The sequence below is a fragment of the Miniopterus natalensis genome, chromosome 18 (genome assembly GCF_054644295.1).
Source record: "Miniopterus natalensis isolate mMinNat1 chromosome 18, mMinNat1.hap1, whole genome shotgun sequence".
Lineage (NCBI taxonomy): Eukaryota > Metazoa > Chordata > Mammalia > Chiroptera > Miniopteridae > Miniopterus > Miniopterus natalensis.
This window is the reverse complement of record NC_142098.1, coordinates 5034865-5176622: the sequence shown is the minus strand read 5'-3', so window position 1 is coordinate 5176622 and position 141758 is coordinate 5034865. Positions and strand designations below refer to the sequence as shown.

Below are 141758 nucleotides of genomic sequence, written 5' to 3'. Positions count from 1 at the left end.
TGTTTCTTCGCCCCTTCTATCTGAGCTGGCCTTGCCACCAAGACTGCCTTCCCCCCAAACCTAGCAGCTCCTTTATGCTGTAAAGGAAAGGATGGAAGGCCTAGGACAGGTACCTGCACTGGGACAGTGGTCACTGCATAGGTGCTGGGCAGCTTTTCACCCACTGTGACACAGCTGGCCTGGCCGAGCCGTCTTTACAACTGGAAGGTACAGTGCTGAGCAAAAACACAACTCTGATGGCTGTGCAGTCAAGTTTCGGGGGCTCATTTTTACTGTCCTTACAGGAATTTACTCTCAAGAATGCCTCTTTTCTGGGAAGCACAGAACATCCACATTAATGAAGCCATAGGAAGGTCCCTGGGGTGAGGATCTCCTCCAGAACTGACATCCTCACAGCCGCTTGGACCACCGCCCTTGCCCCTGCTCACCCACCGGCCAGCTAAGCTGGAAGGCAAGTCTCCACCTGAACAAAACTCAAGGCTCTAGGCCTCGAGTTCCGGCTGTCCTCACTCAGAGTACGGAGCCGGCGAAGGTTAAAAATAGTTCTTTGCATATGGAAATCACTCCACAGCTTGAGAATTGCTTTCACAACCTTAATTTCATTGGAGCCTCAAAACAGACCTCTGATGAGAAAACTGAGGTCCAGACAGGTTAGGTGACAAGTCTCAGGGCAAGCAGAGAGTGGGAGGAAGAGGGCAGGACACAGGGCTTCTCATTAAGACGCGGTCCTCTTTGCACAGCTCAAAGGCCTTTTCTTGTCTGCCACCACCACCCCGCCTCCCTGACAGCCAGAACACTGCCAGCTCTCATAGCTTGGCTCCCTTTTCTCCGCACTCTTCAAGCCCCTCGCTACCCAAACCCCCCGCCGAGCGGAGCTGGCTGCTCTTTCCCGAGGGGAGGGGGGGTGGCGACCACAAGCTTCTAGCCAGGCGCACACCTGATGGCGCGGGCAAGTCCCTGAACTCCTCTGTCTCTGCTCTTTTCTTTAAAATGGGAATAGTAGTAATACCCACATCATAAGGATTCCGGAAGGAGTAAGTGAAGAAGGGCATCCGTGAATAAAATACTGAGCACGACAGGGTTTAACACAGTGCCGGACGCATCAGCAATTCAACAAACGGCAGGCGGAGGGGCCGCTGCACTAACCCACCGCAGGAGCGTCAGCAGCACCGGGCTAAGCTCAGTAAGCGGGCGAGCCTGGCTCCGCAGGAGGCTGAGCGGCTCTTCCCTGGCCTCTGGCCACTCTCTCAAGGTCTTTCTGATGGTGGGAGGAACGGAGCACAACCCGCAAACATTCCCCGCACCATTCCTCAGCCTAACAAGGGCTCTAGGTCAACGCTGGGTTTACCAGGTGTAGGACGCAGAGAATACATCAGGGAAGGAGTGGGTTGTATAATCAGGGGTGTGATTAGTCATGCTAATGACATTTATTATACTACAAGTAGAACTAATTTGCAGTAATTTAATCTTCAACAAACAACTGTGCAGGAAGGAGAAGCCAGGTCGTCAGATTTTCAAATACAGGCTCCTGGCTAAGGGGTCTGGTGTAACCCTGAACTTGAGTAATTCTGCAGGAAGACTGGGTGAGGTCTCCCCGAATCCGCAGGCATGATGACCAATAAGCGCATAGCAACCCCAGAGCTTCAGAAAGACCCGCGTGTCCAGAACCTCATTTTACTCCTGGACAACCTCCCATGGGAACACATTTTCGCTCGATTGACCATGACAGCCTGAGGCTGGCAGTGAGAAGGGGCACTAGACACGACACCCCAGCCTGCTGATTCCAGAGCTTGTGCCACCTTTCTAAACTGGAGGTCCACATATGGAGGTGTGCATAGGAGCACCTGCGAGGCTTATGAAGAAATAAATATCTGGGCCCCGGAATATTTTTATGATGATGCAGTCATTCGGGGGCGAAAGACAGGACTCATTCCGAAACGTGCTCAAGCTAAAGACCACGTGTGCAGAGGAGACAGCTCAGCATGGCGGGAGGGCGTGGGTTGGAATCGTCTCGATGTATATTTGAAACTTGACTCCATCCTCTGACCAGCTGTGGGACCCAGGTCAAGTTACTTAATCCCTCTGGGCCTCAGTTTCCTCATCTGCAAATGGAGGTAATAATATCTACATCATGAGAAAATATAACTGATGAGAAACTAAGAAAATGGAAATGAAAGCTATGTGGGAAAGTCCTTCAACCCTAACCACAGGATCAATAAATGTTAGTCCCCTCGGTTCCCTTGGACTGTGGCTGCCAGAAAGAGGGACTCAAGGGCATCATAGATGTGTCCTTTGTTACCTAGAGCCCATGTTCTCCTAAATCAAAACCTATTGTAAATTTTTAAAATTGTAATGCTTAGAAAGCAAAATATATACATATATACAAAACCACCTACTCCCCAAGAACAGAGTGCTCAGCTTCTCCTGCCAAAAAGATTAGCCCCAGAGCACCCAGGTGGTCCTCTTAACACCCCATTACAGCAGCAGCTGCCCCACCACCAACAGCCTTGGGGCACAGACTCCTCCCAACTCCCCAGGCCCAGAGGAGACTTCCAGTACTGTTTTCAATTGTGCTATTTGAGAAAAACAAAAGAGTCAAGTAAAAGGCCTTCTCCTTTGCTAGGGAGTCCCAGGGAAAAGGAAATCAGTATTCCCCTCCTGGCTGAGACAAATGCATTAAAATATTCCAAATCTCTGGTTCCTTGGGGCTCAAGAAAGGCTCTTTTGATGTCTCCCCAACCTTGACCTAACTCAGTGAGGCTCCTGCTGGCCCTGTTCCTGGACTTTCCCACCCTGGCTGTGACCCAGACACTCTCATGGGTAACAGTCGGGGCAGCGGTCAGAAGCAGTGACATGGCAAAGGCTGAGGCCAGAAGACTTTGGCAGCAATGGATGCACTTACGTTAGCCTGGGGGCTTCCCCTCCTTTCCAAGCCAAGCAGTTCTGACCTCTCAATTCAATTCCCAGCCATCCATGCCCCCTGGCAGGACCAGCTCCCTGGACAGAGGAGGGGCTCCAAGAAAGTCAGTCCAAACACCCCAGGAGTTCGTGACTCAGCTCACTGCTGCCCTCCCATCTCAGGTCACAGAGAACCTCGAGACCAAACCTTAGGTGCTCTCAGTTGGCCCTGGAGGAAAAAGATCTAGCTTCAGCCAGTCTTGGGAACGCTCCAGCTGTCACAGTGGGGACCTTAATGAGCTGGTGATGGAGAGGAAAATGCCCCCTCTTTTTAAACTTCGGCTGAATCCTGGCTGCCTAATTGTGCCCAGCTGTTCTGCTTCCTCCCAGCCTGGTTTCAACTTTCCCGTGAGAGGCCCTGACTGCCTGGCCACACAGGGCAGGTGTGGGAAGGCCAGCTAATGGTCAGATTGGATCCAAAACTCAACACACAGAAACCCATGTCACTTGGCTCTGTGGTCCACAGATGTCAACCCACAGGTCCCACATCAAAGGCATGCAGGCTATGTCTGGCTCGGAAAAGTATATGGTGTTTTAAATAATACACAATTGTGTGATTCTGAGTAGTTAAAAACATTTACTTCAGAAGATTTTACTAAAAAAAAATCTAGATGTCTGGTATCTTACCAAATCCAAAGATCTAACCACACCAGGCCTATGTTCTGTGTGCTACTAATTAGCTAGAACCGAGAGGCAGCTGCCCCATGAGGGTGTGTGAACTCAGTTCACTGCACTCCCCACTACTCCCTATTGCCCTCAACACTTGAGTCCTGAAAACCTTTGTTTTTCACCCCTGGTGACTGTTTCCTGACCTGTGTTTAGCTTTTTTTTTTTTTTTTTTTTTAATATATCTTTACTGATTTCAGAGAGAGGAAAGGAGAGGGAGAGAGAGACAGACAGAAACATCAATGATGAGAGAGTCATTGGGGATCGAGCCTGCAGCCTGGGCATGTGCCCTGACCAGGAATCGAACCTCGATCTCCTGGATCCTAGGTCGATGCTCAACCACTGAGCCACGCCCGGCCGGGCTGTTTGGCTTTTTTCATCTGTGCAATTGCAGAGTTAGCCCAAATGGATTCTGGTCATTAAGAAACCCTCAGAGGGCTGTGTGCAGAAAGGCCAGGGACAGAGAATCAGGCAGCTCACTCTGGAGGTCCGTGGGGAGATGGACATGCCCCCCTCCCTGGAGCAGCAGCCATTCCCAGAGCCCCCCCATCATCACTGCCCACTGACTGCCCTCACATCCAGCCAGGGCAGCCCCTGCCAGGCGCAGTCCCAGCTTGGGGAGCTAGACGCATGGATGCACTGCAGCCCTCAGAGGGGCTGGGACTTCTGTTTCCACCCTCTCTACCAAGGGGCTGCCCCTCCGACCCCTTCCCACGGCCCTATTGAGCAAGGGACAAATGAGAAGGAACCTGCCGTGGCTCAACAGAGAAGGGGCTCGAAGGGGCTCGGGGGTGGGCTGGTGGGTGCTGGCCCGAGCCCGTTAGGGCAAGAGCGCCCGGGTGGAATCAGGCACACTCCTGCCCCCCCTAACTGCACACCCCATCTTACCCACTCCGCCCAGCCAACCCGCAGAGCAGCCAACGTTTAAAGATTACCAAGGCGGGTTTGTGACGAAGCTGCCTCCTCTTTGTCTGTCCTTGCGCCAACAGCAGCAGAAGGGATACTAATTAGAGGGTGAATTATTAGCTTCCCATGGTGCACTGCAGGGACATTAAAAATGAGAGGGCTTTGCTGCCTGCCTTTTAGATGGTTAGTCTTAGTTTAATATATTCGTGTTTCTAGGTGAGCAGCAGGGGACAGTTTTTATGATTATAATTGTTGCATAATTACTGGCCTAAGGTTGCCTATTGTTAAATAAAAATGCTGAGGTACTAATGTTTTATTGAACAGTACAAGGAGATAAGATTGTAATATCTTCTCCTAAGCAATCGAAGCCTCTCGTTTGTAGCCTAGTGACAGCCCTGAGCCGTCTTGTGGGAAAGGCGGGCAGGCTCTGCCTGGGCCGTGTCCAGTGTAAAGTCGTGCTGGAGGGGAGGAAACGCATGACCTACACATCCGGACAGTCACACCCTCGTCCATCCACTTTCGTGTTTCTTTAAAAGCATGTATTAAGTACCTATAACATACAACATCACTTATTTCATAGGTGGAGAGGCAGTGGAGTTGCTGAGCACCCTCGAGGGCCCGTCTCCCTCACCTCCTGCAGCTCCCCAACAGACGGTTCCCACTCCTGTCCCAGGGCCGTACCCCATCCGAAGCACAGCCCCTGCAGCCTGGCCCCGGGGATGGGCCCTCCTCCCCAGTCTCCCCACGGCAACCAGAGGGAGCTTTGTAAAGCACACGCAGAACCTCGGCTACATTTTGCAGTGACTTGCTGTTGCCCCAAAGAAAAGCCTACAGGCCTCCCACGGCCTACCCGACTCGCTCCCGCAGTCCCGTCTCCGCCGTGGCCCCTCGCTCAGCACACTCCTCACCCCGCCCCTCCTTTCCAAATCCGCAGCCCTTCCCACCCGCAGCTGGGCCCATGCTCTCCTCCTTGAAGTGCTCTCGCTACCTCCCTCCAAATTATCCTTTATTCTCAGGGAAAAACACACTTCTTGGGGAAGTCATCTTCAGTCCCCCACTCCCCAGAGGTGATGGAGTCACCTCATCACATGTTCTCATAATGCCTGGATGTTCCAAGTCACACTTGTACCTAAATCACTGGTGTGACGCTGCCTCCCTGCGTCCCGTACACCCCGTGAGAGCAGAGTCCCGTCATCTGTTCATCTTTTTATCCACAAAACCTGGCATGATGCCCGTATGGAGAAAGTAAGAACAGGCACCTGCGGAGTGAGGCGAGAGGGAACAGGGAGCGGAGGGGAGGCGCTGCGAGAGCGGGGCGCACGGGAAACACTGCCGGGAGGCCCTGCGAGAGTGGGGCGCACGGGAAACACTGCCGGGAGGCCCTGCGAGAGTGGGGCGCACGGGAAACACTGCCGGGAGGTGCTGAGAGTGGGGCGCACGGGAAACACTGCCGGGAGGTGCTGAGAGTGGGGCGCACGGGAAACACTGCCGGGAGGCGCTGCGAGAGTGGGGCGCACGGGAAACACTGCCGGGAGGCCCTGCAAGAGCGGGGCGCACGGGAAACACTGCCGGGAGGCCCTGCGAGAGCGGGGCGCACGGGAAACACTGCCGGGAGGCCCTGCGAGAGTGGGGCGCACGGGAAACACTGCATCGCATGAACGAGGATTCCGCCTCCTGGAATGAACCACAGGAGGGCTCCCTGGAAGAGAGAGGACTCGCAAACCACGCTCGGAATCGCAGAGGTGGATGGACCCTGCGGAGCCATGTCCACACTCCTACCTTCCAGAGCTTGGCTCAGAGGGTCAGTTTGGAAATCATATCCCCCACCCCCATCTCCCATTGCTTCAAAGCGGGACCTGTGGGATAAAACCCCAAACTTCTTGGCATAGAAAATGGACTAATCTGGCCACAGCTTACCAAGGTCAGCACACAAGACAAAAATCATGTAGGTTCAGAATGGCCTGGCAAAGGCCTCAGAAGAATGCAGAGCCACAGGCGCTCTCTCAAGCAGCCCCCAGTGATCCTGTGTTCCTCCAGTTCAGGGAACAGCTCACTGCCTCTTTATTTAAGTATTAGATGAAATGGTTGGCTTGTGTTTAGGATACAAGTCGAATGGAAAATGCACAGCCCCACACACACACCTCTACTCGAGTCACCTTCGGTACAGAAAGCTCGCCCGGGAGAGGCAGGTGAGGCTGAGCTGCAGAGAACGGGCCTGCTCCCTCTGGGACTACTGGGTGGAGCAGCTGGCGGAGCCCCCCTCGCCCCAGGTTTTTTCCTTTGCTGCCACACAAACCATATTATAATGAATTTGTGAAAGTTACTCTGTTTAAGTCAAGAAATTGAATCCACTGCGTGGAACTTATGCCCTAAATATAAGCTGTGTTTCCATGTAGTCCAGGCTTGTAAGAACTTACATTGAAAAAAACTCAGCCAGCAGCCAAATGAAAATTCCCGAAAGGAATGCCAGCTTCAGCTGGAGTACCTTAAGAGTGACCCCATCCACAACCCAAAGCAACCTTTCTCCAAGTCCCCTTCCTGCCCCTCAAACATCCCCCTTGACTACTTCCCCGGACGTCTCTCAAGCCAAATGCCAATCTCCCCTCCCCAGCCTCACGCGCGGTGCTCACTCTCCACACTTTCTCTTTCTACTGCAGAGACGACCAAGTCATGACTGGTGTCCCAAATCTGACGTACACACATGTGTGCACATGTGCATGTGTGTGCACGTGTGTCCCACACCGTGTTGTTGAAATATTTCTGAGTTAGTTGTCAGCTGTCTCAGAGTTTACATGTTAAAACTGTGTATGTCCAGCTTCCCTGGAGAAATCCAGAGACGTGGCAGCTGGGCCCACTCGCCTCCAGAGGCAGGCGACTAGAGGCGACGCGAGCGCCCCCTTTGGGATGGGACTTGCAGTCACGGGTTTCCCACATCCTCACTGTGGGCTCTGAGTTGGGGCCTCTAGCTCTGCCCCCAGCTCCTGTCCCGCCTCCCGGGTCTGAAACCCAGGCTCCTCCTTAGTTGCAGGACATGAGCAGCAAGCAAGAAACAAGCCAGGTGACGTCCCCATCGCATAATCACAAACCAGGCAGCCTCCTGGAGAGGGAGGGCAGTGGCTGACTTATCCCCACAGCCCCGGCTCGGACCCTGGGCCTGGCCCAGAGCACGCAGCCACCGTCCTCCCGTGAAGGTCGCAGCAAAGCTATGGGAGCTCCTCGCTCACGAGTGAAACCGTCTCCTTTCCCCTCCTTTTCCACGGACTGGTTCTCCCTGGGCCCAGGCTGAGGCCGGGGGTGAGCCAGGGAGCAGCTGGAGAGAAGCGGCGGGAAGTGAGGCCGGGATAGAAGACGGTCACTATGCAGCTTCCAGCCCAAGCCTGAGAGACGGTGACCCAGCCAAGCCACTGTGTCCTTCCTCTGACCAGTCTGGCTCCACAGCCAGATGGTAATGACTTTCCCATCCCCTCAGCCCAGGCAGGCTGTGAACAGGCACCGTCAAGTGTGGTCCTCATCGGCCCAGCCCCAGGGCCCAAAGCTGCCTCGTTCCAGCAAAAGATGACTTTTTAATTTCCAGCCTTCAGGTCCCTGGTGAGAGAGGTGGAGACAGGCGCAAGGATGGCATATGGATCCTGCAAAATCGGAGAGACCTTGGGCAGGGAGCAACCTTGACAGGTCATTTCCCTTCTGCCTGGCCAGATTCTCTCCTTTGTCCAGGGCCCAGCCCAGGCCCACCTCTTTCAAGAAGCCTTCCTGGACTGCCCCGTCCTAAGGTGCTCTCTCTCTGCCCTCCAAAAACACCTCCAATGACTCATATCATTCACAACATACCCAGGCGAAGCACTGAGCCTTGGAAGCAGACCCTGGTTGAACTTGGAGCCAGTCAAATACATTTGAGTTTTGGCTTTAATTCTCACAGTGGGTGAGCCCTGGCCGGTAGCTCGGCTGGTTAGAGCATCATCCCAATAGGCCAAGGTTGTGGGTTTGATCCCCTGTCAGAGCACAAGAAACAACCAAAGAATGTATGAATAAACGGAACAAATCAACCTCTCTCTCCCTCTCTCTCTCTCTCCCTCTCTCTCTCTGAAAGCAAAGCATTTTTTAGAATCTCACAGTGGGTGTGTGGCCCTGGAAAGACCACTCGGCCTCTCTGACCCCCAGTTTCCCCTGACTACTCACAGAGTTACTGAGAGGGTTGAATGAGGCAACAAGGAAAAGGCGTCCTTAGTAAAGTCGGCAGGTAAGAAGGGGATGACACGCTACTTCCTGACCTCCCCGCCGCCTGAGAGCAGTTAGCTCCTGAGAGTAGGCACTCACTCCTGGCCTCCCAGGAAGCTCTGAAGTTGGGGCTCCTTAAAGGTGAGGATTCTTGTCTCCTAGCAACAAGCCCAGGACTCACCCCACAGAAGGTGCTCAGTGAGAGTTGTGACTGCTGGGCCCCAGGGCCGTGACTCAGGCCTTGACCCCAGAGTCCATGGGAATCTGAGAGAGGGGCCTGTGTCTGGGTAAAAAGATATTGACATCTTAGGGAACTTCAGTTTGCTCCCTTTTGGTCCATTTTTGGAGACTATTTGGGGGAGTGCTCTGGAAGCAAAGATGCTGAGTGGGGGGAGCTGGAAGAAGGTAGGGTGGACTGCTAGGTTTAAGGGCAAGCTTGGCAGCCCTGAACCCTTCATTCAACATGGGAATGTGGGTCCCCAGGGCTCTGGCTGCGGGCCGGAAAGGGACTTGGTTGCCTGATGACAAGGCCCGCCTCGATGGGGACCTTGGCTGGGCACCTCAGCAACTGCTCCAAATACAATCCTGGCATCGAGCCTGGAACCAACCACTGGTCCCTAGGATCCTGGCCACTGACCTACTAGTCCAATCGGAGTTGATCCCCACCCTGACCAGGAGGCAGTTCGAGGCCAGGCAGGGACGGTTGAGACAGCCCCCGTGAAACCCACCTGGCCACCTGGCCCATCACAAGATCCAGGTGTCAGGGAACATCTGGACAGTGCATGTCAACCAGGAACAAGGGTCTCATGCACTCCTCCACTGTAGGTCCAAGATGGGACACAGCCTGTCTGCTTTGAACAGTGGCAGTGGGAGACCTCAAGGCTGACTTTGCTACAGAAATGTAACTTCTCTTCCTGGGGGAGGAGGCAAACGAGTCAGATTTTGAAGCAAAATCACCAATTTTCATGCAGTAGATGAGAGGACACAGGCTCTAGAGAAGGAAGCTTCCAACCGTGCACCCTGGACTTGGGTTTCCAGATCCCAGCCTCGGCTGATGCTCCAGGGCGTAATCACAATGGCCAGCAGGCCCTGGGCTACCAGGAAGATGTTGGGACTACTCTACATGACTCATCAATGTTCCTCACCCTGCTAAGGCTGCTCTGCTACCACTTTGCCCATGTGCTAAACTTAGTCCCCACAATAACCTGGTGATTGGGGCAGGACCAGAGCATTGTACCCACTTCACAGGTGAAGAGACCGAGGCCCAGAGAGGGAAAGAGTTAACCTCAATAGCCCATGCCGGCCCCAAGCCTGTGGTTAACCAGCTCTGATTACAATTCGGTAGAGGAAACGTGGTAGGTACAGCATAAAGAGCGCAAGGAATCTGTTAGTGTTGGGATCAAATCCCAGCTCAGCTGTTTTCTGCACAGCAAGCCCTGAGGCCAGTCATGGGCCATTGCTGACTCTCCTCTGAGAAGCAGGACCCTAGCGCCCACCTCACCCGGCTGCTTGCGAGTGTCAAAGGGGAAGAATGATTACAGCAGGTCTAGCACGTTCTTGGCACACACTGTGGGTACTGAATATTTGTTCCTGTTAGATTTGAAATTGTTCACATCCAAATTGAACATGAGATGACCCAGGACATAGCCCAAGGAATTGGAACCAAGTATGAGTCAGGGACAGAGACAGAGAGCAAATTGGTATCAGTTAAGTTTTCACTGCTTTTTTTCTGGAATTACTTCATAATTTTTAAAGAAAAGATCACATAAAATGTAAGATGGGTGTGAAAACAATGTAAAGGGAATGGAGAAATGAGAAGCGGCAGACGTGGCGGGAGGAAGCAGTTTGGAGTGTGAACTGCGCTCTGAGTTTCCCGGCAGCTGGCCGGCCTCGCATTTGCAGGCGAATTCCTCTGCAGAGCCTCCTGGCTCAGTTGCAAGGAGCCACTCTTGCAAGGACCCTTACATAAGCCACGCGGGTCACAGAGGGAACAGTGATTCTGCAGAAGGCAGAAAGAGCTCTTGCTTAGGAATGTTCTCATCTCGGAGGTCACCAGGGACTCTGGCTGCCTGTCCCCAGGGCACTGGCCGAGGGAGCGAGTGTCAAGCTGTCAGCCCCCAAGTGAACCTCTCCCATGGCCCACACCTGGACTCCCACATGGGCTCTCCCTGGGGCCCTGGGTCTCTAATTGCTGCTGCGGCATTTAGGGGCCTGGGGGGGGGAGTCTAGAACCCTCCTGCCCATTCTCTTCTCCCCTCCTCAACCCCCCTTATCATCTTCCGCCTCACTGATGATGACATTTTCACCAAGTGGCAATGACAGGAGAAATTAGTCCATAGCTTTTGGCAACCGAATATTGAGCATTCAGATTAAACTTTTGAAGGGGAACTATCTGAGCAAGCAGGGGAATCGTCTGGTATTTGGGAAAGACTTCAGGGTGGAACAGTCAGCGGAAGCCACGGGCCCTCGAGGGGGGCAGGCGGGAGGACGCGAGGGGGGCTCAGGGGCACAGGCGGTCTGCACACGCAGGGGCACACAGTGGGCACGTGTGCAAGGCAGAGAGCTCACGTCCGCTCTGCACTACAACCGAAAACTCTTAGGAGCTCTGGGCCTTAATGAGCCCATCAAGCCGGATGCACTGACTGTAACATTTCAGCTAATTGGCCACAGCGTTCGTCTCCCATCACTTCCCTCCGGCGTCCCCGCTCACCATCCCCCTCTTCCCAATCACGGGAAACCAGGAAGAAAGCCTGGCATTCAGCAGGGTGAGCTGCGTCTCCTCGTGTGCCCTGGGCGCTTTTCTCGTTGTTTTTAAAGCCAGGGAATTAGACCTACTGAAGGGCCGCCCCTGCAAGTGAACTGTACAGACGGATGCCCGTGTGATGGAGCAAACGCCCACGGGGACAGTCTTCTGCGTTCCCGGCTGACAACAGGACGGACAACATCCGGAATAACTGCGTGCGGAGCCCACAGCTGCCATATTGCTGGGCCTTGCACACGGCGAGGGTGCGTCGGCCGGGCCCTGTGGAGGTGGGCAGTGTGCCACCTGCGCGCCCTCTCGCTGTGCAGGAGCTCCTGCCGAGTCAGCGCACGCTGCTGCCCCTGTGAGGCCCGGCACAGCGCCTGGCACAGTGCACATATTCGAGCTTGGACAGGTATTTATCATGAGCACAGGAGCTCAAAAGACGTCTAGTGGGTTTCGTTAAAGTCTGAATTTCTGCTGTTCAGTCGGCTTCCTCTAGGTCCCCTTTTCTTCACCGAGGCCATCAGGCCAGACTTCTGTGGACGAGAGAACAGGGAGCACTGCATTCTCAGGCTGGCTCTGGCCCTTTAGCTGCCTGGTCTCTGGGCCTTGGTTTCCCTGTGGATAAAGGGAGGTTATTGGACCCTGACCTCTAATACCTTTTCCAGAACTCCCATTTAGGCTAGAAGGACAATTCCACCTGGCTTGAGCACTACCTTAAGTTCACAGCGAAGTACAGACAACTGATGCCTCTCCGTCCCCATCGCTTGCTCTTCTGTGTTAGATCCTCTCAGCCTGGCTTTCGCCTCATGGTGGCAAAATGGCTGCCAGGAGCCCAAGGTCTTAGCAACCCCAACAGTGAAGCACATAGCAGGGCCTTCCATTGCAACCTGAAACAAAATTCTGAAACTCAGTCTCAACAGGGAGACTTGGTCACATGACCTTCCCAGAGGAATCTGATGCTCTGATTGGCCAACTAGGTCCAGGTCCACACTTACCTGAGCTTCTTGGGCTGAGAGTTGAGGAAAGGTGGTTCTTCAAAGGAAATACTGGAGGGGGTAGATGCTGAGTTTCCTAAAAATAAAGAAGAGCTCCCAAGGCCCCCGAGAGGTCAGAAGAGGCCAAGTTAAGGCCATTTTGAGTTCCAGCATATCGAACTAAATGAATGAGTCCAAACGATGGTTATAAAAATGATGAGACACGCTTAATGTATACTTTTGACAAGCACACAAAGAAACTACAGTTGACCCTTGAATAACACAGGGATTGGGGCACCCACCGCTCACTCTGTCAAAAATCCATGGATAACTTCTGACTCCCCCAAACCTTAAGTTGTCCCTCTGTATCCACAAGGGATTGGTTTCAGGACCCCCCGTGGATACGAAAATCTGAGAATGCTCAAGTCCCCTGCATAAAATGACATAAATCAATGCATATAGTCGGCCCATCACATCCTCAGACTCCCAACTGTATATCAAAAACAGTACAGGCATTTTTTTTAACCCTCACCCTAGGACATGCTTATTGATTTTTAGAGAGAGAGGGAGAGAGAGAGACATCAATGTGAGAGAGAACATTGATTGGTTGCCTTCTGTATGCACCCCAACTAGGAATTGAACCCACAACCTAGGTATGTGCCCTACTGGGAATTGAACCTGCAGCCTTTTGGGGTATGGGATGACGCCCCACCCAGCCACATCATCCAGGGTGAAAACAGTACAGGTATCTTTAGACAAAGATCTGCATAAGTGGACCCACACAGTTCACACCCGTGCTCAAGGGTCAACTACAATAGAGTGTAATGGTGCTAATTGCAAGATGAACACACAGGTCACTGCCAGCTCTGCCCCATTAATGGCACACACACCCCTGAAGGCTCTCTCCATGCCCTAGGTGGGCCTCTGACCCTGAGCAAGGTTTCTGAGGGCACCTATTGTAGACCCTCAGTTATTGTAGATCCGCATGGTTTGTGTGACAATTTGCTGGCAGCTGGCAGTGAAGTGTCTGTGGGAAAGGGGCCTCTCTGTAATTTACATACGGTTCCTACGTGGACTCACAGCGCAGTGTGATTATCAGTGAACTAGATCAAGTCTAACTTTTGTGAAAGTGAGGCAGAGGCCAAACCACTCTCTTATTCCCATGACCCCACACAAACAGCAAAAGTCCTAAAGACCAACTAAAGCTAGGGAGGAAACAGGTGGAGAGGAACAGGGTATTGACTGGAAAGCTCACCTGGGTGTGTGCACGCATGAGTGCACACACACACTCACACACACACGCATCACTTGTATTCCTTCAGTTTCTCTGTCTCTTTCCTCTGAGCCCCTCTCTCCCTTCCCCCTCCCTCCCCCTGCCCTCTACTCTCCCTCCACAGGCCTCCCCTACGTGGGTGTGCACACTGTTCATCTCTACGTACCTACAGTGTTCAGTATAGTAACGTGCCCGGCAGGTACGCAGCTGCACCCTGTAGGCCAGGCGTGCACTAGGCCAGGCCGGCTAGGCCTGTATAAGGGCACCCTGTGATGTTCGCAGGGCCACGGAATCGGCTGAGCCACGCACGCATGGCTATAACGAAGCCGTTCGCTCAAGGCTGGGAGAGCCTGCAGCCACCCCACTCCACGAGTAAGAGGGAGGCAGTGATAGCTGTGTGTTTTAAGGTTTTAAAGGGGACAGATTAGAAGATGGGGTTTGTCCTTTTTGAATTAATGACTAGCAGAAGCCCTCATTGTAATAGCCACTTTTTCTCCGATGGGCGCAAACGGAAGCCTTTGGAAGTGGCCGTGCCTAGAGCTGGTGCGGTGTCTCAGGTAGGGGCGTCCAGCCTGCACCCAGGAAGGCCTCTTTCTGTTCATCAGCTCGAGAAGAAAGACAATGTGGGGAGAGGCAGACGGCCACAGGGAGGGGTGACTTGTCAAAGGTTTCCAGAGTCTGAGCAAAACAGCTCGGTCCTCTCCTTTGGGTCCTTTGCGTTTCTCTGGCTGCCTGTGGATGTCCTGCTGCTGATTCCTGTCTGACAGAGACTCATCCAACCTGAGCTCAAGTGAGGAACGTTAACAGTGAGCCCAGGAGGTGATCCGAGGGCCTGGGTTTAATTCCGCTGACATTCTCCTGATTCTATTTGAAGGGCTGAGAGGGTCCTTGCCCCTCAGGTAGGCAATCACCCAGCGCCTGGCCCAGCTCCTCTGCCTGGAAGGCAGCTAAATCCCACAGCAGGAAAGTGGAGAGGGCCAGGGGCCAGGGGCCAGGGCAGAGGGGCCAGGGGCCAGGGGCCAGGGCAGAGGGGTCAGGGGCCAGGGCAGAGGGGCCAGGGGCCAGGGCAGAGGGGCCAGGGCAGAGGGGTCAGGGGCCAGGGCAGAGGGGGAGGGCCAGAGCCAGGGCAGGGCGAGCCTCAGACTCCCGAAGCTGCAGGAGGACCAGAGAGTGCCAGCGAGCCTGGGGAGGGACGGGGTGGCCCCTGAGTCCTGGAGGGACTGCGGGTAAATCGGGGGTGCGGGGTGGGGGGTGGGGAACACGAGCGTGGAGCGGGGGGAGCGCGCCCGAGAGGCGAGGCCGGGAGGGGAGCGCGGAGGGGCGGCCGGAGCCCAGCCGCAGGCACCGTCCCCGCGCGGCATTGATCGCGGGCGGGGCGCCATCGATCCGGCCACCGCGCGGCTCCGACGGGGGCGGCGTTTCCAGGCCCGGCGAGACCCGGATAAGTGGGAGCAATTGGGCCGGGCGGCGCCGAGGCACATCCGCCCGGCTCCCCTCAATTAGGGCTCAGCGTCTAAATCGGCCGAGCTGGGCGCGGAGCATGCCCGGCGCCTTGATCCCGCCGAGACGTGCCCGCCAGCTGCCCGCAGCCCGCCCGGGGGCGCGGGGCCTCCGGAGCCCGGGAGGCCGGCGCGGGGCGCTGGGAGGCGCCCACTGCAGGCTCTGGGGCGGGGCGCCCCGAGCAGAGACGCCCACCTGCGCCCACCCCGCGCCGGCCCGGCTGGGCCCGAGGGCCTGCGGTGCGGGAGCCCCCGCCGGCTCTGCGACGCGGCGGCGCTGGGCCCGCCGCCTGTGCCGTCTCTGCGCAGAGACAGTGCCCCGGACAGTGACGCTGCTGGCCCCTCGGCTGGGGTCTGAAGAGGACCTTGCGGGCGGTGGCTAAGTTCGGAGGCTGCAGGACTGCTCCCCGAGGCAGGAGCCAGGCCCGGGGAGCTCACCGTGTGTGCAGGACAGGCTCGCCCTGTGTGTGCACCCACAAGCTCACCGTGTGTGTGCACCGACAGGCTCTCCCCGTGTGTGCACCGACAGGCTCTCCCCGTGTGCGCCACCGACAGGCTCGCCCTCTGTGCGCCACCAACGGGCTCGCCCCCTGTGCACCGACAGGCAGCCTCTTCTACAGTTAGTAGTAGGAGCTGACCCATGTGAGTAAGTAGTAAAGAAACAGGAATCGCTAAAAGGACAGATATAAAATCGCTCTCATTTGCGGAGCAGTCCTAGGAGCTGGCACCGGCTGGTCTCACACCTTGTTTCACACACACACACACACACACACACACACACACACACACACACACACACACACACCCACACCCCAGATACTGTTAGGCCTATTTCACAGTTGTGGAACTGAGTTCTGGGTGGTCCAGGTCCCAGCTAATAAGTAGGGAGACAGAAGCTTGAATCCAGACCCTCCAGCTTCGCTCCCAGCCCTCCTGTTCTTCCACTCAAAGCTGTGTCTACACAGGACCCGGCTGAAAATTAAAGAGTTGTGCCTATCAAGTGCCTTGGCCAGTGGATGACATTTACTTATTTTACTAAAATCAGTTTTCTGACTGCACTGTCTTCCACTGAACAATGATTTACTGGGCGGAGTATAAGGGGGCGGTGTTCACACATATGAACCTGGGAACACCCCCAATGACTCGGTATTGTCCCCACCTCTGGAAGCAGGCAGGCTGGGAAAGCAGCTGTGTCAGTCAGCTCAAGCCACCATCACAAAGGACCACAGACTGACTGGGTGTCTTAAACAACAAAATTTTTTTCTCAGTTCTGGAGGCTGGAAGTCCAAGATCAAGGGGCCAGCAAGGTAGGTTTCTGTTGAGGCCTCTCTACTTGGGTTGCAAATGGCCACTTCTTCTGTGTGTCTTCACATGGCCCCTCCTCTGTGCATGCAGGGGGGTGGGGGGAAGTCTGGTGTCTCTTTCTCTTCTCATAAGGACACTCGTCCTGCTGGATTACGGTCCCACCATTATGGCCTCATGTAATGTCCTATCTCCCAGTGCACTCACATTGGGGGTTAGGGCTTCAACATATGGATGGATGGGGGGGTGGGGGCTGAACAAGACATCATTCAGTTCATAGCAGCCCAGCAGGGAGAGACAGAGACAATGATGGTTCAGGCCCTATGGGAGCCCGAGGGGGAGGGGAAGGGCTGACTTCCTGCAGACAGCCAAATCCTGGAATCATAGCACAGCAGAGTCAAGTTGGGAGAAGCGATATAATCCAACCATGTCATCAGGCAGGCAGGGAAACCGAGGCCTAGGGACGCCAGCTGTGATTGCAGTGCTGGAACAGAATGACAGATGGTTACCACCCTCTGGTACTCTTGGGACCAGATGCTGTTCCCTGAGGAGGACAGAGCCAAGGGTCAAGGCCCCTCCATCCATCACATTGGGCTTCTCCAGGGGTTGGCTGGGGAAGGCTCTGTGGGCTGGGCCCTGAGAGCAGGGGACAGGAGGAACGCTAGCTGCCATGGGCCCCAGGCAAGCTACTTATCTCTTTGTGGTCAGCAGCCCCATCCACAAAACCTGGGTTAATAAATTCCCTACCTCTCAGGATGGTGATGAGGCTGAAGTGAGATGATTGATGTTGATACTTAACAAGATGAGCATTTTAAGTTCTCGGTAAATATGAACGATTATTTTCACACAGTTAGTTATTGAACCTGAACCCCAAGTTTCTGGATTCCCAGTCTAGGGCACTTTTCACTACCCAGTGATGATAATAATAATAGCTTTAAGTGTTGATGTGTATGGGCACTGTAATCAGCATTTTAAAGGGATTATCCTGCTTATTTCCCCATGTAGCAGGAGAGGAAACTGAGGCCTCAGCAGGCATTGACTTGTCCAAACTCACAAAGGCATCAAGTAGGAAACCAGAATTTAAATCCTGGTGAGTGTGGCTACAGGCCCTGCACCTCTGCAGCCTCCCAAGGCTCCTGGCAGCGATTTCTCAGTGGGGACAAATATAGGTGAACTGTGCAGGTGTGAAGATGCACAGCCTCTTAATTCATCGCACAAATTAACTCAAGGTGTCTTTCCTCTGCCTGCTGGTGACAAGCTGAAATGTCTCCATAGCCACCCACGATGCAGACTATTTCTAACAAAGTCGACCAAGTGGGAGGTGATTTCAGCAACCAGGGTCACATTTATTCCAGGTTCTGAGGCCCCTTCTCTCTATCTCCTGCATCTGCTGTGGGTGAATGTCCATGTCACTTCACTTAGTGGCTTCTGAGGCATAAATTGCTCATGGAACTGGACAGTCTTTGTATCACCAGGAGAGAGAAGTAGAGAACTTATAAATGGACTTGGTCCATACCTCCCAACAGCACATGGTTCCCGACCATCTCCCAAGGGCCAAGCCTTATGCCGGGTGGGCCTAGAGTGGCTTGGAGGGAAGGAGGGTGAGGAAGCCATTTCTTGCCTTCTGGTGGCTCCTGGGCCTGTTTATGCCACTAAGGGAGTGGAGGGGGTTCAAGCAGAAAGCAATCTCACTTTCTCTATCACTTCCAGGTCTCTCTGTGGATTCTGGTTTACTCGTTTCTACCTTAAGACAGTCTCAAGCAAGCCCCATAGTTTTTGGGCTTTTTCAATCACAATAGCATTTTGTTTCCAGAGTTCACACCAGCACCTAGCACACCTCTCCCACTACTTGCCAGGTGAAACTTTTGGCCTGACCAGAAATGTGTCCGGAGGAGAGGAAATGAAGGGAAAGCGTCACTCTTTGTGTCTTACTAGGTCTTTATGTGTCTAACTGTTGTCATGTAAGTTTGACGCCCTCGGAATGACCATCTAGTGCTGTCCCCTCTCCCACCCTCTGTGGACTCCTCAGGATGGCCAATTCAACCCCAACCCCAGACTGGCTACCAACAGTCCTCCTGTAGCAAATGACTGACAGCTCCCCAGGATGTCCATATCCTGAGCCCCCCTGTGACCACATGACCTTACATGGCAAGAGGGACTTTGCAGATGTGACAAAGGGTCTTGAGATGCGGAGATCATCCTGGATTGTCTGAGTGGGTCCAATGCTACCACAAGGGTCCTTATAAGAGGGAGGCAGGAGGATCGCCGTCAGACAGAACATGTGAGGACCAAAGCAGAGGTGAGAGAGGAGGGAAACTGCCTAAATGTGTATATCAACCACGTCACTTTATTTATTTATTTTTTAGATATATCTTTATTGATTTCAGAGAGAGGAAAGGAGAGGGAGAGAGATAGAAACATCAATGATGAGAGAGTCATTGCTGCAGCCTGCAACCCGGGCATGTGCCCTGACCGGGAATCGAACCCTGACCGCCTGGATCCTAGGTCGACACTTAACCGCTGAGCCACGCCCAGCCGGGCTCAACCACGTCACTTTAAAACTCGGTGGCATTAGGCAAATTATGTAACCTCTTTGTGCCTCACTTTCATTGTGTATGAAATGAAGTTAATACCTCTTAATGCAGTTGAAACTTTAGGACAAATAATACCAATACAGCACTTAGTATATGGTGTCTGGCATGAGCACTCAAGGAGTCGTAGCTATTATGTGGATTAAGATCCTCTGCCTCTGGTAAGTGGGTTCCTGCTTTCTTTTTCGCGTTTCAAGCTGAGTGCTTACCGCCTACAGGGTGGGCTGGGGAGGCCTGAGACAAGCGCTTCCTCCTCCCTCAACTCACCCAGCTACTTGGGAGGAAAAACAAACCCATGAGAAGGACGTGCAGACAGTGGGATAGGAAGAGCACGTGGCCAAGAACAAATACAAGAGGCCGGGAAAGTCAACAGTGTCGGCAAAAGCTCTTCTCAGGCGTGAAATCTGTGGGTAAAGAATTAGAGGACAGAAGATTTTGAAAACCATGTCTGGAGCAAGATGAACCCATAAGAAACAAACCAAGAGGGGCTGATGGTGCGATGTTAATGCAGAACAGAAGGAGTGCAGACTTACCCAACCTTAAGTTTTTAGGATCCAGTTTTGCTTCAACACCATTCCACTAACTGCAGGCAGAACACCCACTGTTTGGAGGGAAATGAGGCCCAAATAGCTAAGGAGGTTGTAAGCAAGCACCAGGCCCAGAGCAAGGACATCTCAAGGTCACAAGGGAATTTCAGGCCTGGAGGCAGAACTTGTCGGTAGATGGAAGAGTGATGACATTTTAGGTACAAGGAAATAAGACTGAGAAAAGTGTCCTGATCTTTGAAATGAGTCTAAATGTGAAAGCTTTTGCAGCCTGGGGAGCTGAATGACAAAAGCCTGCACACTTTAGAGTTGTGCATGTAGGAGGGAAATGATCGGTTGGAGCCTGAGCTCACCTGTGAAGAAACGATGCCTACAGCCCTGAGAGCCCTATTTGGTTGAGCCCATTTTAACCTCTGTATCCCCTCTTCTCTACCTCTGCAAACTGAGGGGTATTAACTCAGGCTCTACTGCTATTTACTGATGTGAGAGGCAGAATAATGGCCCCACAAAGATGTCCGTGTCCTAAGCCCCAGAACCCGTGAATATGTATGTTACATGGCAAGAGGGAATTAAGTTTGTAGATGGTATGAAGATTTCTAATCAACCTTGAGATGGCCTTGAGATGGGGAAATTTTCCTGTATTATCTGGGTGGGTCCAGTGTAATCATAAGAGTCCTTATAAGTGGAAGGGAGGAATTTCAGAGAGAGAAGATTCGGGAAGCAGGAGTGGGAGTGAAGCACTTCAGAGATGGAGAAAGAGGCCACAAGCCAAGGAAGGCGGGCAGCCTCTAGAAGCTAGAACACAAAAAACAAAACCAAACAATAAAAAACAATTCTCTTAGCACTTCCTGAAGGAATGAGCTCTGCATACACCTTCATTTTAGCCCATAAGACCCATCTCAGACTTCTAACTTTCAGAATTGTAAGATAATAAATTTGTGTTGTTTTAATCCACTAAGTCATCTTAATTTGTTACCCCAGCAATCGGAAACTGATACAACTGGTGTCCGCATTATTATATCATTATTTTCTAATCAGTGGACGTGGGCCCAGTTTCTGCCTCTGATTCCTCTACCTCATTTCCCCACGTGGCCTTCTCTACCAGACTGTGGTTAGCTCTGAGCTCACATCTCCCCAACTTTGCTGCCAGAAAGAAGAGGATGCTCTTATCTCCCAATTCAAAATCTCCCATGAAAGCGCTCTGCTTGGCATGCTTGGGCCAGGGACCTGGGATAAGCAGCCCCAGCAGAACTTCTTGGTTAGAGCTGGGAGGAAGGGAAGCAGCAGTTGCCCAAAAGAGAGGAGGTATTAATACCGCAAGGAGAGAGGGGTGTGGACGGCCACCTCCCTCCCCAAGCATCAGGACTTCGTGGACAGCTCTTTGAAGGACCTGGTCCATAGTCTCTGGCTCAGGACCTTACACAAGACTCAGCCCTCTGTGGGTGCTCAGCTTGGGCTGGTGGTCACTGGACCCCTGTCTGCAGCAGGCTGTGCTAGTGGGCAGTGTTTGCCCCCAGACAGAGAGGAGGGCGAGCACTGTCTGCAGCTGAGGGGGCTGCAGGCTTGCTGGGGACACAGTTCACGCTATTGGGGACCAGTCTCAGTTCTGAACTATCAAGAGTCCATAACTGGTACTAGTAGGGGACCAGTTTATTCTTAGCCACTGCATCATTCATCATTTGAAATCAATAAACTGATTAAGGTCATTCTGAAACTAATTAGGGTGACTCCTTGAACAATTGCTGCAAATGTGTTTTAAAGGGAGAAGAAACAAAGACCACAAGGAGGGGATTGCTGTCTGGGAGGGAAGTTCATGGGATAGTTTGTTTTCTAAAGTATTCTGTCATGTTTTTATCCCTCCTTTCCCTGGAAGCAGCTACTGAGGGCTGTTAGCTTGGTCTCCCACGTTGCCCCTATTTTGGGTTCTGCACCCAGCTCCACCGTGTTGGGCTTGGGAGGGTTTTTCTACACCACAATTCTCCAGACACCAGTTGGGTGTCCTAGAATTCAGTTCAATCCTGACACCCTCTACCCAGAGGCAGCATCAGATTCTACAGGTTCAGGGCTCAGTCCCACAAGACCACCCTCCCCTTCAGACACCACCTGCAAGTCCACATTGTCACCTGTACTTCTGACCAACTGGCTATAAATCAGAGGTTCCCTCCACCCCCTCCTTGGGTTTGGCTAATTTGCTAGAACAGCTCACAGAACACAGAGAAATGGTTTACTCACTAGATCATGGGTTTATTATAAAAAGATATAACTCAGGATGGGACAGGCGCACAGGGCAAGGTGTGGCAAGGGCGCAGAGCTTCTACGCCCTCCCCAGGGCGCCGCTTCCCCAATCTCCACCTCCGCCAACCTGCGAGCCCTCCGAACCCCGTCCTTTAGGCTTTGATGGAGGCTTCGTTACATAGTCACCACTGACTAGGAACTCACTCTCCAGCCCCTCTCCCCTCCCGGGAGGTCTGAAGTAGGGTGGAAAATCCCAGCCCTCTAATCACACGGTGGTTCCACTGGCACCAGTCCCCATCCTTAGTCACCATCCAAGAGTCACCTCATTGAGATGACAAGAGACACCTTTATGGCTTTCATCACTTAGGATGTACCCAGACTTTCATGAGTTCTGTGCCAGAGGCGGGGGTGAAGACAAACGAAAATTTATCATTACAAATCACAGCATCGCAGCCTCTCTCTCAGGAGGCTTCTCTCTTGAAACATGACCGGTTCGCACAGCAGAGCCTGAGGACCCCCCAGTGGAGTCCAGCTGAGGCTCAGTGCAGCCTCGCCCAGGAGGCCCTGGGAAAACCCACCCAAGGGAGCACCCCCTGGAGGAAGTCAGCCTCGGGTGGGACCCGGCCACCTTGCCAGGCACTCCTGAGACCAGAGGGAGGAGACCAGCCACCAAGCCCCAGAGGAGCTTCCTGAGCACGGCCTCTACGACAGAGGTCAGAGGTCAGAGGGGCCGACAGCCACGAGAGACAAAGGACAGAGCAAACTTGGGGGTCGAGCCACCATAAGAGGAAGCTGAGGAACATGCATCTGGCAAAAGGAAGGTGTGGATTCGCTCTGGAGAGGCGCTGTGGACACGCGTGGGAGCTCTGGGTGTGGCTCCTGGGCACACCCACGTGCTTGTAACATTTCTTCTAAAGGGACCAGACACTCTCGTTTCTGCTGTACCATGTACTCATTCAGCCCTCCCCCTTTGCTTCTTGCTTGGTCTCTGGTCCTGCCCCCCTCCCTCCCTCCTCCCCCTCTCCACGCCCCTTCCCTACTCCTCCCACAGCGTTTAGCGAGGGTCCCCTTCGTGCCCGGGTGCAAGAGGGAGACGGCAGTATTGAGAGCTTGGGTTCTTCTTTGAACAGGTGCCCTAGAGTGCCCGTTGTTTAAAATTCAGTACCCGTAAAGAGCTTGGGAACCTAGCATATTTTAGTGCCTGCGCGTGTTTAGTCGGATACTGAGAGCATATGTCTCTTTATAAATCTGCTCCCAGGACCGCTCAGAGTGGCTCAGAAAACACCCTGAAATGTGCCCGATTCCACTTCTCCCTCGTGGTGGAAAGGGTTCACTCAGGAAGAGCTCGCCAGCCCGCCTCCGACCTGCCCCCCGGCCTCTGGCCCCTGCAGAGGGACACGCCCACGGCCCAGCCCCATCGGAGCGGACAGAGGTGGCGAGCTGGTGGCACGCTCACAGCGTCTGTCCATCCTGGCATTTAATGAGGACGCTGCAGAGGGTGCAGGGCAGTGCCCGCAGCACTGCAGAGAAACAAAGGCTCCCCGTTTGGGGGGCGTGAGACTCCGGCGTGGACCTAAGGAAGCGCTGCTGAGGACTGGGGGAGAGCCTCAGGCTGCTGCTGGTACTGGCCTCGGGTCGGGGGCGTGTGCCGTCTTCTGGGTTGAACCGTTGCTTATTGATAATCTTTTTTTTTTTTTTCCCAGGAGTTTTGCTTGAATTAAGATTTGTTTTCATGAGAAAAAACAAGATGGCGTCGTAGGTAGCAGCTGCCCCCGCCGCCTCCCGCAACCACATCAAAATTACAACTAAAATAGAGAACCACCCTCACTCAGAGCTCCTGAGATCCGGCTGCACAGAAGCCCCACAACCAGGGAGCTGAGGAAGCACCGAGGGGGGGGGGGGGCAGACGAGGGTGGGGCGGGGCTGGATCGCTGAGACCCGGCCGCGGGCCCACACCCAGGGCCGCGGGTAAACCCGGGAGGGAATCTCAGCGGCGGAGGTTTCCCGGAGGAACGAGGGGTCCCAGCCCCACAGCAGGCCCCCAGCCCAGGGCTCCAGGCCAGGAAGAGACGTCCCCACAACTCCGGGCTGTGAAACCAGAGGGGACTGTCCCTGAGGGTCGCGGAGGCTGCGGGAGCCCCAGCAGCTCCTCTAAAGGCCCGGCACGGACTCACTCGGACGCTCCCTCTGAGCCCAGCGCCGGGAGCAGCCTGAAAGGACCCGGGACACTCGGGGGGAACTAACCTGCCTGAGATCCGGGCGAGAGGCGGAGGGCGGCTTCCTCCCAGGCAGAAGGGCTGGCGGAGGCCCTGGCTCCTGTGGCGAGTCCCCCCCACGCAGCCGGCAGGCAGGCGCCATGTTTGAGTCGCCAGCACCTGACTCACACCTTTGGCCCCGCCCCGTGATTCCCGGAGGCCCCGCCCCTCCCCACCTGCAGCTCATCCAGGCCATTTCCAGGGGCTTTTCTGTGCAAGTGGCCTCTCAAGCCTCATGCTTAGGACTTTCCTAAAATCTCTCAAACAAGCAGCAGTGGGCCCCATACTGCTTGATAAGTGGCCCCAGGCCTGGCACTAGTGGCAGCCTGCACTGGCTCACAGATTGGCCTCTCCTGGGCACCGCCAAGGCCAGCACAAGGAGCAGCCAACTACGGTTTGCTGTGTAGCTCATGCTGGGTGGCCCTGGGCAAGGCACTGGCACAGGCTGGCTTTGCACCTCCCGGGAGGCCCCAGAGACAGTGCACCTGGTGGTCAGTCTCGACCACACTGGATTACAACCCTACCACACTCACGAGTGACACACTCAAGGGGCGCGCTTGGTGAACCAAAGCTCCACTGAAGTAAATCCTACTCCATAGGTGTGTCTCCAGCACAGCAGCTCTCTGGCTGTAGTTGCAGCTGGTCCTCACAGCTGATTGGCCTGGGGGTCAATTCCTCCCAGGGATGCCAACAGCAGCCAGGGCTCAACTGCAACAGGACAGTGCACAGAGCCCACACAGGGGAGCACCTAGAAGGCCCAGCTCAGGTGACTGGGGAGGCTGAGCCACTGCACCCTACAGGACACCTACTACACAAAGCCACTCTACAAATTCCAGAAGACATAGCAGCTCTACCTAATACATAGAAACAAACACCTGGAAGCAGCCAAAATGCGGAGGCAAAGAAACATGTCACAAAGGAAAGAACAGAAGAAATCCCTAGAAGAGGAACTAAATGAAATAGATCCAAGCAAGCTAACAGATAGAGAGTTCAGGATTTTGGTTATAAGGATGTTTAAGCAGATGGTTAGGGAAATAACTGAGAAAATCAATAACATAATAAAGTACCAATTTGAAATGAAGGCTACAGGAACTGAAATGAAGAATAATTTACAGGGAATCAACAGTAGAGCAGAGGACGCTGAGAATCAAATCAGCAATTTGGAACATGAAGAAACAAAAAACACCCAACCAGAAGAGCAAAAAGAAAAAAGAATCCAGAAATATGAAGATAGTATAAGGAGCCTCTGGGACAACTTCAAGAGACCCAACATTCGTATTATTGGGGTGCCAGAAGAAGTAGAAAGAGACCAAGGAATTGAAAACCTATTTGAAAAAATAATGACAGAAAACTTCCCCTACCTGGGGAAAGAAATTGACTTTCAAGTCCAGGAAGCACAGAGGGTCCCAAAGAAGAGGAACCCAAAGAGGCCCACAGCAAGACACATCATAATTAAAATGCCAAAGTTTAAAGACAAAGAGAGAATCTTAAAAGCAGCAAGAGAAAAGCAATTAGTTACCTACAAGGGGGCACCCATACGACTGTCAGCTGATTTCTCAAGAGAAACTTTGCAGGCCAGAAGGGAGTGGCAAAAAATATTCAAAGTGATGAAAAACATGGAACTACAACCAAGATTGCTCTACCCTGCAAAGCTATCATTTAGAATTGAAGGTCAGATAAAGAGCTTCACAGATAAGAAAAAGCTAAAGTAATTCATCACCACCAGACCAGCACTAGAGGAAATGTTGAAGGATCTTCTTTAAGAAGAAGCTAATGAACAAAAGAATCTGATGAACTAAATAGATCCAGAGACATTGACACATGCAACAGACAATCATATTTCAGAGGAAAGAGGGAAGGGGAGTGGAGGGTGGGAAGAGATTAACCAAAGAAGTTATATGCATATACGCATAACCCATGGACACAGTCAATAATGGGGTGAAGGCCTGGGGAGGGGGTGGGAGCGAAGTAGAGGGGGTCAGTTGCAGGGGAAAATGGTATACCTGTAATACTCTCAACAATAAAGATAAATTTAAAAAGAAAAAAAAAAAAAAAGATTTGTTTTCAGGAGACAGAATTTAACCAGGTGTTTATCAACAGCCCAGGAAATCGTGCTGTAAACTCATTTCAACAGCGTTGAGCTTTAAGCATGGATTTCATAGGAGGCTCTAGCCAGAGTCTTACGGCTTAACAGTGACCATTTCCTGAGTGGCTGCTGAGCTCCAAGCATTTCATATATTATTTCCTCTAAGTCATATTTCCTCCAGGTGGTTCTCGCTTCCCCCACTCTACAGGGGAGGGAGTGGAGACTCAGAGGTAATAAGTAACTTGCCCAGGGTCGTGCTACAGCGAGCAGAGGAGCCGGGAACCAGGTGGGAGTCCGCCTGACTCCAGGCTGGGCTCTCTTCACTCACCGCTGCCCGGCTCCACTCTTCCCGCTGGGCTCCCTGGAGCGTCCTGGCGGAGTGTTGCGGGGGGACTCAGACAGGCTGGGCCACAGTGCTGAGGAAACCGGCTCCTGCAAGGTGCATCCTGACCCCTGCGGTGGCCATTCCCCACAGCAGTTCACACGGCTGCCCACTGGTGGACCACAGGAGATGAACCTGAAGAGGAGACATCTACCCAATGGCAAAGGTCCCCCAAATATCAACAAGCAGATGTGTGCAAGTATCCAGTCCATCCAATTGGGATCCAAGTATTTTACTAACCCAAGCCTTACCATTTATCTTGCCTCAGAAAGCTCCTTCATTTTTCCTTCTTCACGTGGGAAACACAGGACCACTCGGCCAGTATGAAATGATTTTTCTACCCTTTCCCTTCCTTGAGCATAATACTTGCTGAGCACCTGCTGTGCGAAATACTCCAACAGCCTCTCTCACCTGTCCCTCGCTCCTTTCACTCGGCAACCTTGTGGAGTAGATAGTAACCCAGTCTCAGGATGGCAAACACATTTTCCCAGCGAGCATTACCTGTGCACCAGGAACTGTTCGAGGCACCATGCTAATCTCTCGGTATAAAACAGCAGACAAAGTAGACGTTTATAGTTATTTACTTCTGTATTTAAAAAACCTCCCAAACTTGTCAGTTTGATGAAGAAAAATTGAACAAGACCTAAATAAATGGAAATATGTGTTCATGGATTGGAAGACTCGATTGTTGTTATTGTTAAGATATCAGTTCTCCTCAAATTGATCTATAGATTCAATACAATAAAAAAACCCAAGTGATGTTTTCATAGAAATTGACAGGCCAATTCTAAAATTTACTTGGGCCCGGCCAGGCGTGGCTCAGCGGTTAAGCGTCAACCTAGGATCCAGGCGATCAGGGTTCGATTCCCGGTCAGGGCACATGCCGGGGTTGCGGGCTATAGCCGATCAATGACTCTCTCATCATTGATGTTTCTATCTCTCTCTCCCCCTCTCCTTTCCCCTCTCTGAAATCAATAAAGATATATTTATAAATAAATAAATAAATAAATAAATAAATAAATAAATAAATAAATAAATAAATAAAATTTACTTGGAAAAGCAAAGAATCTAAAAGAACCAAAACAATCCTGAAAAAGAAGACCAAAGTTGGAAGATTTGCACTCCCTGATTTTAAGACTTACTATAAAGCTACTGTAATCAAGACAGTGTGGTCTTGGTGTCAGGATAGACACAGAGATCAACAGAGCAGAATACAACATCCAAAAATAAGCCTCATTATACATAGAGTTAACTGACAAATGAGTCAAGATAATCCAATGGAGAAACAAATTGTCCTCACAAATATAGTGCTGCCTAACCCAAATACAAAAACATGAACTCAATCCATACCTGCACCAGGTTTGAAAAACCTGAAATGGATCACAGATTCAAACATAAAACCTCAAACTCTAAAATTTCTAGAAGAAAATGTAAGAAAAAATCGTTGTGATCTTGAGTCAAAGAGTCCATAGATATAATACAGTAATCCATAACCAATTTGGAAAATTGAGCTTTCTCAAAGCTAAAATGCCTGCTGTTCAAAAGACACAGATAAGAAAATGAACCCAATGAGCCAATGTCTCTCTCTCTCGCTCTCTCGCTCTCTCGCTCTCTCTCTTTTCATCTTATTCTCAAAATCAATTCGAAAGGAAGGAAGGAAGGAAGGAAGGAAGGAAGGAAGGAAGGAAGGAAGGAAGGAAGGAAGGAAGGAAGGAAGGAAGGAAGGAAGGAAGGAAGGAAATGAAAGGCCATACACAAGGAGAAAATACTTGCAAAACATTTTCTAAAATAGGACTTCTATCCAGGATATAAAAAGAATGCTAACCATTCAATAATAAAAGTTTTTTTTAATGGGAAAGAATTTGAGCAGACACTTGAATAAGGAAGATATATAAATGAGCAAATAAGCACATAAAAAGATGTCAGCACCGTAAGGCACTAGAATGCAAATTGAAGCACCCCGAGGCAGAAGCGCACGCGCATTGGAGCGGCTGAAGGAAGGACCGAGGGCCCCGGGTGTGGGCAGGGCCGCGGAGCCCCAGGGACGCGCACTGCTGGCGGGAGACACGCGCGGCCACTGTGCGGAACAGGTTGCCTGTCCCTTATAAAGTAAACAAACACGCACTATGTTTGACGGAGCAATTACCACTCCTAGGTGTTTACCCAAAAAAAACGAAAAAGTGTTCACACAGACACCTGTACGCAAATCCTTATGGCAACGTTATTCGTACAGGCACAACTCAGTGACTGGCAGCTGGTAACTGGGTGAAAACCCCGGGAATGTTCACACGATGGAACACTACTCAGGAACGAACAGGAACCAACTACTAATTCATGCAAAAATGTACACAAAATGAACCACCAGAGAGCAAAGACCACAAACGGCACGGCTCCATTTACTTGAATTTCTGGGGAAGAAAAAAACTATTGAGACAGAACTCAGATCATTGGTGTTGGTGGGAGTGAGAGTAGGGGACTGAGATGGTTCTAAGGGAAATTTGGGGGGCGATGGTGGTGGTTCCACAACTCTATGCGTTTGTCAACGTGGCTGCAACTTGCCCATTCGATTGCTCTATGGGGTTCACGCACTCCTTCACTACCTGAATGTGCACATGGTCCCCACTGATGAATAGTTAGCTTGAGTTCTAGTTTTTTGCAATAATGCATAATGCTTATATGAACATTCTTTAAAATTTGTGTGCTTACGGATGTTGCTTTTATATATTTAATAACTTTAAGTATACCCACTTTAAAATACTTTATAAATTTCTGTGTTAGCCAAGTTCTTTTTGTTATTTATTTATCTATGTAGCCATTTATCCATCTACACAGTTATATAGGACTTTCTATGTCTCAGACGCTTACAAATATTCAATTATTTAATAGTGTTTAGCATCCCCTAATGAACGTTGGTTTGTCTCCTTATGTGTTCTGTAATTGTGGATTGTGGATTCAGCTTCAGTCACACTCGCTCTGTGGAACCACCTATGGCATGGGAAACGGACGTGCTTCCTGCACAGGAGTTTTGTGCTCACTTTTGCCAGGTATCCAAGGAGGAACACTGGCTTAGAATCGATTAGACATTAAATTTTCAGTTTGGGTTCCATGGAGAACAAGGAAAGAATAGATTTGGATCCCGAGTTGGCATAAAGCACAAAAGAGAGATTTTAATTTCCCAAGGGTAATGTTTTTCATCCAGAGCCAAAGATTAGACACGTCTATGTTGATAGTTGGAATTTTCTCCAGAGAATCTCACCACTACAGATCAACCCTTCCAGCATCCTGGTTCATGTGGCTTTTCATTCCAACTCTTTGCCTCATTTGGACCCAAAACTGTACTTCCCATGCCCGAATTTGACTAAGAACTTAATTACCTAGTTACACACTCAACTCCTCACTCACCCCGTCCTCCCTGGGCAGCAGGCCGCAGAGGCACACGCCCTCCCTCCTCTTTGTGCCTCGTTTATATTTCTGGCACCTGGAGATCTTCCGCGCCTTCCTGCAGGACCGGCCATGCATTATGTCTTCTCCGTTACAGTTTAGCTAGAGTTCCTAAGGATACACACAGCTGGAGGTTTCTCCAATACCCTGAGTTTGCCACTGGGCTGGAATCAGCTCTTTGGAAGCTTTTAAGCAGGGGGAAGATATAATCTGATTTATGTTTTCCAAGATCGTTCTGACCAACTGGCAGAGGCTGCCCGGAGCACTGGATTAAGAAAAATGAGCCACGTCTGGGCTTGGTGGGAAGAGCCATGATCTCTTAGAAGTGCCAGCCAGGCCCAGGAAGCAGAGGGCGTCGCACACAACGTGTATCTCTTGACCCCGCTGGCCTCCCCTTTCTCACTTAGATAAACTGAGGCAGGGAGAAATGGAGGGACTTGCCCCAAGTCTCTCAGCTGGGAGAAGCTCTCAGTCCTTTCCTTCTACAGATAGTTTCTTCATTTGTATCCCTTTACTGAAGACGTCCGGAGGTGGAGAGGCTAACGTCAGATTCTCACTGATTCCCAGAGACCTTGGTCCGAGCCGACCACAGAAAGGTGGGAGCAGGGCCCCTGCCCTCGAGCTGCGCTCTCCCGGGCGTTAACCGCCTGAGGCGCAGGAGGAAGGCTGCGCCCTGAAGGCCCTGCTGGTCCAGGGACCCCACGCGGGCGGCAGTCCCTCGGCTCACCTGGGGGGTCGGCAGGGTGGCTTTCGCCTGTGCGAAGATCTCTGCGGGTTTGCTTGCTCGAGCATCTAGTCCAGGGGTCAAATAAGAAAATGTTCTATTTTTACTCCAGCCTGTTCATTCGTGTCATTCCACAAATATTTACTTAAATATTTGCTGAGCTCTCTCCTCACATCAGGTGCCTCATGGCAAAAGCCAAGGAAAAAGGCTGGGGAAAAACCCAGGGGCAGGACGACTTCTCCCAGGTCGTGGGCAGCGGGCCAAGCGAGGCCGCAAACGGCAGCAGTGTGGCCCCAACTCCCTCAGATGCCCCGGCGCTGTGGCACATCCTCCTTCTCCATGGGCGGGGTTTGGGGAAATACTTAGTGTTTTAGGGTCCCCCAGACAGACAGGACCAATAGGAGATGAGAGACAGACAGGACCAATAAGACACAGAGCTCTGTCTATCTGCAGACCCATATCTAAGATACATAAGATTTACATGTAAAGATTGTACTGGGTACATTCTCAGAGGGGTTGTACATACATTTAAAGTTATTATAAGAAACAGGCTCATGAGATTCTGGAGGCTGACAAGTCCCAAGATCCGCAGTCAGCAAGCTGGAGACCAGGGAGAGGTGACAATGTAAGTTCCTGTCCGTCTGAACCCCGAAGACAGAAGAAGCCGGGTGTCCTGGTTTAGAGACAACCAGGCAGAGCGCTCGAATTCTCCCTTCATCAGGCCTCCAAGGGACTAGACGATGCCCACCTGCACCGGGCGGGGGGCCTGCTTTCCTCAGTTCACCAATCCAGATGCTACCCTCAGCCAGAAACACCTTCCCAGACACACCAGAAATAATGTTAATTTGGTTATTGTTATTTTCACAGCCATATTGAGCATATTTAACTCAAGGAGCCCCTCTTCCAGGCAGTCTTCCCAGCTTAGGCACTTGCAGAAACATGGCCAACCTCCTTCTTACCTCAGTGGCTCCACACTCTAAGTTCCTAATGTTCCCCAGACCTTAGCTTCCAAGCCTGAAGTTCCCAACCCTGGCTGGCAGTGAAAATAGCCTGTGGTCTGGCCAGACTGGGGCCTGGAATCAAAAGTTCTGGGAAGTTGCTCGAATGATGTCATCTTGGGAGAGGGGTGTATGTCTGTGTGAGTCTGTCCATGTGTGTCTGTGTGTGTAGGCGAGTGTGCCTGTGCGAGTGTCTGTGTGTCTGTGTGTGTATGTGTATAAGTGGTGTGTGTGCGTGCCTGTGTGTGTGTGTCTGAGTGTGCCTGTGCATGCCTCTGCGTATGTGTGTGTGTGTGTATAGGTATGTGTAGGTGTGTCTGTGTGTCTGTGTGCATGTCTATGTATAGGTGTGTGCCTGTGTGTGTGCCTGTGTGTGTAGGTGTGTCTGTGTGTCTGTGTGAGTGCCTGTGCATGTCTGTGTGTGTATATGCATGTCTGTGTGTGTATATGCATGTGTATGTGTATAGGTGCATGTGTAGATGTGTGTACCTGTGTGTGTCTCTGTATATGTGTGTGTGTGTGTATAGGTGTGTGTAGGGGTGTGTGTGTGTGTGTCTGTGTATGTCTATAGGTATATGTGCCTGTGTGTGTGTAGGTGTGTCTGTGTGTCTGTGTGAGTGCCTGTGCGTGTCTCTGTGTATGTGTGTGTATATGAATGCGTATGTGTATAGGTGTGTGTGTAGATGTGTGTGCCTGTGCATGTCTCTGTGTGTGTCTGTGTGTGCGCCTGTGCGTGTCTCTGTGTCTGTGTGTATGTGTACAGGTGTGTGTAGGTGTATATGCCTGTGTGTGTCTGCGTGTGTGCCTGTGCATGCCTGTGTGCGTGTGTGAGCGATACCCGTATCTAGGTATGTGGACCATGCCTGGAACCTGCGATGGGCAGGCGGGTGGCTGGTGAAGGGGGTGCGGGACCTACATTAATTAGCAAGGGCTGACACGTACTTCGCACTCAGTACGAGCCGGCACTGTGCTAGGCACTTTGCATGTAAGTCATTTCACGATCGTAACAGCTCTCCGGGGTAGATGTCATTATTATGCTTATTTCATAGGTGAGGAGGCTTTATCTTAATTGTTTATTTTAAGCGTGATTCACCTATTTAAATAAATAGAGAGGATGGAAGGAGAGACAGATGGCTGGACAGACAAGCTTCTCCAGGTGAGCCTCCTGCACACCTGCGGCTGAAGCGCTGTGCTCTGAGGTTACCCGGCACCTCAGTGAGCGCCAAGACCTTCCAGAAGCCCCCGGGGGAAGCAGGAGCTGAGGAGCCGAGCGAGCCCGGGGCCACGCACTCTGCCGCCTGTGCTGGGCTCACCTCCAGAAAGCTCGGGCTAGCGCGGAGCCCGGCGGCCGCTGGAGCGCGTCCTCAGCCCCCTCGGTAAGTCCCCGCTCCTGGCAATGCTCGGGATGAGGTCTGTGAGTCACTCGCAATGCTTGAGGAGACAGGGCCACCAAACTGGGCCTGCCAGTGTCAGATGAGCTCACGGACACTTTCGTGGGCCCTGGGAGCAATGGAGGAGGCTGGGCTCGGGCCATAGCAAGGTTTCCTGGCGCAATGCAGGAAGCAGCTCGGCAACAAAGTGACTTCTCTCGATGACAGCTGAAGACAAGTGAGATCCTGTCTGTAAAGTCCCATGAGAGCTGCAGAGTGGAACACCCTCCAGCCCATGACAAACTCCAGGCTTACAGGTGGGTGTGGCCTTTCCCTCCAATCTACGCTTCCTTCCTTCAGAGTCACCCACAGAACCAAATGCATGACGTCAGTTGATTGTTTTTGCCTAGAATTAACCATTACACAATGGATTTTTTTTTAATATGTCTTTATTGATTTCAGAGAGAGGAAGGGAGAGGGAGAGAGAGGGAGAGGGAGAGGGATAGAAACATCAATGATGAGAGAGTCATTGATCTGCTGCCTCCTGCACGCCCCGTCCTGGGGATCAAGCCCACAACCCGGGCATGTGCCCTGACCAGGAATCGAACCGTGATCTCCTGGATCCTAGGTCAATGCTTAACCGCTGAGCCACGCCCGACCAGGCTCACATGCATTTTTTTTAATTGATTGTTTTGAAGAGGGAGAGAAAGAGAAACAATGCTGTGAGAAAGAAACATCAATCAGCTGCCTCCTGCGTTCCCCCTACCGGGGATCGAGCCCACAACCAGAGCATGTGCCCTGACCAGGTGTCAAACCGGCAACCCTTTGGTGCATGGGATGACACCCAGCCTACTGAGCCACACTGGCCAGGGCACTCACCTGAATGTAATGGGTAGAGTGAGGCTCTTTTTCTTCAAGGGCCCCTGGGAATAGCGATGTGACCCTCAGTAGGTCAGTCGACATGCCTGGGACTTGGTTTCTCCACCTCTCCCTCCCTCTGTATCTGCCAGCCGCACTTGACTGTTTTGACCCAGTTCAAAGCAAGTTCTTCCATCAAGGTGGCCAGGTGGCCACCTGAAGCACCAGGTCTCCATCCTAACCCCTCACATCCCCTATCATTTCACAAATGTCCTTGGATGGCTCCTCACTGGCTGGCTTAGGTCCTGCCCCTAAACCTGAACCGATCTGTGAACAGAACGGAGGGATTTCATTAGCACTAGTAAGCCAGTCACATACCCAGCCCTAGACCAGGCTGGGGTGTCTGCCCCACTAAACCGCAGGGGCCAAGGCAGGTGGGGTGGAGTCTACTGAGGGAATTCATGCAGATGCTGGGAGGGTAACAGAGACTGGTGTCCAAAACAAGACTTCCAGCTCTATGATTCTATACCCTTCAAGTGAGATGAAAAGTAGCTAATAAAGAGACCAGTGCAGGCTGGCTCCAGGGGCTTCCTTGAGCTATGTGTAAAATCACAAAATGGTGGAAATAGAAGAAACCTTGGAGACCTCATCCCAGCCCAACTCCCCAGGAGGCCGCCCCAGGAGCCGCAACGCCAGTGCTGAGTCAGACTCTGCCGGGCTTCTGACCCCAGGGCCACAGGGGCAGCCACGGCCAAGGGTGGGAGCATGCACTCTGCCCCTGACCTCCCTGGGAGCAAACGCTTTCAAATCTTCTTAAAAATTGTGAGAGAGTCTATATCCTGGTTGTAATATGACCCTCTAGTTTTGCAAAATGCTTATCATTGGGAGAAACTAGATAAAGGGAACACAGGATCTCTTTGTATTATTTCTTCTAACTTCATGGAAATCTATAAGTATCTCAATAAAAATTTCAATTAAAAACTATGAGAGGATTTTCAAAAATGCATGAAATTATATGTCCAGTCAAGACAGTGCCATGTTTGGCTCATCAAACCACCCTCTGAACCAAATAGACAAATACAGAATAAGGAGAGGGCAAGTATTAAAAATACACCTGTGTCCGTGTGTGTGTGTGTGTGCACGTGTGTGTGTGCCAGAGCATCACTCAAAACAAAGTAAGCATCTTCCTAGAAAAGCCCAGAAGCGGGGCACAGCTCTCAGCTGTAAGGGGATGTTGAGGCCATGGACCTGTCGCGCTCAGGACTAGGGGCGGGTGGGGGTGGTGATTCCTACTCAATCCCTGCGGAGGAACAGGGGCCAGAGCGCGTCCTGTTAGGGCCACGCACGGAGAGGCTGGACCAGCTTCTCTCATCCATGACGGGCCACGATTCTACAGGCACCAGGCTGGTAAGCACATGCTGGCAGGGAAGCTGGGAGGCCGGCAGCCCAGCCCCCGGTCGGGAATGCCACCCGCACCGCCCCGCAGGGCAAGAGGCAGGCTCAGCAGTGCGCCAGCTGCTGGCAGGCTGCTGGGCCCGAAGAGATGCACGCGGGGGAGGAGGGAAAGCACGGCACACACGCACACGCACACACACACACGCACACGCGCACTGTGCTTCCCTCCCCTCCCCTTCTTTCTTTTGTCCTTGGCTGGCGTCGGGTCTTCGGCGAGTGGACAGCTGCGCTCCTGCCCGCGGAGGTTGAAGACACCGCTGGGCTGCCTGTCGCCGCCTCGGCCGCCTCATGCCTCTTCCACCGAGAACCCCATTAGGAAAAGGTGTGTTAAAAGGTCCTCAGCATTTGCAAGCTGCTATTTTTCTCTGGAGGTTAATGGGCCTGGCCCGCCTGCCCTGTGTGCCCGAAGGCCCAGAATATTGATGACGGAGCGAAGGGGACAAGGGACAGCCTCTAAAGGCTCTTGGGTTCAGGGCCTCCTTAGGTGTTTCATCTCTAACAGCACGTTTCATTTGGGTTGTGTGATCCAATTCATTCGACCACAAGGCATCCATCTAAAGAACAAAAGCAGGAGAAAGTGAGAAAGCACTAGAACAGAGAGGTTAGCAACTTTCCCTGAGGTCACACAGCCAGTGAGAGTCAAAGCTGGGGTCTGAGCCCAGAGTCTCTGCCTGGCAGGCTTCCCCCTACACCTCCTTCGGACGATTTGAATATTGACTCAGACAGAGAAAGCTACCACCCACTTCCTTAAGTTCCAGTGAGAGTCAAGGAAATCTCAGCTGTTCAGGTGACAATTAGAGAAATGTTAAATATGTTTACAGCAATGTCATGGACTGTGAATTGGAAGTGACCTGGGGCATACAACCTCCCGCCTTCATTTCTCAGACAGGGAAACAGGTAGCGAAAGGAGAAGGAATCCGATGTAGTCAGCGGCACAGCCTGGGGCTCAAACCACAGCACCCGGGGCCTACTGACCTCTGACCTGCCCAGCGCCCAGCCGGGGGTGTGCGCCGGTTACCCGATCTGACCTCCATGCTGCCTCGAGCAGCGGACACCATTAATTCCACCCCCGCCTTACCGGCCAGGATGCAGGGGCTCAGAGAGGTCAAGTGACTTGCCCGAGTCACATGGTTGGTAAGTAGTAGATACCAGGGTTGAGGCCAGGTCAGGCTAACCTCAAAGGCCACTCCAGATCACACTGTGCCATCCCTGCCCCACCCAGCAGTCACATGGCTACAGGAAGTGTTCTGCGTGAGACAGATTTTGTTCAGTGCCCTGGTTCTACCACTTTCCACCCAGGCTGCATTTAGCTACTTAATTTCTTTGAAAGTCAGTTTCTGTGTTTGTGAAATGGAAGTTACAACAGCACCTACCATGCAGGGCTACTGAAGGGACAGAGATAGGCCATGTGAGTCACCTAGCCCCGACTGGCCATAGCAGGTAGTTTGTTCTCTTGTTTACCGATTACAAACGTGTGTGTGTTCATCGTGCGGTAACCAGCCTCCGGAATGACCCCCACTGATCTCCACCTCCTGATAGTCACATCCTTGTGCACATTCCTCCCAAATGTATCAGTCAGTCTGTGTGACCAGTAGAATTTAGCAGAAGTCATACGTGTTTCCAAGAACATGGGATAAAATACTATGCCTCCCATCTTGGTCTATCTATCTACCCACCTACCCACCTACCTGCCTACCTGCCTGATCACCTGGGGATGCCAGCAGCCGTGTCCTGAACGGGTCTGTGGACAGGAGTACCAGGCATGAAACTGAGGCCTCTGGCCCACAGCTGCCAAGAAACTAAGGCCAGCCCTGGCTGGTGTGGCTCAGTGGTTGGAGCGTCGCCCACCACTGAAGGGTCATGGATTTGGTTCCTGGTCAAGGGCACATACCTGGGTTGTGGGTTCTCTCCCTGCCCTGGTCCAGGTGCATGCGGGAGGCAACCAATTGATGTGTCTCTCTCACATCAATGTCTCTCTCTCGCTCACTCTTTTCCCCTCCCTCCCTCCCTCCCTTCCACTCTCTCTGAAAAGCAATGGAAAAAATATCCTCATGAGAAGATTAACCAAAAAAAACAAAAAAAAGAAAGAGACTGAGATCATCCAACAAACACATGCATGATCGTGGAACGGGCTCCTCCAGCCCAACCCAGCATTCAGGTGACCCCAACCTCCTGAGGGACCCTGAGCCACAACCACCCAAACAAGCCCCTCCCAACTCCTGACCCTCAGAGGCTGTGTGAAATGCTCAGGGTTTGCTGACTTTAAAAACTGCTAAGTTTTGGAGTTATTTATTACACAGGGATGGACAACGGAAGGGTGTTGATGGCGTGTGTGCTGCGATGATGGTGTGTGTGCTGTAATGATGGCGTGTGTGCTGGTGTGATGATGGTGTGTGTGCTGCTGTAATGATGGCGTGTGTGCTGGTGTGATGATGGCGTGTGTGCTGGTATGATGATGGCGTGTGTGCTGCTGTGATGATGGTGTGTGTGCTGCTGTGATGATGGTGTGTGTGCTGGTGTGATGATGGTGTGTGGCGGTGTGATGATGGCGTGTGTGCTGGTGTGATGATGATGTGTGTCACGGTGTAATGATGGTGTGTGTGCTGGTGTGATGATGGTGTGTGTGCTGGTGTGATGATGGTGTGTGTGTGCTGTGATGATGGTGTGTGTGCTGGTGTGATGATGGTGTGTGGCGGTGTGATGATGGCGTGTGTGACGGTGTAATGATGGTGTGTGTGCTGGTGTGATGATGGCGTGTGTGCTGGTGTGATGATGGCGTGTGTGCTGGTGTGATGATGGTGTGTGTGCTGGTGTGATGATGGTGTGTGTGCTGGTGTGATGATGGCGTGTGTGCTGGTGTGATGATGGCGTGTGTGTGCTGTGATGATGGTGTGTGTGCTGGTGTGATGATGGCGTGTGCGGCAATTTGATGACAGCATTTCAGAGCCTGGGCCGAGCCCAGAGCCCCACCGGCCTAGCCACGGTCTGAGAGGCAGCGCTGCTGGACTTCGATGTGGCCCCACCTCACCCGGCAGAGGCCCCTCTCTGCGCTGCTTCGCTAGGGCTGCATTTAGAAGCTGCTCCTCATCGTCTTTAGACAGAATCCTGTTCCAAGCCATCAAGCAACAAAAACAAAGGTGTTGTTGAGGGGAGAAAGAAAAGTCTTTTTTCATTTACATGTCAGTGAGAACAACAAGAAGCTCTTTCTGAGTTTTCTTGAATTGGGGCTTCTGTTTTGATTTTGATTTTTTTACATGCAAATCAGTATCGAAGCTCAAACCTTGGTGTGGTAGAGAAATTTAATTAGAAATGTGGGATGTTTTACATGCATTTGTTTCTTTCTATTGTTTTCCTAAGACTGATGGGATCACCCATCTGCTGAAATATAATTGTGTGGGGAAGTGAGGAGTGGAAAGAGACCTAGCCTAGTCTGAAAATTTAATTCCAAACCAGAAGCCTGGGGGTAGCTGCTGATACTGGCCTTGAACTGGGGGTTCTTTGCTGAGTCAAAGATGGTCGTGTATCAGTCAGAAAACTGTATCACCAGCTTCCCACCTATTTTAGTCATGAGGGTACTTAGGTATTCTGTCCCTCCTCCTTTAGGGCACAGGACAGGATTTCAATCAAGTCTCTCCCCCTTTAAAGTTACAGAGGACCATGTGACTTGCTCCAGCCGATGAAACGGGAGCAGAGATGATGCATAGCACTTTCAAGTGGAAACTTTAAGAGCTAGCGCTACAGAGATCATTTAAGCATCTATTGAGATGCACCCCGGTCAGCTTGGCTTTTTGAACCCTGATGATCTGCATATCCCAGCTCATGCTGAACATACCAAGGGAACAATATTTGTTTTTGTTAAATTAAGCAACTAATTTTTTCTTTATTTTTTGCACCATTTACCCTTTCTATGCCTTCTTCCACCTCCATCTCCCCTGCAATCACCACAATGTTGTTATGCTACTGAGATTTGGTGGGAGTGTTTGTTACATAGCATAATCCTGCCTGCCTGACTAATACACAGACTTAGAAACTAAGCCCATGACTTGCTAAATCTTTATTCATTCAATAGAGGCTTACCAAGCCCTAACTCTGTACCAAACATCTTGCTATATCCTTGAGGCAGCTCCTAGGACAGTAACAGGCACCCCACATTTGTTCAATAAATAATGTTGGATAATCACAATAATGACTATTATCAGCATAAAGCTTGGTATACAGTATGAGCTCAATAAATGATATATGCAGTGAATTCCTTCAACAACCGTGAGAGGTGAATACTACCACTATGTTTATTTTTACATATGAGAAACATAGGGTTTAACGAGGTTAAGTCACTCACTACAAATCATATAACCAATGAGGGGCAAACCTAGCCTTTCAGCCCAGGCTGTCTCTGAATCCAGTTTGTGCATCAGGCTGTTGCTACACAAGTGAATGAATAAATGAGAATAAACATGAACTCTGTGTTTCTGAAGGTTTTGCAATATAGTGAGGACGCTGATGTGTGCAAACAATTCCAAGTCCAAGTCATCTGAGCCTGGTGGGACTGGGAAAGTGTTATAGACAAGTGGCATTTGAGCTGGGTATTAGAGGACACCTACAGACAAGCTGGCAGACAAGGAGAGGGCACTCCTGGCAAAGAGAATTATGGACATGACAGCCAGTGCCTCCAGCAGGAAACGGGCCACATTATAGGACAGAGAAACCCTCTGTCATTCTCTACTCCCTGTATGGCCTGAGAAAGCCCTCGACTGCAACAAAGTAGGCGGGAGCGGGAGGAGGAGCGCGTCCTGCTGGCTGCCTGCCTTTCCAGCTTAACCCCCAGGCTACGAACATTTCTTGAGTCTCTGCCCCAAGCCCGGCCCTGTGCTGGCACTGGGGCTGTCGCTGTGAGTAGTTGGGCTTTGCAGGCCTGAACTGTAGGCTTCCCAGGCCAGTCTGCTTCAAGGATAAGCTGCAGAGGCCAGGCCAGGCTCAAGAAGAAATCCTAGCTGGATGAATGGCCTGGGGAGGGTTTCAAACAAGTGGCCAAATCCCAGCCTGTCTCGGCCAACCGTGTCAAGTAGCTCACCTGGACCTTGGAGCGTCCAAGCTCTAGATGCTGGGCCAGCAGGTGCTTTATCCAAAGACACCCGCAGTGCCTGTCTTTCCTGGCCTCTGGGTGCTTTGGTCATGGTTGCCCTAACATGGGGGTTTTCTAAAACTCCCGGCAGCATGACACCGGAGCAGCGGTATTCGACAGCTAGCTGCACGGGCTTCAGAGGCTGGCAAGCGGATCAAGTGTCCAGAAGCTTGGCTCTGCTTCAGAGGCCACTAAATTCCTGCCAGAATTAAGGAGAAAGGTTCCTCACAATCCTCTGCTCTAGGGTGCGTAAGGCGGGATTAGGCCCATCACACGCGGCCTGTCCTGCCGTCATCCACGCTCCCCCGGAGTCGAGCTGGATCCAGGGCGCTCAGCCTGGCTGCAGACGGTGGGCCAGGTGGCTGCAAACCTGCTGCGGCACCAAAAGGTCAACGTTTCCTACCTCACACCGGCTGGGCTCACCCCTCAGAGACAGACCAATTCACCAAAAATCATTTAGTCCGGAGATAACTTGCAAAATAATCTATTTTCCAAAAGACTAATGGACAGTGAGAAAAATTCACCTGATGAGGATTTTTTCTGGATGCCCCTTCCGTTCGGTCTGCCCCTGCCCTTCAAATATTTGCCTTAAAATTTTTATCTAAATGATGCATCAGCAAATTAGACACTTGGTGGACTGGCCCTTTGGTGGCAGCTCACTGATACCTGCCAAGTGGGCCTATGACAGCCCCGCACCTGGCGATACAAGGGCTCTAGACAGCTCCTCCCGCCTCGGGCAGAGTCTTAGAGCACCTTCCGGAAAAGTCTCCGTCATCTTGATCCTCTGAGCCAGGGGTCTGTGTGTATGAACACGGAGAGCTGTGACCCCCATGTGGATGCGTGGACCATGCCCAGAGCGGCCAGGAGGCCTCAGGGTTGAAAACTTGCCCGCTGTTTGTTTGCTTCCACCAGGCTCTCTCTGACCTCGCAGGAAGGCCGTCATGAAAGTGCAGGCTCTTGGCAGGTGCGAACCTTACAAGCGACACGCTTTCAAAACACCTCGTGTGAATCAGTTATTGCCGTAAAATGGAAATTGCAGTCACAAATTGCATACCTATTACAACAGTGCCTGACATCCGAGGCGACGTTGACACTTCATAATGGGTAGCCCGAGAGGTAGAATGTTACACATGGAGCGTAAAGTAATCATTTTTCAATTTGCAATAATATAATCTATTTTTGACACCGCAGAATCCTACATCAAAGCAGGAAAGACTCTCAAGGCCCTTATCCAAGCCCCCATTTTACAGGTGAGAAGGCTGAGGCTCTCCAGGGTCCGGCATCTGCCCAGGTCACTCGGACAGAGCCTGGCAGAGCCGCAGTCTCGACAGAGCCCACCAGGCGCAGGCTCCGTGGCTCTGTCCTCTGTCTTTACCAAGTCTCTGCAGGAAGGCTGTCTACTTGAGTCCATCCACAGTGGGACCCAGGGACACTCCAGAAGGACGAGGCAGGAGACACATGACCCCTGCTGACAGAAGCCCATATCTGAGCACAGTCAAGATACAGGCTTGACCCTTGCCTCCCTGACCTTGGGCAAGTCACTAACCTCATTGAGTGTCAGTCCCTATCTGCAGGGTGAAGCTCCTGTCACCTCTGAGACATCCTGGGCATGATGACTGGCCTGTGGAAAGCCACATTCATGCCACTTTCTAGCAGGCTCTAGAGAAAGGCCAACATTGCAGATAGATGGCAAACGTCATCACAGTTCAGGGTCAAACCAATGGGACCATGGTGCTCTGTGGCTGCACCCCCTTAGCATGTCTCCCCAGAACCTGTGCAGCTCTGCCCCTGGGCCAACATAATTACCCTATCCCCTAATTTAGAGCTACTCCCACTTTCAAAGGACTCCTGGTTCTGGAGTTTGGACTTCTAAGCAATTTAGCTGCCCGCTCGCACCTCTGTCACCCAGGATGGAAGCTGCCAGAAGGGCTGGGATGTTGGGCCCTTCGTTGCACAGATATTTACAAAGAGCCTACCTTACACCAGACTCTGAACTATGCACTGACAACACCGTAAATAAACAAGGAACAAATGAACGAACTCCTGCTTTAATAGAGGGAGACTTACAATTAAAAGTAGAAAAGAAAACCAAGGTAAGGTCAGAAAGCCACAGGCACTGTGGAGGAAATACAAGTGGCTGGCACGCTGACTGGGGGGGTGGCGTGCGATCAGGGTCGCCCTCAGGCAGTAGGCACAGACGCAGCTGTTGTGCACCGCCAGCCTCTGCTTGGACTAACCAGTGATTGTGCCCCCCGCCCCCCCCCCCCCGGTTGTTAGACGTGTGTAACATCACCACTGGCCTGAGGTCGTCAAGGAAGGCGACTCTGAGAGCTTAGCATTGACCCAGGTCTGAACGATCAGAAGTCGGCCACTAGTAGATATGATGGAAGCATCCTCTAGGAGACAGGACCATGGCGTGCGGAAGGGCTATGGCAGGAAGAAGCTCGGAGAAGAGAAAGCCCGTTGGAAGGCCACCAGGGCGTCCAGCACGCGGCAATTACTCAGGCCAGCGAGTGGGGAGGAGTCGTATGTGGAACTCGGGAGTTATTCTAACTGTGGTGAGGAACATGGAAGACTTGTAGGCAGGGGAGTGACAGGTTGGATTTTCATTTTTAAGACTACCCTGGCTGCCCTGACCAGGTGGCTCAGCGACTGGAGCGCCGTCCCGTCCACCAAAAGGATGCGGGTTTGATCCCCAGTCAGCGCGCATCCGGGAGGCAACTGATCAATGTTTCTCTCTCACATCGATGTTCCTCTCTCTCTCCCTTCCTCTCTCTAAAATCAATAAAAACATATCCTTCGGTGAGGATTTTTTTTTAAAGACCCACCTGGCTGCTTCCGTAGAGGCAACCGTGACTGCTCAGGGCCTAGACCCCTGCCTGCCACACAGCTGGTCCTGAGAAGCCTTCCGCCCACTCGCCTGTGAACGGGCCGTGCCCACGCCCGCGCGGGCGCTGAGGGCCACCCCGATCCGGCCGAGCTTTCCTCCACACCCTCCCCCACGGCCGCTGCGGAGCGCCGCTGAGATGTCCGCACAGGCTGTGGCTTCGGGCGGCGCCGGGGCAGTCACAGTGAGCCCTGGCTCGGATGGTGGTCCCTGCAGCGGGCTCAGGGCCTCCACACCCACGGTCCCCACAAACACCTTGCGCTGCTCCTGGGCACAAAGGGGCATCTCTTATCTTTCTCACACACCGTAGCCGTGCGGAGGAGCTCGCTCTGCTCTGATGGGAGGATGAGACTGCCGCTCAGGAAAAGCCCTGCTGGCATTGCTGTTAGCCCCTCGGATTTTGCAGCCGAGGGTTTGTATGTGATTTTCTCATCTTGCAGATGGAATCGGTGCTTGTCAATGGTGTTTGTCTTCCATTGCTTCTCTAAAGTAACTTTGCTTCTCTCCCCATGCCCCCCCATCTCTTCTCACCAGCCGTGCATTCCACAGGGACTGTCTCAGGGGGAGGCAGGGAGTGCTGGGAGTCCCCACTGAAGTCAGAAAGAGCCAGCGCCCTCCCTGATGACGTTGCTGGGTGCCCAACCAACATGCCCTCCCCTCTCCCCTTCCTGGCGGAACCCAGGTTTGGGCCCAGGGCACACAGCCCAGTGCTTCACAGGAAAACCACCCACCAGGCGAGCCCGATCACTCTGAGTGTTACCCCCACCCCCCGCACTGACTGGCTCAGGAATGGTCACGCGGCCAAATCTGAGCCAATGAACACAAGGAGAAGATTGGGGAAAACCTTTATTTAATCAGCAAATATTGTGTGCCTACTATATTCCAGGCACTGCCATACATGCAGGGAATACAGACTGGTGAAATTTTTTTTAAATATGTCTTTATTGATTTCAGAGAGAGGAACGAAGAAAGAGAGAGAAACATCAGTGATGAGAGAGTCATTGATCGGCTGCCTCCTGCTGGGGATCGAGCCCGCAACCCGGCATGTGCCCTGACCGGGAATCGAACTACGCTCTCCTGGATCCTAGGTCAACGCTCAACCGCTGAGCCACGCGGGCGGGACAGGACACGTGAAATTTTTAAAAAAGAAATCAGTGCCTTTGTGAGGAGAAACAGACAATAAACAAAATTAATCATTATATCTATCTCAAATGTCTGAGGGAAGCAAAGCCAGGATGAAGAGCGGAAGTGCGCAGGGCCATTTAAATGCGCAGAAGGCCACTGGGAGGAGGGCGGTTAGTTCTGATGAAGTCTGTGGGGTGAGCTCTCCAGGCAGGGGGTCCTGAAGCGGGAATGGGGTTGGTGTGGAAGGAGCAGCAAGGAGGCCAGTAGGGCTGGAGCAGATGGACAAAGGGGCCAGAGCAGGAGAGGGGGCACAGAGGAGGGCTGGGCAGCTCCTGCCGGGCTTGGTAGGTCCAGGAAGGACTCCGGCTTCTACACAAAGTGACCCCGGGGAGACGGGAGGGTTCTGAGCAGAAGGGTGTCATGATGTGACATGTTTTGGCAGGATCACTTTGGTTGCTGTTTGAGGGACAGACAGAAAGAAAGGAAGGACAAGAGCTGAGAGAACCCTTCCTCCATCTTCTGGAAGAGCTTCGGAAGCTCCCTCTCTCGTCCTTTGGGCCATTATGATTGGATGCGAAGGTAACTGCCACAGCCTCTCCAAACCCACTTGAGTTTGAAGCTGCTCCATGGAGGAGACACAGGCAAGAGAATTTCCAGGGAATGTCAGCAGGACTGCAGAACAGGCTCAACTGAGGAGCCATCCTGCCCCCGAACCTGCACAGCTGTGGGTCAGCAAAGAGCCTTGTGGTTTAAACCAGAGATCCGGGTTTTCTTCTTGCACCCCAAATCTCTCTAACTAATTCACCTTCCAACCTGCTATCTGTCAATTAGCAGCATTAAGACAATGGGGCTACGTTGGGAAAATATAACACCAGCATTAAGATAAATATAACAACTCCTTGAAATGAGGTCTTCTCCTGGCAAACAGGCTTAACGGCAGGAATTTTTAAAAATTAACATCAGTGCTCCGAAGCATTGGAGTTTATCTGGATTCTAAAACAATAGAGACAACATCTCCTCTTGCACAGAGCACAAAGGCTCCATGAAAGAACCTCATGCTATTCAGTCAGCGACATCATCACTGTCGTCATGGTCATCACCACCCCTGACATTCAGGTGCAGTGCCACACACTGGGCATGTAGCATCTCACTCAACCTCACGCCCGTTCTATGATGTAGCTGTTGCCATTACAAATAATGCACCTAAAGTCACACACATATTTTGGGAAAGTGATGAAGCTAGGACTAAGACTCAATCTATCTAATTCCACAACCAAGATTCTTTTTGTTGTTGTTAATCTTCACTCAAGGACATAGTTTTTCCATTGACTTTTAGAAAGACGGGAGGGAGGGAGGGAGGGAGGGAGGGAGGGAGGGAGGGAGGGAGGGAGGGAGGGAGGGAGGGAGGGAGGGAGGGAGGGAGGGAGGGAGGGAAAGAGTCAGAGAGAGAGAGAAACATCAATATGAGAAAAACACACTGATTGGCTGCCTCCCGCATGCACCCCAACTGGTGCCGGGGATCAAACCTGCAACCGAGGTACATGCCCTTGAATCAAACCCATGACCCTTCGGTGCTCGGGCCGATGCGCTGACACTGAGCCACACTGGCCAGGGCCGGAACAAAGATTCCTAACCATGGAGTCCTACAGCCTTTTAATCAGTAAGTGATGGTTTTGGCTCATAAGCCCAGGCCAAACTAAGAGCTACAATGTCTGCCTCCCCAGGAAGTGGGGGCGGTTCTGCTGGAGGCTCGTCTCAGGTCCTTCAGCTGCAGCACCCTTACATTTCAACAAAAGCATCAGAATATCTGGGAACAGACAGCCGACTCGCTGCATACAACCTCAAGCTCACTGACGTCTGTTGGAGGTGAAAGACGAGTCCATGTCAGCTGAACAGACAGAAGATGGAAGACTTATCTGCTTATTTTGATAAATGTAAATGAATTCTATTACTTGTCAAAATGTTATCAAGACCACAATGAAATGAGCTCCTTTTTTTTCTTTTCAGGGTGAAGGGAGTGAAGGGGGAGAGAAATGAATGCTCAAGACAGATTGCTTTGATTTGAAATAAAAACAAACAACTTTAGAAAAAAGAAGGGCTTTCATTATTTGGGAGACCTTGGCATTTTTGCAGATACATTCATGAATTAATCATTAAAATCCTGAAATGTGGAATAAATCATGTGGCTTCAATGCCAGCCCACAGTAAAGGGGCCTCGGACGGTTATGAAGACAGTGCTCTAAGCTGCTGCTCCCAGGATGACTTTCCTCGAGGAACCAAGTGGCTGCTCCGTGTGTGTGTGTGTGTGTGTGTGTGTGTGTGTGTGTGTGAGGCAGCCCCGCATCCCAAGCTGGAACTGTGTGCAAGCCAGCCAGCTCCAACCGTGTCACCATGTATTAATGCTGTTTAATATCTGCTAATGGAGTGGCTCTGCCAGCCATCAACAGGAAGATCAAAAGAGGGCTGCACAGCTTTTAAATTATTAGCACTAATTAGGCAAACCAAAGAGGAGGAGGGCAGGGAGACCACAGACTGCATTAGAAGGAAAGCAAGAGGATCACTACCTACCTTGGACTGTCAGGATCGAGGCACCAAACAGCCAATTAGTGCCAAAGACCCTTCTGAGCAGCGAGAGGATGCACTTGCCCGCCCCGTAGAAGCAGGATGGCTTCATCACAGTGACCCCCTAATTAAAATGTAAAGGTTGCTGATTGTTGCATAATTAAATAAAGTGGCAGGCAGTCGGAGCCCACCATCCAGGAGTTCCCAGGCCCCGGCACTAAGGCCGCCTCATGGCCCCCTCGTGGCCCCCAGCGAGGCTGGCCTGGCGCTGTCCGTGGTCCTGACGAACATCTGCCCTCTGGAGGCCTGTTAGAGCCAAAGGGCTTCAAAGGGGCTTTTCTCCTACCCACCCGCTACCCCATCCCAGTCCTGAGAACCACTCTGGTTTCCTTCAAACCCATTTTCAAACTAATTACTCAGGAAAGAGGAGACGGGAGGTGGGAATGGAAAGCCACCAAGCCTAGTTACCTCCCAGCCACTGCAGCCCTAACAGCTACAGGCGTGAGGCTGTCTGCTGTTGACGTAACCTTTATTCCTCTTTTTTTTATTGCTGACAGTATTACAGATGTCTCCCATTTTCTCCCTTTGTGCCCCCTCCACCCAACCCCCACCCCACCCCAAGCCTTCCTCATGTATTGTCTGTGTCCATCTGGGAGTGGGGGGGAGGACGGGAAGAGATTAACCAAAAGATATATATATATATGCATATATGCATAGCCTCTTTTTTTTTCACCTGCCAGGGAGAAATGCTATTTCCTTAAGAGCTTGACTGGCAGCTAATCTCAGGTCTGACACGGAACCTAGGGATGCTGAGCACAATGCCATATCTACTCAACAGACTGGCAGGTGTGCGAGGGTGGTAGAGTGGTAGAGTAGTAGGGTGGTAGTGTGGTAGAGTGGTAGGGTGGTGGGTTGGTAGAGTGGTAGGGTGGTAGAGTGGTAGGGTGGTAGAGTGGTAGGGTGGTAGTGTGGTAGAGTGGTAGGGTGGTGGGTTGGTAGAGTGGTAGGGTGGTAGAGTGGTAGGGTGGTAGTGTGGTAGAGTGGTAGGGTGGTGGTTGGTAGAGTGGTAGGGTGGTAGAGTGGTAGGGTGGTGGGTTGGTAGAGTGGTAGGGTGGTAGAGTGGTAGTGTGGTAGAGTGGTAGGGTGGTAGGGTGGTAGAGTGGTAGAGTGGTAGAGTGGTAGTGTGGTAGAGTGGTAGAGTGGTAGAGTGGTAGGTGGTAGAGTGGTAGAGTGGTAGGGTGGTAGGGTGGTAGAGTGGTAGAGTGGTAGAGTGGTAGAGTGGTAGAGTGGTAGAGTGGTAGAGTGGTAGGGTGGTAGAGTGGTAGGGTGGTAGAGTGGTAGAGTGGTAGGGTGGTAGAGTGGTAGAGTGGTAGGGTGGTAGAGTGGTAGAGTGGTAGAGTGGTAGGGTGGTAGAGTGGTAGAGTGGTAGAGTGGTAGGGTGGTAGAGTGGTAGGGTGGTGGGTTGGTAGAGTGGTAGAGTGGTAGGGTGGTAGAGTGGTAGAGTGGTAGGGTGGTAGAGTGGTAGGGTGGTGGGTTGGTAGAGTGGTAGGGTGGTAGAGTGGTAGAGTGGTAGGGTGGTAGAGTGGTAGGGTGGTGGGTTGGTAGAGTGGTAGAGTGGTAGGGTGGTAGAGTGGTAGTGTGGTGGGGTGGTAGAGTGGTAGAGTGGTAGTGTGGTAGAGTGGTAGAGTGGTAGGGTGGTAGAGTGGTAGGGTGGTGGGTTGGTAGAGTGGTAGGGTGGTAGAGTGGTAGAGTGGTAGGGTGGTAGAGTGGTAGGGGTGATGGGTTGGTAGAGTGGTAGAGTGGTAGGGTGGTAGAGTGGTAGAGTGGTAGGGTGGTAGAGTGGTAGAGTGGTGGGGTGGTAGAGTGGTAGAGTGGTGGGGTGGTAGAGTGGTAGAGTGGTAGAGTGGTAGGGTGGTGGGTTGGTAGAGTGGTAGAGTGGTAGGGTGGTAGAGTGGTAGAGTGGTAGGGTGGTAGAGTGGTAGGGTGGTGGGTTGGTAGAGTGGTAGAGTGGTAGGATGGTGGGGTGGTAGAGTGGTAGAGTGGTAGAGTGGTAGAGTGGTAGGGTGGTGGGTTGGTAGAGTGGTAGGGTGGTAGGATGGTGGGGTGGTAGAGTGGTAGAGTGTAGGGTGGTAGAGTGGTAGAGTGGTAGTGTGGTAGAGTGGTAGGGTGGTGGGTTGGTAGAGTGGTAGAGTGGTAGGGTGGTAGAGTGGTAGAGTGGTAGTGTGGTAGAGTGGTAGGGTGGTGGGTTGGTAGAGTGGTAGAGTGGTAGGATGGTGGGGTGGTAGAGTGGTAGAGTGGTAGGGTGGTAGAGTGGTAGGGTGGTGGGTTGGTAGAGTGGTAGGGTGGTAGGATGGTGGGGTGGTAGAGTGGTAGAGTGGTAGGGTGGTAGAGTGGTAGAGTGGTAGTGTGGTAGAGTGGTAGGGTGGTGGGTTGGTAGAGTGGTAGAGTGGTAGGGTGGTAGAGTGGTAGAGTGGTAGTGTGGTAGAGTGGTAGGGTGGTGGGTTGGTAGAGTGGTAGAGTGGTAGGATGGTGGGGTGGTAGAGTGGTAGAGTGGTAGGGTGGTAGAGTGGTAGGGTGGTGGGTTGGTAGAGTGGTAGGGTGGTAGGATGGTGGGGTGGTAGAGTGGTAGAGTGGTAGTGTGGTTGAGTGGTAGGGTGGTGGGTTGGTAGAGTGGTAGGGTGGTAGGATGGTGGGGTGGGTAGAGTGGTAGAGTGGTAGAGTGGTAGAGTGGTAGGGTGGTGGGTTGGTAGAGTGGTAGAGTGGTAGGGTGGTAGAGTGGTAGAGTGGTTGGGTGGTAGAGTGGTAGGGTGGTAGGGTGGTTGAGTGGTAGGGTGGTTGAGTGGTAGAGTGGTAGTGTGGTAGAGTGGTAGAGTGGTAGGGTGGTAGAGTGGTAGGGTGGTAGGGTGGTAGAGTGGTAGGGTGGTAGAGTGGTAGGGTGGTGTTGGTGGTAGGGGGTGGTGGGTTGGTAGGGTGGTAGGTGGTAGGGTGGGTAGTGTGGTAGGGTGGTAGTGTGGTAGGGTGGTAGAGTGGTAGTGTGGTAGGGTGGTGTGTGGTAGTGTGGTAGGGTGGTAGAGTGGTAGAGTGGTAGGGTGGTAGTGTGGTAGTGTGGTAGAGTGGTAGGGTGGTAGTGTGGTAGGGTGGTAGAGTGGTAGAGTGGTAGAGTGGTAGTGTGGGTGGGTGGTGGGGTTGGTTGAGTGTAGAGTGGTTGGGTGGTAGAGTGGTAGGGTGGTAGAGTGGTAGGGTGGTTGGTGGTGTGTGGTAGGGTGGTAGAGTGGTAGAGTGGTAGGGTGGTAGAGTGGTAGAGTGGTAGGGTGGTAGAGTGGTAGTGTGGTAGAGTGGTAGGGTGGTAGTGTGGTAGGGTGGTAGAGTGGTAGAGTGGTAGAGTGGTAGTGTGGTAGGGTGGTGGGTTGGTAGAGTGGTAGAGTGGTAGGGTGGTAGGGTGGTAGGGTGGTAGACAGTTAAGTAGCCAGAGGGCCATCCTGATCAACCGGGGTGCTCTGAAGGCACAGGACTGTTTCAGAATCAGGCAGATATGGAATTAAATCCAGACCCACCTCTTTCTAAATATGTGACTTTGAACCAGGTATTTCAGTGAGCCTCAGTCCCATCATCTGTGAAATAGAAGAGTAATGGTTACTTTATGTGGTGTCCCTGAAGGTTACGCCATGTAAAAGATGCTACATTCTTAGCATGGTGCCCGGCACATGGTAAGCCCTCAATAGAAGGGCACTGTTGACAGTTACCATGCTTACCACTATTGCCGTACTGTTGTTCCTTCAGTTTCTTCTGTCTGTCCAGGGTGCCTCCTGTTCATTTCCCACCTAATCCAAGTCCCATCTTCTCCATGAAGTCTTTCCCTTTAAAAAAAAATAAAATGTTTTTATTGATTTTAGAGAGAGAGGAAGGGAGAGGGGGAGAGAGAGAGATAGAAACATCAATGAGAGAGAAACACTGATCTACTGCCTCCTGCAGGTCCCCTACCAGAAATCGAGCCCACTACCCGGGCTTGTGCCCTGACCGGGAATCAAACCAGCAACCTCTTGTGCATGAGGCAACACTCAATCCACTGAGCCGCACTGGTCAGGCAAGTCTTTCCCTTTATATAGTTCCCAAAGGCTTGCTTAAAATCTGCTACCAACTGAGCGCTTTATTAAAGTTTTCCCCCTGTGGATGTAAGCTCCATGAGGCTCAGGGTACTGTTTAGCTTGCTTATTTGCTGTATCCCAGAGCCCAGCATGGTGTCTGGCATGTATCAGGTGCTCACTACTATTGTTCTTGGAAGAACAGTCAATGATTATGAGATACACTCATGTCAAGAGCCTGATGAGTGCCCTTTATAGACACAATCGTATGGCTCTGAGGTTAGTCTCTAATTTTCCATGTCAGTTAGTCCTGCCTTTCTTTGGAAACTGAATTCACAGGTAGTCAGAATGGCCTTTTTAAAATGTAAATTGGTAAGGATCCAATTTACATTTTAAATATATCTTTATTGATTTCAGAGAGAGGAAAGGAGAGGGAGAGAGAGAGATAGAAACATCCATGATGAGAGAGTCATTGATCGGCTGCCTCCTGCACGCCCCCCATTGGGGATCGAGCCCACAACCCCGGCATGTGCCCTGACCGGGAATCGAACCCTTATTGCCTGGATCCTAGGTCGATGCTCAACCACTGAGCCATGCCCTGCTGGGCTAAATTGGGATCCTTTTATTCCTTTGCTTGACCCCCTCCAGTGACTTCTCATCACCCTTAAGATAAAACCCAAACTTCTCGCTGCGGCCTCTAAGGCCCTGCAAGTCCTGGCCCTAGCCTCTTGGTCTTTTCATTTCCACGTTCCTTCTCCACCAGCTCCCTAGCCCCACAGCCTTCTTTCTGTTCCTTTAATACACCAGGACTGTTCCCGTCTCACAGACTTTGCACTAATCTTCCCCTATTCTTAAGATACTTCCCACAAGGATATTCTCAAAGCTGCCCCCCAAAGCGCAGGACTCTGCTCCAATGCTGCCCTTTCAGGGAGGCCTTCCCTGGGAGTGCTCTGCCTACTAACTCTCCTCTATTGTCACTCACTGTCGTGGGCTGCGTTCCCCATGAAGCAGACTGAGTGGGGGCCTGTCCGCAGAGTTTATAGGGGCCACTCAGGACCAGCACCTGTAGGGGGTGAAGGAGGGGCAGAACTGAGCAGAGGAAGAAGCTAAGCTGAGATACAATCCAACAAGCCCTCAGCTGACCCCACAGGAGCCCTGGAGCTGGGGTGGCCCCACAGAGTGTCCCACCCTGAGCCAAGGCAGCTGGCTTTGAGCCTTGGCACTGCTGGTCACTGGATGCACAAGGTCACCCCTGTGAAGGGCAGTTCCCAGAGAGAGATTCGGCTGAGAGCTGTCAGCCACCCGCACCCCCCAGCAAGGGGAAAAAAGGAGTGCCCGTGTCCTAATGGGGCTGCCCTTCTTTCCTCCCCATTCTGAATTCCCTCCGCCTCATAACAAGCATGCCAGTCTTCATGGCTTCTCCGGAGAGAGACCGAGCCATGGTCACCATGCCCTTGCCGGGCCATAGCTGCTGCATTCACCCATTTACTGACAGAATTGGACAAGAAAATGCTCCCCTCTGGATCACCTGGGTGACAAGCATAGTCTTCCCTGCCCGCATTGTCCAACAGCTGCTGACCTCCTACTGATGACCAGAATTAATTACCAGGAGCCTGCAGGAGCCAGGAGGCAGCCAGAGTCTGAGGTGTCTGTGACTGTTGCTGTGGCCCCTGATGGCAGAACACTCTGCCCTGGGGGCCAAGACAGGCCGCAGGGCCAGAGTTGCTGAACGAGCGCCCCAAAGGGAGAGATCCAGCTAGACCCCCACACAACATGTCACACAAACCCTGCTTCGCCCTCCCACCCAGCACACCCCTCATGTTCTGCAATTACCTTGTGATATTTTTTTTTGTTACTTCTCACCAGAGGATATTTTTTCCATTGATTTTTAGAGAGAGCAGAAGGGAGAAAGGGGGGGAGAGAGAGAGATGAGAGACACACATCCATTGGTTGCCTCCCACATGCGCCCCGACCGGGCCGGGGATCAGACTTGCAACCACGCTATAGGCCTTTGGTCAGGAATCAGACCCACAACACGTCAGTGCCAGGGCCAATGCTCTACCACTGAGCCACACCAGCCGGGGCTATCTTGTGACTTCCCTTGTGTGTTGTCTGTCTGTGGGCTCCCACAGGGCATGTTCAAGGCCGCATCTCAGTGCCTGCCTCACAGTGGACACTCGTGGTGCTGAGTGAGTGCACGGGCCGAGTGGTTGAGCTGAAGGCACCCTGGTAAAGTCCCGGGGGCAGGCTCTGTTTCCTGCTGTTCACAGCACCGGGCAGTGACTCGGAGACCTCTGGGTTTACCGCCCAGCCCCTGTCATGGGTCACCCCCCTAATACAGTGTGAGACGCCCCTACTACAATCGCAGGCTGTCTTCAGAGCGTTTCCTCCTCGCTGGTCTGTGAAGGCGGTGAGCAGAGCCTGGCTCCCTGGGGCTCGCAGTAGTTCTAAAGAAAACCAATCTCCCTGTCCCTGGAAAACCCTAGGAGGTGTCCACTGTACCAGACTCCAGGTGGCAGCCGCCGGGCTGTGTTCGCTGAGAGCTTTCATGTTTAGATTTCTGACTGGAGGTGCCTGTGGAAGTGATTGTTGAGGAATCCGCAGGACCAGCGTCCCCCCTCCCTCCGACAGACACACAGACACGGCTTCTCCTCGCCTTGGGCGGACTGTCTGCTCTCATTGGACGACCTTCAGGACCTAAGGAGATGTCTCTGTGTGGACTCTAGGGGGCTGCTTCCAGCATCCAGACGGAGCTGAAGGCCTGCTGTGGGCTGCTTTAAAATCTTTCCATTCAGGGCTTCATGTGCTCTTCTAGTTTGACTGCTGGAGAGGAAATTCTCCTTTTCTTTAAGGAGAGAGCCAGCGAGGAAGAGAGAGTGGGGGAAGGTTGCTCCTTACAACTCTGCCTGCCCGGAGGACAGGAGTCATGACACTCTTCCCGGGAGGTTCCAGAGGCTCTGTGCTCGGCCAGGGAGGCAGCTCTAACTCGCTGGTGTAACCACCTCACTAGGTCAAGGTCATGACCTAGAAGATCCGCGTGTGCTGTTTCCTCTTCTGGGATGTCCTTCCCCTTGAACCCTTCATAGCTCACCCTAAACATCACTTCCTCTGGGCAGGCAGGTCAGCAGGGTAGGGATGGCCCTTCCCGAGAAGTCACTGAGCTGTGGGGTCACAGGCAGACGAAGGCACCATCTCACAGTGCACCTGACAGGAACAGCCACAGCTGAGGTGCACAGCCCTCCTCGGGGGGACTCGGGCTGGCTCGGGCTCCCCCGAGTGACTCCTCACCGTGCACCTCCAGACCCCAGGCCTACAGAAACTGTGACCACTAATGCTTAGCAAGACCTGGGTTCAAAGAGATGCTGCTCCGGGGCTTTATGTGCAGTTAATCCTCACGGCCATCCTACGTGGTGTCACCCCATTTACAGACTGAGAAACAAGAACAGAGTAGCCAATTAACTTGCCCAAGACCCCAGAGCAAGTAAGAAGCAGAGCTTGGACTTGAACTCCATCGATCCAGCTCTAGCACCTGTGTTCACATCTCTCCATGCACCAGGTTGGACAATGGTCTTTTATGATGAAAACAGATTTTGTTTTCAGTGAGAATCAAACAGCACCGGGTGTGGCTCGGCGGTTGAGCATCGACCTAGGATCCAGGAGATTGCGGTTCGATTCCCGGTCAGGGCACATGCCCGGGTTGTGGGCTCCATCCCCAGTCGGGAGCGTGCAGGAGGCAGCTGATCAATGACTCATCATTGATATTTCTCTCTCTCTCTCCCTCTCCCTTCCTCTCTCTGAAATCAATAAAGACATATTTTTGAAAAAAAAGATAGATGATAGGTAGGTATATACATATATACATACATACGTATAGACAGACATGTAGATAGGTGACAGATAAATGGACATCAGTCTGGTGAGCACAGAAAGGCCCAGGTCAGATATCATAGGTGTGGTTGAGCCCAGGTGCCATAGGCTCTGTGGAAACTGGGTGCCATGTGGGCGTCAACGGGTAATACAAAGGCAGCTTGAGTTCCAGGCTGGAGCCCCTCTCGAAATGCTGCCAAATACTCATCGCACCCACTGGCAAGATGCTATTGCACTCGGAGGCGGCTGTGCTAACTCGGGACACCTCTGACCGGGGAAGCCTGCAGTCCAGGGTCTACAAGGAGGCTGCCTCCTGAAGAAGCCCTCCCTGGGGCGTGCAAGTCTCGGTCTGTTTGTTAAAATGGGGACGTCATCAGTTTGTGCTTTGTTCCCGAAGTTCTGTCCAGATGCAGTCACACTGGAGCAAAACATGGCCAGGTCTCCACTCGCTCCCTTTGAAGCCAGGTCTTAGGAAATGTGCGTGTGCCCTTCAGATGGTGGCCCGCGGCTTGCCGGTGGCTGTCGGGCAGCCCCTGGCTATTGCAGCTTGGGGCCCTGTCCCTGGTCCCAGGTCCTCCTACCTCTCCCGGGTCCCCCATTTCACCTCCGGCGTCCTCTCCCTGGGAGATTGTCAGCAGCTGGCACGGTCACTGGGCGAGCCCCGCACTTCATTTTTCAGTCTGTTAAGTTTAATGCTCCCGGGCTTGGTGAAGGCGAAGGCGAGGGCGCGCCTCTCCTGCGGCTGTCCGGCTGTCCGGCTGTCTGGCTGTCCGGCTGTCTGTCCGGCTGTCCAGTGGTTTTAGTCTCTTGGAGGCTGCCCTCAGCCGCACGTACAGCTCACGCCGATGCCTGGCGTGCGCGGCCCAGTCATCATTGGCTCCCCAGGTGCCCGTCGGGCCTGGACACCAGCTCCCGCGGTCCACACAGGGATCAAGAGATGAAGGTGGCGTCCCCGACACGTCCCCACAGTTCACCCACTGTCAGGTCCTACTGGTTTTCCTCCAAAATACATTTCACCTCTACGCATGTGCTGCCACGAGCAGCACCCTCCCCCGGCCAGCGCCAGCTCTTCCCTGACTCCTGCCAGCCCAGCCCACCACCTGACCCCGGTACCATTTGCTTTAGAGTTCAGTGCTCGTCTTTATTTTATGCCCAATGCAGAAATGCCTCAATGAGACACCAATGTGCATTCACATTGGGGGAATTACCCTCCCCAGGATCCAACCGTAGCTGTAAAATGTTAAATAACAAATCACTTAGAAAAGTTGTTTGCTTCTCAGTGAAGATGAGCGGGATAGCGGGGTTCACACAGTAAGTCCGTCAGATGGCGCCTCTCTCTTCCGCAAGCCGCTAACACCCAGGGGCCTCCGTCTCCGCTTGTCTTGGACTCAACCGCGGTTCCCAGTTCTTGGAAAGGAGACCGCAAATGATCAATTACATCTCAGTGCCCAGAGTCAAAGGTTAAACGTATTATTGCTCACCACAGGCCAACCCTAACCTCAGGATTAACATCATAAACTAAAAAGGGAAAATATCCCTAGGCCCAGGAAGGACCAGCGTCAGCCTCCCACGAATTACAAAAGGGAAATGGGGCCCCCTACTGGTAGGGACTGGAACAGCGGCCTGTCTTGGGCGCAGGGAAAGCAGAGCGCGCACAGCTTCCCACAGGAGCACGTTTCCACCCTGAGCCCCACCCTGAGCCCCAGGCGCTCTGTGAGAAGCAAGGGATTGAATTTTCTTGAGTAGCATTGGAGCTGCATTTGTATTTGCAAAACAGACTGAATGAGAGGAACTGTTTTGGCCCCGGGTGTGAAACCCCAAGGCTGGCTCCTCTGGACATGGGCAGGGAGTGGCACCCCCACACCCTTCCCTTACAAATTGGCTATTCTGACCTCAAAGCCCACCGCTCACTTTCCAGCTTAGAGGTCCCACATGCAGATCCCACTATAATGAGGTGCTTCCTGAGCGATGGAGAGAGGGACACATTACCCCTTCAAGTGGCTCCTTGCAGAAGGAAAATCTTCCCCGCCTGTGTCACACTGTGGTGCATGCAGAGAATGCTAATATGAGTAAGGGAAGCTGGGGATATCTCTGTAGGATTTGACGAAAGTTTCACTTGTTTTCTGTTGTTTTGTTGTTGTTGTTAATGCTCACCCGAAAATGTTTTCTCCATTTCTTTTTTATTTTCTTTTTTAGAGAGTGGGAGGGAGGGAGGGAGAGAGAGAAGCATTGATGTGAGAGAGACACATCAATTGGTTGCCTCCTGCATGCCCAAGGCCAGGGATCAAACCTGCAACCCAGGTACGTGCCCTCCGTTGGGAATGGAGCCTGAGGCCCTTCAATGCACAGACCGATGCTCTAACCACGGAGAACACCAGCCAGGGCCTTTGTTTTCTTAACATTACGTAATTATAATTTGCAAAATTAAATGCCAAGTTTTCGGGAACAGGTTAATTCTTAAATTTGACAAACCCTCCATTTAAAATATTTTAAATATTTTCATGAAGCAACTTGGGCTTGCTTTGGTCATTATAACTCTTTTGCATTACATTTTATGCACGAAATGGCCACACACACAATTCCCGATAAAAAATTACTAGTGGTCATCTCTTCTAACTCTTGATAGTCACCATCCATGACAAAACTTGTATGTACAAATAGTGATGAAAATTTTAAACTACCTTGATGACAATTCCAAAAGTGCTGAAATTATACTTAAAGAATCTAATGGCTCCTTTGACTGTTAAAATGTCATATAATGATACAAATACATTTTAATTCAAGCCAATGTTTTCATAGCAAGTATTTCAAAAGTGATGAAACACATTCGCAAAACAAAAATGGCAATTGTCGGGTGTCACGTGTAGCTAGCTGGGACACCACTGAGACCGAGCTCATCTGCCACAAATGAACAGAAATACCTAAGATGAGGGATATGTCTATACTGGGGCTTCCACCTGGAGCACCCCTTCCTAAACTCCTCAGTGCCACCCTGTCCTCTTATAATGAAAGCCAAACTCTCCCTGCCCGGCACACAGGGCCCTCCACTGTAGGCCCACCGCTGACGTCATCGCCGGTCCCCTCCATGCTCCATCCACGCCCACTGACTTTGACCCTCTATAGGGCACCAACCTCTTCCCTGCCCCAGGGCCTTCGCATGCCTATTTGTCAGCTCTGCCTGGAACCTTCTTCCTCTCGGTTTTCACCTCACTAACCCCTTACCGTGCATCCATTGCTCAGAATGCCTTCTCTGGCTCCTAATCAAAATGAAATCTCCATGTCCTTCACGTTTTGCATGCTTTTTCATTTGTAAAAATGGGGGTAAAAATAAGGCTTGTTTTGAGGAGTAAATGACATATAATGCACGTGAGCACCTGAAACCCTGCCTGGCTTGTAATGAATGTTCGATGAATCATAATTTTACCTTTGCCTTTTCTTTTGTGGCCCCTGTCAGAAGTATTAGTAAATATTTATTTATGTGTGTTTGTTTTCTACTAGACTATAAACTCCTGAAATCCAGAGAACAGGTTTGTTCTTTCTTACTTTTTTGGGGGGAGAGTAGAGGTCTGCTACTGAAGACCCGAGGCCTACTACCAATTATATTTTCAGGATGACTAAGTGAATAGATGAATTCATTTGTTGAGAGTAAATGAATTCATCCAATGAGAATGCACTTGGCCATGGAAATTCTATGCAGGAGAGAATCCATGTACCAGTAATTGGAGGGTGAATCTGAAAAAGCTTAAACTGCTAATGTAAAAATAGATTTGGCCTATTTCCTCCTGCTGCTCACCCACCGCCCTAGGCCCCGCTGCCTTTCTGCCTTCCCTTACTTGTCTTCAGCCCTCCCTGTTCCTGCACCTGTCCCTCTGGAGTCTATGTTTCTCTAGTCCCATGTATGACATCTGGAGCATAGTGAGTGTTCAATAAATATTAGTTTAATAAATGCCAGATGGATGGATGGATGGATGGATGGATGGATGGATGGATGGATGGATGGGAGGGTGGGTGGGTGGATGGATGGATGGATGGATGGATGGATGGATGGATGGATGGATGGATGGATGGGAGGGTGGGTGGGTGGATGGGTGGATGGGTGGATGGATGGATGGATGGGAGGGTGGGTGGATGGATGGATGGACGGACGGGTGGATGGATGGGAGAGCGGATGGATGGATGTAGGTGAGTGCCGGGTCAGTCAGTCAGTCGGGTGGATGAGAGGGTGGATAGAAGTGGTACCATCCCCTTAGGATGGCGGACTTTTTTTGTGATTTCAGTGATTCCTCTCACCCCAAGTCTCCACCCTGATGTTTCAATAATCCAGAGGAAACAGAAGTAGACACCCACCTTGTGTTTAACATAAAACCCACACACGACTGGAGCCTGAGGGGCTGTGCCGCGGGCTCCGTCCCTGCGCCCTGTCCCCGTGGCTGCCCCCAGTGGGACTGCTGCGTCCTTCACAGGCAGGCGCAGGCCCCTCGCTCCGACAGCAAGCACGCCCTGCAGAGCTTTCTGTAACCGCGCCTTTCTAAAGGCTAAGGGCTTGGAGCAATTTCCAAAGGTCTCTTCCTCAAAGGAGCCCTCAGACAATATTTTTTTTAAATACTCATTGGAAGATTTTTTTTCCATTGCTTTTCAGAGAGAGTGAGAGGGAGGGAAAGAGAGAGAGAGACAGACAGACAGACAGACACACCGATCGGTCACCTCCCCCATGTGCCCGGACGGGGCGGGGGATGGAGCCTGAAGCCCAGGTAGCGCCCTTGGCCGGAATCAAACCTGGGACCCTTCTGTCCACAGGCCGACGCGCTAACCACTGAGCCGAATAGGCCAGGGCCTTTTTATTTTTGAGAAGTGAGGAAACTGAAATGTGAGATGTGGAAATGCTTCTTGGTTTTAAGTCGAAGCAAAGGCATCTTGATAAAATAATGGAAGCAGCATTTTCTGTCACTCAGGAAAGTGAACATAACCAGCGCAACCAAAGCGTCACGTCAGGATTTGTGCAGGAGTCGGAGGAAGCCCATCTTCTCTGAAACTGTTTTCAAACCTTAACAACTATTCAGGTGCCTTTGCTGATAAAAATCACTAGAAACCTCTCCTTCCTCTCACATCCAAAACTGGGCATCAGCTGCACTGCGTCTACCGCAGGCTTAGGCGCCAACTTGGTTCGCGTCTCCATGGCGTCTCCAGAGCCAGTTCCCTCCAGCGGGGGAAGGATTCGGTAAACTCTGAAGCGGCCCGTCAGTGAAGCAAACTCCAAGCACTGGCCGACGATCTACTTGTCGTTTTGTGTTTCTGAAAACATTTGCGTGGCAGCTGGCACCCTTTCCAGCCAGGTCACGGGCCTCGGGGAGGGGCCGGCAACTAAAGCCTGGCTCCTGGCGCTGTGCTCGGCCCGCCGTGCGACTCCCACGGCTGTTCCCTGAAGACGCAGGGAGCTGGGGCCGCTGGGCGAACGGCGCCCCCTCGAGCGCGGCAGGGAACAACCGGCTCATCTGTGCTGGGCACAGTTCGTACTTGGACTGGGTTTTGTTTGACTGCCGGGAAGGAAATATCTCCCCAGTTAGAGGGGAGCCCAAACCACAGGAAGGCAGGACCCCAAATCCCATTGTGGTAGCCAAAGGAGATATGTATTCCGTCTTTCCCTCGACTTGGATCTGAACAGGCTCAGATAAGCCGGGCCTGTGCTCTCTCCCAGACGGAATCTGAAAGCGGCGACAGGGACACAGGCCCGGTGGCGGTCATCAGTGCCAGCGCAGTGGACCTGCGAGTCCTGCAGGGGGATGAGGGGTGGACTCTCGGTGCCACTTACTCTGCTCGAGGGCGCCGTGTACAGGGGTGTGGGGGGGCTGGGCCTAGTCCTCTCTGCTCACCAAGCTGGGCCCAAATGCTCACAGGACGCCCTGCTAACATCAGCTTTGCCTGCAAACTGTAATCCTGGCCTGGAAGCAAAACCCTGATTGATGAAATCTCAAGAACCATGTGTGAGCCATTTTGAACTTAATAAATTGAGATTTGCAGCAAGGGATGCGTCCACTGGCTGTTACTGGAATCCAACAAGGACCGGCAAGTGCGTGAGAAGCAACGAGCTGCGTGGGGAGGTCACGGTGCGTCTTTCTTCTGGCGTGGAAGGGCCTCCGTCCTGCGAATGCTGCACAGACGTGCGAGAGGAGAGAGGAGGAGCCGGGGGGGGCAATGAGCCCATGAAGCCGCGCGTTTCAGTGACGCCGAGTCTCTACCTTGGCTCACAGGAGAGAGAACACCAAGGAAGAAAGAAAACATCTTCCGTTGTCTCAATTCCTCAGTTTGTGTTTCTTAGTGAGAAAACACAAAAATTCATTAGAAAGTTCTTTAACTGTATGTCTCACCCAGCGGTCTGAGAAGCAAAGGGTAGGAAGTTTTAACCCCAATTTAGAGGTCAGGACACAGAAGCCTGCAAAGAAGAGCACGGAAGCCGCAGCCCCCCCCCCCCCCATGCAGCTGTCCACATTGTCCCCACCCTCCAGGGCTCAGCACACAATTTCTACAAAGAGCCAGACTGTAAACACTTTAGGCCATGCAGGCCACGGAGTCCCAACTACTCAGCTCCGCCAATGTGGCGAAAGCAGCCACAGGCACAAACAAGTGGCAGTGGCTGTGTCCCAATGAGACTTTATTTAAAACACACAGTGGGCCCAATTTCGCCCCTGGGCCCCGATCTGCCAGTTCCCAGTGTCATCGGTGGGACTGCGCCCGCCAACACCCACATGCTCCATCACCACGGACACTTTAAACTCGGCCTTGAGCACTTTCAAATGGCAGCATCATCTCTCGGATCCAGGGGTGGCGGTTACCGTGTGGAGACAACCTCCAGCTTGCACGGACCAACAGGCAGCCAGCCAGGTCTGCAGGAGAGCAAACGCCTCCTGCTCACCCTCGAAGCTGAGCGGTCTTCACTTTCCAGGACAGGAGCCCCTCTGGGTTCAGCGCTGCAGCTCCACCCACAGATCAGCATGCGCATCTCTCCTCCCGGACCCTGCTGGCCTGAAAAACCAGGCAGCACCCCCCCTCACAGCATGCAAACAACTTGTCGTTCCCGCAACGGTCTAAGTGCCGACAAGCACCTGTTACAATGAAAATTGGTTCTTCCATTTCAACTCAATTTGTCAGCAATCCTAGCGGTGCCCGAATATACCTTCCAACACCGCTGCACACCCACCAAATGGGGAGGAAAACTTCAGAATGAACCTCATCGTCACACGACTAAATACTCCCCTTAAGAAAGGGTCTCTCTTCCGGAAGACACCCCAGCTCGCCTGCGCCCCCTGCGGTACACCTCAGCTGTCGGTGACCTGCAAGGGCTCCAGAAAGCACATCAAAGGGCCTCAGCTAACAGATGCGCACCCCATTAATTAAACGAGCCCGAGCAATCACCCCGCTGTAATTGGAAAACGTGCTTTTTCCCGCCGTTTTAAGGCATTCACAGTTATTTGCAAATATTTTTTGATAGTTCCTCCAAAGAGAAAGTGTGCTAGCCACAGGCTCCGGCTTTCTCGGGGAGGGGGGCAGGCGGTGGAGTGAGGGCAGATGTTTGGGAAAGGTCTGGAGGTATGAGGCAGCCACCCGGGTTCACTAATTAGCTGCTCTGCCCCTTCTCTCCCTCTAGGAGATTGTGCTAATGAGAAAATGAAGGTTAGGTGCTGAAAAAAGAAAGGAAGCCCGCTGCTGCTACGTAAAGACACCAGAAAGGCCCATCGGCGACTCCTCAGAGCTCTAATTGGGGTACACAGTGGTCCGAGTGTGTGCAGAGGCAGCCACTACCGAGTGGTCCCCCCCTTAGCTGAACTCCCACCATCTGCAGCCAGGCTTGGGAGCAGGAGGAAGGTGAAAGCCACAGGAGGAGAGAGGAAGGAAAGAAAATAGTGTGGGGGTCCCACCTATGTCCTTGTCTTGGGTTCCAGGCAATGTTTTAGGGGACCCCTAGTCTTAAGGAAAATCCCCTTAGTGGTGGGCTGTCCTTCAGCATCCCGATCCCAGCTTTCAGATGCCTCAGCCCCCAGTGTTCAGGTTATTAAACTACTGTTCTCAGCAGCAAAGCCAGGCCTCTCCACTCCCTCCACGCTGTGGGGCTGAGGCTGGGCAACTCATTTCTCCTTCGCCCGCTGGTTCCCGCTAGGTGCTGCTGATGGAGGCGCTGAAGGGAACCAGAAACTGGAGGAGCGAGAGAGGACTCGCTCTTTCCTGTTTGGCTGTTTCCTGTCGGCACCCCGCCTCCAGCAGTGGCCCTTCACCCCAGCAGCAACAGTGGGTCCCATCTTCCCGCTTCCTCTAGCACCGCCAGAAATAACCTCACAGCATCCACCAGCCATGCAGACGTAGGCGCCAGCTGGCCACACATCCCTCTCCGGGTTCCAGGGGGCCCTCCTCCAGGAATCTAGGTCCCCATAGCCTCATCTTAACTTCCTTTCTCAAGCCCCAAGAGTAACCAACCTTCTGCAGTTACCACCTTCTGATGCCTCAGTGGTCCCTTTCTGCCTTTTAAGGTCCTTTAAAAGAGGTGACTTAATATGGAGAAAGCTGCCGAGATTTTGCTCACTGACCTGCCTCTGACCAATCCAATACTGGATACCAGGAGCCACCCCAGGAGACGGTTCCTCTCCGATGAGGTTCTGGGGTTGGGGGGTCATGTCCTGGGACATGAATGCAGTACTGGGGTCCTTGAGAATCAGGGTGTTAGAAATAGTTACCTAGAGTGGGTGGTGACATCACCACCAGTCAAATGACCACTTGTCCCTGATCATGACGGAGGGCTCCCTGAAGCCACTGCCCCAGGGACAAGCGCTGCGACACCTGACAGTGACAATCGCCATGATCAGGCAGGGATGGTTGCTTCTAACTGAGCTGAGGAGATTAAGGAAGAAAATGACAGAGTCGGGGCTTTAAATACTCAGCTTAAGTCATGGTCAGAGAACCACAGAGCTCTGGTGGCAACCTTAAAAGAAATCCTTATTTCTTACAGCTGCAGGTCCCACCTGTGAACCCTGAGAAAAAGACACCTACTAAGAAGGGCTCCTGGTGGCTACTTGGGCTCATATTTAAACACAGAGTCTAGCAGCCATTTGTGCACAGGGGCCCCTCAGCCAACTGCACTTCAGGGAGAAGCCTGCCCTGCACTGCCTGGCGGACCTGCCGCCTGAGTCAGCTTTTATCAGGTTTCCTGGAATCCTACTTCAACCCATAGGGCTGAGGCTTTCCCCATCCAATCGGAGCTGTGCCGCTCAAACCAATCAGAGTGGCTCTATTCTCACCAAGACGGTGCCTTTTGGACCAATCCAACTGTGAGGATTTGGAGTCCTCATTTGCATGAGGTCAGACCAATCAGAGACCAGAGGCAGGGACTTCTGTCCATATAAGCCAGCTCCCCTGTGGCGGGGGGGGGGGTGCACGCTTTCCCTCAACACTGAAGGAGGGTGTCCTCTTAGGGGTGCAGTGCAGAGTGGGCTGGAGTGAAGCAGAGCAGGCCTGTCCCGGGGGAGTGGGGTGGCCCCAGGGACCTGTCATAGCTGTGCTGGTCCCAGAGCCCTGCTGTATCACAGCTGAGCTGCTTTGCCCTGAATAGTTGGCTCCTTCACTGCACCAAATTGGGGATTCCTGTTGGTATTAAATTGGCACCGATGACCATCAGTTGACACATCTTAACAAAAAACACACCCAAAACTTAATAGGGCGCCCTGGCCAGTGTTGCTCAGTGGTTAGAGCGTGGACCTGAGCACCAAAAGGTCGTGGGTTTGATTCCCCATCAAGGGCGGGAACCTGGGTTGCAGGTTCAGTCCCAGCCCCAGTTGGGGGAGGGGACAAGCAATCAATCAGTGTTTCTCTCCCCCCACCCTCCCTTCCACTTTCTCTAAAAATCATTGCAGGTGAAGATTAACACACATGCACACAAAATAATCAGTTGGGTGAGTTGCAGCTTAGGTTGAATTCTCAGATTCACCCAGCCTCGTATGTAAAAATTAAGGCAATTGGTTGGGAAAGAGTGGGACTCCGCACTTAAAATAGGGATATCTGGGTGGATCCAGATGAAGGCAGGGACCCTAAACCCTGGGTCTTTGAGCCTTTTATAGAAAGGAGCAGCACCCTAGCTGGTTTGGCTTAGTGGTTAGAGTGTAGGCCCAGGGAATGAAGGGTCCCGGGTTTAAGTTCGGCCAAGGCCATGTACCTCGGTTGCAGGCTTGATCCCCAGCCCTGGTCAGGGTCATGCAGGAGGCAACCAATCGATGTGTCTCTCTCACATGGATGTCTCTCGCTCTCTCTCTCCCCCCCTCCTTCCACTCTCTCTCTCTAAAAAGCAATGGAAAAAAAGTCCTTGGGTGAGAATTTTAAAAAAAGAAAGGAGCAGCAGGCCGTCCTGCATCCAGGAGACTGATCTTCCCTTGTTGACAACCCTGTAATAACCTCACCTGCCTCGCATGAGACGCCTGTGTCCTTGAGACTCACTCAGTATTAGTCAACAACATTAAAATATGGATCCCTCTCCCTCCCTACGCTCCTGATCACCCTTCCCTCCCCTTCCCTGTGGCATTTACTTTTGAATGTTCTGTAGAATGTATGTATTTATGTTGTTTATTGCCCACTCTCCCATTAGACTATAAGCCTCTCAAAGGCAGGAAATTGTGATTTTTTTTCCACTACGTGTCCCCAGCAACCAGAACAGGCCTGTGAGAGATGTTAACAAACATCGTGAATGAAGAATGAACGTCCTCTGTTTCATGCAATTTCAAACACAGACACTTTGACGCTACCCCATTTTTGCTTTACCAAGTCCGGTTGCCGGCCTCCGCATGTCACCTCTAAAGGCTGAGCACCTTCCCTCTGCCCCAGTCACCACCTGAGCGTGTGTCTCCATCATGTCTGTCTAGCTATCCCAACAGCATCCTACCTACCTTCCGGCTCCCATCCGCCCTACCGACAAAGGACTCCCTGTGTCACTGCCCTGCTCTAAACTCCTCATCACCCAATGGCCCTCATACTAAATCCAAGCTGTAAAGCGGGCCTCAGGCCGATGCAGTCTGGCCCAACTCCTACCACTCCTCCTTAGTTGCTCATCGACACACGCAGACCTGCAGAACTTCTCACTGTCGGCCAGGAAGCTCTCCTGTACGCCTTTACACCTCCGGCCCCTTCTGCTGAAATGCTCTCCCCTGCTACCTTCACCAGGCTTGCTCCAGCGTACCCTTGTGGATCTGTGTACCGCCTCCTCCAGGAAGTCTTCCCTAACTGCTCCTCAGGCTGAGTGAACTGCCCCTTCTCTGTGCTCAGAGATCACTCAGTGCTTATCTCTGTCAGCTTTGACTTCACCATGACACCTTGTGTGCCTTGAGGATGGAAGATTTTGTTTTCTTTCTTATTTATTGATCTTAGAGAAACATCAATGTATCAAAGGGAGAGAAACATCAATGTAGCAAAGGGAGAGAAACATCAATGTAGCAAAGGGAGAGAAACATCAATGTAGCAAAGGGAGAGAAACATCAATGTAGCAAAGCTTTGGTCGGCTGCCTCCTGCATGCCCCCTACTGGGGATCAAGCCCGAAAACCAGGCCTGTGCCCTGACCTGGAATTGAACCGGTGACTTCTTGGTGTACAAGATGAACCCAGCCAACTGAGCCACACCATCCAGGGCAAGGATGGAAGTTTTTGTCTCATCCTATAACCAGTGTCAGAAGCAGCACCTACACACAGGGGGCACTGGGTAAAGAAGAAGGGAGGAAGGTGGAAGGAGGGGAGGAAGAGAGAAGAAGGAAGGAAGGAAATCCTGGAGCTCAGCTGTCCTCTGAACACACGACAGGGTCGTACGTGGTGGGGTTGCACCTCTCCACCCCCTCCAGCTCATGCACCACCATGGGACCTGCTGTAGTCCATGAAATGTGTCACTCAGGTGTCACTACTGTGGCCTCCCGGCTTTTTCGCTGCCTCCAGGTCACAGAAGCCCGTGTGAGGTGGAGCCGCTGTGGGCCTGGGCCCCTGAGGGGCTGCGATGAGCAGACCCGGCTGACCGGGGCTGGACTTGCGGCGGCGGCGAGGAAGGCGCTCCGTCCCTTTGAACGGCGGGGACGTTAGCGCGCGTTTAACCCAGCGCAGCCTTGTCTGGTCTGAGCCCTGCAGCTGGCCAGGGTCTCACTCAGGAAAAACCGCACGTTTTTAACCTTGTACTTCCTGAGAGTACCAGCTACCGCCTCACCTTTCCTGCTGCGGGCAATTTTCAACCCAGTTTTACGTTTCCCCAGGGCTCCCTGGGACCCCTGCAAAGATGCTCTAAGGTAAACAGCTCAAGTAATATTAACCCACCTCCTACAAACTCAGGGACAGTGCGTGGATGTCCGGTCTGAGATGTCCTGTAGGACAGGAGAGCTCGGCCCAGAGCCCGGGTCTCACTCCTGGCCCAGCGCTCACGGCCTGTCTTCAGTAAATAAGACGGCGCAGGCCTAAAATGGTCGGAAATCGCCAGGTAGACACCAGAAAGGGTCCTTCCCTTGCTGCAGAGGACATATCTCAAGACCGTTAGAGCTGTGGGCTCTGGAGCCTCGCTACCTGGGGCCCCTTGCTTCTCTGTCCCTGCTCCCCCAGCCCTGCGATGCGGGATGGCACGGTGCCTACTTCATGTTCTCGTGGTGAGCTTTAAAGAAACTAACCTATGGGGACGGCTTGGCACCGCGGCTGGCGTGTAGCAAAGGCTCAACGGGACTCAGCTCTCGCGGTCCTGTGTCAGAGGCAGAAGTCGCCGGCAGTCGCTGTGCGCACCGGCAGTCGCTGTGCGCACCAGCTGCGTCTGCAGGGTAATGCCAGGCTCTCGCCACAGGGTGGCACTCCTGTTTCTGGCCACCCTGCCTGCCTGAGTCCCTGAAGCTTCCCTTCTCAAGTGCACAAGGTGGGCAAGGATGGGAGGAGGACCCAGAAAAAGATGACAAAGTCTGGGTGCTCCAGGGAAAAAAACTCGTCCTTCCTGTCACATCACAAGTGCAGAAGCTGCCTCGTCCATCATCTCCGCCGCCTCTTCCAGCTGTGTGTCCAAGCCTGGGTGGCCCCCAAGCCTCAAGGGGCCGAAGGTGCTGGTGAAATTGGCCTGCGGGGCCTCACCCTACACCATGGCTTTGGGGGAGTTGGGCCTGAGAGTCTGAGGAGCAGGGTGATTGGAAGCCATGCCGCAGAGGGGGGCCTCCTGGGGCCTCTCGCTACAGTGCAGACTCAGCCAGCTGGTCTGGGCGGGGCCTGGCCCTCTGCATTTCTAACAGGTTCTCCAGCGATGCCCATGCTTTGAGCACCAAGAGCCGACGGTCTTGGCCCCTTGCCTGGTGAGTGGGGCAGCCCCCGCTCTGAGTGCCCTGAGTAGGCTCCTGGTCCCGGGCACCACTTCTCCCAGCCCTCGCCACAGCCCCACGCAGTCAGTACTCCGGAGGGTCCTTGTGTTTTGGGTGAGAAACAAACCTGTCCCAAGCCTGTAACAGCTAACCAGTCCCAGAGCCAGGAGTCACTTCCACTCTTGCTGAACTGAATGTGATCATTTCAGGCTGAGTTAAACATGATCCAACCTTCCCCCCCTTCCCAGGGCAAAGAGGGCAGGGGCGTAGGAGCACAGCAGCGGGGCAGAGGGCAGGTCCTGGGGCCAGAGTGCCTGGAGTCACAAGCTCAGCTCTAGGTGGAGGAGCTGTGTGACCTTGGCAGGCTGTTCAACCTCACTGTGCCTATTTTCTGCACCTCAAAATGGAGAATAACAATGGCCCCTATTTCTGAGAGTTGTCAGGAGGATTAAGTGAGATGCTTGACAGGCACTGGCATAGGGTAGGTGCTCAGGTACCCAGGTTATACTCCCAAGGTTGTGGGAACAGCAGGGACAAATGAGTCTCTGCTTCGGGCTTTAAGGAGCTTACAGTTTAATGAGGGCGAATGAGAGAAAGTGCTATTTATAAGGCCCATCCGAGCACCCATGGGTGGTGATTACCACCATACAGTACAGCAAGAGACAGCCCCCCAAGCACCCCTGCGTGTAGCTTATGTTAATTCATCTTCATGCATCCCCCCAAAAAAAGGTCCCTTCTTAAAACGCACAGAAAAATGACGCCAATGGCCCCCCTCAAAGCACTGAGCCCAAAGTTCACAGTGCACAAGGACTATAGATTTTCCACCTCACTGGGAAGAAAGCTAGACAAAGGAGTGCCCTTTATGCCAGTGCAGGGGGTCGCAACTTTTGGAGCAACGGAATCACTGAGGGTGCCTGTTAAAAACATACCTGCCCAGGGCCCAGCCCAGACCCATGCACCAGAATCTACTAGGGTGGGACCTGAGCACCCCTATTTGAAGTGCACCACCCTCCCTTTAGCTCAGAGAGGCCAGAGCTAGACAACTAAGGCAGAGGGGGCGGGGCTCCTGGACCGCACCCCAGGCCTCCAGCTGCAAAACCTAACCGGTCTTGGAGCTGTTTGTCCAGTTCCTGTAGGCGGCGGAGTGGGGCGCAGGGCGCGGGCCCGTGCAGAGGTCGCTCTGGACGCCGAGAGTCCCCGCCTGTCACCGAGGCTGCTAAGTGAGCTCTGGGGAGCCGTCTCCCCGCGCGGGAGGGAGGGCGTCGCCCTCCCTGCGCTGACCTCTGACCTCAGGTTCCTCCCCTTAAAGCGGCAAAAAGGGGGCAGCGTCCCGGGTAAATTAACTCGCCCCCGAGCTCCCGCTGGGGCCCCGCTGCCTGTCCGCCCCGCGGCGCGGCGGGGGCAGACCGGCGCCCTGGCTGCCTGGAGGGGCAGCTGGAAGCCGGCCCGTCGGAGGAAGCGGGCTAAACGCGGCGGCTGCGGCCTGCGCCCTCGCTTGCGGTTCGCTCTGCGGTCCTTCCTCCGTGGGAGGCTCTTCTGCCTCCCACGCGGATCCATTCACTCGGAACCCCCACGGGCCTTGCCATCTGCTCCCGAAAGCTCTGCGCCCCGGATTTCCCCGGGGGTTTCGCGCGCGCTCGGGCCGCAGGGCCTGGAGATCCAGCCGGCTCGGGGCTGCACGGACGCCCCGCGGACAGCAGGTGGCGCCCCGACTTCGGCGCGGAGACGGAGCCCCAGTCCCCGAGACTTTCCTAGAGAGAGGAGGTGTCGGGCGCGGGGAGCGGCGCGGCGCGGGTTTGATCAGCGCGCGAGCGCGCGTGTGCGGGGGGTGGCTCCCCGCTGCGCTGCGTCCCGGCCGGGCGCGGGGCTGGCGGGCCGCGGGCCCGGAGGGCGGCGGAGAGGACGCGCCCCCCCGGGGCTCCCGCCCCCCGCGGGGCTCCCGGCCCCCCCCCCGCCGTCCCGGCCCCCCCCCCCGCCGTCCCGGGCCCCCCCCCCCCCCCCCCCGCCGTCCTGGGCCCCGAGGCGGCTCTTCCCGGGGCCGGGCCGCCGCGAGCGCAGTGCGCTGGGCACCAGGCCCCGACCGCGGGCGCGCTTCCCACGTTTGAGGTTTTCACGTCCCTCAGCGATTCTGGCCCCGGCTGCGCACCGCTGTTCTTAAAACCGGCGCAGTTTTTGTTAAAAAGAAAGAGAAAAGAAGGAGGGAAAGAAAGGATGGGGGAGGGGGGAGGCAGGGATGGGACCCCAAAACGGAGTCATTAGCCCCCAGGACAGTAGGCCAATTACATCTTCAAATGTACTCGGTTCAGTTTTCTTTTTAACACTTTTTCAAGTTAAAATAATTACAAGGGCCACATTTTATTGCTACAATAACTGGAACCCCCCCCCTTTTTTTTAATCAAAAACAGGAGTGTAAAAATCAATATATAACAAAAGCCTGGCTGTTTCCCAATGAAAATCGTCTGGCATGTGGTGGGTGGTGTACTTTCCACACTTTGGGGAGAACTGGGATTCCTGCACAGCCCCTCCCCGGACCCTGAAGGAGAGGAGGGCAGAGGGAGGCGGTGACGCCGGGAGAGCCGCGCAGAACAAAGGGCCCTGGCTGGTGCCGCCGGTCGCTGCTGCAGCAGGGCCACGCTCCCTTCCTTCCTTCCGGAGAGGACAAGTTATTTTTTACCCTGGAAGCTGGAGGGGAAGGGTGGAGACCCGGCTTCCTGAGCCGCGGGCCCTGGAGCTTGGGAAAGCCCACAGCATCTCAGGAGAGGAACTCCCTGCAGCTGCCACCCATCTGCCCCACTCCCCTGCGGGCCTCTCGGTGCCTCCACCCACAGCTTACTGCCAGCTGCCAGGCAGCCTCCAGGGGCAGGGCAGGGCAGGGGCCGGGCGGGAGGGCAGAGTGGAACCTGGGGCTGGAGACCGAGGAGGGGAAGCGCCCTGCTTCTGACAAGGCCTCAGTGAGCCTGTGTGAAGAGGTTTGCCTGTGCTTAGTCTAGGTTTCCTCATCTATTAAATAAAGAGGGAGGAGTCGGGGGCCTTGTGGGAGGGCCGGCTCCAAGCCTTTCCCAGGGCTGTGGGTCAGGACTGTGGGGGGGAGACACCCCACATCCCCCACACCCCCTCCACCCAGCCAACTCTGTCTCCCAGAGGCTGCCGAGTTTTACCACAGGGGAAGCAGGCCTTCTTCGCTGTGTCCTGCGATCCTGGGGTGTGGAGAGGTCCTTTGTGCCCTCTTGTCCTGCAGATCTTTAGGTCAAGAAACCCAGTGACTGGTCCCGGGAAGCCGCCGTTACCAGAAGCCTTTTCCTTGAGTCCACCCGCCTGCCACACTGGCCCAAAGAAACGCACAAGAGGAGTTCACAGAACACAAAGAAAAAAGTAGTTTACTATTGTATTAAACTGTCCAACACGGGGATGGAGAGCTTATGCTCTTAGAAACCCGACTCCTGATGGCATACAGGTCACAGATGACACAGGAAATCACAAGACACCTTGGGTTAGGGGTCCGGGCCCTGCCGGGAGCTGACTGCTTGGAGGTGAGGTGAGGGTAATGGGTCGTTTCTTCAGGTCTCGGGCAGCTGAGGGCTGCTCCAGCACCCCTCTGCCCCATCTCACAGGCAAGTGGCCGGGGGGTCGTTACAGCTTAGGCTCAGGACCTGAGGCAGACTGAGGTCAGACTGTTACCTTTAGCCCCCAGAGGGCCACACGTGTGACCCTTGGTCAGCTCAGGGCTGCTGCCCTCTGCTGCCTCGGGGGTGGCTGATTTTGCGGGTGAGGCAGGGTCTCCAAGGGGTATAGCCAGAGAGAAATGATTTCTAGAGTAGGATTTAAAACTAAATTTAATCAAAGTCATAGGGAACCTCATTTCACACCGAACTGGCCTGGCACGCGTGGGCACCGGAGGCTCGGGTCACTCGGTCTGCGGAGAAGCCCTCAGCAGTGCGCCGCTGTGCCGGTCCGGCTCTACCCTTCCTCCTGGCAGGGACGTCAGGCGGTCGCTCAGCCTCCGTCTCAGTCTCCTCATGTGAGGATCGGGCGTGATGCCTACTTCGTGGGGTGGTCTGTGGGGACTGAGTAAGACCGTGTGGCGTCGCGGGTCAGGCCCGCCCAGGACCCCCTCTTGTGCGCCCTGGTGCAGCGCCCGCTCCTGCCCGGGGTCTTTGGGAAGGCGATGCCCAGGCTGCGTGTTGCCTCGTCTGCGCCCGCCACAGCCGGTCCGTGCCATCGCCCGCCTCATCGGGCTCTGCGTTCTCTCACCGCCCGCCGCACGTGACTGCCGTCCCTCGGGTTGGTGACAGCGTCCGCCTTGCATCACCGAGACGTCTCATCCTTCTCACCCTCTTCCAGGAGGATAATCGGCACCCGCCTTGTCCTCAGCGCCCTTCCCTCCCGCCCTCGCCGGGGCCCTGGGAGCACCCTGCCTGTTACCGGCGCTCAGGCAGACCGGAGCCCGCACAGGGGACCGCTTCTGCTTGGCGTTTTGTTGTGACAGCGTCTAAGCAGCCAGGTGCCAGGCCTGACTGCGGCACACAGCTGACGGGGAGCCTCACACCCAGCTCAGCGGCCTCGCCCACGTCTGTGAACCCGACAGCCCCCGCCCGGCTCGAGCACCTTACCACAGACAGGAAACCTGACCGCAGGTCGCCGAAGCCCTCACAGCCCTGTCACTTGGAGACTTATTTACCAAGGGACATCGACAGCCTCCTCGTGACTTCCCATCGCGTGTAAGATAGAGTCCCAAGTCCTTCCCAGGCCCACGAGGCCCCAGGCCCTGGCCGCTGCGCTCCCCTCCGCCCCACCTCCCGGCCTGCCCACCGGCTCTGACGCGGGAACCTTGGCTGCCTGAAGACACACCGCGCGCTCCGCCTGGCAGCTCTTCTCCAGGCACCTCCAGGGCTCCCGCTCCACTGCGATCCCCGCTCCAGAGAGGACTTCGTCCAGCCTGTCCACAGAGGCACAAACACACCTGTTTCAGAATCCGTCACTGGTGGAACAGACACTCTGCTTTCCACACTCCCACGTGGAGGGAGACCAGCCCGGCCATGTCTCAGCTGTCTCCCTACCTGTCACTCCCTCTTTCCTGTGGGAGGACAGCGTGTCTGATGAGTTTGGGAGAAGACACTGAGTGTGCTCAGCTCAGCCACCTTCTCTCGCAGAGCGATAGTACCTGCAGAGAGCAGGTTTTGTCTGCTCTGTCTCACACAAAGGCCGCCTACCCGCCCAGGAGGGAGGGGAGGAGAGGGCCTGAGGTGTGCAGCTGTTGGCACTGTCTGATTCATGAGTGAAGCATTAACTGCCACCTCCTCCATTCAACACCATCAGCTATAAATTTAAATATCTGTCTGGCCTCTATGCTTGTCTACCAGTTGGTTATGAATTTTATCTATTGTTGCATAACTATTTGCCCAGAACTCAGTAGCTTAAATTAACAATTTATTATTTACTATGTTCTCATCTGGTCTGTGGGTTGACCAGATGGTTCTTTTGCTCTACAGGCTGTCAGCTGGAATACTGGACTGGCTGCAAAGTCTTAAACGGTTTCATCCACATGGCAGGTATTTGGTGCTGGCTACTAGCTGGGAGCTTCTTTGGGGCTGTCAGCTTGGAGTGTGGGGGCCTCGGCTCTCCACCACATGTTTGTTTGGGCTTCTTCTTGGCTTGCTAACTAGGTTCCAAACAGGACTGCTCCACCAGCAAATGTTCCAAGAGAGAGGAGGCAGAAGCTAACAGTCATTTTAACAATCGTGGGAGCCCTGGATTTTAGAGCACAAATTAAATGGTGCGCTTGTTACTGAAAACCTGGGAAGATTTTCCACTGCTCTTAAGATGAAGCACAGCGTCTGTAACTGGCTCGTCCTACCTGGGGGTCCTCCCGGCCTCACACACTCCAGCCAGGAGGGGCTGCTCGCTGGCCGGCCTTCCACCCTGAAATACTTCAAGTTCAGTCCAGCCTCAGGTCATTGTGCTCATGGAGCTGACGGTCTGATGGCAGCTGGGATGGACATGAATCAATAATGCCAAGCAAGCATATGTAACGCTGGCCCTAGTGCTACGAGTGAGGGGACCAGAGGGCCCCACGAGCCTGTGATGGGATTTGACTCATCAGAGGCCAGTGAATGACTTCTTGAACAAGTCACTCTTGAACTGGGACCTGATGGATGAGCAGGAGTTAACTATGAGAAACGAAAGCAGGACAGAGGCCCTGGCTGTTTTGGCTCAGTGGTTAGAGCACCAGTCTGTGGACTGAAGGGTCCTGGGTTCAATTGCAGCCAAGGGCATGTACCTCAGTTACAGGCTCGATCCCTGTCCCCGGTCGGGGCTCATGCGGGAGGCAACAGGTGAGTGTGTCTCTCTCACATGATGTTTCTCTCTCTCTCCCTTCCACTCTCTGAAAAGCAATGGAAAAAATATTTTCAGGTGAGGATTAAAGAAAAGAAAAAGCAGGAACAGCATGTGCAAACACCCCGAGGCAGTGTGAGCTGGTGGGGGGAGGAGAGGAGCGAGCCGGAGGCACATCTGGCAAGGCTGCAACCAAGCCGAGGAGTCTGCCTTCTATTCTGAGCCTAGAGAGAAGCTCTCAGGGGGTCCCCAGCAAGAGCTTGACTGGTGAGATTTGCCATTGGGCAGTTGTAGCTCCTGAAATTTAGAGTGTGGGGAGACCGCACCACTGTCAAAGGGAGAGACGATGGTGGCTTCGAATAGTGACAAGGGAGACGAGAGGCCACAGAGTTTGCAAGTGTAATAAAACGTGTGTATTGTTTCTCACCCTAAAGCCCTAGGTGCATTCACGAAGGACCCAGGAAGACACAGCGTTCCACAGACGTGGCTGAGGACACGGAGTCTGTTATCGGGTCGGTTGTGTATAAGCAACGTTATGTGCGCAGGTCTGTCTGACAGCCTCCCAAGGCAAGGAGGGTCCAAGCACCAGGGGCTGGTCATGAGAACGTATCTCCTGTTCCTTACTTTTACAAAGGAGCAGAAAGGGGGCTGGTTGTAAAAGGCTTGTTGTCAGTATGGCCTCCCAGGCGCCTGGATTCATGCCTGTTCTTCCTGCTGCAGTTACCAGCCTCTCTGTGCTCCTTTCCTCACCTCACATGGAAGCGGTAATAACAGCAACCACTGTTGGCGTTTTCGGAGACCAAATAAACACTCCTCCTGCCCCTCCCGCTTTCAGCACGGGGAAATAAAAGGCGTCAGTCAGACAGGTGAAGATCAAAATGTCATCTTCATGACCGACAGAGCTGGGTGGGAGGATGTGGCTGAGGTGAGGCGCCTTCGCACAGTCCCTGGCGGGGCGCCACCACAGACAACACAGAGGACAGCTGGTCCAGCCCAGCTCTGAGCCTTCTTGGAAAGTCACTGGTGGGCCAGGTCGGAGAAGGCACCCCCTTCCCCGGGGAAGTAAGCGGAGGCGGATGGAAGCTGGATGAGTGCCTCCAACTCCGCCATGCTGGGAACAGGCGTAGGACACTGCCCCTTGCCCCCCAAAATATGAGAAGGGGAAAGAAGTGACTCCCAACACTTCTCATGGGGTTGCTGTGGAGATGAGAGGAGACACAGGTGGGGTCTGGAGGAGAGACTGTAGAGCTCTCATCCCTGCATCAGCTGTCCTGGGCTGGCCAGGCTATGGAGGGAAGTTGTGGTTGAGCAACTGCATGAAGCAAGGGGGTTTCTTGCAAGGGGATTTCTCTATTTCCCCTTCTCCCTTGTTCCCTATACCCAGGGAATCTTGAGAGTTTCCTAAAGGGAAATGCTGAGCAGATAGGAACCGGCAGGTCTTCTAAGCAGAGGGAAAAACCCCAGTGCTGTGGCTGGTGCTCCACCACACGAGTGCCTCGTGTGGACCGGCGCAGCTTCCTTTCTGGGTGTATGCAAAGTGTAAACCACTTTGCTGGTTTAGGGTGGGGTTTTTTTGGAGGGGGGAGCTGTTGTGTGCTTTTCAAGGCAGCCTCTCCTCTCCCCCTTACAATTAAGCAATTAAGAAACACTGGCAGGGCCCTGCTGGGCGTGGCTCAGCAGTTGAGCATCAGATCCAGGAGACTGCAGTTCGATTCCAAGTCAGGGCACATGCCCGGGTTGCGGGCTCGATCCCCATCGGGGGTGTGCAGGAGGCGGCCAATCAATGACTCTCTCATCATTGATGTTTCTCTCTCTCTCCCTCTCCCTTCCTCTCTCTGAAATCAATAAAAATATATATATTTAAAAAAAAAAAAAAAAAAAAAGAATCACTGGCAGGGAAGTCACTGGAAGCAAACAGGAACCGCCCTGGGGACAGTCCTGTCCAATCACAATACGGGAGGACAGGAAACAAAGTTGTGTTGACTCTGGGTGCAATCTACCAGCAAGGCGACGCTGACCATCTGAACTCTCTCAGCCAATTTCAGGTCATCTACCTGATGGAGGAAGAACTGCTGGCTGGGTGGAGAGGCCGAGGGAAAAGCCCAGGGGAGCAGGAAATTGTTGGTCTTCAAGGCTAGTGGCTCTCTTCCCTATGCTGAGTCATCTCTCCTCCGGGTACCCGGAGACCACACCTGCTTGAGATTCTGAGGCATACGGAAAACCCCAGCAGCCAGGATCCCTGAGAGGTTTTACCTTGGGCAATCCCTCTTACCATTCCCCCTTGGCATTTCCAACTGCAGCACCTTTAGATCCCCTCTTTCTCCTCAAGGGGAAATCTACACAGACGGAGGGGGCTCCCAGGCCCTCAAGTTCAGTGTGGTTGCATAATCCACACAAAGCTTTTCCATGACAATGGAGTCTTAAATAGAAGATTAGTTTAGCAATAACAACAGCTAATATTTAGTGACCACTGACTGCATCCAGGTATTGCTGCCTGAGTGTAAGTGAATCAGGAGGCTTCAGCTAGAAATAAGCGGTAAAGTTTTGTTCAAGGGTCTTAGGGCTTGCAAACTGGAAACACAAGTAGGCAATGCCCAGAGTGTCCCGAAGAAGAGAGAGAAACTGAGGGCCCTTGCAGCAAAAACCACATTCCTGAGAACAGTCAGTCTTGCAGTCTCGCCTCTGGGCTGGTGTGAGATAGCCATGTCTAGAGACTAGTGGTCTAAACACACGCACACTCTCTTCTTAGGCCTTCAGGGGTAACGAGAGGGCTGTCCGGAGGTCTGACGTCTATTCAGTCACTGACACAGGACTGGAAAGTTCAGACGTTTATGTTCCAGAACTAGTTAGAACAAGAACAGAATTGTTTCCTCAACCTCCTTGATTTTAGTAATTTAACAGCTTGACTAGAGCCACTATTTCATTTCTTCACTCTATTCCTCAGTACATTAACTTTCATGACAATAGGAAGTACTACTGTTAACCACATTTTACAGATGAGGAATTAAGACATATCTACTATATCTACAGGTTAGCCCTGTGAAAGGAAACCAACCCTTTATCTTCTACAATCTGTTTTCCTGGACTCAAAGAATGTTAAGATGTGGGAAAGACTGGAGAGATAACAGTGCAACCCTTGATTTTACAGATGAGAAAACAGGCCTGGAGAGGGGTTAGGGTGTATTTTGCTCGAGTCCCACAGTCAAATTGTGGATGAGTCCCTAATCCCCACTTTTGATGCCTCTCCTGTAACACACCCTCCTCTCCCCTCCCAGAAGAAATCACTTTCCCAAATTTTTCTTAATCATTTGTTTGCTTTTCAATTCTCCATACTTATTATTCCCATTTTCTTCTTCCTTGTTACCATTTTTAGTGAAAAAAAATGGGGGGGATGGGATAAGAAAAGAAGGAAGGGAAAGGAAAGAAGAGAGAAAGAGGGAGATGGGTAGGGGGAAAGGACGCAGGGAACTATTAATGGCAATAGTGTCAGTCCTGATGTTTTTTTCTTGGTCCTCACCTGAGGATATTTTTCCACTGATTTTTAGAGAGAGTGGAGGGAGGGGGGGAGAGGGAGGGAGGGAGGGAGAGAGAGAGAGAGAAACATCAATATGAGAGGGAGATGCATGGGCTGGTTGCCTCCTGCGCTGCTCCAACTGGGCTAGGGATGGGCCTGCAACCAAGGGACTGCCCTTGCCTGGGAACTGAACCCAGGTCCCTTCAGTCCCAGGGCCAACCCTCCAACCCCTGAGCCAACCCTGCCAGGGCAGTCCTTGGTTTTTGAATTCAGCTAAGGAAAAATTCAGAGCCTAGATCTCTGGCACAAGAAGTTTATGTAGAAAATCAGAGGTAGAAGAAGTGAGCCATCTGGGTGGCGTGGGCACAAGAAGTTTATTTAGAAAGTCAGAGGTAGAAGAGGTGAGCCATCTGGGTGGCGTGGGCACAAGAAGTTTATGTAGAAAGTCAGAGGTAGAAGAGGTGAGCCATCTGGGTGGCGTGGATCCGGGAAACAGGTCCCGGAGGTGAAGGAAGGGCCCTCAGCGCTCAGGAGAGAGAAGGGAAAGGAGAGCAGGGCGCGGGCAGGCCCAGGCGCGGGGCGCTGGCCTACGCTAGGTCCCTTGTCTTGCGGGTTTTTACCGCCTTCCTAAAGGTGGGAATTGCGGGGGAGGTCATAGTCACCGGCTTTCAGGCGCGCTCCCTCGGGGCCTGGTCCCTGCTGATCGCGGGCCGTGCTCACGGCCCCTGGCCCGAAGGACAGCCATGGCCGGGCATCTCCGCGGCTTCTCTGGCCTGGGGCTGGAACAGCTGGGGCGGAGATGTTGCCTCCGGCTCGGCCCCAACTCCGTCCCCGCGGCCGCAGGCCCCGCTTCGCCCTGACTGTGACTGTTCGCGCGGTGGGAACCCCACTGCGCCGCGGGGGCCGCTCCGGGCTCGCAGGGGTGCAAGCGGCCCCGGGAGGGGGCGCCCCGGGCGCGGGCCGGGCGACGCCACCTTCCCGCAGCTTCGCGCCTCGACAGGCAGCTGGCACCTCCGCCCTGGCGACACCGCCGCCTGGCTACTGCCCCCGCTGGGCGCCCAGCGGCCTCCGCCGAGCCGCCGCCCGCGGGTCCCCGAGGCGGTCCGCCCGACACCCCCGGCGCGCCGGGCTCTGGCCGCAGGGCCGTCCGGAGGCCCCTCTCCCGGGCCGCCCCGCGGACATGGCAGCGGCCGTGACGTCGCCCCGCGTCGCCGTCGCCCGTCCCCCCCCCCCGCGGGCGGCGAGCCGGGGACGGCGGCGGCGCATGCGCGAGGCCCGGCGGGGCGCATGCGCGAGGCCGCGGCCCGCGGCGACGGCGAGCGGGGCGAGGGCGGCCCTCCCGCAGTTGCCCAGCCCGCGGCCGGGGATGGAGTAGCGGGCGGCGGGCGGGCGGCGGCGGCGGCGGCGGGGCGCGGGCGGCGAGCGGCCGGAGGGCCACGCCGCCGGCTCGGGGCAGCGGCCGCGCGCTGAGGGGGCGTCGCCGCCGGGAGGCCGCGCCCGCCATGGCGGCCCGGCTGGTGCTGGACGAGTTCACGGCGCCCGCGGAGAAGGCGGCGCTGCTGGAGCGGAGCCGCGGCCGCATCGAGGGCCTGTTCGGCGTGAGCCTGGCGGTGCTGGGCGCGCTGGGCGCCGAGGAGCCGCTGCCCGCGCGCATCTGGCTGCAGCTGCGCGGGGCGCAGGAGGCGGTGCACAGCGCCAAGGTGAGTCCGCCGGCCCGCCGCGGCCTCCGCGCCGCCGGGGTCCCCGGCGCCCCCCCACTCCCGGCCCCGCGCGATCGGGGTCCTCCGGCGCCCCAGCCTCCCGGCCCCCGCGCGATCGAGGTCCCCGGGCACCCCCCCTCTCCGGACCCCGCGCGATCGGGGTCCCCTGGCGCCCCACCCCCTCCCGGCCCCGCGCGATCGGGGTCCCCTGGCGCCCCACCCCCTCCCGGCCCCGCGCGATCGGGGTCCCCTGGCGCCCCACCCCCTCCAGGCCCCGCGCGATCGGGGTCCCCTGGCGCCCCACCCTCCGGACCCCGCGCGATCGGGGTCCCCTGGCGCCCCCCCTCCCGGCCCCGCGCGATCGGGGTTCCCCGGCGCCCCCCCACTCCCGGCCCCGCGCGATCGGGGTTCCCCGGCGCCCCCCCACTCCCGGCCCCGCGCGATCGGGGTCCCCTGGCGCCCCACCCTCTTCCGACCCCGCGCGATCGGGGTCCCCTGGCGCCCCACCCCCTCCCGGCCCCGCGCGATCGGGGTCCCCTGGCGCCGCACCCCCTCCCGGCCCTGCGCGATCGGGGTCCTCCGGCGCCCCATCCCCCTCCCGGCGCCTCGCGATCGGGGTCCCCTGGCGCCCCACCCTCTCCCGACCCCGCTCGCGGGGACCCAGCGAGGCGCGGGGGTTAAAGCGCAGCCTCCGGAGCCCCGGGACCTGCGTGCTCCTCAGCTCTCGAGCCACGTGACCGTGGCTAGCGGCTGAGTCCCAGGGCGCCTCAGTTTCCCCGTCTGTAAAGTGCCCGAGGAAGGCGCCGACCTCCCGGCTGTCCCGGAGCCGCCTCGCCTCTCCCCGCCCTCGGGTGCCGCGCGGGGCTGGTGGCCGGGCGCAGCCCCCGCTCCGCCCCGCCGCCTCCCGCGCCCTGCGGGGCTGCCGCGCCTCGTCGGGACTTCGGTGCCCTTTGGGAATCTGGCGCGAGGAGCATGCGGAGGAGATGGGGGGTTACTAATGAGCTAAACTCGCTCGTTGGCGTAGATGTTGCGCACAGCGCCCCTTTATTTCACGGTCCCAGCACCTCGGACTCACGCTCAGCGCTCGAGGCGCGCGGCGAGCGGCCCGTAAAAACCCGGCGAGGTGGATGCTACGCTCCTCTCTTCCTCTCTTTAAATTAACAGCTGGGGAAACTGAAACTTTGAGGAGGTGACTCACCTTCTCTCTAGATCAGCATTTTGGTCTAACGCCTCGTGGAGAGCCCAGCTTCTCGCGCCCTCCCCAAGCCAGAAACAGCGGCAGGACGCCCCCGCCCGCCCCAGGTAGTCCGGTTTCTCCAGGCTTTTCCAGAGTTTGCTCCCAGAGCCCCGTCTCCCGAGTGAGCCCCTGCGGGGCGCAGCCCTTCGGGGAGCAGCGCCCGAGCTCCTAGGTCCGAGCCGGCGCCTGCGTCTCGCGCGCGGGGGGGACGGACACCGGGTCTCCGCGGCTTACGGCCAAACGCCCTGCGTGTTGAATCAGGTTTGCTTTCCTGTTGTTAATTTTTTAAGCCATTTGTCTGACTTCAGACAACTGATGTAGCGTTCTCCCAGCCCTCGGGGCTACAGCCCTGGCCTGATGGAGTCCTGTTACTCCCTGTGAAAGTCTTACCTGCCTTAATCGCCCTCCCTTCCATTACCTTTGCTGCAAATAGGACCTTCGTCCTTGGTGTGCGCCCCCCTTAACCCCTCTCCTCCTCCCCCTGGTACCACTGGCATTAGACTAATCCTCACAAAAAGCCCTTCCCCTGCCCTGGGACCTGCTCAGACCTCACCCTACCTGTTTCATTCACTGTAAACTCCTCCTCTGATTTACAGAACTTATTAACCCAGCCCCACCTTATTTGCCCAATTCTCTGCCTCAGCTGCTCTGTTTAGGCCCCCGTGGGGTCTCACTGGTCTCACTTCTTCTGTGCACACTGCCTGCTCCAGCTCAGCTTTACCCTGGACTCACCCCAAGCGTGGAAAGTGCTGCTTTTGCTCAGCAGAAAAGCTGCTCCCGTCCTACCAGACCCTCCCACTCGGTTCTCTCCGGTCCCTGCCACACAGCTTAGCACACACTAATTGGAAAAGGCGTGTCTTACAGCATCGTGGAAGTATGTGTCACCTGCCCGTTTATCTTTGTGATGTCTGTTACTCATAACCCAACCCTCCCACTTGTAAGAATTTTTTTCCCCCTTGAGACTCAGGGGTGAGAGTTGAATACCACACTCGAGGGCTTTTTGTTTTTGTTCACCCATTTTAGAGTTTGTTTTACATTCTTTTGAGGGAGAGAAAACCATTAACTTGATTTTTAAAATTAAGAACAGGAAAGTGAACTTTAACACCTACAGCATGTTAAGCTGTGAAAGGGCAGGTTTGGAAGAGGGAAGATTTAGAGGAAAGAAGTTTTCAAACTCATTGGCTGAGTGGGCAGCTGTTCCGGATCCCATCAAATGGTTTACTTTGCTTTCTCGCTTTTAAAAGGTTAATTCTCCACCTTCTAACACATGCTAGAGGAGCACATGGAGATTCGGTTAGTTAGGGCTCACGGACCAGAGAGAGGTGAGATGAGGTGGCCAGTGGTGATGTCCTGGGAGATGGTGAGAGGCACAGGCCCTTTATGATGGCACTTTTGTCGAAGGGGACACTTGTTCTTTGAAGAGCCTGGAAGATTCCCAGGTGGAAGTGGCTGTGAGCAAAAGCCTGGAGCCAGAAAGTACATCGGAGCGTCTTGATGAAGCCTTTAGGGGACCCAGATGCCAGGCGGAGGCCCTGGCCATGTTCAGTAGGGAGGCAGTGAGGATTTTCACAGGGGAAGAGTTTGTCTGGAAGACTGAATTTGGAGGCAAGAAGACCCAACCGTGGAATGGCCATCATTCCACGTTAGAGTTACACATGAGTGGGGTGACAAGGTTTTCACTGGGAATTAGATGTAGGATGTAAGGGAGAGGTTTTAAGCCCCAGTGTCGGGCGCTAGCCAGTTTGGCTCAGTGGTTAGAGCATCAGCCCTTGGATTGAAGGGTCCCAGGTTCGATTCCAGCCAAGGGCACCTACCTCGGTTGCAGGCTTAATCCCCAGCCCTGGTCCAGGCCTGTGTGGGAGGCAAACCAATCGATGTGTCTCTCACACATCCATGTTTCTCTCTCTCTCTTTCCCTCTTCCACTCTTGTTGAAAAACAATGGAAAAAATATCCTCATGTAAGGATTAAAAAGAAAAAAGCCTTGGTGTCACAAAGGATGGTGGATACTTTGATTGCCTGTCGCCTGGGGGGCCAAGTAGGTGACATTGAAAGAAAATGTGCCAAGAAGTACACTAACTGTTGCCTCCTGACATCAAGGAACCCGCAGCTTAGTAGGGCAGAAGAAAGACACTTTGGACCAAACAGCACAGTATGGGACACGTAACCGTTGAAGTTCATGCAAGGAGCTACGGCAACACCCAAGAGAAAGGGTGGTTCTGCCCAGCTGGGTGCTAGAGGGTGAGAGAGGGCTTTCCAGAGGGATGAGCAAGTGCAAAATCCCTGCTACGCGAGACTGCGTCTTACCCCAGATCCCTCGGTGCAGGAGGGGCGGCGAGGTGGCAGAGGTAAGGCCAGGGCACAAGGCGCTTGAGCCGGCTGAAGAACATGGATTTTTCCGAGCAGGCGGGCAGTAGAGAAGCATGGAGGCTTTGAGAGCAAGAGGGATGCCGTCAGGTTTACACTTCCAGGCTTGCTGCTCAGTGTGGGCCACTGCTAGTCGGTGAGGAGATAAGTTGGTGGCCAGTGCTGCGGCTTGTGCAGCAATGCAGCATTCCCGCAGGGCGTGCCCAGAAGTGCGCACTGTCCTGGGCCCCTGGGAGGGCTGGCGGCAGACTTGGGAACAAGCTTGTGGATGAACTTCAGAGGAAGCGGAAGCACTCACTAGGCGCTGCCTCACTCTTGGAGAGTTGGGAGATGCAAAGCGGGGTGGGACCCTTGATGTGGGCCAGTGGCAGGGAGGCATGAGCTGAAGAGAGCCCAGCCCTCAGTGGGGAGTGAGAAGAGTCAGAACTCGTAAAGATCAAAGGTCAGCAAACTCAGATGCCCCTGGGACGAGACCGGGAGGCTGCACGGAGGGGGCTGGTGGGTGGAAAGGAACTGGTGCACTAAGGCGCGTGCCCCGTGGGAGAGGGCGGGTGCTGCCCTTGGTATTAGCCAGTGACACAGTAGGCGCCCAGCGGTGTCTGATCTTTCTAAAAGGCAACTAATTTATGTTTTAAAAAACATGCATACTGCCAGTCCGGCTCAGCGGTTGAGCATCGGCCTGGGATCCAGGAGCTCTCCGTTCGATTCCCAGTCAGGGCACATGCCTGGGTTGCAGGCTCGATCCCCAGTGGGGGGCGTGGGGGGCGTGCAGGAGGCAGCCGATCAGTGACTCTCTCATCATTGATGTTTCTGTCTCCTTTCTCTCCCTCTCCCTTCCTCTCTCTGAAATCAAAGATATATTTTAAAAATACGGTGAATTATATCTCAATAAAAGTTTTGCATTAATACATTCTTTTTAAAGTGTACGTATTCTAATAAAAGAAAACAAACAAAAATCATCCATGCATGTTAACCATGCTTGGAGGACCAGATTCTGCTCCTGGACTGTTTCCAGGGCCTCCTTGAGGGAGCAGGAGGCAGGAGTGGAGATGTGCTTTTTTCTTTCATTTGGGGAAGAGGCCAGTGGAAAGCCCGGTGGCCTGCAGTTCTGTCTCAGTAGAGCAGGATGCCAGGCCCTGTCTGGAGAGGGAGGGTGGGAGCTTGAAGAGTGCAGCGTGTTAGGGGATATGCTGCGGAGGAGCTGTTGGAAGCACACTGGAAAATAACCTAAGAGGACTGTGGGACTGAAGGAGGGGCCAAAGGTTAGAGGCATGACTTTGTCGTATGACTTGGTCCAGAAGTTCTCATGGGTGTTGGCAAAGCCGACCCACAAGGGCTAAAGGAACCTGAAGTGCACTTGAGCAAGGCAAACGGGGGCCCGAGAAGTGTTCCCGGGGCCTTATTTGGGCCAGGCCAGTCCAAAAACATTCAAGACTTGCCTTCTACTTTCAGTGACCTGAGGGCCTGAGAGTTCCACCTGGAGAGGAGGCAGTGAGGCAGAAGGGGCGTAATGGACTGTTCTAGGGGACCAGACCTTGGACTGGCCTCTAGACTCGGAATCATGCCGAGAGGACAGGTTCAGTAAGCGCTGGAGAATTCAAGAGGTGGTAGCTGGGGAGGGGTTCAGAGCCCAGGATCTCGGAGGGGGAGGAATTCTGAGGATGGTTCTGAGAAGCAGGGTGGGGTGGGGGTGCCTCCTTGGTCCTGCATGAAGTGAAAGCATTCCTTCCCACTCAGAGAGGTGAAGAGGTGGAGGAGATGGAAGCGTGAGGCCTTTGGAGATGCTACAGTGCTGCGGTCACCGGGCCCACCACGGGGAACTGGGTGCTAAAGGTAGCTGCCAGCCCGGATGCTGTCCTGGAGGTTAACAAACAAAAGAAAAGTAGTTGGAAGTGAATGGTGCGGGCACTCGGTGTACAGTTTGTCCAGGAACGTCAGGGAGCTGAGTGTGCTGAGCACCTGCCTGCCCGGTGCGGTGCCCCGCAGCCTCCCTCCTGCCCGGTGCCCCGCGGCCTCCCTCCTGCCCGGTGCCCCGCGGCCTCCCGCCTGCCCGGTGCGGTGCCCCGCGGCCTCCCGCCTGCCCGGTGCCCCGCGGCCTCCCGCCTGCCCAGTGCCCCGCGGCCTCCCGCCTGCCCGGTGCGGTGCCCCGCGGCCTCCCGCCTGCCCGGTGCCCCACGGCCTCCCGCCTGCCCGGTGCAGTGCCCCGCAGCCTCCCGCAGTGAGCAGCACCCGCGGCGCCGGGACCCGCCAGGAGCCCATCAGGAGAGAACTCGGGCTGGCCAGCCTTCAGCATTGCGGTCACCGAGCACCTGAGGAACTGCTTTTAATGTGTGAGCAAAAGAGAAGGGGGAGAAGAGGCTCTTGGGCAGAGCTGGTGGGTGTCCTTGACCCAGCCGAGAGTTTTGTCTTCCTCTTTGTAGGGCGGGAGGGGAGACAAAGAAAGAAAGTGCATTTCCAGTAGCAGGGGCGTCACCACTGACCTCAGAGGTTCACTAGACCCAGGGTTGTTTCATTTCCGTTTCTGTTAGAAGAACTTGGTACCTGGTTTCTTTTGTTTGCTGGGTTTTTTCTTTTTGTTGATTTTTATTTATTTATTTATTTATTTTTTTTTTTTTTTTTTTTCCTGTCCCTGGTTTTGTGAATGAATTCTTAAACAGTGGATTTGCTCATAGAGGAAATAATTTGTAGATGTCACACTGGGTGGTGACCTTGAGTTTTTGTTTTGATTTACCAGAAAGGGAGGTTGGTGGCCTTTTTGCATTTCCAAGAATGATATTTTTTAACTCACTGTGGTTGTGAAAATATCTTCTTAAGAAATGGTGATTTGTTCAGTCTCTTTTTGTATGGTTAATATTTTGGTGTTATGCCAGAATGTTGAAATAAGGGGCTCCCACACTGCGCTGGCTGAAGTAACTGACTGCTCATGACTCGTTTCCTTCCCTGTTCGTTTACCAGCTAGTGTCCTAGGGTTTTAATGAGATCAAGGGCAGCTTGATCTGTACTGCCCTTTTACTAAGTCAGTGTCATCGTATCAAGTTAGCAGTCTTGCAATTCAAGAACAAAATTATGAGGGATCCTTATATAATTAATTAAAGAACTTTTTTTAAAAAATTATTTCATATGGAAGCAAAATTGTTACAAGGAACTGAATTATTATTCTTAATTGCTATTTTAAGGGGTTCCTTTCAACGTCAGGGTTTGTTCGGCCTCAGTGCTAACAGAGGCAGTGGTCTGCAGTAGCTGCTGGTTGAGGGCTGTGGGTCCCGCCTGAGTTTTCTGCGCCGACAGTGGCTGTGATTCAGTTCAGTGTTTCAAGAGTAACCCTGATATTTTTAAAATTAAGATAATGAAGTTATTACTTTGTTATAATAGGTAGGTTAATAAAATCAGGGAAAGGACATCTTTTTTTAAAAAAAATTTTTATTGATTTCGAAGAAAGAGGAAGGGAGAGGGGGAGAGAGAGAGAAGCGGTGATGAGAGAGAATCACCGTTCGGCTGCCCCCCACAGCCTGGGCACGTGCCCCGACTGGGAAGTGAACCGGGACCTCCTGGTTCATGGGGTGACACTCAACCACTGAGCCACACAGGCTGGATGAAAAGACATCTATTTTAAAATTAGCATTCAAGTGATCAAATCACAATGATTATTCTAAGGATTATTTTTACTACATAAATTTGGATTCTTAAGTAAAAATGCTTTCAAAGTATCGGTTTCTATGACTTTTGAGATTGGGGGGTCTTTGAAGGGCTATCACAAATATAAGTATCAGATGTTTCTTTGTTTCCTGGGGAGTCTAGGAGTATCGATTTATGTGAAAGTTTGTTGTTCTCTATAAACCAATTAGGACAGAGGTTCTTTAAGAAACATTGTAACCTAATTTATTACTGCCCCTTGAGATGAGAATGTATTTCGTACTCACACCATGAGAAATAAAGACTTTTCTCATTTTTAGACACACGTATGCAGAGAGCTTTCAGCTTTCTTCGTTCCCCACACTCTCAGCCACAGGTGAAAAGTAACCCACAACCATGAAACTGGCCCAGAGTTCACACTGTGAGGCTTCTTCCCGTGGCCCTGAGACGTGTTCTCGCCAGCGGGGCAGGAAGACTAACTCCAGATTTCCTCCCAGTTCCTCGTTAGAAAGCAGGCCCCTGTGCCTGCCGGACACACCACCGCATGGTCACTCTGGAAAGTCAATCCCTGCAGGCCGGGCTCCTGTATGCCAAGGGCCCAGGTGAGGCCGACCTGGTCGTCCGTGCCCACGGTTCCCGAGCCTGTGCCGAGAGGGACACATGGCCAAGAACCGTGCAGCAGAAACAAAATCAGGAGGACAGGGCAGGGAAGCGGCGCGAGCAAATCCCGCTCTGCCCGGGACTCGCCCTGGTGCCAAGATGAACCGCGCGGGCCGCGCGGCCGCTCAGTGCAGCAGCTCCCAGCGGGTGAGTTTCCATGGACATCTCTGTGGGTCCTGCACAATTGCCCAAGTGTAAATATTTTTTAGAGTTATAAGCATGACTTTCAGGCAGGTAACTCATGAATGAGGGAACCGTCAGAAATGTAGGTGGTTCAGAGAGCATTTGAGGATCTGAGTTTTTATCAGCACTAAAAAAAGGGGAGAGAAGTCAGACTAAAATTGTTTGAATATATACAAATTGGCTAATATCTTATAGACAGTGAAATCATAATTTGGGGGAATATTTTTTTTACCAGACTGAGATATTGGCATCTCTGCTGGACAGAAATCTACATTTTAACACATAGCATCATAGCCCAGGCCCAAATCAGTAATGAGTGGTGAGCCAGACAGAGGTTAAATTTCCAGAGAATTAAATAATCTTTGGGCCCTGGCCAGCTTGGCTCAGTGGTAAGAGTGTTGCCCGCGGACTGAAGGGTCTCGGGTTCGGTTCCAGTCGAGGGCACGTACTTCGGTTGCAGGCTTGATCCCCGTGGGGCCTGTGCCTCTCTCACATCGATGCTTCTCTCTCTCCCCCGCCCCACCCCTACTCTCTCTCTGAAAAGCAATGGAAAAAATATCCTGGGGTGAGGACTGAAGGAAATCTTTGTGTGGGCCAAAGAGGGTGCTCCTTTATGATCAAACGGCCATCCTTTTGCCTTATTTAGAAGTATTTGATACTTTTTCTTAAACTTTATGCAGTTATTAAAATGGGACACATCCTTTTTTGGTCATTTCAGCCACTTCCTCTCTTAAACAATGTTACCCCCATCATTGATACTTGAGTGATGTCAGCCAGTGTTCCCACACTTCTTTTTTTAATTATTTTTTTATTATTAAAGTTATTCCCACACTTCTAATTCCTGTTTTGCCATGCGTTTGTTAGACATTTATTAACTGGTTCAGGGTTTCCCAACAGTGGCACTATCCACACTTTGGTGAGAGAATGCCCGGTTGTGGGGGCTCTACTGTGCATTGTAGGGTGTTCGTAGAATGCCATCCTCTGTCCCTGAGGTTCCAGGAGCACCCCCTTAGTTGTGACAGCCAGAAATGTCTCCTAACATTGCCAGTGCCCCCAGGAAGAGCAAATTCACCCCTGGTTGGGAAGCACTGTGTTAAATGACCAAGGCCAGTCTCCCACACTGTCAGGTACAGTTGTGGTAAATGCTCCAGTTTAATAAGATACTGTTGAGTGTAGAAAACAGATGAACATACTTCCCCCTTACCGTACCCCCCCCCCTTCTTGGAATGTGTTTTTGGATAAGAGTGGAAGGAAAAGTTAGATTAGGCTGCAAGAATAAGAAGCATGCTAAAATCGAAACCACTGAGGACTTTGCTATGGGCCTGAGGACCTAGAGTGCTAATCCTGCAGTGAGGAGCTTTAGAAAGTTTTGAGAGGAAGTGAAATGGGTGTGCTTTCAGACGGAACTTTGATACTGTTGCAAGAAGGGAGTGGAATGTGTCAAGACTGGCAACAGAAAGAAGAGTTTAGAGTTGGTTTCAGTGTTCACCTGAAACAAAATCTGTGAAGGGTTGCAGGCGCCCAGAAGGAAAGCTTTGAATCTAGGTGACCGTATTTCATTGAAAGGGAACCTGGGCCAGAGACACAGTGGAGGAAAGCTGTGAGCTCCGAGTCAGATCTTTTAAGTTTGAGGCACTTGTAGAAATATGCCCAGGGTGGAATCTGCAACCTAACAGTGTTACATAGTAAAGGCTAGAGTGGAGACTGGGGATTTTCACCAGAGAAGTGAAAGTGCTGGAACTTGAGGAGCCTGGGGAGTGGAACTGAGGGAGGGGACCGGGACAGAGCCTTGGGGAATGTCTACATTTAAGGTGCAGTAGGAGAAGCCAGCAAAGGATTTGGGGGAGAAGTCAGAAAAATAGGAAGTAAGCAGCTAGTGGCATCTCAGAAGTGTGGAGAGGAAAGAACATGTCCAAGAGAAGCTGGTCGGTGGCACATGCTGTGGAGACCTCACGGGGAGACTGGGGAGGGGCCTCTGCTTGGCACTGGCTGTCGATGGCACTGCGGAAAGTGGTCTCAGTTTGCATGGGGCCAGAATCCAGAAGTCAAGGGGTTGACAGTGAAGTGTTTAGGCTACTTTTTCAGAAAGTGTGAGGATGAAAAGATGGGAGTGGTCCCAGGCGTAGGCAGCGCCCAAAGGGCGTGTTCCGTGGACCGGAGCCCACACCGATTGTAGACAGAGGGCAGGGCGGGTGAAAGGGGAGTGCTGCAGGCCTGGAGGGGCCAGTGGCTGTGAAGCAGAGGAAAGGGCAAGAACTCCCGAAGCATCAAAGTGTTAGATGCAAAAGGAGAGGCAGTTGGAGGGATTTGCGTATGTTGGCCTCTGGTCTCTGTTAAAACACCTTCTTGTACTAAGAGGGAAAAGAGGGGCAAGTGAAGTTGGGGACCGGGAGACAGCATTTGGGTAAGAGTTGAGAATACATTGATCAGGAGTGCTGGACGCTGTGGGAGCTGTGGCATTTCAGAGATTTGCAGGTGGAGTGGGGTGGAGCGGAGGGTGGGCCCCGTCCTGTTCCCAGCACTAGGGGAAGTTTGCTGTGGGGCAGGGCAGGAAGACACCCCTCCCGGGGAGAGCTTTGTAGGCATTTTAGAAATGAGATCGAGGAGAAAGGTAAAGCAAATGTTAGAAGTGCATTGGGAAAATGGGTAATACGATTGTTATTAAATCTATAGCAACGTTCTTAATACAGATGGCCAGATAGAAACCTAAAGTGGACCTGTGTAGATTTGTAGGTTAGTGACAGTTAAGAGTTTGGTTTTCTAAGGCTTGTGTCATGCTTCTAATTTATAAATATTCTGTAGGGCTGGTACGTCAGTGTCTAGAAACCATACTCACCCCCCTGCTTTCTTTTCTCTTGGAGATAACACGCAACACTGTTTAGGCAAGTCTCGTAAATACAGAGTCTTCCTCCGAGTCCTGGATGAAGTGTGTGGCCGGAGTTGAGAACTGCTGGTCTGAACCGTGTTAGAAATGGCTCTGAAATTACTGAGGTCTTCCTGGCCTGCGTAGCGTCTCCTTCGCGATGGTCTGTGGTTGGCCTGAGTGGCACTGCTGCGCTGGGCAGGGCACGGATGCCAGATCTACATCATGACAGCAGCCTTGGGTCACGATGGCTTCTAACCTTTATGTCTTGTTTAAACTTGCTTTTCACCTGTGCCGTGGCTGTCATCGGCTGCCGGGTGCTGCGCGGGTGGCGCCCTATGCTTGCTGTGCCCTCTGCGCGTTCGCCTGCCTCGAACCCGTGTGATCCGGGAGACAGGCTGACAAAGCCCCTCACGTGTGTGCCGTGATAAGAGATGGCAGGTGGTGAACAGGGCGCTGAGAAGCCTGCCCAGGTCAGACCTGCGGACGCCTGAATGGCCACTCACTCCCCCAGGGGCCGGCTGTGTTCTCGCTGAATTCATGATGCGATGCGGGAGGCGGGAGGAGCTGCGGCTGTAGAAGGGAGACTAATAGAAATTCATTTTGCCGTAGGAAAAGGAAGTTATTATCTGTTCTATTGCCCCCCCTTTTTTCTTAAAAGCTTGACTAATGTAAAACAATATGAAGCCCCGGCCGTGGCTCGGTTGGTTGGAGTGTAGCCCCGTACACCAAAGGGTGGTGGGTTTGACTCCCAGCCAGGGTACATACCCAGGCTTTGGGATCAATCCCTGATGGGAGGCAACTGATTGACGTTTTTCTCTCTCTCCCCCTCCCTCTTCCTCTCTAAAATTAATTTTTTAAAAACAGAATATGAATATTGCAGGATGGGGAGACAGTTTTTGACTGACATTCAAATGTTCAGATACCAAATACAGCCGAATGTAAGTGATGCCTATTTGGACCCACAGAACCTTGCTTATTAGTCCAAGTGATGGCCAGATCTCTCCCAGAAAGTAATAATACTGTACATTTTATTGTTCACCTCTGAACTTGAGTATAAAAATCAATTGTTACTGCCCTAGCCAGTTCTGCGCAGTGGCTAGAGCGTCAGCCCTCAGACTGAAGGTTCCCAGATTCGGCTCTGGCCAAGGGCACGTGCCTCGGTTGCAGGCTCGACCCCGTGCTGGAGGCAGCCGGTCGATGTGTCCCTCTCACATCGATGTTTCTCTCCCCCCCACTCTCTCTGAAGAAGCAATGGAAAAATATCCTCAGGTGGGGATTAAAAAAAAATTAAAAATCAATTGTTACTTAGTAATTCTTAAGAGTAAATTATTAATGAAAAAAGAGTAATTCTCAAGGGACACTCATTTCTTTTGGGGCGCACGCACGCACACACACACACACAGAGTTTTGTGCGTGCCGAGGTGTAGCGGGCCTTAGCACAGCTCTTCCTCACGCTGCGCAGCGCAGCGCTGGGCGCCTCTGCTGTGCTGGGCGTTCCTTCGCCGGGCTTCCTGGTGCCTACACACCGAGCCCTGGGTCTTCTCAGAGGACCCAGCTTCAGCTTTTCCTCTGAAACACAATAATCTAAATAGTGTCTGGGTATATCCCAGAGAATATCACTTGCTTGAAAGGATTGTATACACTATGTAGAGTAAATTGATCTGTTTGCAAAGAACACATCAGATGGACAGTTTTAGGGTGTGTATTTTCTATAGACTCAAATGTGTAAAATTGACTTAAGTTGATAAAAACAGGGACTTCTGTGATTATCATTTTAAAAATTACATGTGGGAAATCTCTGTACCTTCTCAGTTTCGCCATGAACCTGAAGCTGCATTAAAAAATAAAATCTATTTTTAAAAATCGAAGTCAGGGTTTTTCACTAATCTTTGCAGTTACCTATCTGTGTCAGTATCCAGTTTAAGTTTACATTTTCTTTTGGTCTCATAGGATTGAAAATACCCTAAATCGTACAATTAATTAGTTACAGATGTAATAGTTTTTAGACAGCTCTTCTTGCAGAATATTCTTTGATTAAACTAACCCAGAAAAGTAACAAAGAAATAATAGAAAATAATTGTATCAAAGATGAACCACTCAGTATTTATTTATTTTTAAACATATCTTTATTGATTTCAGAGAGAGGAAAGGAGAGGGAGAGAGAGATAGAAACATCAATGATGAGAGAGTCATTGATCAAGCCCGCAGCCCGGCCATGTGCCCTGACCGGGAATCGAACCCTGATTGCCTGATCCTAGGTCAACGCTCATCCGCTGAGCCACGCCCGGCTGGGCAGTATTTCTTTTAATATATATACGTGTGTGAATATATACATATATATATTATTGATTTCAGAGAGAGGAAGGGAGAGGAGAGAGATAAGAAGCATCAATGATGAGAGAGTCCCCCTCCTGGGGATGGAGCCCACAACCCAGGCACGTGCTCTCACTGGGAATCCAGCTGGGACCCTGTGGTTCATGGGTCAACGTCAACCGCTGAGCCACGCCGGCCAGGCTCACTCAGTATTTCTTAACTCCTAAGATTCCCTATCTCAAACAAGAATCGGGCAGAACTTAAAATTAGGGCTCAAGGTATCACTGTGCAGCATCCTAGCATCTCCTTTGTTTTTTATTAAAATTAGAAAGTATGGAGTGAACTGAAATCATGTGCACATGGTTAAAACAAACGATCATCTGGCTGCTGCTCCTCAACTTCTAGGGGTAACTACTTTTTACTGTTTTGAGCTGCTGCTGCTGGTAGTTACCTAAATAATATACTGCTATTTCTTATCAATTTTAGACATTGTTCACTTTAGTTAAGATAGATGAGCAGAAACAACCCCCATTTTCCCAGTTGCTATGATCTGAATATTTGCGTCCCCTCAAAATTCATATGCTGAAATCCCAGTGCCCGGTGTGAAGGTGTTAGGGGGTGGGGGCCTTTGGGAGGTGCTTAGGTCATGAGGGCGGAGCCCCAGGAGTGAGATTAGTGCCCTTGTAAGAGGCCTGGAGAGGTCCTTTGCCTCTTCCACTGTGGAAGGACACAGCAGAGGCTCACAGCCTAGAAGAGGGGCCTCCCCTGACTTGATGGCACCTGATTTTCCAGCCTCCAAAACTGTGAGAAATAATTGTTTTTTTTTAAGCCACCTAATCTGTGGTTTTTGTTATAGCCACCTGAATGGACTAAGACCAATAGAGCATTTTTTTCTTTTTTCTTAATTGTATCATTATTATTATTTTAGTTAAAGCAAGAAGCAGGGTTTCTGTAATTGTGACTTATGAAAACACTACTCACAGCAAAGCCCAACACTATTATGTTACGTTTTCCTTCTGGTGCAGCTTTTAATTTTTCCTGGAATTTTCATCGCCCCGTTTTCATCTCCTTGTGAAATCTGCCTTAAACACATCCCACTATTTTACAAATGCCCCTTTGTGCGGCTGTGCATTGCGCCTGCCTTGCTGGGAGGGCGCCTGCAGCCCCCCCCCTCAGTCAGCGGGTGCCTGGCTCGCGGCCCGCTGCCATCTTGGGGCTTCTGTTTGCCACTCTGGGATTGAATTTACTGATTATTTCATCTCCCATGTTTTTAGTGGCCTTTGTCTTAAAATAGTTTCTCAACAAAAGAGTTCATGGGACTAATTTTCTTGGGCTGTAGCGTGCCTGGAAATGTCTATGTTCTGCATTATATTTGCCGTGTGTTGTGGATGGTATAGAATCACAGATGGAAATCGTTTCCCTTGGAATTTTGAATGCATTGCTACCCTTTTCCAAGTCGTCGGCATTGCTGCTGGGTAGCCTGGCACGCGAGGGGCAGACACAGGTGGCACTGCAGAAGCTGTAGCACCGAGTCGATGCTGGAATCACGGTGCTGCCGCTTGTGACCTGAGTCCAGGCCAGCTACCCGCTGGAACAAAAGTGTCAGCATTCGTTATAGGAACTAAGACCCAGAGTCTCGTAGTAGTAAAAATGGGTATAATACAAAATTACCTGGCATACAAAGAACCAGGAAAATGTAAATTCTTACGAGGAATGACATCAGACACCAATGCTAAGATGACAAAGGTGTTTAATTTTTTAAGACTTTAAGCATCTATTATAAAAATTCTCCAATGTGCAATCACAGATACTATTGAAACTAATAGAACATTTCAGAAAAGAAGTAAGATACAAAGAAGAACCAGATGGAAAGCTTAGAACTGAAAAATACGAAAACCTACATAAAAACTCACTAGATGGGCTCGATCTTAAAACGGAGGCGGCAGAGGAAAGGGCCGTGCGTTTGAAGGGGGCAGCAGGCGCCGTGCAGTCGGGGCAGGAGGCGGGGAGGAAGCGTGGTGAGACGTCTGGAGAAATAACGGCTCAAGACTCCCCAAATTTGGCAGAAGATGTAAACAATGATTCACGAAGCTCATCGAACACACAGAATAAACTCAAAGGTTCCCCACTCGGGTGCATCCTAACCACGCGCTGAAAACCGAAGGCGAATTAAAAGTCGGAAAGAAGCATCTGGGGGAAGCCACATGTAGGGAACTGCAGTTAGAACGAGTGCAGGTTTCTCGTCAGGAACCAGAAAGAACTGTTAACCAAGAATTCTCTGTCCCGTGAAACTCTCCTTTGAGAAAGAAAATGAAATAAAGCGTGAGGAAGCGCTCCGCTGCAGAAAACCCGAGAGAGCGTTGCCAGTAGCCCGCTCCCAAAGAATTGCTAAAGGGAGATCCTGGGGACAAAACTCCGGGTAAATGTAGGAGATGACTTTCTCCTCTTGAGTTCTTTTGAATGAGTTAGTGGTTGAAAGCAGATTTTATAACATTGTCTGGTGGGGTTTCAAATGTCCATACATGTAATGTGTGAGATCCCTGTGACTAAAGGGAGGCGGGGAGGCAGGAGGCCGAGAGTGAAGGACCCGGGCGGTGGTGGTGCTCTGACTGTCCTCACGGGGTTTAAGTTGTGGAGGTGACTGAGTGATGGACAGAGATGTCAGTGCCATCGAAAGAAGGTAGAGCCCGGCCGGCGTGGCTCAGCGGTTGAACATCGACCCAGGATCCAGGCGATCGGGGTTCGATTCCCGGTCAGGGCACATGCCCGGGCTGAGGGCTCGATCCCCAGTCGGGGGCGTGCGGGAGGCAGCCGATCGGTGACTCTCTCATCATTGATGTTTCTCTCTCTCTCTCCCTCTCCTTTCCTCTCTCTGATATATTTTTAAAAAAAGAAAGAAGGTAGAACACTAGAAAATACAAGAGAATGCCTCCTTCACTCATTTGTAATCAGTACAATCCTGATGCCAAAACCAGTCAGAGTTCAAAAAAAGGGAAACTACAGACCAAAGTTTCCCATGAATATAGATGTAAAAGATACAGAAATTCGCAACAAAATATTAGCAAATGTAGCTCACCAACATATAAAAGAATTATACATCGTGACCAAGTGACAGTTATTCCAGGAATACAAGGCTGGTTCATTTTCAAATATCGGGATAGCCTACTCTATGAACAGGCTAAAAAAGTAACACAGTTGCATCCATTGATACAGTAAAGTGTTTAGCAAGTTTCAACATCCATTCATGTTCATGTTCTTAGAAAAGTAGTATTATAGGACAGCTTCCTCAATGTGATAAAGAACATCTATAAAAAAATCTAATAACTTTTTTTTAAATATATCTTTATTGATTTCAGAGAGAGGAAGGGAGAGGGGGAGAGAGAGAGAAACATCAGTGATGAGAGTCATTGATCGGCCGCCTCCTGCACGCCCCCGACCAGGGATGGAGCCGGCAACCTGGGCCTGGGCCCTGACCGGGAATCGGACCCCGATCTCCTGGATCCTGGGTTGACGCTCCGCCGCTGAGCCACGCCCGGCCGGGCAAAAAATCTAATACACTTAATGGCATAAGACTAGACACTTTCTCCCTTAGATGCTGAACAAGGCAGGCATGTCAGCTCTCCCCACTGCTTGTCGGCACAGTGTGGAAAGGTCTAGCTGGTACAGTAAGTCAGGAAAGTAAAATAATTTGTAGATGACATAATTATCTACATAGAAAATCCCAAGGAATCTACAGAAAAAATGCTGGAATAGAGATGATGATTCGTATTTCTATTAATAACGCGCATGTAGAAACCACAGCGAGATGCCTGCGTGCAGGGGTGAAGTGACCTGAGTGACGTAGGGTTGGGGCCTAGTGTAGGCTACTGCTGACCAGACAGTGCCCAGCGGGGGATCGTCTGCTCTGGGTGGTCCTGGATCACGGAGCGAGACGAGTGACCGCAGGGACTGAAACTGCCGAAAGCGAAGCCGCGGTAAGAGGGGCTGCTGCAGTGACAGTGACGAGCGCTGGCACGGTGGGGGAGGCTGGTCCCGCTACGGTGTTGGTGGGACCGGGCGGCCTAGCGCCCGTCTGGAGCGCAGTGCCGCAGCGCCTCGGGACACCGGACACGTGCAAACCCTTCGACCCAGCAGCTGCACTTGTGGACATTCAGAGAAGTGGAAACAGGTCAACATAAAAACCTGTCCAGCTTTATTTGTAATAGCCCCAAACAGGAACAACCAAAATATTCCCCAGTAGGCAGCTCAACACTAGTTTATCCATATCGTGGAGTTTCCGGCGGCAGCCGGGAGTGGACTGTGGCTACCTGCGGCGGCTCAGGTGGGTTTCCAGAGCGGCGTGTGGAGTGGAGGGAGCTGATCTCAAGCGTCACATACGGTGCAGTCTATCTACAGAGCTCCTGGAGCCACAAAACTGGCGATGAAGACAGACTGGTGGCTGCGGGAGGCGCAGGGAGGGAGGTGAGTGAAGGAAATGTGACTGAAGGGAGCTGGGTGGCGGAACAGCTGTGTCTCGGGCGAAGCGGTGTCTGCGCCTTGCGTGTGACCTGCTGCACACTGGCAGCGTGGACCCGGTGTCGACGGCGGACGTGGGCTGTGATGGCTGGAGGAGACGCTGGAGAGCACCCAGCCGTCATGTGCTCTCTTTGTAACTTTCTGTGAACCTGTAATTATTTCCAAGTAAGATGTTTAAAAACAACTTCAAACCACAGCCCAAACCCAGCGTAAGTTCAGACCGGTGGCAGCCGAGCGTCCGTTTGGGGGTGCTCGGGGCTGCTGGCATCTGGGCCGGCCCTCGGCCCGCATGCCGGCCGGCCCTGTGCTTGTTTGCTGCTGTTGCCGTGTGAGAAGCAGGGAGCTGCTCGGGTGAGAACAGCCGGCTCCTGCTTGCCCGTGAGCCGTCCTTGACCTGGCGCGCGTCCCAGTGCCCGCACCGGGCAGGCAGCAGCCGGGCGGCGCTCGGCACCGCTGGGGGGCGGGTCCCGCGGTGACGTCGCCTGCTGTCCTGGTGTTTCCTCCTCGCAAGGCTTCTGCAGCTGGTGGGAACAGGGAGTGTGCACAGCTCTGTATCCGTTCTAACCGAAGGTGTGTGGCCCTTAGGAACAGCCGGTGTCTGTCACAGGTGCGGGTCTGCAAGGCCTCGCTGTGGCTCTCAAACAGCACCGCTCGGGCAGCATTATTCTAATTCTAAAGCACACATCAGGTGTCCAGGCTCCTGTCTCACACGTACCTGCTAGAACATTTTCAGTAACGGTGTTATTTAAAGTAAGCTCTACTGTGCACAAGACACTGTTGTCAGAACCTCACCCAGGTTATTTTGTGAAGCCCCTCAGACACCTAAACCACACTCTCGTGCGTCTCTTGCAGCTGAAGGAGGGGCTGGGTAACTAGAGCCTGGGAACTGACTCCAGCACCCAGTTTTTAACAAGTTACGTCCCACCATTGGTGTGTGTGCACACGTGTGCTCGATTCACACTCTGCCTCTGTAGCAACCTGTTGCCGAAGGACCCGCTTTTGTCTCACACGGCATTCGGACCTCCTCCAATACCCAGTCTCACCAGGAGCCCTGGCGTCATAGCTGAGGATGGGGACTGTCCGGGACTCTCTGGTTCTCTGTATGTAGGTCTATCTCTAAGCAGCCTGGTCTTAGGAAACAGAAACCAAGTTATATGGGTTATACACTGTTCCAGCTGGAAAAAAATTCTGTTAAATTAAGTCTTTTAATGCCTTCAAGAAATCAATTTGTTTTATCTGGAAACTAAGGACAGTAGCAGCAAAGCAAAAGTCCAAATTCGTTGGGGAGTAAATTGTCTGACTTGATTATCTCGTATTACGTCCTAGCAGTGATGGGTTAGGAAGTAGCAAGCCAAGGGTTTGTCCTTTATAATGTAAATAAATCTGGCCGCCTCGCTGTCCTCTGCAGCTGGGCAAGGCCTGAGTTCCCATCGCAGGGCACACTGCTGGGCGTGGTCCCACCTCAGACTTAGATGCTGCGTTTTCTGTTTCTGTAAAAACAGTAAGCAGCCCAGCTGCTTTGCTCAGTGGTTAGAGCGTCTGCCTGCAGGCTGAAGGGCCCTGGGTTCGATTTCGGCCAAGGGCATGTACCTCGGTTTCAGGCTTGATCCCCATGCAGGAGGCAGCCAATCGATGTGTCTCTCTCTCTCCCTTCCACTCTCTCTGAAAAGCAATGGAAAAAATATCCTCAGGTGAGGATTAAAAAAAAAATGTCCGGCGGGCGTGGCTCAGCGGTTGAGCATCAACCTAGGATCCAGGCGATCAGGGTTCGATTCCCAGTCGGGGCACATGCCCGGCTGCGGGCCCCATCCCCAGCAGGGGGCGTGCAGGAGGCAGCCGATCAATGACCCTCCTCGTGGATGTTTCTCTCCCTCTCCCTTCCTCTCTCTGAAATCAATAAAGACATAAAATAAAAAAAACAATTAAGCAACTTACATCTGTTATTTTAAACCCTTTATTTAAATCATGCCTTTGCCCCACAGTTATCAGCCTGCTTTCACTTTTTCATAGCTTGACGTTTGTAATTACGTGTGTAACAAAGTCTGTGCTATAAAGAGCTTTTATAAACTGATCCAATTTCCTCTCCTTTCAGGAATATATTAAAGGAATCTGTGAACCTGAACTAGAAGAAAGAGAATGGTACCCCAAGGCCATGCACTGCATCTTTGTTGGGGCGCAGAGCCTGTTTCTGAAGAGCTTGATTCAGGACACCTGTGCCGACCTCTGCGTCCTGGACATCGGCCTGCTGGGCATCCGGGGCAGCGCAGAGGCTGTGGTCATGGCCAGGAGTCACGTTCAGCAGTTCGTCAAGCTCTTCGAGAGCCACGAGAGCCTGCCCAACAGCCAGAAGGAATCAGAGGTGAAAAGGGAATTCAAACAGTTTGTGGAAGCACGCGCGGACAGCTACACGATGGACCTGCTCATCCTGCCCACCTCCCTGAAGAGGGAGCTGCTGGCCCTGACGCTGGGCGAGGACGCCGTGTCGGAGGCCGGCGACCACAGCGTGGAGATCGGGGACTCCTCGCAGGCGGCGTCCTCTCCGAGCGCTGCTGCGGGCTCCGGGGACGCCGTGGCCCCGCAGGAGGACGCGAGGAGTAACGCCGGGACTCCGGTCTCTGAGCTCACGAAGCAGATGGACACGGTGTTTTCTAGTTCGCAAGACGTGCTCTTCCTTCCCGTCAATGGCCTGGCCCCCGACGAAGGGGCGCTCGGCAAAGGCAGAGCTTGTCACAAACGGAGGTTTTCTGATTCCGAAGAAAGACACACCAAGAAACAGTTTTCCCTGGAGAACGCTGACGAGGGGGCGCTTTCGCAGGACGGTCGGACACCAGCCGGAGGTGTGGCCATTGACCTGTCCGACCCGTCCAGCGATTCCGACAGCTTAAGCCCAGACGGGAAAGACACCACTGAGGAGATGGAGCACAACATCCTCGTGAACTTCTTCAAAACCATGGGCTACTCCCAGGACATCGTGGAGAAGGTCATCAGGGAGTATGGGCCGTCGGCGGAGCCGCTGCTGCTCTTAGAGGAAATAGAAAAGGAAAATAAGAGATCCCAAGAAGACAGAGAGTCTGCACCTGGTACTGTGCATCCGGAGACCAACAAAACCAAAACTAAAGATGTTTGTAGCAGCATAAATGACCTTACAGTGGATTCCACTCCAAAGAAAACACAAACCCACACCCAGCAAAATACGATAAAAAAGTTTCCTCAGTTACCGTTCAGAGTAGAATCAAAACCATGTACCTCAAATTGCAAAATGAATGCTTTCAAAACAGTGCCCGCGGAACCGAAACAGGAGCCCTGGAGTTCGCACCCAGACTACGTGGGGAGCGTGGATCTTGAAACTGACGGCCTTGCCCCCTCGGCCGCCCCTCCAAGTCCCAAAGAAGTCGGCTTTGTTTCGAGAGGAGCTGCGAGCCACCAGCCCAGAATCTCCGCCTTCCCGGAGAACGGCCTGCAGCCCCACGGGGAGCCCGCGCTCCCGCCTCCTCTCAGGTCGGCCTGCGGCGCCCCCCCGCCCAAGCCCGGCGGTCAGCCCCTGCCCCCGCTGCCGCTGCCGGCCGCGGACGCGAGGCCCGCGGGGCTCTCCGACCACGCGGACTGCTCGGTCACGGGGGTGCAGAGGTTCCGGGACACCCTGAAGGTGCCCTACAAGCTGGAGCTGAAGAACGAGCCCGGGAGGACCGAGCTGAAGCACATCGTCATCGACGGGAGCAACGTTGCGATCACGTAAGTGCGCTCGGCACCTCGGTGTGAGGCGGGCCGGGGGTGGGCGCTGTCCGCGTCTGTCCAGCTGACCGGTGGCCTTACCTGGGGGGAACGGCTGCTTGGTAAAGTTCTGTTACCCCGTTTCCTAGCGCCAGGAGCTTCGTCCGCCTGCGGAGCCCGCGTCTCCGGGGCAGGAGGTGACGGAGTGTCTTCCGCAAGCGTTGCCCAGGGGCGGGCGGCACAGGGCCGTGTAAATCATCAGGGTCCTAACGCCAAGGACGCCGCTAGCTTCTGAATACAGGGATGGGGCTCGAGGCAAAGGGCGTCTCTGCTTGTCTGCCGCAGTGTGCCAGGGGCCCCGCCGAGCGCGGTGGTCACAGGTGTGATGTGTCCTGCGCTCTCCTGTTGACAGAGTGGCAGCGGGTCCTTCCCAGGGGACTGTCGGTTTGAACTTCTTCGTGGGCCTCGGCTCTTACTAAAAGTGCCTGCACTTGTTTTTAGTAAGAACTGCTAAACGGTCATTCGCTTAGCCCGTCTTAGAACCCCCTTAGGATTCTGATTTTCTACCTCCGACGTGAGCGTGGGTTTCTTCTCTAGGGAGCAGTTTAATGTGGCCGAGGAGAGTGGGAGGGTCAGGCGGCGCCTCTGCCCAGCGAGCGCCAGCTGTTAGCCGCGGGCAGCCTGCGCCTTTCGCCCTCTCCTACAGGACGTCTTTGTCACACCGTTTCAGCCACTGCCAAGTAGTCTCCCTCTGGGTTCCGGTCAGTCATTCCGCTGACTTCCAAGACCTGTGATTCAAAAAATGGGCACCTGGCGTGGAGTGAAGGGGGGAAGCCGAAACGTGTCTGAATTGCTGAGTTTATGTGGCCTATTGCCTAAGAGTCCTGAAAGGCCAGTTAATGCCTCTATTTTACATGAATGCTCGATGAGATTGAAAATAAGTTTTAGTATCGAAACATTGTTTATATATTTGTTATATTTTTGTTTTGTTAAATTTTTATTAGAATTTTTAAATAATTACACAAAAAGATTATATAGTGGATCCCACATGGGATCCACTTGGGATTCCCATGACATGCCCGCCACCGGCTTCATTGGTTACAGCTCGTGGCTGTCCTGTGGCATCATTGCCCAGTTTCATTCATGCCCTACGACTGCCTCACCCATGTTATCTTGAAGGAAATCTCAGATATGTCATTTCATTTACAATTATTTTAGTTATCTAAAATAATTATATAAAAGGATTCATTTTTTTACTTTTTAAATGAATTATTGATGCTGTCCTTTGTTTTCAAAACAAAAAAAAGGAAAGAGCCCGGCCAGCGTGGCTCAGTGGTTGAGCGTTGACCTAGGATCCAGGAGATTAGGGTTCAGTTCTGGCCAGGGCGTGTGCCCGGGTGGCGGGCTCCATCCCCAGTGGGGGCGTGCAGGAGGCAGCCCATCAGTGACTCTCATCATTGGCGTTTGTCTCTCTCTCTCTCCCCCTCCCTCTCTCTGAAATCAACAAAAGTAAATTTTAAAAAACAAATTAAAAATAAATAATAAGTAGAAAGAAAGAAAATGCCATCATTTCAGTTAAAGCTTGAAACAGGCAGTAAAAACATGTGCATTCTTGTCTTTGTTTCCAAACAATGCTGTTTGTTGTCATTTCACCTTGGTTTTGGCCGTTCCTCCCGGGGAGGCCCAGCCAATGCGGCAGCTGCCCGGCGTCCAAGTCCAGTCCCAGGGCCGCGGTCCAGCCAGCAGCAGTCCCTCATTGTTACAGTGTCTTGAGCCAAATGATGATATAAAACGAAGGTCACGGTTGTGAGTAATACTAATTAATAATCCTTTTTCGTCTTTCTGTATGTGGAAAGATTTCCCAAATTGGTGTTCAAAGAATAAGAAATGCATATTTACTTAGCAAGAGCGGTGAGAATGACACTTTAAAACCTTTTGGGAGCAGTGGTGTTTCTCAGGGGGCGCCTGGGGACTGGAGTGGCGTGTCCATCCCCGACAGGCGTTTTCATATCTCGTCCCTCCCACTGTGGCCGTAGTGCCTCCCTGTCCTGTGAGAGCCCAGCCCACTCCCACGCTTTCCCAACTCCTTGGGTACAGTACCATCTCTTGAAATTCTCTGAATCAGTGCACTAAGGGAAACCACAAGCTGACTTGTGTTAATTTTTTTGAAAACTAATTATTTTGGGAGGGTTTCAGTTTTCTTTGAATTCACAGATGTCTAAGTTTTAAACTACCACTTTTACAAAGAGGACAGACTTACACTTAGATGTAGATTGATTTGAAAGTATCAGTAATTAAAATTAACTTATTCTAGAGAGAAGCTGCTTAGTGGGTGTAGGGTTTTACTTTGGAGTGATGGGTTGTTTGGAACAGGATGTAAGTGGTGGTTGTGTACCAGATACCCCTGAATTGTTCACTTTAAAATGATTGCTTTTTGTTATGTTTATTTCACCTCAGAATTTTTTAAAAGTTGTAAAATAATTAACTCTTATTCTAAATTAATTGCTTCAATATGAAATGTGAATTATAGACTATAAATTCCATGAGGAAAGTGATTGTGAGGTTCTGTTCTCTGAACTGCCCCTATGGTATGCACTCAGTACCAACTTGTTGCATGAATGAATGAAGGAGGTTGTTAAAGATTAGGATTCTTGGCCCTGGCCCAGTAGCTCAGTTGGTTAGAGCATCATCCGAATACGTCAAGGTTGTAGGTTTGATCCCCAGTCAGGGCACATACAAGAATCAACCAATGATGCATGAACAAGTGGGACAGCAAATCCGTGTCTCTCCCTTCCTCTCTCTCCCTCTAAAATCGTGTGGTTTTTTTTTTCTTAAAGAAAAGATTAGGATTTTTTTAAATAACTTTTTACCACCCATTTATAACTTGCAATTCCAATTGCTATTTCAATGATCAGTTTAGGTTAAACTTTAACTGAGGCCATATATATAATTTAACAAATATTTGGAATCTTAAAGCTGAAACTGTTATGTGTTAGGTACTGTAATTTATTTTTAAAAAAACAAAATGTGTTTTTATTGATTGTAGAGAGGAAGGGAGAGGGAGAGAGAGAAACACTGATAGAGCCCACAGCCCAGGCACGGGCCCCGACCAGGAACTGAACTGGCAAGGCAACCCCTTGGTGCGTGGGCCGATGCCCAACCAACTGAGCCACACTGGCCAGGACGTGTACTTGATCTTTTAAAACATAAACTTCACACCAATTTTGTGAGGTAAAAATATCTGTAATTTACATAACATAAAATGGCTTAAGCACCTTGTCCCAGATGGCACATGTCAGACTTGGGCCCCTACTGCTCCTTTGCACCACACGCCCTGCCTCTGCCCGTGGAAGCTGGGGTTGGGGTTATGGCGCCTTGGCAACATTGGATACTAACGTTGAGCTGCTTAAGGCCTGCTGAGCAAACAAACCTCACTCTCTTAACCCAGCTGCTGGGGAAGTAGTTAAAAGGAAATCTGAGTCCTTAAAGCAGTGGGGTCTTGGGACCCACCCTGGAGCAGCTGAGGCCCACCCATGGCTGGGGTTCTGCACAGCCTTCGTTTACTTGCCAGCCAGCGTCAGTGTCCGCAGTTGACCGTGAGAAATTCCAGCGTATCCTCCCCAGTGCTGCTGGTTGTACATGTCTGTCCGTGGTTTTCCCCTCTGTCGCCGTGAATGAGTTAAACTATGAGTAAATGGAAATTGCTTGTGGTGTGTAGCTAGACATCACCTTGGCGGCCAGACAACAACGGCTGTCGGTCTAAGTCGGCATGAGAGCACCTGGCTTTTCTGGGTGGGTGATTTTCCGTGGAGTTGAGGTTTCCCTTTCACCTGCCAGAACTGTGCACTTCGACCATTCTTCAGGCTAGCCTTTCTATATCAGGGTTCCAGGGCTATTTTTATTAAGTGGAAGTTGTAGAAGGAAATTTCTCTCTCCTGGGTAATTCAGAAAGGGTTTTTTGCTGTTTCCGCACACTGCCGTCTGGTTCTGTGACTGTCAGTGTTTGTGAGCCGCCTGTCACCCATCACCCACTGTCTTTCTGCTCTGGCACTCTTCCTCTCGTTGACTGCTACCGTACGGGAACGACCAGGTGGTACAGAGCTTGTTTCCAGCTGTGTGAAAGCGGGAGCCTGCACCTATCTCCCTGGCGAGCCGTGCGCCTGGCCCTCAGGCCTGGTGCCCGCTCGTCTGCACTGGGAGCTGGGGCCCGGGAGCAGTGCCTTCTCAGGGTCGAGGGGGCGAGTGCACGTGCGCTCGCCTGAGTCAGCGGGCAGCTGGCCTGGGTGCCCGCCCGAGGGCTGCTCCGGTGCGCTGGTGGAGCGCCAGGGGAGGTGAGGCTTGGCACACCTCTGCCCGGCCTGGGGTCGGGGGAGGTGGAAGGACCCTCATATTGTTTTGAGAACAGCATTTGGCTCCACTTGACTTTCTTCTGGAGTTTTTGTTTTCTGGGTAAATCTGTATGTTCTCCACTAGAAATGTTGCAGGTTCCCAAGAGTGATTTGATCCTGACACCGAGGATGACGTTTTGGAAACGAGCTGTAAGCTTCCCTCTGGGCTGTGAGGGGTCGGGGGCTGCAGAGCTTCCACTTGCGGCTCCCTCCTCTGTGCCCCGCGCTCCCTCCTCTGCCGCCCCGTTTCCGCTGTGGCGTCACAGAAGATCTGAGAGGAGACAAAGTTAGCACACGCGGTATCTGACGGATTAGCTAAGGAGGCGCTTTACAGAACTCTAGTGCCTTTCTCTCAAGGGTATTGTACCCTTTTCCAGGACTTACACGTATCGCTTGGTTCTTAGGAAAACCAAGGAATACATACAAGTTGTATTTTGTTCTGGCTGTGGTTGGCGTCAGCTCTAAGCCTGTCCTGGCTGTTAAGCAATTAGAATGATTTATTCTTTTTACACAGTGAAAAAAAGTAAAAAGGCCCTCCTCCCCCCTTACAGAAACTACCTGCGGCCTGTTTCCCCGTGACAAATGTTGCTGCTGCGTTGTTGCCACACTGAGTGCTCTGGACAAACAGGCAAACCTCCCGTCACCGGACGGCTGCTGTGCTGCGCCCCGGCTTCGGCGATGCTGGGCTGCCCCTCCTCTGGCTGCTGAGAGGAGAGTGGGCTGCAGCCTCCGGGAGTTTCTGAGTCGTGCTTCTGGGTGTCGGGTGTTTGCTGGTGTCCAGCCCAGACCTGCTCCGTGAAAGCATAGGTTTACTGGGGACAGTACCGCTGGGAGGTCCTGGGAAGGGCCCTGGCCGGGCGAGGAGGCCTGAGTGACCAGCTTGTCCACCTCTGGCACTGCAGGCTGAGCGGGCTGCTCGTGCTCTCGCGGGCTGTTTTGCTCTGCTTCCCTAACGGGAATCGAAGCCCATGCACCCCGCGTCCTGTGATTCAGGCACACGGTGCAGGGGCGCAGTTCCGAGGGCAGTGCTAGAGGCCAGGCCTGTCCGAGGCCTTGGAGGGAGGAACAGGCAGGTGTAAGAGGCTGTGCACACGGAGAACAGCTCGAGGAAAAGCCTGACGTCCGGGCCCAAATCTGGAGAGATGCACGCGGTGGTGGCCAGGTCCCTTCTGACTAGCCAGGCGTGGAGGGGACCTCGAAGCCACTGATTTGTCTGGTTGGACGGTGCTGTTGAGAACCCGGATGGGACTGCAGGTCCCGTGGCTGCGTTTCAGTTCCATCTGACTGGAGCTGCAGCTGGGTGTGGGAACGTGGCCTGAGGTGCGGACCTCGAGGGAAGGATGCGTCCGCCAAGTGGTTTTGCCACGGAGACGCTAGACGTGGCGGGGGCAGGGGCCTGCGGTGCAGAAGTTGATGTCGTTGGCACACCGGCGCTCGCGGCAGCATGGACACGCGCTATGCCGACCTCAGGCTGCAGCATCGAAGTTTGGGGGTTGGTTTTTTTCTTTCTAATACTCATGGGCTGCAAATGGATTACCACTTGCAAAATTTCAAACTTTTCAAAAACAATTGTTTAACCTCCATTTTTACTTCAGTGCCGGAGAATAACACTTAAATATTCCTCTGATTTCTTTTTGAAATTTGTTACCCGATTTGGGGGCGGGCATTTCTCATCCGTCACTCTGGGTCCCACAGCCCTGTGCTTGTGAACGTGGGGCAGAGCCGCTCTCCTCGCGCCGCCGGACAGTCGGGTGGTGCCCAGAGACCGCCGGCCGGGCCCCTCTGCCCTTTGCAGAAAAGCCCACGCACGCCTGTGCTCCGCGCCCCGCGCCCTTGGCTCCTGCCGCCCTGCCTCCGCATCCTCAACAGAGCGTCTGCCGTGGCCCCAGTGAGTTTCCTTTGAGTCCTGCCCTCAAGCTGCACACGGGGTGTGCTTCTCGGGCCTGGAGCCTCCGCAGCAGGTGGCCCCCGCTTCCGGGAGCTGTGCTGGTGACGGCCGTGCCACTGACCAGTGGTGACCACAGCTCCTCCGCTCAGCAACAGACTTTCCGATAAAATTCACGAGAGAGCCCTGGAGGCCAGGGACCAGGCAGGGAGCAGCCGGACCGCTCTTCATCTAAAAACAAAGACGCGAAGTGCGGCAAACAGCTGTCACCCCTTGCTCAACACGCTGCGGCTCCCAGGCCTCCTCACACACCTGCTGTGAACAGTTGTGCTTGTTTCCCCACAGCCACGGTCTGAAGAAGTTCTTTTCTTGTCGTGGAATCGCGATTGCGGTTGAGTATTTCTGGAAGCTCGGTAACAGGAACATCACTGTGTTTGTCCCACAGTGGAGAACGCGGCGCGACCCCAACGTCACAGGTGAGGCGGCGCGTGTTCTGGGTTTCTAATTAGATGCTTAAGGAGTTGGCCTCTAATGGCAACACGCCTCCATGCGGTGCAGGCGGCAGCTTGAGATGGAATTGTAAATCTGTTGCACCCAGTAAAAAAGCGGGAGCGAGTGTGCAGCCAGGAGTACTGGGGGGGGTGGGCCACAGCCTTGTGCGGAAAGTTACATCGGAGTTCACTGTGTAGCACAGGAGTTTTCTTAATTCTCTAAAAAGTAGATTAAATAATGTCTTTTTTAATATATATATATGTATATATATTTTATTGATTTCAGAGAGAGGGAGGGAGAGAGAGAGATAGAAACATCAGCGATGAAAGAGTCATTGATCGGCTGCCTCCTGCACGGCCCCCTTGCTGGTGATCCAGCCTGCAGCCCCGGCATGCGCCCTGGCCGGGAATCGAACCAGGATCCCCTGGATCGTAGGCCGATGCTCAATTGCTGAACCATGCCAGCTGGGCAATAATGTCTTTTTTTAAAAAAAAAAAAAAGCTTTTGACCTTTTATTTTCCCGTTAGGCTGAGTTTCTGCCTATTTATTTTTGGAGAGATAGGAGCATCCATGTGAAAGAGACACATTAATTGGTTGCCTCCCGTATGCATCCCAACCAGGGCCGGGGATTGAGCCTACTACTGAGGTCTCTTGGCTGGAATCGAATCCAGGACCCTTCAGTCCAAAGGCTGATGCTCTAACCACTGAGCCAAACAGGCTAGGGCTGGGTTTCTGCCTCTTTAAATACTTTTTTGAAAATGGTCACTTGATAAATTTAGAACCCTCAAATAGAACATCTTTTTAATCAGCTGCTTACTAGCCAATGTCGAGTATTTCTGTGGATCACATAGTAGTGCAGGTGGACCCACAGGCCGCACGCAGCCGGAGAAACTGCAGGCGGCTCCTTCCTCAGGTCCTCGTGGGACAACGTGGAAGGGCTGTGTGGGCAGCTCCACCCAGCGTACCTGGGCCCCTAGAAACAAACAGCAAGTTGGAGGAGGGGGGCAAGGGCAGGATTTACCCAAAACCTTAAACGGGAAGTCCGACTGAGTTACCATGTGTGGAAGTGGTAAAAGCACACGTCCCCAAGCACATGTTCCCGCGTTTGGAGGGCACGCCTGTCCTAGCGGGCACTGAGGCCGAGCCGAGCGCTCGCTGGCCGTGGTTTTGCACCAAGTCCCTGGAGGAGCCTTGCATCCGCGCCACTGTGCAGTTCTGGGCAGTAGGACAGCGTTGTAGGGCGTCAGCTGAAGCCAGTGGTGACCACTCTGGTTGCAAACGCAGGTGTGGGCGTCTCAGACCAGGTGTCTGGCTTCCTCTTCACCCATCACTGGTTTTCTGAAATGTGGCTTCAGCCCTCCTTTCTCCTCCGTCACGACACAGCACGACACCCCCGTGACAGTCAGTGCATATTTGTCCAGATAACTGAGAGGCTGGGTAGGATGCCCCGAGAGGGAGACTGGCACGACAGGCTCCTGGTCGGGACTCTGCAGGCCCTCCTGGGGTCCCGCCCTCCCTCTCTCCCCTCAGGGGCTTTGGCCCGCACTTTGTCCTCTGCTGCTTGTGATGTTGCCGGCAGAAGTCCTTGACAGTAGGGCTCACTACAGACAGGATTGTGGTTTTCACTCTTGTCAATTTAAGAAGCAAATGAGACGAAATTTTTTATGTTCAATATTTGCTGAAGTCAGTTTTTACATTGCATTTGCCTTAGTATGTGTCTTGCTTGACTTTTTTTCCTTCCCAGTGAGTGAGTAGAATTGAGTTTTCATGAGTCAGTAGAATACGAGGTTTTCCTACAACTCTCCAAGTGAACATCTGGGGGCACGTTCATTGATTAAGCTTGGGGGAGACAGCCTTTTTCTGAATGTATGTTCAACTTATCCCATGAACAGAACAGCACTTCCTAACCCAACTCCAGGAGCTCGGCATATTGTCTCTAACGCCTGCCCGGATGGTCTTTGGAGAAAGAATTGCTTCTCACGACGACAGGTAGGAGAGGCCGGTCTCCTTTCCAAGGTGGGCGGGGGGGGGGCCAGCACCTGCCCCATGGGACACTACCATGTGACCGGACCCACTTTCTTGAAGGATGCACTTCATTGGGGGCCAAGTCTTTAATATTTATGGTCAGTAAGGTTATATATACTTAATGATCTTTGCTGGGTGGGTGTAGGAACATTTTTAAAAGCTGTTGTGTTACCATTTTTTGGTCTTTTTAGGAAAAGCAGGTATTGAATTAGTCTTTCTTGGTATATGCTAAAAGTAGTGTTTGCTAGTCTCGGTGTGGCCACCTGGAGAGGTTCTCGAGCCTGATCTGTGTCCTGGTTACGTTGGGGCCATGCCTTGGTCGTTGTAGTGCCCGGGCGCTGGTATGGGCCGCCCTCCTGACTTGGGGTAGAGCTCATGTCATCCCCCAGAGATTTCCTTAGGAGGTTCTGGACATGGACAGCCCCCAGAAGTGAAACAGAACTCTTCTCATTATTTAGCTTTGACCTTTTATTTTTTTTTATCACCATGTATCTTTTTATAACTTGGACTTAAGTGGATCTGTAACTTGGGCTACACAGAACGGTCGTTCTGAACATCACTTCTTAAGTCAGAGCATCAAATGCAGACCTGGGGAGAAGAGCTGCGGGGCTGCCCCAGAGCACCAGGTCCACAGCCCAGCGCCCGCTGCTCAGCCCTCGCCCCTGGGCGCAGTCCTGTGGCCACGCACTGCCACCGCTCCCTGATGAGGCAGCTTCCCTGGAAACGTGTAAATGTGGTTGAGATTCCTTCTAGAAAGAGAAGGAGGTTGTATGAAAGCCAGACCTTCCTTTATAATCGTACTAGCCCTGTCGGAGGTGAACATGCAGCTTTTCTGGTTGGTTTCCAGTGGACAGGGTAGCCTTTCTGTCTCCAGCCTTGGTTAAGTTCTTGGTTTTTCCACGAAGAGGAAATTCTCACTTTCCTGTAGCACAGCTTCTGTGAGCAGGATGCCTGCTGCCCATTTTAACCTCTGTTGTATTACCTTAGGTTTCTGCTACACTTAGCGGACAAAACTGGTGGCATAATTGTAACAAATGACAACTTCAGAGAATTTGTGACTGAGTCAGTCTCTTGGAGAGAAATTATTACAAAAAGGTAACATTTTCTTCTTTGTCTTTGGTCAAAATGTTTTTGTTGTTTGGTTCTGTTTGCATTTTGTTTTGTGTTCCCCTTGGCGCTGCAGGAAACAAGGTAGGGAAGCAAAGTGTCCTATGATACGCTCTTGAGACCGTAGGATGCCGGCCCTCTGGGCAAGTGGCAGACCCAGCACAGAGCTGCAGGGCCCACGGTGAGGCTGGCAGGCTGTGCCGCTGGTGCCTCCCCAGTGACCAGAGGCCCTGTCGGGGGCAAGGGCACATCTTTGGCACCGCTGTTAGCTGCAGGAGGTGGCAGAAATGGCCTCCTAGCCAGGCCGTGCCCTGGTGCCAGGGAGGCTTGGGGCCTCCACACTTTACTCAGCCGTGAATGTAAACATTACTGGTAATTGGTTTCCCAAATCCATTTCCAATGCGGGGGGTATGGGGTGGGGTTCCCCCTACATTGACAAACAATTGCAGCCACCAGCAGGATGTCTAAGAATTCAGCTCAGGTGTGACGCTATCTACCTGGAGGTCGCCTTAGACCCCACAGGTTCAGGGGTCAGTCCTATAAGACCACCCCTCCCTGCTCTCCCCCAAACACACACGCACATTCAGACCCAGTGCTAGCCCCGGCTCGCTCCACAGCCCGGCTCAGAAGCCACTGCAAGTCACCTTGTCACTTGTGCTTCTGACCAGCCGGCTGCAGACCGGAGGTTCCCACAGCCGCCTCCTTGGGTTTGATTAATTTGCTAGGACGGCCCACAAAACTAAGAGAAACGTGTTACTTATTAGATCACAGGTTTATTGTAAAGGATGTAACCCAGGAACAGCCAGGTGGGTGAGATGCCAGGGCGAGGAATGGGAAGGGTGTGGAGCTCCCGCCCTCTCCTGCACCCCACTCTCAGCACCTCCAGTCAAGGGTTTCAGGAGCTGTGAGCTAGGAATGGGGATGAAACCAAAGTCACAGTGTCGCAGTTGGGTTCAATGACAGTTGTGACTCCAGCAAGAGGATGGGACGAAAATCAATCCTCCGATTAGGCTGTCACTCCCTGGGAGGAGGGAGAGTGTCTCTGCTTTTCAATACTAGATACTTTTCTTGAGCATTTTACCATCGTAGTTTAATCATCTGTATTGAAAACATGTCTGAATGTCACCCAAAATAAAGTCAAGTCAAGATGCTCTGACTTCCCAGTTCCTTAAGATCAGGGGCAAAGCTTCATATGGTCAGTGACCTAAAACAAAGCACAGCAGTCTGATGAACAGAGGTGTGGAGGTGGGAGTGAGCCCAGCATCTGTGGGGAGCGGGTGTGGGCACGGGAGCGAGCCCAGCATCTGTGGGGAGCGAGTGTGGGAGCGGGAGCGAGCCCAGCAGGTATGGGAGCGGGTGTGGGAGCGGGAGCGAGCCCAGCAGGTGTGGGAGCAGGTGTGGGAGTGGGAGCGAGCCCAGCAGGTGTGGGGAGCGAGTGTAGGAGCGGGAGCGAGCCCAGCAGGTGTGGGAGCGGGTGTGGGAGCGGGAGTGAGCCCAGCAGGTGTAGGGAGCGAGTGTGGGAGCGGGAGTGAGCCCAGCAGGTGTGGAGAGCGGGTGTGGGACCGGGAGTGAGCCCAGCAGGTGTGGAGAGCGGGTGTGGGAGCGGGAGTGAGCCCAGCAGGTGTAGGGAGCGAGTGTGGGAGCGGGAGTGAGCCCAGCAGGTGTAGGGAGCGAGTGTGGGAGCGGGAGTGAGCCCAGCAGGTGTGGGAGCGGGTGTGGGAGCGGGAGTGAGCCCAGCAGGTGTAGGGAGCGAGTGTGGGAGCGGGAGTGAGCCCAGCAGGTGTGGAGAGCGGGTGTGGGACCGGGAGCGAGCCCAGCAGGTGTGGGAGCAGGTGTGGGAGTGGGAGCGAGCCCAGCAGGTGTGGGGAGCGAGTGTAGGAGCGGGAGCGAGCCCAGCAGGTGTGGGAGCGGGTGTGGGAGCGGGAGTGAGCCCAGCAGGTGTGGAGAGCGGGTGTGGGACCGGGAGCGAGTGCACCTCCACTGCATGTGCCCTGAGCTGCTAGGAGGTTACCTCCATTGGATTTCATAGCTGCCCCATGTCAGATATTTATATTTTGTTAAACCATTAGGGGATTTTAGAAAAGTGATATTGCTGTAAAAGGGAAGAGTTAATTGCTATATGCATTTTGACCCATGTGTTAAAAAGCTATTGATGGCCAGACTGAGAATTGGGCTTTGCCCTCTTCTGGGACTTGTTTCTGTTGGATCTTCGCCCTGGGCTCATTGTCAGTTTATTGGACACTCACCTGTGGACACGTGCAGTTTACATGCATTAAGACACGTTTGCACACTGACCCATTGCGTCCAGAATCCACCAAATGAGGCGCAAACCCAGGTCTGGACACCAAACAGGCACTTGGACTGCTGCTCCCTTACAGTTCCCCGACTTACGCTCAGCTGACCTGGGTGTATTTCTTCGTGTATCACACTGTCTTCCTTTTTTAAAAGGTCGTCTTCAGTGGGTTTGCCAAAGGACACGTTAAAGAAACTTCCACGGCCCAAAGCTCTTCTGAAAGAATGTTTACTGAGCCGAATGCTGCCAGGCAAGGGCAGGCCCCGGGCGGGGCCAGAGGGGGCAGCCGGGTCTCGGCGCTCAGTGCGTTGTGCCCGGGGAAGGGCTCGCGGTGTTGAAGAGTGTTCACTGGCTGGCCCAGGAGGCGGATGGGGCAGCTCCAGGGCAGGAGCACCGTCTGAAGGAGGGGACGCTTACTGCTGTGACCGGGTGTGGGAACCGGTCCTGACGGTTCAGGCCCGCACCATGCGATGGCTTCGGTGGTGTCTGGTGGTCGCTCCACAAGTTGATCAAAGCTCCAAGTCCTTTCAGGAATGTGAGCCGGCCTGTTAGTCACCCGCAGCTGCTGGCTCACCGCTCTGGTCTCTTTTTCTCACTCTCCCGCTGTAATTTAATTTAGGACATCTCAGAATTTTCCTCATCAGACACATTTATTCAAAAATTAAATCTTTGTTGAGCACCTGTTGTGTCCTAGGCTGAGTTTGTAAGTCTTGCCTTTTAAAGTGATATTTATTGAAAGTCACACTGAGAGAAGCTGCTTCCCAGGCTCAGATAAAAACCCGAAAGTCTCAATGAGAAACGTGAGAGCCAGCTGATAAAAGCTGCTACTCTACTATATTCGTATCCAAAAGAGAAATTAAAATGGTTTGGCTTTTGTCCTTTGGGCAGTTAAGCAGCGGTGTGATTTTAAGGTACTTTGCTTTGGAACTGGACGGCCGCCTGAGAGGCTTCCTCTCGGTTCCCCAACGCCAGAGCCCAGCGTTTTCTCCAGACTGTCACTCTCTGTTGCAGGTTGCTCCAGTACACCTTCGTGGGGGACATATTCATGGTTCCCGATGACCCTCTGGGAAGAAGTGGACCCCGATTAGAAGAATTTCTTCGGAAGGAAGTCTTCCTTAGGTATTTCCTTCTTCAGATTGTCCTGTGTTGGCACATTTCTTTCCGGCCTTTGTGCTTGGTGCAAGCACTGTCCCTGAAAACTAAAACTGGCTTTTTATTTATTTATTTATTTTAAATAGTGTTAGACTTAGTGCTGGTGTCATATATGTGGAAACTAATCAAGCAGGCACCCCAAAGACTGAATCTTGGTGGTCCTTTTGGTTTTAACTCTAGGAGAGGATGGGGACCCAGACTTTCTGTGGGTCAAAAAAGACGAAGCAGGTTCTGCGGGTGGTCATTCATTAACGAAGCCACAGATTCGTTATGTGTGCACGAATATCTTTTCATGTTCATTTCCAAAGTCCTCTGCTCTGATTATGTTATATTCATTTATTTACTGCTCAGGAATCGCTGCCTGGGAGCTATCTGTCATTCTACCTCCACTGAATGGAGAAGCGGGTGTTCTGCATTGATCTGAAATTGATTTGATACTTTAGGTTTTCTTTGCTGTAGATTAGGTTTGCTTTTTTTTGACATTGTTAACTCCAGTAGGCTGTGTGCCTGACTGGCAGATCCTATAACCTAGCAACAGACCTTTTCTCTTTTTCAAAACTAAAACAGGCTACACTTCTGTGTTTCCCAGCAAATACTTGCATGGGAAGGCTTTCCAGTGAATCGGTTCCTTTGGCCAGAATCGAACCCGGGACCCTTCAGTCCGTGGGCTGACACTAACCACTGAGCAACCGACCAGGGCTGCCTGCTCCCCTAATGGCTCTTGACAAAGGTGTTATGTAATTGATTAGGAAGTTAAACACACTCCCATGTGGGCACCAGTGCCTCACCCAGGCTCCAGGGAGAATTGGTGAGGGCTGCCCGGCTGCCCCCAGGGGGTCCCGTTTCTGAGGCCTGTCAGCCAGGGCCCCACACGGAATCGGAAGAGTAGGCCCTGTCACCCACACCTGTTGACAGCCCCAGGTGATGCTGGTACACCCTGGTGCAGAGCCAGGCTGCTGGGTGGGGTCAGTCCTTGGAGGGCACACCTGGCGGGTGGGGCTGCTGGTGAAGAGCTGTCACTCCCTGTCACAACTCGTCTGAAGATGGTATCAGTACATCCTGCCTTCAGAAGCTGGGGGGTGGCATTTGAGCCTTGAGTCAGCAGCAGGTCATTTTAAAGGGTCTCTTGTTTATCTTTTAACCCAACTCACTAGGACTCACTTCCGTTCACAGAGACATGCAGCCCCTGCTCCCTGCCCTGCCAAACGTGGGCATGTTTGACCCCAGCTTCAGAGGCCCTGGCGCCCAGGCAGCCAGCACCAGCCACCAGCCTCCGGCCCGTGTTCAGGGCCCCCCACCCAGCCACTGGCTGCCTCAGCAGCCCCACTTTCCGCTCGTGCCCAGCCTCCCCAGCCTCCCTCAGAGCGTGCCCATGCCGGCGCAGAGGTCCTCCGCAGAGACCAGCGAGCTGAGGGAGGCCCTGCTGAAGATCTTCCCAGACTCGGAGCAGAGACTGAAAATCGACCAGATCCTGGTGGCCCACCCCTACATGAAAGACCTGAACGCGCTCTCTGCCATGGTGCTGGACTGAGGTGCCGCGCACTCGCCGATGACCAACGCTGGCCACATAATGTGAAGAAGCAGGCCTCCTGGTGGAGACGCTGTTGTCCTGTACAGAAGAAAAACAAACCGATGTTTTGTGTATAAAAACCTGGGTTTTCAAAACCAGCTTTTTTCTATATATAAATTATGCTGCTATTACAGATTTAACATTTTCTGTCAAAGGAAAGTCTACATTTTCTGCCTGTTCAGAACTGTTTAATAGCAGTTACTCTTGAGTGTATTGACATTTTTATGTTTTTTAAACTATTTTCCTTAAAGCTGAAAATATTGACAAATGGATATGATTAGCCTTTCTAAATAATAATAATAAAAAAAAGAGCTGCTTTCTTAGGGAAAGCAAGATCTCTTAAAGTATATTTTCTTGAGATGATTGTCACGCCCACCAACATGAAGTATGTGCACCTCCTCCCCTCCTCCCCCCCGGAATTAAAGACCCCAGGAATTGGCTTTGCTCCTGTGACGTCTTTCATTGGAGCCTTTTGTGAGAGTGGCCAGGGGTGCCACTAGATGGCATCCCGTGCCTGCCATTGTTAATGACGGGGCACAGTGAGGCTGGTGTCAGAGCTCAGAGCTCATCCAGCATAGCCCTCCTGCTCCCACCACAGAGAGGGGCCTGGCTCTGCTCGCAATCTGCCCGGGCCTGTGCGTCCAGCTGTGCAGGGCCGGTGGGGACCAGACTCCTCGGGCAGTGCTCTAGCTCTCGCACCAGGCGCAGGCCTCTGTCCTGACTGAGTCTAGAAGTCACATCTTAGCCTCTGAAGATAACAGAGGGATGTGAGGAAGTGTAGTGAACGGCCCCTTACTGTGGTGATGTGTCCACAACCATGGGAGACACCCCATGTGAACTTTGTGCAGCTTTGCCAAAAAGATGGTTTCTATTTTCAGAACAACCCAAGCCAATAAGTTGCATTAGCCGCTTCTATGGGGCACAGAGCCCTGCGTTTATTTTCCTGTGTTTGTCTCGTTAGTGTCCTCCTAAGCTGCCCTTCCTGTGCGCCTTTCTCGGAAGTGATATCTTAGTATTGTGTTTTCAGTGTTGCCCAAATTCTGTGTCAGTGAAGTACTTTCCTGGGCAATTCTTAACATCTTACTATTCTCTGGACCTTCAAAGGGCTTCGTACTTTATGCCTGTTCTCCCCGGGCTGCTCACGGTCTGGTTCCTGTGCGTCCTGTGGACCTTGTCTCTCCCGCCCCGGAAACCCTGCAGAGCACTGGTTTGCCCTCCTGGTGAGGGAACCGTGTCGTTGTTGGTCAGGAGCAGAGCTGGGTGGCTCCCCAGGATGCTCCCTCCAGGGGTCTGGGCTTCTTCTACCACCTTTTCTCTTGGATGCCTTCGAGGTTCATGCTGATGGGGAACTGGTTGTCAGCTGTTGCTTGGGGCAGGTGCCCAAGTCCTTTGAGGTGTGTCAGGAAGTGACTTTAGGCACAGCAGACTGTGAGGTCTAGAGCTGTCTCACCCGGGCCTGTGCGTCCAGCTGTGCAGGGCCGGTGGGGACCCCTGACCTTAGGGGTCAAGGTTTGGTCCGACACCCACGCCAATTCAGTATTCCTCTTCTGTCTCAGAGATGGACCCAGGCAGCACCCTCATTGCCAAGGTGTAGCCCCAGGTCCACCTGGAAGGGGGCAGGGCCTTCCCTGCTGCCTGGTGGAGCTGGTTGGGCTCTAGAAGTGACCTTTGACCTTTGAATTAGGTATTGTTTGTGAGCGCTCTGCCCACCCCTTTCTCGGTGTGGGAAGGAAGAACGAGGAAGACCGGGAGGAGGGCAGAGAAGCACTGATTACTTTTCTTGATGAATTATAACAGGAAACATGATTCACTGTCTTTCTGAAATCCATACAGTTTAGTTAAATTTAATATTTAAAACCTCAATTTTCAAACCATTAAAAACAGTCATTACCTGTTCTTAGCTTCCTTTTGACACTCAGCTCAGTGTTGACACTACGTGAATATTTCTCGGTGCCCACCTACCGTGGTGGGCGGCCCGGTCCTGTGCCTCCTTTAGGCTTTCTTGCCCAGTGGCTCTGCATCCTGTAGTTCGTGGCCTTCCCGTGGAGTCCCGTGGCCTTCCTGGGGGCGGGGATAGGGTGCCATCCTCCCATAGATGGTTGTCTGCTGCTCAGAGGCGGTCGGGTCCAAGGATGCGTAGGTGGTGGTGCTGATTCGCTCCCGGCTGCATTCTGTCCCAAGCCCCAGGCTTTCTCCTCTGGGAAGAGACTTGTTTGGCTTTGTGCCAAGTAGCCTGTGTTTGAGATCCTGGAGACTGTCGGCTAGAAAAGCAGTGAGAAGGCATCTCAGCTGTCCTGGATGGCCGGTCTGCGTCTGGCAGGCTTGACCTTGTCTTGGCTGTGTCACCAGGGACTCGGCTGATGCTACCTTTGGTGTCAGTGAGAGGAGGAAGGACATCTGTCTTGCTCAGGCTTGTGGCCCCTGTTGCACCTGGAAACATATACTCTCCAGGATGCTCTTAGCACCCCAGGCGCCAGGTCCCCTGCCTCTCCCCTGGATCCCAGCCTGCCTCCCACACACGTCTGAGACAAGGCCTGCCTTTGGGGAGCTCTCACCTGTGTCCTCACCTGTGCTACCTCCCTTCTGTATTTTGCTCCTCTCATCTCCAAACTGGTCATTACCTACCTCCTCACACTTTACATATTTCAGATGCTTTCGATTAAAATAAAATAACCTGATTTCCTTTAAGAATCATCTTTGTTAATTGCCACTTTCCCATTCATTTCTCGGCTTGCAGATTTGGCCTCCACTGTCGGAGAATCCTCCACACCCCTCACTGCCAGGGCCGCCTTTTCTCAGACTCTGTCCCGCAATGGCCATGACGGTCGACACGTCGGCCTTTCCCTGTGAGCTGAGGTTCCCTCCCCCCTCGCCGCTCTTCATTCCTTTTCCTTCCTTTCCCCCAAGGCCAGTCCTCAACACCTTCCTCTTCCTGACAGGTGGTTCTCAAACTTTGGACCAGCCGCAGACTCATGGTAGGGAAGGCGGCGCTCACTCAAAGTGCAGATCCCGGGGCGCTGTCCCCAGAGATGCTCATTCTTGGCTCTGGAGGAAAGCCTGGAGACCTGTACCTTCCCAGGCTCCCTATGGCTCCTTGCAGGTGGTCCACGGACACATTCTGAGAAACTTGCACTGTCACCCTTAGGACTCACGGCTCTTCCCGAACTCCAGCTGCCCCCTCTTTGCCCTTCAGGAGTGTTTCAACTCTCCCTGGAGTCCTGGGGCATCCTCAGACTCACCCCCAGGCCATCTGCCTCACTGTCCTCCTCTCCCCTCCTCCCCTGCTCTCAGGTCCCCTCACCCACCCCCACCCCCAGGTATCCTCGCCCACCCTGGCCCCTTTCTTGCCTGTGACCACAGCGCTGCTCTGCTCCCTGCCCAGTGGTCTTCAGTGGCTGAGACCAGAGCACCCTGCTCGGACACCCCGAGCTTGGTCTCCTTGGCTGTCCACCTCGGTGCCCACTTGTTTGCCCCCTTTGTACAGCCCACCCCCACTCCCTGCAGCCGCACACACTCCCTCGGTCACCTGTGGGCTCCTGCCTCCGTGCATACCTCCTCTCTGCTGGAAATGCCCCTTCTCCCAAATGCTTCTCCTTCACAGGCCTGGCCCTGAGCCCACTTTGTACCCTGCCGTGTGCTGCTGAGCGGAAGCAGCCCGTGGTGTCTTGGGACCCTGCCGCACTGTCTTGCTTCCGGCACTGGCCGCGTGGGCTGGTGTCGCTGCTGCCGATCGCCGATCGTGTACCGTGTCTTACCTCCCTCTCTAGACTGTGAGCTCCTCGCGGGCAGGGACCTCTGTGTTCACTTTGTATTCCCACGGCACCTAGCACAGTGCCTTGCACTTAGGTGCTTAATAAACGTCTGCTCAACTGAACCCGAGGACCGTGCCTTCTTGACCGCGGCACCTGGCAGGCTGGCAGACCTTCAGGATCGCAGTCCAGCAGCCGCACCTGGGCATCCACTGCTTGGCCGTGGTGACCTCCGTGGGCATCTGTCTGGCTCACTTCCCTTCCCGTCTCCGAGGTTCCACATTCGTGTGGGCCAGGGATGGGCACCTGACAGGCTGAGCCAGGCAGTGGGCCAGGGACAGACACCTGTCCTGAGGCCAGTCGGGCCCTCCTGGATTCTCCCCTCGGGTGATGGGAGCCGAGAGTGTCATACCCAGGTCTGTTAGAGGCTCTTTCCTGACACAGGGGAGCTGACCACAGTGAGCTGACCTGTGGTCTAGATGCAGAATCGAGACTGTGAGAGGCCTGCTGGCATGAGTTCCTGGTCCCTGTTGTCATGAAAACCTGATGGCACCACAGCCTTCCTCGCTGTCAGGCACCCCCAGATTCTAACATTTCCCTTTTCCTCAGCTGGCTCGAGTGGGTTTGCCTCCCTCAAACTCAGAAGTCAGGTAAAATCTGCATCACTGCCCTTGATGTGACTGGTAAGATGGGGGGGGGGCACATCGTGTCTACAAAGATCCCCAAGGATGTGTGCAGACAGCCTAGGATGCTCACCCCAGCCGGGGCGGAGTCCTGCCCACCCTCGAGCAGGTTCCTGCCGCCCCTCCTCAGCACCCGCTTCCTCCAGGGTTGTGTCTGTCGCTGGCTCCCCGTGTGAATGTCTTGGCTCAGTGCCCTAGCTGGGCGACAGCAGGCTTATCCCTTTGCGCTGAGCCCTCCCGCGCCCTCCCCAGGGAACGGGACAGGAAAGGTGCTTCCTGCTGCAGGGTGTTGGGACATTCAAACCTGTGAAGAATTTTTGTCAGTTTATTTGAGCCAAACTATCAACATATGTCCAGGAGCCAAAACCTTAACGGATTGAAATAATGTTTCGGAGAAGGGAGTTCTGCGCCCTGCTTTATGGATTCCAGTCAGAGGAGGGGCTGTAAGTGGGTCACACGAAATCCATGGGTGATGGACTGTGAAGGCCAAGCCAGGAAACCAAGCCAGGAAACCTCTGGGGTTGGATAAAAAGTAAAATGAAAGACACATATTTCTTTTACGTAGGTGGCTGCAGGACAGTTAACAAGATGACAATAACAATGGGAGGATTCCTAGTCTCTGCCCTGGTGCTTTGGGGGGGAGGGGGAATTGCTTTGTTTTGCAAAGGCTCTTAATCAGGCATGTTATCTCCCTTGCAAAAGACTTAGTTAAGGTGAAGATTAACCTTCGTGAAGGAAAAATACTGCCTTAGGGCGTGACTTAAAATTTTTTCATTTCAGACCATCCTTTGTGGTTATTTTAGGTCTCTGAGTTTGCAAGGCCGCCTCACAGGCCTCCCTGAGCTAGTCAGGTTTGGTATGTGGCCCCTTTTCGTCCACAGGAGGGACAGGTGTGTTTACTGGGAGCATGGGAATGGCGCAGACAGCCCAGCTTAGTGACTGGCTGCTGAGGCTCCTGTTGGCCCGCGACACCTGTAACTCATCAGCCAGAGGCGGGCACACGCCCAGCCAGAGGCGGGGACCTGGTCTCCAGGCGCCCTTCCACCTCCTTCCAGATTCTGGACGAGGCCCTCGGCCCCTCGGTCCTCTGCCCCCACCAGCCCCCTGGCCCTGCCCGCGCACCAGGAGCCTGGATGGGCCAGGGAAGTCAGCTAGCCATAGAGTCGTTAGACCAAAGACCGTGCCTGGGAAAGCCGGACCTGGCCACACAGCATGCCTGAGGGCCCATCTGGGAGACGAGCTGAGCCTTGAGGCTCAGAGGCTGGTTCTCACAGCCAGTGTGCCCAGGGCTCAGGATCTGACTTCCAAAGGCCATGCCACCTCCCCAAGAGGCACACTGTCCCAGGTGACCTGGCAGCCAGAATGGTGCCTAAGATGACCCCTGCCCCCACCCAGTGAGCAGAACTGAGGCCCAAACCCAGATCAAGGATGCCAGCCTGCCACACAGGGGAGCTATGGAGGGAAGCTGCCTCCCACCCCACCTCCTTGTGCATCCCAGGGCCACATCCAGCCCTGCTCCTGTGGGGAGGAGGTGCCAGGAGCACATTTTAAAGAGAGGGCAGACTGGGCCAGCAGCATAGGCTCTGTCTGGGGTGAGCCCATGCGCTGCACCTGCCTTCCATTCACTGGGGGACACAGACCAGCCAAGTGGCCTCTGATGGGGTTTTTTTTTGTTTTTTCCCCATTGCTTTTCAGAGAGAGTGGAAGGGAAAGAGAGAGAGATTGATTGGTTGCCTCCCGCTCACACCCCTGTCTGGGGATGTAGCCTATAACCAAGGCATGTGCCCTTCGCCAGAATCGAACCTGGACCCTTTAGCCCGAGGACCGACACACTAACCACTGAGCCAGACTGGCTGGGGCTGGTAGCTTTTGAAAACGGAAAGAGTTCTTTTCACAGCGCAAGTTTCAGTTCTCTGGCGTCTATGGTTCTGGAGCTGGTGGCAGTCACTGGGGAAACTGAGGCTAGACAAGCCAGGATTTGCCCAGAAACAGGGCAGAAGTACCCACAGCCAGGGCGAGGGCCAGATCTGGATGCCCAGGGGTCGGGGGTCCTTGGATCAGCTCCTCTCAGCCCCTCCCGCCAGACTCCCAGCCATAGACTAGGGCCTTTGGGGCTTTCCGTCCCACCCCCACCAAGTCCCCAGGGAGCCGGCCCTCTAGGCCACACAGCCTGAAACCCAGCCTGGGGTCAGGCCTGGGCAGGCCCTGCCCTCCCCCGTCCCTGCTCCTGGGCGAGGGGGGGGCGGAGGCGGCGGTGGCAGCGGCCGTGGCCCCTGAGAAGAATGCGCTCGTCTGCCCGCCTGTCTGGCTCCGGGATCAGTCTAAGGTTTCAGCCTCCAGAAAAGGCTGCGGGAAGGAGAGGGCCCAGTGCCACTGGCCGAGGAGCTGCAAACGCTGCTTTGCTCAAACCAGTGTCCCTCGGGGCACAGCAGGTCCCTGTGCCCTCGCCAGCCCCTCAGGAGGACAGGACATGCCACGTCTCCCCTTAGATATCAGGAGAGGGGCACCCGTGCTCACTCACATTTTGAGGCTGAGGCATCTGAGGGTGCTCCTGGCGGCCTGTCCCCTGGACTCAGCGTGGCGTCTAGGGGACTATAGGGGTCAAGGGAGGAAGCCACCCTTGCCACCCACAAGCCTGTCTCCTCTCAGGTCAAGGACACCTAGTTCTGTCTTAGCTCTGCTTGGGGTCCCTCGGGCTGTGCCCTCCCCCCTCTGGGTGTCAGCATTTCAGTATGTGAGACATAAGTAAGTCTCCCACCTGTCACTGACCTGGCGCGTGGTGAGATCCAAGGAGGCAAGAGCACTGTGAGAGGTGGGAAGGAGCCTCCTCCAGCTGTCAGCTCCAAGCCCCCTCTTCCAGGAAGTCTCCCAGGGAGCAACCCTCCCGGCATACCAGCCCCTAGCAGCTGGGAATGCTTGAATTTATTGACGTGCCCAGTGCTGTGGGAAACACTACACACCAGTGGGCTCCTGTTTAACCAACATAACAGCCTCTGATGATGCAGGTGTTCACCCTGCCCAGAGGCCAGAACCACTGAGCCCCAAACATGGGCAGGGTCTCCCAAGACCGGAGCTGCTGCAGCACAGGCTGAGTGCCAGAGTTGCTCCAGTGCTGATGTGGCCCCAGGGAGGTGCGACACTGTGATGATGAGGGGTGAAAGCTGGGACACTCCAGGAGCGAGGGGCTGGCAGCTCAGGAACCAGGTGAGGTGCCAAGAGCAGAGCTGCAGGCGGGGTGCAGACAGGGACACGGGGACGTGTGAGGAAGAGGTTTGTGGCAGGGGTTTCTCAGGAGACAGGGCGGAGAGGATAGGCCAGGAGCAGAGCTTAGCAGAGACAGTCCCAGCGGAGGCGGCTTTGCCTGACCCCACAGGGAGCTGAGGCACATACGATGCCCAGGGTTTGTCCCACCTCAAGGTGCGAGGCCGGCCAGGCGCTAGGGATAGTCAGTGGAGTGTGATCGTCCACACAGGGCAGCCCCTCTGCGGTCTGTCAGCCAGTGCTTGCGGCCAGGGGCTGGCCCAGTGATGGGTCTGGCTGCGGCACCCCCGCGTCCCCTTGAGTCCAGCCCTCTGTGCTCAGAGCCCGCAGCTTCTCGCTTTTCTGCTGCATTGTCGTGGGACAGAGCCCAGCACATGCAAGGCCTCAGTCTGTCCATGTGGTGGAGGCGGGTGCACAGGACACATACTGTACTCAGATACCCCCTGAGAAGATTGTAGGTGACAACCACCTTCCCCTCTGGACCGCGAGAATTAATCCTTCATAATTGTATTCCCTGCACGTAGCACAGTGCGGCACATAGTAGGTGCTCAACAAACAGTGAGTGGCTACATGGGTGACGGGAGGTGAGAGTCCCTCACCCAGCAGAGGGGTTTCACCGTGTTTAGGAGCCTGTGTCACGGACGCGGCTGCAGTGGCGGCAAGCACTGCCCCAGGAAGCCTGGGGGTCCTGGAGAGTCGCGGAGACGGTCTTGCACCTGGAGGCCGCATTCCTCACGGATTACGCAGAGGCCTGTTTCTCTGGTGATGGTGGGAGCCTGCAGCTCCTGTTGAAGGCAGACAGGGAGACAGCGGGCAGGCCTGGGGGGGGGGGGGAGGAGACACCCAGAAACCAGACAGTGTTCCCAGCAGCTCCTGGCTCAGGCACAGGCTCTGGGCAGGAGGAAACCACCTCTCCAACCCAGGCCCAGGGCCCTGCAGTGGTGGGACACTGAGACCCCGGCCAGCTGTCTGTGAAGGAAACTGTAGGATGATGGAGGCCAGTGGGAGCCTGGGGAGGGGAGGAGGGGGCACTGGAGGGAGCTGATGTCAGGAGCAGGTCTTCCCCGGGTGGTCAGAGCCTTCAGGTGAAGGGTCGGAGGCCAGGCCCCCACGGAGCTAGCCTTGGAGCCCCAGCATGCCCTGCTTGGAGCCCCTATGGGAACTAGAAGGTTCTGGCTCCTCCCACTGTGGGATGCGTTGTGGGAACACAGCTGGTCGGAGTGGAAAGGACTACAGACTCACACAGAGGTGGGGAAGACAGTGTCTAGGGTGCCCCAGGAGTCAGCAGGTGGTCTGGACTTGGGGCCAGGTGTCCCAGGGCTGTAAGATGGGGACAACCACACAGACCTCAAAGGATTGCTGTGAGCATCAGATGAGATTATTTCTCCACCCAGTAAGTAGGTGTTGAGGCCCGTGGCAGACTCAGCTCCTTGGGAACTAAACCCAACTTTTCGCTGGGACCACAGCCTCCGGGAGTAGGTCGCACCTGCCCATCTCCCTCGCACGTGTGCTGAGGAGACTTGGGAAGGTAAGTGGGAGTGGTCCGTGCAGCTTCTGGGAGGCACCCCTGCCACCAGGGAGCATGGGCCTCATTCCCTGCGCCACACCGCTGGCCCGCGGCAGTGATGGCCAGAGCTGCCGGCCTGGACGGTGATGTTGAGGCCTAGGGCAGAGGCCCACGGAGCAACCACATGGACGCCTGGGCTCCCGACCTTAGTGGGGTCCCTGCATAATCACGGGGTCAGCAGTCAAACTTCTTACCTCTGGGCTTGGTTTACATGAAACAGAAATAAACGTGTAGTTCTTTCTGTGCTGAGTTTCATTATTCTGAGTTTTGCCGCTTCACCAAATCCTAGTTGATATGGAAGCCGTTCATGTGCCTGGCCCTGGACCCTGCTCAGGGGGTAAGCGGAGAGCAAAGCCAGAGGCAGCCCTTGCCTCCTGAAGCTTCCCTGGGCAGACCTGCACGGGGCTGGAGAATCGGGTGGGGGAGGGGAGGGGAGGGGAGGGGAGGGGAGGGGAGGGGAGGGGAGGGGAGGGGAGGGGAGGGGAGGGGAGGGGAGGGGAGGGGAGGGGAGGGGAGGGGAGGGGGAGGCACCGGCACCTCTGAGGACTCATCTAACAAGAAGGGACCCAGGCCTTCCCTGCAGCCCATCCCTAGCTGCTCAATACGCTTTAGACTTCCTTCCCTTCCTTTCCCCTCCCCCCTGCCCCCTTTCCCCTTCCCCTCCCCCTCCCCTTCCCCTTCCCCTCCCCGTCCCCTCCCCCCTCCCCCTCCCCTTCCCCTCCCCCCTCCCCCCTTCCCCTTCCCCTCCCCCTCCCCCCTCCCCTTCCCCTTCCCCTCCCCTTCTCCTCCCTCTTCTTCCCCTTCCTGTTCCCTTTCCCCTCCCACTCCCCTTCCCCTCCCCTTCCCTTTCCTCTCCCCTTCCCCTCCCCTCCCCTTCCCTTCTTTCCCTTTCCCTTCCCCTTCTCTTTCCCTTCCTTCCCTTTCCTTGCCTTCTTTCCTGCTGTGCTCCCCAGCCTGTCCTACCATCCTCCATCCCATCACTGAAGAAATCTTTGAAAGCATACTTCCCACCCCTGCACTCCCTGACCTCCAAGATGAGCAGCGTCCTCCCCCCTGCCCCCCAAAACTGCTCTTCTGGAATCCCATGGGCCTAGGGCTCCTCCCAAACCTCCATCTGGCTGCGGCGGGGGCCTGAGGCTCCCCACAGTAGGAAGGAAGGACTGGCTACCCCAGGAACACGTTTGTTGCTCTCAGCTTCCTGGGCACCAGCTGCATCCAGTTTAGCTGGGGAACACGGAGTGAGGCCTGGCCCCCAGCCAGCACCCCGCAGGGGAGCCTGTGCCTGCCATTCCCTTTTCCACGGAGACAGAGTTGCTGAGGACAACCCGGGGCCCACCCAGCCCCCTGTGCCTCCACGCAGCCTGAGAAGGAGAGGCAGCGAACAGCACTGCCTCTGGTCCCTGCAGACTGGTCCCCCTGCCTGATGCTCAGGTTTTCCAAAACAGAGGTGACGCCACCAGGACATGGCAGCAGGAAGCTGGGGGATCCTCTGCCTGCATGGGATTCTGGGCCTGGGGGAAACAGAAAATGTGACATTGTGGTGTAAAAAGTAGGCTGAAGGAGATAAGTCTGTGCTGGGCCTGAAGAACTAGCCAGGAGCGGTGGACCCGCTGGGGTGGGGTGGGGATATCATGGGCAGTGTCAGAAGCCAGGGCTTTGCTCCTGACTCAGAGTGAGGAGTAGTTTATGCAAAATCACATTTTTTCCTACTAAGTCGGAGTTGCATTTTTTAAGAAATTGGGACTGTGGGTTAATTAAGGATCAGTTGGTTAAAGGTCTGGAATCACAGGCTTTTCACTCATTTGCAGGAGGAAAGAGCATTTTGCAGGAAAACAGATGGTCTGATTGGGAGCATGACCTTCTGCTTTGGTGTCAGCAGTTCTGTCGTCACTGACCTGTCCACTGGTCCTCTGGTTTTGGACTGAGATCTAAGTGGGTGTGACAGGATGCTGCTGCTCAACACGCTCCTTATTCCTTTTTTTCTTTTTATGTTTTAATTTATCTTTATTGTTGAAAGTATTACAGATATCCCCCTTTTGCCCCCATTGATCCCCTCCACCCTGCACCCACCCCCTCCAGGCCTTCACCCCACTATTGTCTGTGTCCATATATATATACATATAAATTCCCTGCTTAATCTCACCCCCCCCCCCCCACTTCCCTCTGAGATCCCTCGGTCTGTTCTATGCTTCTATGTCTCTGGACCTATTTTATTCATCGGTTTATTTTGTTCATTAGATTCCACATATGAGTAAAATCATGTGCTATTTGTCATTCTCTGACTGGTTTATTTCGCTTAGCATGTTACTCTCCAGGTCCCACCATGCTGTCCCAAAGGGTAAGAGATCCTTCTTTTTTACAGCTGTTTAGTATTCCATGGTGTAAATGTCCGAGAAGATGCTTGATACTATTTCAATCTTCTTGAATTTGTAGAGACCTGTTTTGTGTCCTAACGTGATCTATCTTTGAGAATGTCCCATGTGTACCTGAAGAGAATGCCTATTCTGCAGCTTTGGGGTGGAATGGTCTGTACATGTCAATTAAATCCATCTGATCTAGTGTGTCATTTAGAGTCACTGTTTCCTTGTTGATTTTTTGTCTGGATGATCTGTCCAGTGAACTCAGTGGGGTGTTAAGGTCCCCTACTATGACCGAATTGCTGTCTACCTCTCTCTTAAAGTCTTACAGAAGTTTTCTTATATATTTGGGTGCTCCTGTATTGGGTGCATATATGTTAACCAGGGTTATATCCTCTTGTTGGATTGGCTCCTATAGTATCATGTAGTGGCCTTTATTGTCTCTTTTTTATGGCCTTCATTTTGAAGTCTATTTTGTCTGTATGAGTATTGCTACCCCAGGTTTTTTGTTGCTTTTTTTTTCATTTCCATTTGCATGGAAAAATTTTTCCCATCCCTTCACTCTCATCCTGTGAGTCTTTTTTTCTGAGGTGGGTCCCTTGTAGACAGCATATATTTGGGTCAGGTTTTCTGATCCGTTCAGCTACCCTAGGTCTTTTGATTGGAGCATTTAATCCTTTTACATTTAAGGTTATTGTTATTATTAGTAGTATTTTTAATTTTCACCTGAGGATATTTTTTCAATTGCTTTTCAGAGAGAGTGGAAGGGAGAGAGAGAGAGAGAGAGAAACATCGATGTGAAAGAGGCACATGGATTGGTCACCTCCCACTCATGCACTGACTGGGACTGGGGATTGAGCCTGCAACTGAGATACGTGCCCTTGGCCAGAATCGAAGCTGGGACCGTTCAGTCTGTGGGCCAGCGATCTAACTACTGAGCTAAACCAGCTGGGGTTAAGGAGTTATTATTGATAGGTGCTTGTCTAATGACATTTTAATTCTTTATGCCTGTGTTTCTCATTCTCTGTATTTCAACTTTCAACTTCTTATTGCAGCAGTCCCTTTAACATTTCCTGCAATGCTGGTTTGGTGGTAATAAACTCCTTTAACCTTTTTATTTTTTGTCTGGGAAGCTCTTTATTTCACCATCTATTTTGAATGATAGCCTTGCTGGATAGAATAGTCTTGGTTTCAGATCTTTGCTTTTCATTACCTTGAATACTTCATGCCATTCCCTTCTGGCCTGTAGAGTTTCTGATGAGAAGTCAGCTGACAGCCTTATGGGAGCTCCTGTGTAGGTAACAGATTGCTTTTCTCTTGCTGCCTTTAAGATTCTCTCTGTCTTGGATTTTTGGCATTTTAATTATGGTGTGCGCCTCTTTGGGTTCTTCTTGCTTGGGACTCTCTGTGCCTCCTGAGCTTGTGTGACTTTTTCCTTGACCAGGTTAGGGAAGTTTTCTGCCATTATTTCTTCAAACAGTTTCTCTAATCCTTGCTTACTTTCGACCTCCTCTGGCACTCCTATGATGTGAATATTGGTACATTTCATGTTGTCCCACAGCTCTGTTAGACTGTCCTCCTGTTTTTTGGTTTTTTCTTTGTTTTGCTTTTTTTAAAAATATATATATATATATATCTTTATTGATTTCAGAGAGAGGAAGGGAAAGGGAGAGAGAGAGATATAGAAACATCAATGATGAGAGAGGGTCATTGATTGGCTGCCTTCTGCACACCCCCATCTGGGGATCAAGCCCGCAACCCAGGCATATGCCCTGACCAGGAATGGAACCATGATCTCCTGGATCCTAGGTTGATGCTCAACCGCTGAGACACGCCCGGCCGGGCTAATTGTTTTTCTTTTTGGTTCTCTGATTGAGTGATTTTTTCTACCCTGTCTTCTAATTTGCTGATCTGATCCTCAGCTTCCTCCAATCTGCTGTTTATTCCTTCCCATGTATTTCTTATTTCTGCTATGTCGTTCTTAATTTCCTTCATAGTTTCCATACCTTTTCTCATACTGTTGAGCATCCTTACAATCAGTATTCTGAACTCTGTATCTAATAGGTTGCTTATCTCTATTTCATTTAGCGTTTCTTCTGGAGATTTCTCTTGTTCTTTCATTTGGGGCTTATTTTTTTGTCTCCCCATTTTGGCTGCCTGTTTGGGTTTGTTTCTATGTATTAGGTGGATCTGCTAGGACTCCCAGTCTTTTTGGAGGGTCTCTGGTGCAGAACAATGCCAGATGCTGTTTGTGACTGGCTTTGAGTACCCTGTTGGGAGCTATCTGCAATCCACAGTAGTGGCTCCCTCTGCTGGGTCTGGGTGCATTTGGAAAGGACCAAGATGGGCACCAAAGCCTACTTTTCCAAGTTCCAGGTCCAGAAGCAGATCAGGCAAAGACTAAAAGCACCCAGAGATCCGCCTCTGCCTGCAGGCTTATTGATATTCTCAGTCTCTTATTGAACCTCAGGCTGTAGGCCACAGCAAGGTGTAAACTCCACAGGTGGGGCAAGAAGTTTTCAACGGGTGGGGCAATTGCTCACACCTGCCCCCACCTCCACACACACCAACAAAAGCTTCCTGGATGGTAAAGGTCTGACTGAGAAAGATATCCTCTGCCACATGGGGGAATGACTCAGTACAGGAATCCAGATGACCACCCTCCGAGCTCTATCTGCAGAGCCCCCAACCTTAGGTTCTCCAGTCCACTCTGCCTTCCTTCCGCTGGAACCCAAGGTGAGTGGCTACACATGAAACTTTGTGCATTGGCTCTTTACGAGGATGCCTTCATTTCCAGCCATCACTCCCTGGCAGTCAGAAACCCAGCTGCTTTTCACAGCCAGATATTATGTAGGCACTTTTCTCAGTTCTGGTGCTCTGGGCTGGGAAGCCCAGATTGGGGTTTAGGCCCCAGAGTCCTCAGTGGGAACCCCCCACAGCTGATATCTCCCTCTGGACCTTTGGCTGCTGCCTGCGGGAGCCCAGCCAGCTCTCTTGCTTCCGCACTTCCCACTAGTCTCTATGTGGTCTCCACTTTACATCCTTGGTTATGAGGGTGCTCTCCAGCTCATCTTCAGTTGATTATTCAGGATGGTTTTTCTATATTTTAGTTGTAATTCCAATTTGGTCCTGGGATAGTGTAAGTGTAGCTTCCACTCCGTCCACACCGTCTTTAATCTCCATACCCCTTATTCTTGATGAAAAGCTTTGACAGAGATTTGGAATTGATTTTGAGTTGGGGCACATCTCACTTTTTTTCTATTATGAAGAACAGTATGCTTGTCATGGACCTGAAGAATGATAAAAGAGTGATTTTAATTGCAAGAAAGGAAGGAAGGGGATTTAAACTGGCAACCAGCCTGGAAACGAGAGAAAAAGTCATTCCTTACTAGAGTTGCCAGCTTAGCCAAGGCCCCAAAGAAAAAAATATGCTTTAAATTTTCTTTAAAAATTTTACCAAATAATACACACACATTTTTTACAAATCATGGAATATAGAAGGGACAATAATAAAAAGCTATGGTTTCTTCACCTGCCAAGTCCTGCCCCTGGGCCTAAGAAGAAATCACTTTGACCTCTGCCAATAAATGTTTTGGGGGCTCTTTCCAAGCATTTTTTATTGTCCTGGATGGGGAAGCGTGTTTCTGACACCGAGGGGCAGAGGTCAGGATACTGCCACATATCCTACAGCACACAGGCCTGCCCCTACAGCGGAGAACTGCCAGTCCAAAATGTCAACAGCATCAAGACTGAGGAACGTTGCCCAACTAATATAAACTAGATCAAAAATTATAATCTTGTCCAGGTAGTTCCAGTGTGCACCATTGTTGAGAATCACTGGTTTATGAATGATCCACTGCCTGGGGTGGGGCACATGATACCCTGAACATGCTGGGCTCTGTTACTAAGAAGTAGAGGGAAGGGCATACTGGTCAGGTGGTGTGCTTGCCCCAGGTACTGCCAGTCATCTACTAACACCTCTACTTCTAATTACATTAATTACGCAGAGTCTTTTGGCCCCTCTTTGTGAGATGAAATTAGCCCCCTCTCTTTAGCCCCCTTTCTCCCTTCTGCCTTTCAACTTCTATAATTTGAGCTTTTACTTTGACATTGACAAATAGCATTTATTTTCTGCCCTTTAATCAAAGTTATACCTCTATGTTGTCAAACTATAGATTATAAAAGTTTAAATTTAATAAACAGGATTTCTATTTTAACAATATAAATTGTTCACTGCAGAGCCAAGAAATGTTTTTCTTAAATTATGTTGTTGTTTTTATCAGCTCTTTGGTTTTTCTGGAGTTTGTAATTTTATTTTTTGCCCCGTGCACTCTTTGACTTTGGCCATTTTAAAGGGTTGCTCATATAACCCCATTTCTGTCTGTCAGAAAAGAATGAGCCAGAGGAAATAAACACTAAAACTGACCAAGTTCCTCAGGAACTGCGAGTTTTCACAACCCTTATTATGGATAAAATTTAACCAAGGAATCTAGTTGATGTGAAATTAGGGCTACAGAACCGAGTGCTAATATAATCCCATGAACCTTACATTCAATAACTATTTGGTGAATGTTGTTAGATATTTGCATTTTTTTTAAAATAGTTTATTGATTTTTTAGGATGAAAGAAAGAGGAATATCGATTGGCTGCCTCCCGCATGCCCCCTGCCAGGTATCAAGCCTGCAACCTGGGCATGTGTCCTGACCAGGAATGAAACCAGCAACCTCCTTGTGCAAGAGACGATGCCAACCAACTGAGCCACACCAGCCAGGGCTGCATCTGTTTGAAAATAGTCTTACTGGTTTCAATTAATTTAAACATGAGGAAAATCTTTCATCAATGCATTTGTCAGATACAATAACATGATTTTATATAGCATGCAACAGTGATGTAAGGATGCAACAATGGGTTAACCAACCACGTAACAACTGTAAACATTTTATCTACAAGGGCTGTTTGCAGTTATTGACTGCTCTGTAGCCCAAGAGCTTTAGTGAAATTGTGTTCAGATTTCTTGTGACTAGGAAGCAAGTTCCCCACCATTGTGACATCAGCAACTGGGACATGCTGTGACCTCTAAGCTGCTGAACACACCTACCCTGAAGGATTCCATGTGTGAATCCTTCTAGACATCATGGAAATTTAAGTAACTTTATGACACACTTCCCAGAGCTCTGCACAGCGATGTAGCTGAATTGTTGGATTCCCAGAGCTGTGTTGTTGAACCTGCCCTCTAAATGCTACAAAATCATATTCCACAGATTATTTGTATATCTAGCGTAGTCATATTTTCTGTTGCTCTTGATTGGCTTTTATTAAGGTAAAACTGACATATAGTGAAACTCATAGATGTTAAGTACAATTCAAGGAGTTTTGACAAATGCATACAACATACACCCATGTAACCAACATCTTCATTGCTTAATTTTCTCTTTGGGGAATTTAGGGTAAAAGATTTCTGGGAAAGATATTTTTGCTTTTGCTTTTAAGGAAAGCGGTTTTTAAAAAATTGTGATATAATACACATGATATCAATTTCACTATTAGTGACCATTAGTACATTCACAATGCCGTGCAATCATCGGCTACCTAGTTCTAGAACTTCCTCATCACCCCAAAAGGAAACCCAGCCCCCCTTCCCCAAGCAGTCACCCCTCCCCCAAGCCCCTGGCAACCAGTCGTCTGCTTTCTGACCCTATAGATTTGCCTATTCTGGATATTTCATTTAAATGAATTACACAAGATGTACCTTTTTGTGTTTGCCCCCCCCCTTTTACTTAACATGTTTTCAAGCTTTATCCACTTTGTAACATGTATCAGCACTTAATTTTTTAAAAATATGTTTTCTTGATTTGAAAGAAAGAGAGAGAGAAACATGGATGAGAGAGAAACATCAATTGGCTGCTTTCTGCACACCCCATGCTGGGCACTGAGCCCACAACCCGGTCATGTGCCCTGACGGGGAATCCACCTGGTGACCTCTCAGTCAGTGCAACCAACCGAGTCACACCAGCCAGGGCAGCGCTTCATTTTTATGCTGAATAGTATTCCATTGTGCATACAGACCACATTTTGTTTATCCACCCATCTGCTGTTTCCACCTTTGGCTACTGTGAATAGAGCTGCTGCAAACATTCAAGGGCCAGTTCTGTTGGAACACTTGTTTTCAATCCTGAAAAAGCTATTTCATTTGTCACCCAAGTAGCCCAGTTCCAGTGAGTATCTTGAGTGGCATTGTGACCTGCTACTCTGTTTTCTCACAGCCTGTTACTTGTTCTAAACAAACAAAATGAAACAAAAAGAACACATGGTGAAGCCCAGGAGGAAGAAAGGTGAACACAGGTCATGCTGTGTGGCGTGATTTTTGACACCCTTGGCTGGTGCACAGGAACTTGAAACGTCACAGAGGCGGCAGAAAGGAGGCCCGGGCGTGTCGTTCGTTATCAACATCACAGGCTTTGCAGGCGCCGGCGCCTCGGGCTCCCAGATCTCTGTCCCGTTCCACCTGCATCTGGGCAGTTGGGGCCCGGGGGCCTGGCTGCGAGGATGGCGGGGGTCTGGCGGGCATAGGGGCATCCAGAGAGAGAAGGAGACTATGCAATGCCTGAATGACCGCCTGGCCTTCTAGCTGGAGAGGATGGGGGCCTGGAGGCTGATAATCGGAGACTGGAGAGCAAATTCCAGGAACACCTGGAGAAGGGACTCAGGTCAGAGATTGGGGGCATTACTTCAAGATCATTGAGGACCTGAGGGCTTGGCTATTTGGGAGTTCTGTGGACAATGCCTGCATCGCTCTGCAGATTGCCAATGCCCGTCTTGCTGCTGATGACTCCAGGGTCAAGTGTGACACACAGTTGGCCATGTACCAGTCTCTGGAGAGTGACATGAATGGGCTCTGAAGGTCACTGAGGATGCCAGTATCACTCGGCTGCAGCCGGAGACAGAGATCAAGGCTCTCAGGGAGGGGCTGCTCTTCATGAAGATCCACGAGGAGGAAATAAATGGTCTACAAAACCGGATGGCCCACACTGGGGTGACCGTGGAGTTGGATGTCCCAAACCTCAGAACCTCAGCAAGATCCTGGTGGACATCGGGCCCAGTATGACGAGCTGGCTCTGAAGAACAGAGAGGAGCTAGACAAATACTGGTCCCAGCAGGCTGAGGAGAGCACCACAGTGGTCATCTCACAGACAGCTGCGACAGGAGCTGCTGAGGCGACGGCAGAGCTGAGATGCATGGTCCAGTCCTTGGAGATCAACCTGGACTCGATGAGAAATCTGCAGGCCAGCTTGGAGAGCAGCCCGAGAGGGGTGGACGCGCTGTGACAGGCAGATGGAGCAGCTCGGCGGGACCCTGCTGCTCCTGGGTCAGAGCCAGCCCAGACCTGGGCAGAGGGGCAGCACCAGGCCCAGGAGTATGAGGTCCTGCTAACATCAAGGTCAAGCTCGAGGCTGAGACCGCCACCTACCGCCGCCTGCTGGGAGGAGGGAGGACTTCGACCTTGGAGACGCCCTGGACTACAGGAGCTTCATGCAATACATCCAAAAGCCCAGACCCGCAGGATCGTGGACAGCAAAGTCGTGTCAGAGGCCGGGGACACCAAAGCTCTGAGGTGCTAAGGCAGCAGAAGTGGGCACCCCATTGGGGGCAGGAGGCCAATGAAAAGTTCAGAGATCAAGAAAAAATTTTTAATCTCATGTTTAAGGGACAGATGCTGATGGTTACTATTTTTACTTCCTGTAAACTCTAAAGGAAAAGCAAACCTGTGCCTTTAGGAGGGGACAGCAGCTGAGCAAATGTTAATTAAGGCTGTGTCCATTCACAGACCAAAGACTGGTACAAAAGCCTGGGGAGCACGCGGACCGCGGGGAGGCAACGAGGCCCAGGAACAGCTAGTCAATGCCTGGGCCTGGTTCACGACATGCGTCCGTCGTCACAGACAGAGGGGAGAAGCCCAGCTTACTTCACTCCCAACATTGCTTTTCTTTCCTTTGTGGCCTGAAGACTGTTCGCTGGAATGAAACCCTGGGCCCAGAATCCAGCGAAGAGGCTGCTGGTGAAACAGGAAATCACACAGTTTCAACCCACTACCTGGAAACGCAAGCACATCTCATGTATTCATGGTCACTGATGCCTTTATTGGAGCGGGAACATCTAATACTTCCGAACAACACGGTTAGTCTCCATCATCGGAATGGCACAAGCTCCGGGGACGAAGCAGCTAAGCAAGGGGCAGGGTGTGCTTGGTGACTCCACCGTGAACATGTCCCCTGATGCCTGGTGCTAAGGCGCACGTGGGGCGTCGCCTGTCCCAGCACCTGCTGACTTCAGAGGCGTCAGCACCCTCAGCCCCCGTGGCCTGACCCCCTCCGGGTACTGGGCTCAGCTCCAGGCCCCTGGAGTCAAGCCCAATTCCAGGCTGCAAGAGGTCACAGCGAGACTGGAGAGTGTTGGCTGGCTTGTTTATTTGATTAAAAACAGAAAAAAACTCCACTGCTGCAGAACAAAGGGTGCAAAGCCAGCCCCCTGGGCCTGGACCCGGGCCAGGCTCTGTCATTTTCCTTCCATATTTTATGCTTGGTCAATATGGAAAACGGCACTACTGCTTAGCAACCAAAATTACAGAGCAAATTAGGGCTGAAAGGCCCATGATATGAGCAGGAGCTACAGAGGGGAGAAGGGTCAGGAAGGACTGAGCTCACGGCCGACCCCACTCTGAGCCTGCACATGGCCCCAATAACAACCGCCTGAGTGGAGCACTCTGTGGGCGAGGCTCCCCCCAAAGTGTCGCGCATTCATTATCTCACTGCTCCTCATGGCAGCCCCAGAGGTAGATGTAATGATTACCTCTGTTTTCTCACAAGGAAAGGAGGCACAGAGAGGTTAGCATGGCCCAAGGTCACACAGCCAGTGAGAGGTGGGTCCGGAATTTGACCTTCAGACCCCGGCTTCTTGGTGGCATGCATGGCATAGCTCCTATGCCCAAAACATCCAATGACTTTGGTCTCTGGCTCTGGGTGGATCACAAATAACCTTCCTAGCCTGGGTTTCCTCCGCTATAATAAATGTTCCCGCCCTGGCCAGTGTTGCTCAGTGGTTAGAGCGCTGGCCTGTGCACCAAAGGGCCGTGCGTTCCATTTCTGGTCAAGGGCACACACATGGGTGGCAGGTCCAATCCCTGGTCCAGGTCTGGGTGCGCCCAGGAGGCAACCGATTGTTGTGTCTCTCTCACATTGATGTTTCTCTCTCCCCTCCCTCCCTTCCACGCTCTCTAAAAATTAATGGAAAAAATGCCCTCTGGTGAGGTTTAACAAAAAAAACAACACACAAGTTCCTGACAACAGTCCTCACCGGGGATGGGGAGGAAGGGGGCATAGGCCTGGAAATGGGGCTCGGCGTGAAGAGCAGCCCTTATTTCAGTTTCCCTCCCACCGTGAGGTGTAGTGGTTGGTCCCAGGGGGCAAGAGAGGGTCTCATTCCGGCCTCTCCCACCCAAGCTGTCCACCCACCCAGCAGGTCTCCTTTTCCCGCACTGGCCCAACAGGAAAGCTGCTTGCAGACTTCAGGGGGCCAAACACTCAAAAAGGGGCTTTGGGATTCTGAGCCTCACCCTAGGAGCCTCGTTTCTTTCCCAGACCCCTCAGCTCCCTTCTGGAAGGTCTGGCGTGGGGGAAGGATGCCAGTCCAGCTCGGTGACAGGTGCCTGCCAGAGTCCTTTAAGTCTGGGCAGTAGCCTGCCAGCCACATCCAAAGCCCTGAGGTCATCTCCCCTGATACTGGAGGCTTGGCACCTGCCGGGATCCTTGGTGGATTAGGATGCCAGGACTGCCCCAGATCTGACGCCTCACTCCTGGCGCCTGGCAGAGAGGCCTGGGAGGAGATCGCCCTCCCCTGCCCATGCTCTGGCTCTGCCTCAGGGGCACGGTCCACCCTGCCTGCACCCAGTTGGCAAGAAAAGGGGACCCCTTCTGAAAACCTCAGAGGCTCTGAGCCGGGATCCAGCCTCCCCCCGGCGGCCCGTCAGCGCTGACGCCAGCAGCAGTTGCCGAGAGACAGCAGGCTCGCAGGTGCAGGCAGAAGGGGTTCCCCAGGGCTCTGGCGACTCCGCTCCAGCAGCTGCCTGGGGCTCTGCCCACATCCTGGTTCCTCTGCAGGAGCCCGAGGTCACAGCCAGGAGCCAGTGGCTTTGCTGAGAAACCCCCTGCCTGCAGCACGTAGGCTGCTCCGGCCGCAGCTGACCGGCGTCCCTGGGGCTCTGGTTGCCAGGGAAACCACAGCAGCCAGAGCTGTGAGCTCACAGACGGCCAAGCAGCCCAGACAGCTCACACTCTCCCACGAAAGGTCTCAAAAGCTGGTCCCCACCCTGTGACGCAAGGACAAACAAGAAATATGAGACCAACGCATATAAATAAATGTAGGCCGTGTCAAGACACCTTTCTTTGAAACCCCATCCTCAGCTCTGAGGTCGCGACCTTCCTATCACTTTTTGTCTTATTACCTGGCTTTTATGAAATAATGGTGATGGTGGAGGAGCTGGGGTATTTCCATAAATACCTTTTTACCTGGCAAAATTGTTAGCAGCCGTATTTGATGGCGCCTCCATTTATCTCTCCTCCCCGTCTAATCTCTCCTCTCTGTCTCTCTCTTTCTCCCTCTCTCTCTCCAAATTCACTAAAATAGTGCAGGAGCCTTCTGTACCTGGTACAGTGAGGTCACAAAGAACGGGTGTGGTTAGCTTTACCTGGGTAACCATCACAAAGGAGATGATGTTTGAGCTAAATCTTGAAGTATCAGGGGCTAGGGGTCGGGGCAGAGCTGAGGAGAGGGCGCGCCGGTGAGCCACTTGTTCGAGATGTTGCTATCAGAGTGTCTCACGGAGTGGGGCCTCGTCAGGCCACGGAGCCCAAGCAGTCGGTGGGCACCAGCTAACAGCAGGCCTTGAGGGACAAGCCAACACCTGTGGACGTCAGCCTGTGAATTGCTGTCCTCGACATCACCGTTTACTGTCCTGGATTCAAAATTCCATGCTGGACGTGGGCAGGAAGGGGAGCAGAATGGCAGCTGCCCATGGGCAGAGGACGGGGCCTCCCTGGGGAAGCTCCTGGTACTGGCAGAAGCAGCCTTCCCCGACGGGCCGGGATTCTCAGGCTGCACACTGGGGTTTCTGGATTCCCTATTGGAATAGAATGGGGCTGACATTTATTTATTATTATTTTTTAAATCCTCACCTGAGGATATTTTTTCCATTGCTTTTCAGAGAGAGTGGAAGGGGGAGAGAGAGAGAAACATCGATGTGCAAGAGACTCACCATTGGTTGCCTCCCACACGTGCCCCGACCGGGGCCAGGGATTGAGCCTGCAACCGAGGTACGTGCCCTTGGCCAGAATTGAACCCAGGATCCTTCAGTCTGCAGGAGGACTCTCTACCACTGTGCAAAACTGGCCAAGGCTATTTATTTTTTTATAACTCAATTTAATTTTGTTCTGAGCCTCTGTTTTGCTGGGTGGCAGAAATGTCATCTAAGGCAATTTGGGGTGCTAATCCATTCCTCGGGCTGCCTCTAATTTCTGGGCATTTACCAAGGGCAATGACCCATCCATCCCCAAGCTTGCCTTGCGGGGGCCCCTGCCCAGCGCTCTGGGCATAGGGCTGCTCTCAGTGGGGCGGGCCTGGCATCACTCCTGGAAGCCTCCCGGGCTCCGACCCTTTCTTTAACTCTTGCTGCCTCCCGGAGCCCTTCCTGGGAAGGGGCTCTGGTGCTCTGGTCTTTGGCTCCACTGTCGGCCCCAACCTGAGGCTCACAAAGCACAAGGGTCCAGGCCCTTCTCAGGCCATCAGTGTTCCTGCAGGGCTGTCCTCTGCCCCGTCCTCTCTCCCAGCCCCTGGGATCCACTGCCCTGGGGGAGGGGTGTGGGTCTTACGCATCATGGACCCACCCTCACCATTAAGCATTAGATGTATCCTTTCTATTTGTCCAAAGGCACTGGCATCTAAGCAGGAAAAGAACATTTTCTCCCTACTTCACAGCCTTCCACTGAGGCACTCAGCAAGTCTGGGCTCAGCTGCCTGAATGGTGCAGAAGGAGCCACAGCTGGCTTCTGCTCCCGAGGCTCTGGGATCCCCTTCAGACTGTTCTGTGCCAGATATTTGCCGCTCCATCTGGTTTTCTCCTTAATTATGAAAAGAAAACAAATAAGTTCAAACTTCTCCAGCTCCTGGCTGCAGCGCTGGTCTGGCGCCATCTCGGGTGGGTTACCTGCACTTCTGCGGGTGACCCTGCTGCGCCCCAGCCGCTCCCCGGCCCGGGGCGCGGGCGTGGCCGGCCTGTTGGGGAAACTGAGCTCGTGGGCCCTGCAGGTGGGTCGCTGGTTCCTCTCATTCCCAGGCTCGGAGGTTTGGTTTCCTTGGCTTCTCAGCTTTGTGCACTGTGGGATGAGAGATTACAAATGGGAAAAACCGTCTTGCCTGTAGCAGTTATTGCTAAAAGTGAAACGGCGTTTTAGGTCCATATTTTACATTAAAAAACATTTCCTTGGGCCACCAACAAGCATCCTCCACGTAGCTGTCCCCTGCAAAGGAACAGCTCTTTCTGTCTTTCTTACTTTTCTTTCCATTTATTTTCCAGAAACGGGAGCTGCCTTCCCTGGAAATGTGTTTGTGGTTAAGAGATTGAGTTCTGTTTTTGCCACTTGCCACCTGATTACTTTGAAGAGGTGATTTGTATCCACTGAGCCTCAGTTTCCTCATCTGTAAAGTGGGGATGCTAATAGTTCCTACCTCAAAGAACTGTTATGAGAATCAGATGAGTGGATACACATATGTGCTTAGGCCATTGTCTGACTCACAGTTAGCCCTCAGTAAGTATTGGCTCAAATTATTCTGTGACCAAATTGTTACTGTCCTGTGGCCCGTGGGAATTTATGGGGAACCTGGCATCAGGAATCCAAGGTTTTAAACTAAAGGAAGACCATGCACAGGAAGGAAGTGAGAAAGGGAAATGCCAGAGATTTCGGGCCACAGGAACAAAGCAAAATAATATCCTTTCAACTATTAACAGCAACAGAGCCGGCAATTCCTGTCATCCTGCAAAACAAGTAGCCTCTTCCTTTCTGTCATTTGAAGGATAAACAGAGCCCCTCCTGCTCTCCCAACACATGCCCAAGGAAGTAACTGGAGAGCCAGGTCCACCGACAGTGTCCTGGTGGGTGCTGCTCACAGCCCACCTCTATCCCTGGTTGTCACGCTTTCAGCCTCTCGGCAACCCAGAGCCTGGGAGTTTCCCCCATGAGCTTCCAGATGAAGTCCCACCTCGTCAGGCTCCTGGATGATCCCATAGTATGGACTTCCAGGATGGGGTACTTGGGCAAGGGAGAAGCAGAGAAGCATCTTTGTCCATGGATTTCAGAAGCATCCCTTAGGATTCCAGAGCTGGACTCATTGTCTGGAGCCCACTGGCTTCAGCCTCTGCCTCCTTCAGACAGCCAGCTTCTCAGCTGCTCATGGCTAATCATCACCACCACCACCATCATCACCGTCGTAACCTTCATCACCACCACCATCACTATCATCACCACCAACACCATCACCACCACCAACACCATCATTACCACCATCACCATCATCACCACCACTACCATTACCATCACCACCACCATCACCACCACAACCATCACCATCATCACCACCACCACCACCATCACCACCAACACCATCACCACCACCATCACCATCACTACCATTACCA

General features: G+C 52.8%; 1 protein-coding gene and 1 pseudogene across 1 annotated transcript; both read left to right on the top strand.

The window, feature by feature from the left end:
- Nucleotides 1-79770: 79770 nt before the first annotated feature.
- Nucleotides 79771-116746, top strand: N4BP1 (NEDD4 binding protein 1). The gene is made up of 7 exons (XM_087827478.1): nucleotides 79771-80002; nucleotides 99867-101506; nucleotides 108104-108234; nucleotides 110143-110239; nucleotides 111263-111370; nucleotides 114687-114794; nucleotides 116001-116746. The coding sequence occupies exons 1-7, from the start codon at nucleotides 79805-79807 to the stop codon at nucleotides 116356-116358; spliced, it is 2640 nt and encodes an 879-aa protein (XP_087683604.1). The 5' UTR covers nucleotides 79771-79804; the 3' UTR covers nucleotides 116359-116746.
- A 2463-nt stretch (nucleotides 116747-119209) lies between these two features.
- LOC107537688 (keratin, type I cytoskeletal 18 pseudogene) lies at nucleotides 119210-135633 on the top strand (annotated as a pseudogene).
- The last annotated feature ends 6125 nt before the right edge of the window (nucleotides 135634-141758 follow it).

Bases quoted from the DNA above. Each gene is read 5' to 3' on its own strand.
- N4BP1 (XM_087827478.1), top strand. From the start codon at position 79,805: ATGGCGGCCCGGCTGGTGCTGGACGAGTTCACGGCGCCCGCGGAGAAG. The intron at 101,507-108,103 runs GTAAGTGCGCTC...GTTTCCCCACAG, and splicing joins GGGAGCAACGTTGCGATCAC to CCACGGTCTGAAGAAGTTCT. The intron at 110,240-111,262 runs GTAGGAGAGGCC...GTATTACCTTAG, and splicing joins ATTGCTTCTCACGACGACAG to GTTTCTGCTACACTTAGCGG.